The following is a 123,984-nucleotide window of genomic DNA, read 5'->3' as shown; positions in this document are numbered from 1 at the left end:
TGAAATTAAGCTGAAGTACCGCTCTTTATCGTTCTCAGAGGTCTTTAAAATGCCATTATTTTCAATTAATACCAAAGGACAACAAACAGTAATTGTCTAAAAGAGCAAGAAAAAGCTTTATAAGGAAATAACTGTGGAAGAAACTGCATAACGGGTCTGACAGAGAGGGAACGGTTCCAGGAGAGTCACACTTAGAATGGGCACAGACAGGGGGTTAATGGAGATTAAATGCTGCTTAAAACTTGGAATATATTAGCAGAAAAAAGTAGAACACCACAATGTGTTGATGTTTTGGGTGCATTAATATACCATTGCTATTTCTGCATACCACTGACAAACAAAAAATAAATGTGTATGTTGAGTTTCAGCTCATTCCTCAATCATTTTTACTGTTGTTTGGGATCAGTGGGACATGGTTTGAGTCATGACAAAGAGAGGTAGGAGTAGGAAGTTGTAGTGTTAATTTAGATATTTACTGCATTTAATTTGGGAGGTTTTATTCTGTATGTGTGTGGTGCTTTAGGGATTATGAGTGTTTATCTGGTTGAAATCTATGTCATAGAGCACGTATGTAATTATTAGGGATGGCACGATACCACTTTTTTATGTCCGATACCAATACCGATATTTTACATTTGGATATCGGCCGATACCGATATAAATCTCCAATCTCATTGTACATCCTGTATAATGACAATAAAGGCATTCTATTCTAAATCCGATATTTAAAATTGATCCAGGCATTTAAAAACATAAAAAAAAAGAAGTCAACAGTCTCTCACACAACAAAATCAAAGTCTTTTAGTTGTCCCACATACAAGACTAAGGACCAGGGCGGACAGAGCTTTTTAGGCAGTGGCACCAAAGCTCTGGAAATGTTTACCACTCCAGCTCCATTTAGCTGACTCTGTGTCATCATTTAAAAAATAGTTGAAAACTCTTCTGTTTAACCAGGCTTTCTGGTTTCTGACTTTATTTTTATTCTTTTTCTTTTAATATGGTAATGTTATGATGTTTTTAACATAGTGTTTTCTGGGGGTGGGGGGGTGATATTGTGTTTTAATTATTGTACAGCGCTTTTCTGTCTGTGAAAAACGCCATATAAATAAACTTTACTTACTTACAACAATAACTGTCACCTGAATCCTGTTGCTTCTGTGTGAGAAGGTGATGCTTTTGGCATGTTGCAAATTTCATTAGGGCTGCAACTATCGATTATTTTAGCAATAAAATAATATTGATTACCCAAGTAACTGGATAAGAAATACTTTTTTTCATATTAACAGTTCGTCTGCATATTTTAACTTCCGTACTGCAGTTTTTCCCTGTGTGAAACAAATAGTGTGGATGGAGCAGCTACAAAGTTCTCTTTTCTTCACTTACTGATCAGGTGGTTGATGAAGGATCTCCAACTGTTTCCCAGTAAAGGTTTAATGGAGGTTACAGGGACGAAAAGGCTTCTTTTGGACACTAGAAAAACATTTCCTTCTGCTCCATCTGAGCGCGCCGCCTCCGCCTCTTTGCTTGTGCAGACAGACTGCACGTAAATCAGCTGACTGCTGCTGTTGCGTCATCAGTGTTCACGTGAAAAACTAGGGGCTGCATGAGTGCAATCTTTGTAATGCTTTATATTCACAAGCATTCTCCTAAATAGGTTCTACTGCAGGTATATATTAGTCACAAATCAGGGATTAAAGCATCAAAAATAATTTTTGACGGGGGTCCGGTACCGGACGGTCACTAGTGCTAATCGCTAGCAGTATGTCCGGGAGCTGAAGTAGAGAAAAAAATAACAGCTGATTCTCAGCACAGCGAGCAAAACACACACAAGGCAGAGAGCGGTGAAGGTGGAAAAACATGTCAGCGATGATCGCTCAGTGTCAAAGGGAATCCATCGCAGCGACGGAGGATCTGAGGGGGTTGTTTTCTAACTCCTGATCCCCCACTCCATTCCAGTAGGTGGCGGGTAATGCAGCTCTAAGCTGGTTTGGTCAACCGCAAACCGACAAGAAGAAGAAGACGACTGAGCCCTGTAATGCAGCTAATGTGAGCGAAACGTTATTTAATGTATCGGATTACATTTTTTAAATTTCTTTCGATATCCGATCCAGTAATTTAGGCCAGTATCGGACCGATGCCGATACTGAATATCGGATCGGCGCATCCCTAGTAATTATAAGTGCAATTTCAGTATTTGCTACAAATTTCACTGGCAATAAAAGGTGTGACTGCGAAGGAATACCAATTCCAAGAAGTATTATCAACATTATCAGCCATATTTGTTGTTGTCTCCTCCTCAAGGACCAGTTACAGATAAAGCTCTGATGAGGAGCCTGCAACCAGGCTGTACAGGAAGGCTTAAAGGCTTAGCAGTTACAGGTCACACAGATATGTTCATTTCCTATGACATGAGTCACCAGAAGAGTAGTTTCAGATGATTTTCAAACTTTTGATGCCCTTATTCAACACTTTCTGCTTCATCTGCTTCTCAGAAACTTTATTAGATAATGAATTTATAAGATAGCATAAAGTATATTGGGACTCTTTGCTAGGATCTCACTGGAAGGACACATTTGTAGGAATGTCCATAAAGAAGCAAGCCTTGATTGGTTGTGATCCACAAAATCCAAATACTTACAGCTGAAATATGACTTATAGTCACTTAGAGAGGGTTGAAACAATTTGGGAATAACACAACTGCTGTATTCTCCTTTTAATGTTATTGTGGTAAATTTGTTAGTGAACTGCCTAACAACCAGACACTGATAATAGTGAATTTACAGAGTTGTTTCTGGTACTGAGTAAATGTAGTACAGTAGTTTCCAATTAGTTGCAAACATCTGTGTCCTGCAGCTGGAAATGAGGTTGATGAGAGCCCCGGGACAAAATCAAAACAGTCGGGATGTTGGCAGGAAACAAAAACAAAGAACTGATTAAAAAAAAAAAAAAAAAATAGTTGCAGAACTGAGAACACTCTTTCACATCACACATGATCTTTTTTCCCATTGATTATTAGGTGATATCGATTAGTGCAGCTTTAAATGTTTATTTCATTTGCCATGCATTATTAGGCTTTAAAATTGAGAGCATTAACTTTGGACAGGAAGGCACAAGTTGTCTCTGAATGACCAAACTACAGGCAAATCTTCCACTCCACACAGCCTCCTTTGGCAATGACTTAATTATAGCTACAGTGCCTTAGAATTCAGTCGCCTTCACCTGTCTCACAGAATGGAAAAAATACCTCGAGGCTCTAAAGAAGGGAGTGTTACTTCACCCTTCACTTCAATCAAGGCTTGCTCAGCCAACTTAGTGTGAGAAGAACTTTTGAAGTATTTTTTTGAGAGTGGAGCAGCTAAGAATTGACCACAGAACACCTGTCAGGGTAAATCATGAGGCATGTAGATCACATATTCTGGAGAGTGAAGTTTACCTTTCCCCAAGGACAGTACAGTCCTGTACTGTTAGTGTATCACAAGATGACATGCTGCAATCTATGAAATGTTGAGGGCTCTGAATATGAAAGCCCTCCCTAGTGTATAAAGTCAGAACAACAGTTATGATCTACTTTAAAAGCTGACTAAGTGCAATGACGGCAGTAACCATGGAAGGGGGGGGGTCTGAAACTTTCCCCACTCAATATTTTTATTTTCCATTGTACATATATCACGGCAAGTATATTGCAGCGCCTTCCTTACTGGTCTGCCTTAGTAGACTGGGATCCAGCAGCACAGACCATAAAGTGCTGAACACATCACTTAATGCTTTAGGCCTTCAGTACCAGCTTAATCGCCCTGAATTTACTTGAAGACTGAACTTCTGGCCCATAAAGAACAGAATGACTTGACTCCAAGATGCAGTTCTCACTGGCTTACAGTTTATCAGCGGCAGACTCCTCTGATCATCGAGCATGGGAATTTTTGTTGTTCCAAAAATGGAATGAAAATGTGGTGAAACTGCTTTTAGTCACTCTGCCCCGAAAATGTGGAACGGCATGCCAGATGACCTGTGCCCCTAATCTTATCTCTTTAAAGAGCAGGCTCAAAATGTTCCTCCTCTGCCAGATTTTTTTTATTATTATTTATTTATTTATATCCAAAGCCCTTGTGTAAGCGTGCGCTTGTCTGTGCACTCTGTTGTTGTTGGCTAGTTGTGTATGTGTGTCTGTTTTGGCAGCTGTTTGGAGTGTGCCTTAATCTTGTGTCACGCATTTTGAGTTCAGTATTTTTAATAGGCAGTGTTCTTTTTGTGTGCGTGTGTTTTTTGTATGAATCACACTGAATTATACCTCTGTGTGAATCCACAGGGGGTCGACTAAATAACAGAGACAGCTGACAAGTAGCCTTGAAATCAACACCGCATTTCAAGGGGTTGTAATCAATATTGTTAAATCAACAGTGGATGACATGAGCACTCGTATATGAAAGAGAATAATCAAGTAACTCCCCTCATCTCTACAAAGCTCTATAGTGTCTTTCATCATGTTGTTTTGATTTTCCAGCCTGCTTTGGGTTCAGTCTCCCTACTTTAATCAGAATAATTTTGAACCCAGCAGGCAGATGTTTTCATAAACCTTCTGCTGCTTCCTGTCCAGGATCCAATAGCTGACTGGCAACACTACCTAACAGAGTGAAGCCTATATCAATAAAACAGTTTATTACTTCTTCAGCGGTTTGTGGCGCTCTAAACAGAGGGTAAAAAGGAGTGAATACTGGCATTGCATTGGTCAGGTGGCTAGTTGGGATGAATGCTAATGTTGCTGTTTTTCTGCTGGATGTTTGTAATTTAAATAAATGTTTGCAACAAATTCATTTAATCCTTACATGCTATTCATATTTCATGTTTCATGTCTTCATTGTATAGTCCAAGTCAGTTCTGACCCAGGTCAAGAACTCCCTCATAATAAGTGTCCGTACCATTTTTTAAACTACAACCTATTAAAAAAAAAAATCTACTATCACTCAATATTATGACCTGGTTTTTTTAATACATCAAAGCATAACAGCTATAATGGTTTAAATATATTTTATTGAAAGTGAAAATACACATGTACAGGTCAACTTTTGACACAGAATAACCTCAGTGTACAAAAATTTGTAGCACCTGTTCAACGGTATAGCATTTTAAAATATTTTCAATCTACTGCTGTCAAACATCACAAAAGGGCCAAATTTGATCCAAACAGTATGTCAGAGTTAAATTGTTTCTGTTTAGATTCACATGGAAAAAGTGACAGTACCGTACAGCCTGCACTGGCCACAGCCTGCCCTCTTAGAGAATCAATGACTCACACAAGTGGCAAATTTTGGACAGTCTCTGGTCAAAGGCATTCACAATGTTGTACTTGATTGCACTTGATTGCCCTCACACACTCCATCCCCACTTGCAGCCCAAGCTTTATGACTATTATTTTTTGCTCTTGCTACTCTGGATTGCATTATTTGCTGAGCTGTTTTGTTATTTTGTCCTTGTAGAGAGAACCTTGCTGTCAGTTTCTAACAGAAGAGGAATTGTAAAGTTGTTGCATAAAGTTGGAAACATTGTCAGTTCTTTTTTCACAGATTCATATGCATGGGTGGCTGTACCACACACACACACACACACACACACACACACACACACACACACACACACACATACAGCCAAATGGCCACAACAGCGGAGCTTCTCATTGAGGAAATGTGTTACAGAAAAAAAACACATTTCAAATGTAGCTGAAAAACAAAGGAGCATGTTCACAGTGATTTTATCTCTGAGAAACGCTGATTACAGAGCCAGTAGAAAGGAACATGAAAAAGAAACAAGTTCTCTGTGCAACACTTATAAACAGTAATTCCTGATTATTCCTGTTTTTAGATGATGTCAGAAAGCTGATTGATAATAAGGATGACAGGGCCAAAAAAGAAGGGTTTTTTTCTTTCCAGAACATCTTCTGGGAGGTGACTGATTCCCAGGATCAGCACAATCATAATGAGATCCTTTCCGTCTTCTGTCTGACTGATTTAAACAACACTGTCAAATGCCTCCTTCCTGGCCCATACTAATTTAAAGCAGATGGCATCCCCCCTTTTTTTGGCAGGCACCTTGGAAAAAGCAGGGCAATTAAACAAGTGTATGGACGCATTATAAAGGTCTACAGGGATTGTTTTTGTCCTCACAAGGGCCTATTGATTATTTGTCTAGTGACAGCAAAGGTAGATGTCTAGAGGTTGTCTGAAGAGTGAGAGCAGAGCTCGCGTGAAACATGGTTCTTTATTTAAGTACAGTACAATGAAAAAAAGATCAATATACAATCAAGTTTCATACAGGTTTTCAGCCAAATCAAACCTAAAAGAATAACTGAGGCATCAGGACACATTTGAAAGCAATCATTTCTGTGCTGTAATTGTCACTAATTAAGTCACGAGGGGGAAAAAAATCACTTTGAACATTATCGCTTTTTTTAAACATTAAATTCTGTGCAAGCGCAAAGCCATTAGGAAATGCACAGATAAAGACACTTGAGCAGTCAGCAAGGCGCCTTACAGGGTCTGCTAGTATCTCCCTCTGGGTGCAAGATATCTTGTAGAGCTGCAACTAAAGCAATGTGATTGAGCAGAGCAGCTCAATGAATGCAGATATATTTACTCAGAGTGTTGCTTTGGGAAACATCAATCCAATAGATGTTGTTTCTCCAAACTTGGAGGATCATTGATCCACAGAAACGTGCTAAATGATTTAAAAGTAAGCATTTCTCCAGCAGCACTTGCATAAGAGGTAGAGGGCAAAGCTTGTAAAGGAGACCGAACAAGACAAAAAAGGAGTTTAAGTATATTTGCAGGGAAAAAGGAGGACACGCTCTGCCAGCTGCAGAGCAGAAGCTGAATGAAAATTTATTCTGTAGATCATCACAATTTATTTAAAGCTTCACGGCAAACTTATCCTGAAATAACCTGGCTGGAAGCATATGCAATTGTGTGGCTCATAAATTGTGTGCCAAGTTGTGTAACATTATGTAACTGTTTCAGATAATCTAGTGTGACCTCTGGTCAGTATTGTTAATATTAGCTCAGCATATAAATATATTCTTGTGAATCTCTGAAAGAGGCGCTGAAGAGGAAGCTTTGCACTAAACTACTGAATAATTAGTGGCTTTTGTCTATGATAACAAACAGGGGAGGGAAAGTCAATACAAAGTGCACACTGAAGGCTACACAGAGTTCTTAATTGTATTTTTTTTTTTTACTCTTTTGATGCCACTTACATGTATAAGTAAACACAGGATCACAGCTGCTATCCTGCTTTACATGCATGAATGACCAATATAGTGATTAGTCGTATTTTAATGTTAAAACACAAGTTACCTTTGCAGACTATTGTGCTTACTTATTTAAGCTTAGAATGGTGAAGAAGAAAACACTGGAAATTAAATGATTTCACGTGATAACTGATTCTTCTGCACCGCACTGTAAGTTGTTCTACTATAAGGAGTCTTACTATTCCTCACCACACTCTGAGATTAAAGGATTAAGGTGAAAATATTGGAAGCGCTTAGCAACAAAAGGGTTGACCAATCGAGAGATACGCATGTATAACAACTGGTGGTACTCAGTATTGAAGTGAAGGATATATTAGAGAGCAAGTGAGCAGTTGTGTCTTGAAACTGATGCACTGGAAGCAGGCAAAATGGATGAGTGTAACAACTTGAGAGATTTTGTAACAAATTTTAATAACTAAGTGACGGGGCCAGAGCAACTTTAAAACAGAAGGTCGTGTAGGGCGTTCCTGGAATGCAGAAGTTGGCACCTATCAAAATCATTCCACAAGACAACCAGTGATTCATCACTAGGATCACGGTCACCCAAGGTTAATTGTTGCATGTGGGGAGCTCTGGCCAGCTAGTGTCGTCCTATCCCATAGAAGAACTATTCTAACACAAATTATTAAAAACCTTCATATTGGTTATGATAGAAAGGTGTTGCAACACACAGTGTGTTACAGCTTGCTGCACATGAAACTAAAGATTGGTCAGAGTGACCATACTCACCAAAGTATGCCTGTCAATATTGTACAAGGGAAGTCTTCTGCTAGTCCCATAGGGCTAAGATAGCATCCTTCTCTCAAAATCTCCTGTCACTCAGCAAAATTGGGCCATCAGGTAAAATGGGTCATTTAAAGTTTGAGTGTCTTGCTTCTTTAAACAGCTAATGACTGCAAATAGTTTGGCCTGACACATTAAAACTTATTTGTCAATAATAAGCTTGATAAATCAATAAGAAACAAATGAACATCCAGAGGTAATTATTTAAAATCAATGCAATGATGGCCTCTGCTGTATAGCACTGTGCAAATGTTTTAACAAACTGTATGTGTTGCAGATGTTTAAAAACTATAATGAATGTTGTTTGTCTTGGTCAGTCATGGAAAGCACAGTAAACAGAAAACCTGTATCTGATTAGCTCTGTAACACCAAGTTACAGTACACACGCATTTCTGAGACCTCTATATCATCAGTTATTTTTAAGCCTAACTCCCTTATATGTTATTTGTTTCACGATAAACAAACTGTGTGCAGTAAAATGCACTAAAATGCCAGATGCAGCAAAAACTCATATATGCAAATTTATATTTCAATAAACACTCCTGTCTCAAAAAATGTGAATTTTCTGTTAATTATTTCATGGTTCAAGCTTCACGGGGTTAATATTTGATTTGAAGTATGACCACTCTTTGCCTTAAAAAAACAAAACAAAAACAAAAACAAAAAAAAACATCATCTATTCTCACTTGCACATATTGTTCAGGGAATATGAGATATTTGAAGCTTCTTGGAGAATTGGCCACAGTTCTTCTGTGGATTTAAGGGTGTCTCAGCTGCTCGTGTCTCTTCATGTAATCCCGGGCTGATTTGATGATGTTTAGATCAGCGCTCTGTAGGGGCCAATCTATTGAAGGACTTCTTGTTTTTCCCGTGGCTGCAGGTGTTTTTTTATGAGGCTGCTTGTGTATTTGGTGTCATTGTTGTGCTGCAGAATAAATCTGGGACCAATCAGATGTCTCCCTGATGGTATTCCTTGGTGGATCATAATCCAAACATCTAAAGTCTGAAAACCTTTGAACAGCACTGTATGTAGGATTTTGTATACAGTCAAATACATCAGATCAAAGAGAAGGCAGCATAGCTTTTGAGAACACTGTCACACATTCCCAATGCAGTTAAAGAGTGTAAACCCAGTTGTGATTACGCACATTTAGACAGAGGTTGCCTCTATATTTCATGAAATTTACCAACTTAACACATGACTTTTATTCAATGTGACATTGTAATAGCAGCTATATCCAAAGTTTTGTTTTCCTAGAATGTATTATAAAAGGATCAGTTTTGTTTTACAAAACAAAATAACAGTATGCATCAATGGAAACAGTGGGAGTGATATTTCCCTGTAATGGTTCATTACAAGGATTATAAAGTCTGCATGAAGCAGCACTTCCTCAGTTCTGACGTCCCCCGACTGCTTGTGAGAACAGGTAATCTGCTAAATCAGTTTACCCAATTAGGCCAGTAACCATCTGTAAACCATAAAAAAAAAATTTTATTTCATACATTTCAAATATTCCAATATCTTTAGACTATGGTATTCGTAGCAACATTCAATAATTTATGAATAACCTTAATGTGCGAGCTATAATCACCCCGAAAAGCCCTCATCTTTTAATGTGAACAAGACAAGATGTCTTCAAAACACTCTGTACTTCCCTTTCAGTTTCAGAGAGCCAATTTTTTTTCTCTCAGCTAAGTTGTTATGCAACTATTCAGCTCAGACACTTTCTCATTCACAATTCATGCTCATTGCTTGTACACCCTCATCCCAAAACCTCTTTTCTACGTCCCTTTTTCTTTTCTATTTTTTTTTTTTTTTTGGTTCCCCAAACTGTAATTTTGAGCCCCACAACAAAAAATTTGTCTTCATCATTCCATTTCACACTCTGCTAATGGTTTACGCCTCCTGGTATGTGTGAAGCTCTGTGTCACTTCCAGGGCAGGCTGTCATTTATTTAACAGGAGACATTTTGTATGCGACTTGCAACATTCTTCTTCATCTTGTTATCCTCTCCATGTATAGGGACAAGAAGAAGCAATGCCGTGCTTGATGCTTTAAATCACGTTAACATATTAAAAGTAGTAAATAGTAGCAAAACAAGCAAACAAACAAACATTAGCAATGCACAAGATGAAGTCCAGTTGCACATATAACGCACATATGATGTCAGTACTTCCCTAATCAGGCAACTGCTCTCTAGTCACTTTAATATTAAGTTTAAATTGCTTTAGTCTCCAGCAGTGTGTTGTGAAGAACACAGTATGTATAATTTGAATGTCATTATTTAGATGTGGGCACCCAGCGTAGCAGAAGTGATATTCTTAGTAATGTCCCTATCCGATGTCAGTATTTTAGTCATTGGCAGCCAACAAACTGTAAAGTGAAACAGAACCTCTGCACTGTGAGAAGCAAATTAAAACGCAGTGTGAGCGGTAGCCAGCCGTCCTAATTAGCCAATTTAGTCAAACATGCCTCAAAATGGTTCTTGCGTTTTCTTTTTGTTGTGTAAATGCAACATTTCAGAAGGGAAAAAAATTCCCAGAATAATTCAACACCTGGTAAGTCACACTGGGTCAAGCCTGTTGTTGCACGGGAGAGAAGTTTGTTGTCTCCCTGGAAACAGTAAAAAACAAGTAGAAAAGAAAGCTCAGAGACCAGTGGATGTACCTCAGGGAATTGGGGTAATCTTTTGATGTCAGTGTTAAAAAGTGCAGAGATAATAATCCACTTTGGGAGTTGGGAGCAGCTTAACATTTTCTCCATCATAATTACATTATTACAAGTGCCTTCAGATATGTTCCTCAGTTGTGCAGTATGTAGGAATGATAATAGTGATTTACAGGATTTCACCTTGAATGTGAAATCACTGGCACAAAAATGCATTTCTGACAAAGAAAGACCTGTAAAAAGTGGGCGCACTGAAAGATGACATCAGAGAGGGTCGCGGTAACTCACGAAGTCAGTCAGCTGAGAACGGAAAACAAAATTTCAGCAGAATTTTTGTCGAGCCATTTCTTCTAGTACTTCACATCTATGTTACTGTGATGACACGGTTTCCCATATGAGTTCTTAGTACCATCTGAAACATCGATCCTCAGTTAAAAGTGTAGAGACAAAAGCATGCTTCTCATCAATTTCGCTGGCATAAATGACACCTGTAAGAAATTTTTTTTTTATCACCTATATCTAGCTATCAATTATATAACGACAAGTAAGCTGAAAGCACTCTAGTCTACAGCTGACTGTTTTAAGAAAAGAATCGTGCAGGACAACCTGCCAGTTAGAGTGCATACCCCGTGGGTGCAGATGCGTCAGCAGTGAGCTGGTTTGATTTTTTTTTTTTTCTTAAGCATGTCAATCCCCTGTTTTGTTTCTCTGCTGTTTCTTTATATATTTTTTTTTTTGGGGGGGGGGGGGGGGGGTTGAGAAACAGGTGCAGCAATTTACTGAAACATGCAAATAGAAATAGAAATACAGTGTATAGACCCTTTTACGGCCTACGTCATGAAAAGTATGTGCGCCCACACTGGCAACAAAAGTGAACTCCATTCAATCCAATAAGGACAACGAGATTGCACAGCAGTTAAAAGTGATTTAAAAGCGATATCAGCATCAAAATGTCTGGCTGTTGCGTGTTTGGATGTTAGAATTGCTACTCTACCAAAAGCGAACTGAAGTTGTACCGAATTCCCACGGGATCACGGCCGTTTGAGAGAAACCAGAGGCATCTGTGGTTGCAAGCCATCAAATGTATTGATAAAAATTGGACTGAGGACACGATCAGAAATGCTCGTGTTTGTAGCGCCCATTTTATGTCAGGTAAAGTTATTTATCTACACTAGTTTTACTAGAATGTCAGGTTTAGATACAGTGGATCACAAAAGGGAGTACACCCGTCACATTTCTGCAGATATTTAAGTATATCTTTTCATGGGACAACACTGACAAAATGACAATTTGACGAAGTACTTACGCTGCCATGCAGGTACAATCCGCTGTGAGGCCGTAGTTCTCTGACTTGTGTACAATGACCCAAGCCTCACACACAGCGGTCCTGTTTCCTTCTGCCTTCAAGACACAAAACTCAGAGTCTGTGTCATGATATTTGACATTCGGTACATGGCCGCAGACAACATAATTGTAAGCATCCAGTGTATGCGCGTAACTTCTCTCTGGTGTATACACTGGGTTTCTCCACTAAATCTACATATATATATCTGGCCACTGGATATTGGGCCACTTGCTAACGTACCACAGGGATCGGGGAGTTGGTTGCCGGCGGTCAAAGCTAATTTTTGCAGGTAGTTTTCACAATCTTTAGTTGATAATCCCTTCTCGTAGATTGAAATGCTATTAAATTCCGCCATATTGCATGTTTCCAAAATGCGCGCGCATCGTTACCTACATCATCATTGTTTACAAACGGTAAAAGGGTCTATAAGGCAATTCCAGTTCCAACAAGCTTGAAAGTCAATATTTGGTATGAACACCTTTATCTTTCAACACAGCCTGAACTCTCTTAGGCAGCTTTCTTTAAGTAGTCTTCAGGAATAGTTCTCCAGGCTTCTTGAAGGACATTCTTTGGACGTTGGCTGCTTTTTTAGTGATTTTCTATCCAAGTATGCTTTTACTGCATTGGCAGTGTGTTTGGGATCATTGTCGTGCTGAAAAATGAAGCTGTTGCCAGCAGATGCTTTCCAGATGGTGGATCAAAATCTTTTGGCACTTTTTTGCATTCATAATTCCATCAATTTTGACAAGATTCCCGACACCACTGTCTGAAATGCAGCCCCAAACCATGAACTTCCACAGTGTTTTACAGATGACTGTACATGCTCACTGCTCACTGTACCGCTCTCCTGGTCGCCTCGACACATAATGATGATGGTTTGGACCATTTGGACTCATCACTCCATAATACCTGTTTTCACGTGTGTAATGTGGCATACCTCAGCCTTTTTTCTCTGTTTCCCTTAAGAATGGCTTCTTGACAGCCACCCTTCCACTCAGACATTTCTGATGAGGCTTCAGCAAACAGTAGATAAGCCAGATTCAAGTTTCCTCTAATTTTTTAAGGGCACACTGCACACCATGCCGAGATATAAGTTTTCAGCTAAAACTCTTTGGGAATCACTTTGGTGGTGCAAAAATACTACTTTATTCCTGTCAATCTGAGTCAGTTTTAGCTATTTTTTTTTTTTTTTAATATAGATTCAAATAAAAAAAAATGGAAAAGAAAATGTTTTTATGGCAGGTTGCTAGTAAACAAAGAGCCTAAAGATATAATTTAAAATTGGTTCTTTGCTATGTTGTCTGTTATGTGTAGACACAATTCTGGTTCATCCCTAGACTTAGGTGCCAGAGAAAAACTTTGAAAGACCTTCAGAAAGCCTGGAGAACTATTGCTCAATACCACTTTCCAAAAAATGGCAAGAAAGTTGAGCTTTCTCAAAGCAAAATATGAAGAAATAAGAAGTGGCTCAAAACCTTTGCAGTGTATTGTATAGATGAATAATGTACAAGACATTCTGAAGTTTTATGTTCCAAGAAGAATATTTGGCACCTTCTGGAGTTGATCATTCTTGTAAATCCAGGAAAAATGCAATTAGGCCATGGGAGATCAAGACAGATGCATTTGGAAAAATGTATTGTAGTCAATGATAAGTTTGACTAGGCTGTTAAAAGATATTTGAATATGAATCATCAGAATCTGTAGGCCAGGTAATCTAGTTTACCTTTTCAATATACATATATATATTTTTTAATTTACTTGTATTTGTAAACAACCAGTAGATGGAACAGGAAGTCAGGCAGTGGTAACCTCACTTTGGCACACACAAACATTGCAAACACTCAGTTGATTCCCACTCTTCTGCTCAATCCTCACATTTTCATTAAATTTGTCCAGAGGTGTCCCAAAGCAGCAATGACTCTACTGAATGATCCCCAAGCTGCGACCTTTAAGTCAGACCTGCCGCACTAATTAATCCTAGCAGAGCGATACATTCAGAGGCTGAAACAGCATGTAGCACAGGCAGCCGCCTGCTTAGAAGCCTAGCAGATGAATACATTTCACACCACGAGGAACCACTAAAACCCCGTGTACATATTCCAACAGCAAACGTATGAATACAATACTCCCAGAGCTAAGAGCTTTAAGGAGGGTTTGAACTGATAATAAAGATTTGAATAAATGTTGAGGAGAACCTATGTCCTATCTTGGGGATATAATATCTCTGGGAACAGTTGGCAGAGAAATTCATGAGACAAATATTTGCACCAAAAGATAAAAGTAAAGAGCCAGGGATTTGAGTCCCACACCTCACTGAGCACTGCTGGTTTGGTATTCATTTCCCAGCTGGATGAAAACAGAATTTAGTGGACACATAGATTATTCATCTGTGACTGCAGCACAACCACTTACAGCCCTATAGCTCAACAAGAGACCAGAATGTAAAGCTGACTAGAACTAGCACACGATTGATGATGAATGTGAGATATTTATAAGGGGAATGGACCGTCCTTAAATATGATGGTACATCTACGTCAGCTGAGAACATGCATTTTTCTTCAGACTGCCATTGATAAACACAGAATGGCTCACAAGACAAGCGGGACTGTCTCCCCTTTCAGACAAGAAAATGTCTGACACGTTAGAGGAATAAATAATTTTTGACAGTACAGCATGATCCCCCCCCCCCCCCCCCCTTTTTTTTTTATATTTATAGACGAGGATTGGCAGGAAAAATGGCATTCACCCGATTCCATTTTTGATGTGATCTGGGATTCTTAAGTTACTGTGAGTGATGGACTTAAAACATGGATGAATAACTGATGACTAGAAAACAGCTGAAAATAAAATGGAAAAAGCCTGGAGCTTGTCTTGCTCTCCCCCTCCTGCTTTCACTTGTTGTCCTCTCTGCTTCAAATGCAGCAAAGCATTTTCAGTGAGTTACCATAGAGATGATTATTGCAGTTGCTGTTGTGAAAAATTTGGCTCAAAACCTCAGGGACGGCAAGAACATGGCAGATATGCAGAGCAAAGGAAATAAAGATAAACAAACAGACATGCTTCAGAGAGGTTTTTTTTTTTTTTTTTAGGGTCAAGAACTTAAAGAGCAGGCGCCCTTTTCAAAAATGTAAAATTACATTAATTTTTTTTTTCAGTGTTTTGGGTAGAAAATTTTTATTTATGTATATTTATATGGAGCTATGTAAAATGAAAGCGTAAAAGCAAACAGGTAAGGGTCATGTCACGCCTTGAAGGGCTTGTCACTATTTTCATCCAAGTGTCCTTGAATAAGACGCCTAACTTAAGCTGCTCCAGTGGAGCTGCTCAGCGGTCAGTTGAAGACTGTCCAGAGTTGCTCCCAGGCGTGAATGTGTGCAACTGTAGCATGAATGTTAAGCAGGGAATAGCTGGGCAAGAGCAAGCATGTTTAGTTGATCTTCTCAGGACAGCTTTAAAAGAAAAGAAAAGAAAAAAAAGGGCCATTGGTGTTTTACAGTTATGTGATTTTCAGCACAGTGAGCTGTGAGTCAGCCCATATGGAGTAGTTAATGTTTACGTGTCATAAGTAAGTCTCATTAGACATATGTGTTATCTAACACGTTACTATGATATAAAGTGTCCCTTTTTGCATTTTTCTCATACAACCAGTGGGCCGGCACCTTCAGTTAATAAGCAATTAAATCTATTTTTGCAAAACATCTTGCAATAATTTTGATGTATAATATTGTGTTATTCAAAGGTTGCGTGAAAAGACTGTTCTAGATAGTTTGGTGTGGTTTAGTGCAGGGTACACTGGTTAGTTTGCAGTACTGTGGTGAAATTTAGGGCCTGTGTTGGACTGGTGCACAGCAGGCTGTGATCTTCATGGTCAATTTTAGGTTACATGAAGGGTGGCAAACAATTTATATTTAATATGTTGATGTTGATTAGGTTCACTCACCAAACTCTTCTTTTTATACTCCCTTTATAGTGTTGAGGGGATGTAAATCAGCAATATAGCTTGTGAAACATTTGCATACATCTTGTTGAATTCAGTTGGCTAAATCCACAAAGAGCACCCCTTACTGGCACAATACAATGCTTAAAATCGACAAGAAACCCATTAATTTCTCTGCATGGAACCAGGGAAGAATAACCAGCCTGGGGCATCTATTCAGTGGCAGCTCTCTCATGACCTTTGACCAAATTCAGCGCTTATACAACATACCTTACCACCATCACTACCGGTAGAGTATACAGTATATACAATTGAAAGAAACTTTAAGAGGAAAAATTGACATCTGTAATTTTCATAACACTCCACATCCTTTATTACAAAAATGATGCTCTCTTCAACCCCCAGAAATTCTCTCACAGATACACTGTTATCACATCAATAGAGTTTCTCCCAAATGAATGGACATCAGACCTGAATAATCAGCAATTAGACATCAGCTGGCAAACTATATACAATAATACTTTTTCTGTGTCCTGCAATACCAAAGCCCAGCTAATTCAGTTTAATATTTTGCACAGAATGCACATTACCACTTATAATATGCATATAATGGCTTTTAGTAACACCAATATGTGTTCACTCTATCAGGCTTGGTGCTCCAGTAGAACAACTCTGGTCAGGATTCGTGGGGGAGCTGTCCAGATTCCTCAGCATCCTTACAGTCTCCCTCCATTTTACTTCTCCTCATAGGCCATACCCAGACATACCAAACCCAAGCATCTCCATTTTTACACCCCCCACGCCCCCACACCCAAGTGTACAATTTCTAATTGTTTGTTCTTTTTTGACTGTTTAATTTTGAAAGAGAAGAGCAGCAGCATAGGTCAGCTGATCGCAGCCTGTACACAGAGATCTACTGGAGCTCTTTCATTTATTATGTGACTTATTTCTAAGTGATTTCTTTTCCCCATGTCACACTGCTATACTCTTTCTTAGGCTTCCCCCACCAGTCAAATCCCAGTTTAAGTCCTGCATATGACCCAGTTTGATTCATGCCTGATTCTAATAGTTATGCTCAATCGTATTTTGATTACACAAATCTTATGAAGTAATATTAAAAAGTAATGAATTACAAGCTATTTGTTACACTACGCTACATTATTTTTGAGCTATTCTGCAAAACGGCCTGAGATGCACTGTCACATAATTACCAGTTTAGAATATAAACCTCAGATTATGATCCCACGCACTGACACAAACCTCTATCCTAATGAGGACACACAAGAGTTTTCTTTCAGCGTTTAAGCACTAACACATAGCCAACTGAAAAGTTGAAACCACCCGAACAGCACTTCACAGTGATCTGTAGAAACAGTTAAGGGCATAAGTGGGCTACTGTGACTGCTCATCACTGCTTTTACACCTGCATAACACTATTATGCTAATTGTGTGGCACAAATGGAATAGCAAAGTTGCGTCGGTGCAGCTCTTTCACACACACAGTCGGTAAGGTCTTGTACGTTCTTGTAATCCTTTTTCAGCTTCCTTAATCTCTCTGTAAATTGCTTAGCTGTGGCTGTCCAAGGTAGCAGGTTGAGAGGAAATCAGAGTGGAAATTGTCCCTTTGAGTATCAGCATTGTGCTGTGCTTACACTATCACATGAAGTCCTGATCATGTCTGGTTTTCAGTGCCGGCACATTCCTCTGTGTTTTGGTTCATTTTTAGAGCTAACTGTTGCTGATGTCTTCAGGGTTTCTTTAAATATGCCAGGTGGCAGAGCTACATATGTTTATATCGAGCGCAATCACTCCTCACTTCCTCTTATGCTGTGAGTACTTACCAACAAGTAATAAGTACTTGTTGGCCCTGAACTGAAAAGGGGGGAGCTAGGTCCTAGCTCCTGGAGAACTTTTTCCAAGAGTTATTTGAAAAGGTTCTGAAAAACCCCAATTTCACTAATGCCTGCTTTAATTCCAGTGTCAGGGCTTGTATATTAGCCCTCTAAAATGAAAAAATAATTGTAAATGTAAATTCAAAGAGGTTTTAGTGCATGTTGTGAATTAATTTACTCATTTCAGACTTGGCTGCAACAAGTTGATAAAGACTATGAGAGTCACAAAAAACCCCACATCCTGCTCTAATTCTGATGCAGTCCATAAATGTAGAGCTTCATTCATTCAACCTTGTCTCCGAATGCAGTCCAGCCAGCAACAATGCTGCACGTAAACCTGACTGGGAAAAACTATTTTGTTGTGCAAAGACTTAAACTGTTCAGGACGGGAGAGCTGCACCTCTCTTTGTGTACAAATGTATCAAACAAACATTTTGATATCTTCCACATTACTGGTAGGCAGATTTTTTAGCTTTTTGGAGCGCGCTCCGTCGCTGTTTGCTCTTGGTGCCCTTCAGCTAATGGGTTTGAGGCAAACTGTCTGTTGCCCGCCTGCAATTTTATTGGCTATTTGTCAAGTGCTGTTCCCATGATTCGCTTGAAGTTGGTAGATGTTGCTTTAAGTAAAAAAGAGGCACAACTGCGGTCACAAAAAAAGTGGAGTATCCTCTATAGCACAAACATAAAAGTCTGCCTTTTGAAGGAAAAACTGGATGCCTTAGTACCCTCTTCTGCAGGATATTTTTATAAACTAACTATAACTAAGCTGATTTATTGTCAAGTAGTGCTCTACAGGGGGAAAAAAAATCTAGCTTCTATCATTTCAGACAAAGCATCTTTTACTTCTTCTGTGTAAAGGGATGGTACCTGGTCAAGGACAGGCTTTCAGGATTTCAAGCATCTATCTGATAGGATTACCAAACATGAAAGCAAGAGGAGTCATCTACAGTAAATGCACAGCAAATATAGCTACCCAAATTGAAGAGCATACACAGAACTAAGCAGTATACCAAGACCTTCAGAAAGTGCATAATATAACCCTGTAAAGTGTGTTTTATGAATCTGTAAACATTCCTTAAAATTATTATGTTAAAACAGATTGAAGAACAAGTGAAAATGCAGGATGCACTTTAAGAGGATCGTGATTGTGCTATAGCAGAAATTGATTCCCATACTCCCAAATTATATTACAGTTAATCAAATGACCACAAACCAATTTCCACACAGTGAATTTAAGGCTTTTTTTTGGGGGGGGGGGGGGGCACTTTGGAGCAGGTAATCTTTTTTTGGTTATAGCACAAATGGAGGAATGTTTCAGAGGGGTAACAGCTCTGCTTTATTTATTTATTTTTAATTTTGCAATAAAAAAGCACTATACTGTATATATTTGTTCCCCATTATCTGAAACAAACACACATACAAAATCAAACCTACAAAAAAAGACTAAAGTCCAGACTGCTGCATTTGCTCTAGTTATTCTTCAATAGCTGGGGTGGTATAGGACTCCCTATAGGCCAATGAACATGCTCCCATTTTCTTCCTTTTTCAGGCATCACACCTGTAACCTTTAAATCCCAGGAGATTCTCTCTCCACCTTTTCCAAAGTGTTGTTATACAGTAGCTGTTTCCTTTTGGACTTTTGTCTAGCTATCAACTTGCCCACAGAGACTCTCTGCACTGGCACTAAATTTAATAAAGGCACAACACAGAGAAAAGCTTAAACTGTGTTAAGTCTAACATTACTCGATCTGGTGTGTTCACTCGAGATATGATGGATAGGCAGCATGAGGAGGTACTCCTCAGCATTCTGCTATAAGGGACTGAATGAGCTGCCAGAGGAGATCGCTGCCTTTCTGATGAGACTCCAGGCTGTTAGGAAGCCATTATGCGGCAAAATGCTGCATTCTTCCATCTTCTCCTTATCAAAAGCGCAGGTAAACTTACCTCTGTGCTGTGAGGAACACAATGGCTGCGATCAATACATCAATCGGGAAACGATGCGGCTTGAGGCAGCTCTTAACAGTAATCTTCTGTTCAGTCATCCTTCTGGTGGAATAAAAGTTACCTTTAGCATCAGTGGGACTGTTTTTCTGAAGGCCCAGAGTGACTCTGGGGACGGCAGCAGGTGAATTCCCAAACTCAGCTATGAATAAAATGTGAATCAATAAAACTGTGAGTTTACTTACAGAATTTCAACACAAGCTTCTAGGATGTGTCTGAAGGTTGGGTTATTTCTGAGCTCAAAGATTATAAACTTTATAATGCACCTCAACCAGCACAGCATCTCACATCCTGAGGCATCACCCAGAGCTGCGAATCATGACTTATGAAGAGATCCCTCCATCCTGCAGCTGCAGACAAACAACGCAGCATGTAAACTGAGATCCAAATAAGCGTTTAACAATCAGAGGAACTTACATTAGGCATCCTTCTGTAAGTTCTCCTAACTGCACTTCAGTTTCTGTAGAATTTTCCTCCTGCTGAACAACATGACTCAGCCTTCTGAAATGCTAAAGCTTTTTTGGCCAATAGAAGGAGGAATGAAAAAGAAAATGTTGGCTTTAATAAAGATGATGAGATAGGGTTATGTTGGAGGCAAATTATTTCTAATGCACATGTGACGGGAAGTGTAATGATCCTGTCAGGATCTAGAAGTCATGCTTTTTAGAATTCATATGTGAGTCAGCCCTGTTCCCGCTGTTACAAACATCGTTTTAGGCAAACTAAAAGCCACCTGTGTTCATATCACAAAAATAAACCCCTGCACATCAAAACCAGCCCCTTCTCAGTATTCGCCCACATTGCTGTCATTCCCACTGGGAGGAATCCTGATGAGCCACAGCACTGACTGGTTGGACATGATATCCCAGCATGTAAGCTCACCATTATAGTCATTATATGTTCACCAGTGGACACGGTTGTGAATTAATTCTTTTTCCAAATCCTAATATTTTTTTCTCCTGTGAGGTTGAAACTGTGTGGCTTTTCAAAGAGGACTGTTTCTAAACACAAAGATTTAGAAATTGAGCCTAATGTCTGTAACTCCTTTAATAATGCCTTTAGATAGGTTATAAGCTGTTGGTGAGATATTAATACTGCTCTTTTTTTTGTTGTTGTCTAGAGCAGTAAACATGGCAATCTTTAGGGAAATAAGCAAAAATAGTATTTTATTTAGTGCTTATTCTTTCTCTCACTTCAGAAATTATCAACAGAAAACATATGTTACATTTTACAGTCAGCTATCTAATGAGTAGCTTAACAATATAACACTGACACAATGTAACAATATGATATAATTTTTTGGAAAAAAACGTTTCCTTTGAACGCACCGTAAACAGCACTCGGTGGCGTCCCACAATTTTATACCTTGAGCAACAAGGCTTAGTGGCGAAGCCGGCGACCACATGCATATACCGCGTTGCGGTGCGGGCGGCGCGGGTTCGAGTCCTGGCCCGTCGCCAGTTTGCCTACGTATCTTTCCCCCATTTCCTGTCTCTCTCCACTGCCCATGAAAGCCGCTGTGGCCAAAAATGCAAAAAAAAAAAAATGTTATTCCTTTAATGGCTTTTAACGGACCTATGAAACACCATTTGCTACTTTATTAAACAATAAATAAGCATTGATTACAGCTGAGAAACATCTTTTAAACCCTGCAACAGCGGTACCAAAGACACACGCAAACATACACAACTGAGCAAATTATTGTTTTTCTCTGGACACTGGCTGCTTTTTCACTCATTTTCAGCCTAGTCCTTGTACCTGACCATTATCAGAGGAATTGTTTTTGTTTGTTTTGTTAAGTCACTAAACACCGACCTATGAATTATTCAAACATAAAAAAAGACACCTAAAAATGCATCATTTGTTCCCGTTTCTCTAGTTGAATCCACAAAAAAAAAAAAAAAAAAAAAATGCCAAAGATAACAGTTTGGTAGACATAAAATAATATTTTTGCACCAACAACGTGATTCTTAAAGTGCATTTAGCCAAAAACTTTGCACATTTCAGTAGGGAAGAAAATGCTGAGGTATATTATACAGCTCTCATGGAGCGATGTATCTAAATTTGAAATTTTTGGTTCAAATTGCCTTTAATATGTGTGGAGGAGGTCAGGAGAGAGGTACAACAGTGAGCATGCATAGACATCTGAAAAAGAAGGTGGAGGTTTTGCCATGGTTTAGTGTTGGGGATCTTGTTAAAACTGATGGAATTATGAATGCAAAAAAGTACCATCAGATTTTGATCCACCCTGCAATACATTCTGGAACACATTGGATTGGCAAAAACTTTATTTTTCAGCATGTCAATGATCCCAAACACACAATATGGTGAATGCATACCTGCATAGAAAACCACACAAAGAAACACTATCAGTCATGGACTGGCCTCCCCCACAGCCTGGACCTCAACATTGTTGAAGCAGTGTGGGATCACCTTGACACAAAAAAATAAGAATAGCTAAGAATAACTTTAATTGATCCCAGAGGAAAATTCATAAAGAACAAAATGCAGCCAACATCCAAAGAAGAGCTTTGCATGTCCTTCAAGAAGCCTGGAGAACTATTCCTGAAGACTACTTAAAGAAATTAGAAAACTTGCAGAAGAGAGTTCAGGCTGTGTTGAAGAATAAAGGTGGCCATGCCAAATATTGATTTTATTAGAGGGACAGCTCAAGTTGAGCGTTCTGGAGACAAAGTTAGAGAGGCAAGACTGAGATAGTTTGGACATGTATAGAGGGGGGATAGGGATACTAGACAAAGGATGTTGAATATGGAGCTGCCAGACAGGAGGGAAAGAGGAAAGCCACAGAGAAGATTCGTGGATGCAGTCAAGGACATGCACAGGGTTGTTGTGAAAGAAGAGGACACTAAGTATCAGTGACGTGCGGTGAGGGTCGTGACTGGTGAGGCACTGACGTCATCACATCAGATTTACAAACATATAGCTTATTCACCATTTGATTGGCAACAGTTGTTTTGTTTAACATTAACATAGTCTGAAGCAAACCTTTTAGCTCCGGTGTTGGTCTTCCTTTAATTATTATCTTCTGCTTCGATTGAAAGTCCAGTTTAGAAAATTCTTTCAGTTGAGTTATGTAATCTTCCATGTTGAACATAAGGCCAAGCAACAGGAAAAACTAACTGGCCTTGCTAACTGTTTATGGTAGCTTGCCGCCGAGGAGTCGTAGAGTCCCTGGGATCACCAGCGCCCCCTACCATGAGGCACGAGAACTGCGTGCCTCACCTAGTGTCTCTTCGCAGCAGTTTCATGATCGCTCAACACAAGAATGCATTACACACATACAGTTGTTAATGAAAAAAACAACAACAAAAAAATGTGCATTATATACACCAGCTAAAATATAGAAATTTAGTTCATATAGTAAAAGAGTTAGAACATTTTAATAGCCACATGCAAAGGGAAAGTAATCCGGTCTCACTGCATAGCATGCCAGCACAGTTAGTAGTCATTGGCAATGACTATACTGAGCCGCACCACGGATTGCGCAATCCGTGGTGTGGCTCGCCGGGCTGGTGCCTCACCGTTCGTCTCTTAGTATTTGACCGGCAAATGCGAAAATTCAGCGATTTTGAAAAAACTAATCTAAAAATGGTGTAGTTAAATGGAAAAGAACTTTAAAATACAAATCACTGAATGAATATAACCATTTAATTTATTTTTTAATTTTATATTTCCACGATGACAGGTGAGGCCGTGCCTCACCTGCCTCCCCTGACTGCACGTCACTGCTAAGTATGTAGTGAGATGGAGGCCAGAAGAATTACATTATAACTGTACAGACTTTCTTTCTATATTCTGTTTTTCCATGTATGTTTGCCTGTGTCAATTTTCTGCACCTATTTCCCATTTTCCCAACAAAATATTTGAAAAATTAATGGCTGACTTTTGCATAGTAGCATATATTTGAAAACTAACTCCAAAAATGTGAATGAATGAAAGAGTTTATTGTGAAAACTTGGCAACTCACCCTCTCGGTGAAGCATTGTCTTTCTGTCCTTATATCCTCATAAGCTAGACAAATAAAGCCTTTCCTCTGTCAGAAGAAGAAACTAATCCACTGCTGACTTTGGGGAAGAAGAAAAAAAGAATGGGGCTCTGTTTCAAGATCCCTGTACATCCGCTCTTCTATCCTCATTCCTGCCCTCAACTCCCAAAGCAATCTCAAGTTAGTGGTTCTGTTAAAACAATACCGCCTCATGCAAATTGCTACTGCCAAGCCCCTTGATTTTGCTTCTCGTCCTTACTACTGCTGTCCAATACTTTAACGGAGACTGTTCCTACCTGCCATTGCAGCAAAGCGCTACAATGGTTTCAATAAAACTATCTGATAATGATCTCTGGTGCTTTCAGGCTAAAAAGAGCAATATGTGACACTATACCGATTAGCAGTTCACTCAAGACCGCTGCCAACAAACCAGGGTAATTACAAAACAGAACAACAAATCTAACCTGCACCTGTACAGCTTCCAGATTGCACAGCTTTTTGGTATTTAAGCACAGTTATCCTAATTGGCAGGTGGCAGCTCATACTACAGATACATTTCAATAGCAGTGTTAATGACCCACCATGCACAGCCGGTTAGCTTCTATTCATCCCTGAACACACTTTGAATTTAAAGGAAAAGCCTTTACCTCTCAACACAAGATTTACCTGGTCTGTGCCATTAGCAGCTGTTTAATTAAATAACTGATTTACATGCTGGGCACCTTGGTGTTGCTAACCTCTCCGCACATACATTAGTTATAAGGTGCTACAGCATGCGCAAGGGCACTTGCAGAGTACCCTGTTGAGTTCATTAGGGCTGCCGCCTGCTCCGAGGAATATTCTCGTTTCTTCAGCTCAGACGATTGACTCGGCTCAAGTCAGCTGAACTCTCTTGGTAATGAGGACTTTGCATGTCTTTTGCTGGATTTCACTCAGCCATTTACAGCTTTATGAATAAAGTTAACTCTCTGGTCTGAGGGAATAAATTGTCATCTCAGGCCCTCCAGCTACTCTGGCCAAAAGAATGACATCAAATGGACCTGTCATTAATACTGCTTTGTTAGTGAAGTCAAAGGTTGCACATTATGTTATGTCAATAACTCAAAAAAACAAACCATGATGTTTTCAAAATGAACCGACCCCAACGAACTCCAAACCAATTTAAGGATATACACTCAGAAGATATGCAGCCTGAAGCAACTGGGAATCTGACCACTGACCTTCCAATTAGTAGATGACCCACTCTACTTCCTCAGCCACAGCCAGCCCTGGTATGTAGTGATACTCAACTAGTGGTTCAATTAAACAATCCGAATATATTTGACATAGAGATATGTATCTTGGGCACCAGTTTAGATCAGTAACTGAGCTGGAGATCGCAGGATACCAGGCCAAATGCAGTACTCCAGGTTCAATACTGGCCTGAGGCCCTTTGCTGTGTGCCTTCCCTACCCCACTCCCACTGACTTAAAAAACAAACTAGTTATAGGTTATCCATCATTACTACTGATGTTATATTAATTGCAGCATGTGTCCAAATTTCAGAGTATGCATTGGAAATTAAACTTAAGGGCTGTGTGTGATGAGAAGATGAAAACAATGATTACTTCAGGAGCTGGCTTGGTGTAGCTTTGAACCTGCAATTACTTGTGATAAAGTTGGGTCCAAATCCAAAAGAGAGAGCAGTTAAATGGCACCAGAGGGTTAACTTTGGCGTGACTTACTTCTTGTATACAAGTCAAAAGCAAAGTACAGCACAGCTTGGAAGTACAAGAAGGAACTTCTGAGCCTCTAAACAAATAAGCTTTCTGTGCCACTGTCAGTCATTATGTTAATTCACTAATGCAGATTAAAAAGTAATTGTTAACAGTGTTTACACATAATAATCTGCCTTGGCTGACTGCTGTAGAGCAGATAAGAATAGGCTGCAAAGATGTCCAGTGTAGGGCTTTATATGCTTCATTACACACTTTTGTTCCTAGTGAGTTAATTTAAATAGATTCTGTGGGAGCAAAACCAACTGTAACCTTATCTCCCTCTTTCATTTTCTCCCTCCCCGTCCAGTTTCACCTTCTGTACAGTAATGAGATGTCAATTTAACCTACGACTTTTTGTGGAAGTTGAATTTGTGTTGATCAGAGACAAACCTGAAACTTTTCTTTGGATGCGCACAAAAAATTTATCTTGAACACATAAGATGCCAACAGTCATTCAGCTCAATTCTACTGAAGTGTCCACAGTCTTAGAATAGAGCAGCATTCAGAGCAAAGCTTGATAAACTTCACACACACAAAAATAAATAAAAGATTGTTGCGGAAAGCTTGCGGGGGGAAAACGGGAGCTCCAAGAATAATCCTGCACCGTAAAGGTAAGAAACCCCAAAATTTCCAAATGAAATTTGTTATGCTAATAACTAAAAAATCCAATCACTGAACAAAGTTACTCTCCAGAATAGTCATGCAGTGCACTTGGCTGAGTGTCTATTTTATTAAGTGTAGTGGAAGAACAAGCTTCATTTTTCACAATACCAATGAAGGAAATACTCCACTGGAGACTGCACTCAATTGCTGATGCTAGTGGAGCCGAGTGCTGGACAGACACGACGTGATCGCGTCCACTCTCCTCACAGCGTTTCGCTCAACAGTGACTTATTAAGGGTAAATGAAACTTCTCAAAACTTAAAAGGACACTATGCTCACAATTTATTCAAGACACATTTGCGGTATTGACACGCTCTACAAAAAGAGGTTGAATACAAATGACAAGCTGATACTAGTCGAACGCACAAATTTCCAGTGCTAGTGTTAGACTTTATAAAGACTGATCACTTAAATGTGACAAATTTGAGTGATAATCTTTGAAGGAAATAATCAACTGGCCTATTCATTGTTTTTGCTGAGGACTGAGCCAGTGATTTTTACAATGGCAGTCAGCTGAGGAGTTTTCAGAAGTGGGATTTATTAAGATTTAAGGTAAAAGAAGTGCCTTCGTCATAACTGCTCACCTGGTAGCTCTTCCTATAGACATACCGCATTGCCTGCTCGTTCTGCAGCCCCATTTAAGTGATGATTTGTGCTTCTCAAGTTACTTTAATTATGCTTAAAAGTCTGGAAACATAAAAGGCCGTTCTATAAGGAGACCACATCTGTTTCTAACATATGTCATGTGAAAGTACAGACAACACAGATGGAAAATGATATGAGAAATAGTTCTTATTCAGGCGGGCAGACAGTGAAATTAGTGATGAAAGCCATCATATAACATGATCAGAACAGAATGAAACAGATCCATCCTTAAACTAGACATTGTGTGGAGAAGGAAAACATCTATAAAGCTTTTACATTGTGTACAATGACTTCTTTAGGATACCAGTAAAACACTTTTATTCTTTCCATTATGTGCAAGGTATGAGTTCATGGCAGAAATTACAATATAAACTCTTTATGTGCGCATCGTAGTTGAAATAATCAGGGTTTACAGACACATATCCACCCCCAGATTCAGGCTGCTCATCTCAATTTCGAGGCAGGGGGTAAGAGGTCAGCTGCCTTCTTGCACAATTTACAACATCTTCCTCTTCTCAAACTCCTGCAGAGACGGACAACACAGAGGAAGAAGAAGAAGAAAAAAACAATGTGATATGAAGTGAGACAGACGTGAATGATTTATTCATGCAGAATTCACACAGCTCTGTTTTAATCCCATGTATCAGATCTGCTGTTGAAGGGGGAAACAGAGGCGGCTAGAGCTTTAGAGTGCCTGTTGTTTTTCCTGGAGAGTGCAAATCATGTAGCACGCACGTCTCACTAAGTTCCAGTTGCCAGCATTAAAACAGCTCACTTCCTCTGATTGATAGGGACTACGCATCTGCAAAAATCTGATTTATGTGAGGTTATAGTTGTTCTGTTTATCAGCACAGTCCAACCATGTGACTATAAATGAGAAAGCATTATGTTAGCCATTAAAAAGGATGTTGCTATTTACATATTCAATTTGGGAAATATCACACAAATCGTAGGATGATAGAATACGTCGTTCCCAGAGAATTTCCCATTCCACAGGAGGAAAGTAACTTAATGTCATTTATCAGGTCTACAGAACACACAAGTAGTCATGCACATGTTGGCCCATTGCTGTGCGGCGTTTGGATACCTGAAGGTCTACTGCCACCTTCAGGAGGGAAGAGGCTCATGTTTGGAAATTTTTAAATGCTTGGGAGACGACGTTACGGTCTATCTGACCAAGTCTTTTATTTATTTATTTTTGGAAAGACAGCATGAATGAATCAACAATTAGACAGGGTGGGGGAGTGAACTGGAGAGCCACGATCTTGTTCACTGTGTCTTGGCTTTACAGATGAGCTACAATTAAAAAGGGAAAAGAACAAGGTTAGGCTACTGCCACAAAAAAAAAAAAAAAAAAAAAAGCTCTAGAGGAAATTAGAGGACACAAAAAAGGGTAATGGGTTGGAAAGAGTGACAAGAAAAAAGGAGGGGTGTTTGTGACAAGCAGACAGATGCTTTGTTGGTCCATGTCAGCAGACACTAACTCAAGGGTACAAGACAGGAATCATAGCACCAAGGTAAGAGAGCGGAGCTGTCTGTGAGGGGAGGGGTAGGAAGAAAAAAAAAAAGTCAAGACAAGTCAACAGCAAGAGGGGGAGTAAAATGAGCAAAGCAGAGGTTGCCACTCAAAAGCAACAGGTGAGAGCACGCCTGGATTGAAACTGGGGAGAGCAGACGAACACGTAATGTGACAGAAGAGCAAAAACCTTTACAAGGCAGCAATGACAACTATGACATGCTTGGGCACAGATATATGAAGAAAGCAGGCATTGTAAATGTGATCGATATGCCTCCTTTAACTTTTGAATATATTACAAAAACAAAATCCGAAGATGAAATAATTCTGTTTGGCTGCATTACACCTTTGCTGCTTTACCAGCAGGGTAGGATAATACTGTCTGATTTTGTAAACAAGTAAAAGGTCATAATTATTCTTACTCTGCATATAAATTAAGTCTTTCTCAGATAAATATAGGTTTACTGATTTCTTGTCCTTGCACCAGTGGCACTGAAATTTCCTTTGTTTATCACTGCAAGTGCTGCTGATATGGAAACCTACAGGAGATTACTGCAGATCGAGCTGTTTTTTTTGCATTTCTTACTGGTTTGTGGTGGGAAGAGACTGTTTTGAAATGGATAACGTCACACACTTTCATCCAAGTTAAGCAACAAAGGAATATGATGACATCTGTAAGGTTGTTTGCTTATATAACAAATACTGCATGATAAAAAGTCAAACCCACGCAGTTCTGTTGAAGGTTTTGTTTTTATATTGGGATGCTCATAGAAGAAAAAAATGAAAACCTTTCTGCTTAATCACTCATGAATGTTTCATGTTATTTGGAGATTCAATAGAGCATATTTTTGGAAGTTTTAACTGGAGAAGAACCTGTAACAAATACAGTATATGTGCAAGACAAAGAAACTACTGATATTAGTTACCTAAAGAGAAAATAAAAAGGATGGAATAGTTCATTTAATTTTAGCACTTCTGAAATGTTTGCACTGAGCTTCACTGGAAATACCTCCATCAGGTATTTTGTCATGCATCACATTTGCAATATAAAAACAATAACAGTTTGATACCAAATCCACAGGCTGAAACAACAATAACGGGGCCAAAACACAAACACTAAAAGGATAATCACAATACTGAGACCTGAGGGAAAGAATAAGTGCAGTAAACAAATCAAAATTGTAAAAGATGAATAAAATATGTTAGAACAAAAAAAACAAAAACAAAAAACATCTCCAGACTTGAAATCTTTTTGAAATGTTTCCTAGTTAAGATACGAGTCATGAGCCGGTCATTGTCTGAACTTCATCCTCTCGCTCCCTGTCTGAGCTTTTCCCTTCATATAAAAAAACAAATAATGCAGCTCTGGTGGCAAAGCTCCATTTCTGATTCTGTGTATTTGTGATAAACGCAATGCTGAGTACTCATACTGTCTAGCGTGCATCAGACAAAGAAATAAAGCTACATTTGAGGAATGTTATAATATTCATAGACTATTATTCATGACTTAGGTATTATTCATATTTTATTTAAATCTTATTTGTCTGCCATGTTTTGTTTTGTTTTTTTCCCCCAAAATTTTCAAATGGCTACAAACAGAACATTACAAGGAGGCAACAATAGCATATTGTGTCCTACTTGCAGGTGAGCTTGCAGCCTGTACCTGTGATTATTTTTATGATGAACAAGGTGTGAGGATGGGAACAAAAAGCAGCCACATTCCATTAAGATGGAGGTTAAAGCATTATTAATGCCTGAAATTAGAAATTTTACTGAAAACTTGGCCATGACCAGGAAATCATAAACATAACTTGAGCTCATGAAATACTGCTATAATATCTATAGCTGATTAAATTTGATGACACATGCATCGAAGGCTGCAGTCTGTCTGGACTCCTGATGTCGAGGCTCACGCAGGTCAGAGCTGCGGTAATGCCCCCGGTTGCTGTCGTTACAGCCTGCACGGATAGCATCGTGTCTACTTGTTTCTCTTACATGTTATTACTCCGATTAAGGAGGTCAATGAGATTAACAGAGATGCATGAACACAATGTGCAGCAATATGAGCAACCACGCAGCACGTTTTTCATCATTACACACAATGATTATGAATTAAACTTTGGGAAAGAAAGTCATGTAAATCTATATCTGTGTGCAGTAGTGCCAGCAGTGGTAATGAAAGTATAAGATGATGAATGGGTGTAATACATGCTTTCAATTTTTATACATCTTGTTAACAGTTCTTCCCTGGAGATAAACTGAAATAAAGAGGCAATGCCACTAACTCTGCCACTGTAAACACACATTTATTAATTTCTGCCCTTCTCTTCTGCCTTTCTTTATGGCATATTAAAAGTTCAATCTCAACCTTGGTGCTCACAGACGAGATAAACTACTAAATGCATTCCAGCTCCCAGTAAACCTTCTCATACAGTTGTGTTCAAAATAATAGCAGTCCAACATGACTAACCAGATCAATCAATCTTTTTGGTACAAATCATATTACTACATGGCAAATAATTTACCAGTAGGTGTGATAGAGTCATAGAAAACCAACAGACCCAACATTCATGAGGTGCATGCTCCTGAGTCTGTGTAACTGAATAATTAATTGAAAGGGGCGTGTTAAAAAAAATAGCAGTATAGAGTCCAATCAGTGAGGTCATTCATTCTGTGAAAAAACAGGCATCAATCAGGTGGCCCTTATTTAAGGATGAAGCCAACACATGTTGTACATGCATTTCTCACTGAAAACCTGAGAAAAATGGGTCGTTCCAGCCATTGTTCAAAAGAACAGCGTTCTTTGATTAAACTGTTGATTGGAGAGGGGAAAACATATAAAGAAGTGCAGAAAACAATAGGCTGCTCAGCTAAAATGATCTCCAATGCTCTAAAATGGAAAGCAAAGCCAGAGAGACGTGGACGAAAATGGAAGACTACCATTCAAATGGATCGAAGAATAGCCAGGATGGGAAAGACTCAGCCAATGATCAGCTCCAGGGTGACCAGAGACAGTCTGATGTTACCTCTGAGTACTGTGACAATTAGAAGACGCCTGTGTGATGCTAATCTGCCAGCAAGAAGCCCCCATAAAGTCCCACTGTTAAAAAAAAGGCATGTGCTGAAGAGGTGGCAGTTTGCCAAAGAACACATCGACTGGCCTGTAGAGAAATGTAGAAACATTTTGTGGACTGATGAAAGTAAGATTGTTCTTTTTGGGTCCAAGGGCCCCAGACAGTTTGTCAGACAACCCTTAAACACTGAATTCAAGCCACAGTACACAGTGAAGCATGGTGGTGCAAGCATCATGATACTCGAATGTTTGTCTTACTATGCTGTCGGGCCTATTTATTGCATACCAGGGATCATGGATCAGTTTGCATATATCAAAATCCTTGAAGAGGTCATGTTGCCTTATGCAAGCATCTTGGTTCCAGACCAACAAAATTAAAGTTATGGAGGGTCAGCCCAATCCCCGGACCTTAATCCGATAAAAAACTTGTGGGGTGACATCAAAAATGCTGTTATTGTGGCAAAACCAAGAAATGCAGGGGAATTGTGTACTTCTAGCACCTGTTCACAGGTGCTAGAAGTTGGTTGCCTCCATGCAACACAGATGTGAAGGAGTTCTCAGAAACAGTGGTTATACAACTAAATATTAGTTTAGTGATTCACAGGAATGCTAATTACTAAATATTTTTCAGTTCATAAAGTGAATATTTGAGCTTATAAAATGCAGACACTTATATTTTTTTGAACAGCCCAACATTAATTTTTCTTAATTTCCTGTAAAGTAATTGGAAAATTTATACATTTTTTTTACATGTTTTGATTTAGAATATAATGTGCAGTGTCCCCAATGCCTGTAAATAAAAACTATTATAAGGATTCTGAGCTTTATTCATGTTTTTGAATGCACTGCTATTATTTTGAACACAACTGTATGTGTAACTTCTTTGTGATAAGCAACTGCAAGTGTCCAGCATCAAGAGTTTTATTACTATGTAATTATATCGGCTTATTCGGCTTGCATGCTTTTGTCATTCTAATTTCTAATTGCTCGTATGTAACGGTCTGAAAAACACAAATGTCACAAATAGTAGGGGGACTGTGGTTAGAATTAATAAGTCCTCTGCTTGCTAGTGTTAATTAAAGTGCAGCTTTTTTAACACTGTCCATGCCAGTGACAAAATATTGCTGCAGTAAGTGTTTTTAAATCATGTGATAGTGATAAAACTTTAACTTTCAGCTAGGTGGGTCCTCGACCAGAGGCCTGGGAGTTTGAGGTTTCTAGTAAACTAAGTGTTAGTTTAAAGGCCAAAATGTAAATGCATGTCTAACAGAGGGCTGCACAAGTACATCAAATTTTAATCTTGATCACGATTTTGGCTTCCCACAATTAAATGAATGTGATCCAGCAATACTGAAAAAATGCGCGCCACCAATTAAAACGCACAAACAAATCAGTGCCTGACTACATGCCTGCATGTGTCAGTCACAACTGTTCCCTGCACCACACAGCATGAAGTTTCCTGCAGCTAGTCTGAAAAAGTAACATTATGTTAAAATGACAGATATACAACAGATAAACCACCGGGACAAAAAACAAAAGTCTGGCAAAGCAGAAGATGACGAGCATATTAAACATCATTCTCTAGAGTTTTGTCTGCACCACAAAGTAACAACTAATTTATTCAACTGCCTGCAAACACACCACAAACTGCAGTATAATTAATGCACAAAGGCCAAAAAAATTAAAAATGCAGTGGTTACTAGCAGGAACTGTCCAATGTAGACTCAAAAAATACAAGTGAGCCTGTGCAGAGTGTCTGTGTATCAATCCAGCTAACAAAAGACGCACTGAAATCACCAGCTAACGTATATGCATTCTATTTGGCCACTAAACACAGTGAGTAACAAACAGCTGTTGAGTATTCTGCTACAAGTTTTATTCACACTCATCATGCAGGTAAAATGAAATGAAATGGAGTGAAAGACTTTATATTTTGCTTTTGGGAGATGTGCTTAGGTCAGGGGAATAAACACCTGAAAAGAAGGTTTAATTAACAGGAATGCAGAAAACTGTAAAAGTGAAAGCGCCGCCCTGCTGATTTAATTCAGTTAGGTTTTGGTACAACTGTTCAAATATAATTTTTTTTTTCCTTCTAAGAGATGCACTGAATTTAGGTGAATGAGGAGGACCAATTTTATATATGATTTGTACATTCGCAGGAATGTCACACAACATGAATGTTAAAGCAGTGTTATGGTAATGTGACAGCACAATAAAAATATTTGTCACTAAAAATCAGTGGACAATTGTGATGAATATTTAATACTGATCAAAAATAACACTGACAATCATTTTGGCAATAATCACGCAGCCCTAACGTCTTATTTTAAAGTATTACCACATCACAGAAATAAAATACAAGCCTCGTATTCAACGCCTTCAGCGCATTAGTATAATCAGCAAAATGCACTCATATCAAAAGTAAAAGTGCTTCTTACACAGAAAAAACATTTTGCAAGTGTTAATGTACCTCACTGAACTTACTGACTCATTAACAAATGAGCACCATTTAACTGCTGTAGGTGGTTGAGGCAGAACTTGTTCATCTACCGTTTAGCGGTTTAATCTATAGCACTGAATCATAATTTATACACTCATCACATATTTATGTAAAATTTTAATCTGAAAGGTAACCTGTAATAAAACCTGTCAGATAAATGCAGGGATTAAAGTGATACAGGAAAAAAAAAACACTGATTTTTCACCAAAAACAGACAATTTCCCCATCTACTATGCAAACTCCTCAGGGCTGAGAGGGCTGAGATGCAATTCCACCAGATCCCTCAGGAGGATCCAAGGGCACGGACCTCCAGAAGAAAAATGTTTTAAATACCAGCTTTAAAATGTGGATTCATGGTCAGTTTTAGCAGTAAAGAAACAGTTGAAATGTTTTTTTTTTAATTATCTTTACATTTAAGAATGAACAAACTGTCATTATGACAGATAATTTCTTCTGTACATGTGTGTCTGCATGTTTGGAAGGTATGTGTGATTATGGGTGTGTGTGCTAGAAAAAACATTTATGTGGTTTTCAACTTAGACACTGATAAACCAACTTCTTAACCTATTTCTTAAAGACTACAATGTAAATTCGTCATCTGTCACTTTCAGTCAGACTGGGATTTGTCCCCTTAAGCGACATAATTAGGCTACTGTAACAAATACATCATGAGTTGGAGAAAACAAATGCCAGCCCTGGATCAAGCTTCATGTTAATGGCGAGCTAGCACGGTTTTTATTTTCACCTATGCCATACCATGCAAATACACACACCTGGCCATTTGTTATTTTTGGCACTGCTAGCTAAAAGGTCCGCTGTTCTCCACCAATCTAAGACTGCCTGCAGTCATTTCTGACAGTTTTATCCATCACTGATACATTGGAGCCTTGCTACAGATCACTGTTCATGATTACTTATCTTTGAACCTTTGAATATTTACTAGGTACAAGGGACTCACCTTGAACATAGTGCTGCCCAACTGAGCAGGGGACATGCTAACTACAACTCCAGCTGACTGGAGGGCTGCAATCTTCTCTTTGGCTCCACCTTTTCCACCAGCAATGATGGCACCGGCATGACCCATCCTACGGCCAGGAGGAGCAGTTAGACCCGCGATGAAGGATACCACAGGCTTTGAATTATCACCCTGCACAATGGAAAGGGAGAGAAATGAAAAATGTGAGCATAAAATGAGGTGAAGATGCACAGAAAAGGAGAAAAGGCTCAAGGGAAATTGTGAGATGCAAATATGGTTAGCAAGCAGCAAAGAGGAAGAAGAGAATCCTCTTTCTGCACCTGCATTTTATTCATTCATTAGAAATTAAACACCCCGTGTCCTATTAGAGAGTCCCATGATAACAGGCTTGTCTAACCCGCCATCTCTGTCTCAGTCTGCAATATTAAAACAAAGGGTCAATCAAGCCATTTAATTGCATGGGTTGGTGTATGACCAGATAGAGGTTCAGGCTCCTGCCGTTTCATATCATCTCATTTCTGAAATGGTAATTAGTCATGTAGGCACTGATTAGCTCAGTACCCATCTATACTGCTTGCTCATTGATGGATGATACATTCAACAGTTAAGATCATTTCCAAGGTGAAGAGAGCTAATATTTCATCTTCCCCAATAACATAACCAGCAAGAGGGACAGAGTGTGCGTGTGTGTGTGTGTGTGTGTGTGTGCATGAACGGCAGCCAATATTTCATACTTAGGAATAACAACATAATTGCAGAGGACGGCTTTGTGCGTGTGCGCACACACAAACACACACTAGCACACAAATAAACACAAGCACACGCATACAGCATACAGTCCTGTGCTTTCAGCAGAGGCTGTGGCTCATCTGGCGAGCTGCTTTCAGAGAGTGAATGTGGCATACTTTACAGCCTAAGCAATACAGCAAAGTCCTTCAAAAGACACCCACTTCTACAACCATTTCAGCTCCGGATTCAAACCTGACACTGCCAGGAACAAAATGGCAGCTTCTAATATCCACCAGAGATGACTTTTAAAAAATTAAGACTCACAGGACACATACCAGCCAGGGAGATGCTGAGTACCTTGGCTCAAAATGCACCACTAATGAGGCATTAACACTTGAATAGTTAACAGGGAAATGACGAGAGCGAGGGAACATCATTTTAAAGTGCTCTAAATATGTTGGAAGCATCTGTTCTATGCGTTGAAAATGCATGCATAAAAAAAAACAAATTAGCACAAACAGACCACTCAGTATTCAGAAGTCAAATCACGTCCTAAATAAACAAACCGACCTCGCGTAGATCAAGTCTTAAATCTACCTCAAACGCAAGAGGTTTAATTACTCTATTAATCCCTGCCTCCCCGGGCTCCAAGTAACAACTCATACAGGGAAGGGTGTCATATTACAATATCCCTTTACCCGTCTTTTGTCTTCCACTGTTAGCTGTACAGATTTATTACCTTAATTATGAGACCAATAGCATAATGATGTTCTCTAACATCTCCTCTGTGCCAACATGACTGGGAAAGGCCTTTGTTCTATAAACACAAAATAACCTGCTCTAAATGGAGCAATTTTATTCATAAACTTAAAAGTAAAAGAGACATGCAGGTGTCCTTACAAACGTGCTTTCCTGAGTTCAGACTTCAATATTCCTAAATATGATGTGTTGTTTCCACCAAACAAGAGCTTAGTTAAGGTCAATGGGGACAGGCTGAGAAAAAAAATAAAATAAACATAAAAAGTACCACAGTGGTCAAGGTGCCAAATACTATGATCGGCTTGATATGCATGACCCAATTTTAATATGGTGTGGAAAGCCTTTTTCTGATAGAATTGTTGTATTGATACAGGTGGTGTTATAAAACCATTTTTTTCCTGGCAATAGAGAGCATCAACACCAATGAAGGCTTAACGCTGACATATGCCCTACATCATAAAATCTGACAGCAGAACCTAGCGGGAAGTATGAGTTTGTTTTCTTGAATTTTACTGAATTAAAGCATCGGCAGATGAACAGTGTGCAGTAACTCAGCTCTAACACTGATGGATACTGAAATCAATACTTTCTCACCTTTTGGTTTAATGCATCGTTCTCACGTCAGGAGATCAATTTATTAAATGTTGCATGACACAAATCAATCATGACACTCAACCTTTAATTTAAATGGGCACTGAATACACAACGTGTCCAATGTGGCAGAATTTGTCAAGTTAATGTGAAGTGGGGTATCCCCGGTCGTAAAATGAGTAATGTGGCCCTCTGTGAATACATAATTATCTACAACAGCTCAGCACAGAACAGTTTTGTTTATTTCACATGAGATATTTTAATCTTTCCTGTAGTGGCCGTGTTGTGCCGGATTCAGCTGGAAAAATAATTTGCTATAAATAAAGCCTATTATCATGGAGGTTACAATGTTTCATGGACACTGTTTTTGAAAGATGTTCAATAACCTGTGTGGTCATTTGGACGATCCCTTTGTGCTGCTGTTTGTGTTGATATAAATAGGGTGGATAACATAACTGGACTGAATGATACTAGAATTATGCGGGGGGGGGGGGGGGGGGGGGGGGGGGGCAGGTGGCAAATTGAATAAAAACAATTTGATAGATTTATACTCGGGGGGGGGGGGGGGGGGGGCAGGGGGGGACAACAAGGACCTTCATTATTTCTGAACTTTGCTTGACTCTCCTACATGTGCTGCACTACACACAATTTTTGAATTTTCAAACATTCATTGAATTATATAAAAATGTGATAGTTTATGATTATGTGTGATCTTAACACATCCCCTCCACCCTCACCATCTGGTAGTAAGTATATTTGCAACTACTGGTACTGTAGAAGGTTTTGGCAATGCACTTAACAGAGAAGGAGATAAAAGCTAAATCTACTGGAGGGGAAGGAATCATACCAAATACCAGCAAATCAAAGAATAACCATTCATTTAATTTTTGATAGCTGGAGATTTTTAAGCTTATACGGCTAATAAGCACAGCACCAGACCCGTCCAAATTGATGAACCAATTTGAAATGTGGGATTTAGTTTGGAACACGATAGAAGGTGGGCTGCTTGCTTATATCACTGCTGTCAGTCAAATCTAATCAAATCACACCTACACCACCCCGTTGACGCACACTGTTTTATAATGCAGTTAACGCTAAACAATAATATTTGATATGTTTGTTTTCCCTCCATTTACCTTTAACTTTATTACTTCCTTTTTAGATGGAACTGAGTTTAAGATCTGACTCAAAGTTTATTGGAGCTTTAAATACACAATGACATGAAATATGGCCAAGTTTTGGTGCCCCACACCCTCTTTAAAGCCAATGCAATGCAATACTGACAGAAAGAAAACATTGATTTGTATTAACATTTTCTTTATATAAAAAATAAATAAATAAATAAAAAAAAAAAAAAAAAGGTAACCTACTCATCATTCCAGACACTGCAATTTACATAAATACATTTTTCATTTATGGGAGCAGCCTGTTGGTGCATCAGTGACTTCAATTCAAATGTACTCAAATCTATAAAAGTTGAGTCCAAGTAGAAACAATGTCTTCAGATATCTCCGTATCCTTTTTTTGACTGTTACAATTAAGGTCTAAGAACATTATTTTATGTACGATGTTCTACACAATTGACTTTCAACAGGAGATCTGCAGCTTACTCCCACGCTCTGCTGGGCTTTTTCTTGCATGGGTTTCATTTGAACTGTCCCTTGCTGTCAACACGCTGGGTGATTGGGTGGCGGGTGTTTGTACTTTATTTGTTGAGTGTGAGAAGTTATTCTCCTGAGACGCCAGCAGGAGATTTGCATGCATTAGAGAAGCTGAGGGCAAATCAAATTCATTTCTCAGCTCGAGAGCACCATAAGCACGCACGCGGACACAGAAGCAAACACATGCACGCTGAAAAATTAACAGGCTAAAAGTAATCTGCAAGTAGCAAAACACCGACTTCAGTCCTCCTGAAGTTAAAAAAAAAAAAAAAAAAAAAAAAAAATTAAATGTCAGTGACATGTTCACAGCCACAAATCAATCATCACCCTGCTCTTTACACATGTGGGCCTCATCAGCACTGCTGATTTCCAGAACATGTCCTGTGAATCATACCTTCATCCCATCTGTCACATTATCTTGATCACACAAATCACATTGACACAGAGCAGTAAGAAAGTAAGCCCGAAGATACAATCAAAAAGAAACACGCTCATAGCTCGTGTTTCCAGTCTTCGCTTGAGCTGACATATTTTGAAAGGGCACAACTGAGAGCTAATTCAGAAAAGGATACATTTTTTATATTAACAGATATATCTGTTGAGGTGAAGCGCAGTGTGAGAGGATATTAGTCGGAGAGTAAAGTGAGATTATGGGTGTCCAGTGTATCATTTCCTTACAGAGTTATGCTGTTTCAGGTACTCTGCTGCATTCTCCTCTGCATTCCCTCCGATTTCTCCAATAAGGATAATGCCCTCTGTCTTGGGATCCTGCAGGAACACCTCCAGACAGTCTATGAAGTTTGTACCATTAAATGGATCCCCGCCAATACCTTGCAGGAGACAAAGCAAATACTTGATAATGATAATTCCTGTGAATGAGGATCACATGGCTGTTCAGACTTCATCAAATAAGAAGCCGGTGGAAGCCAGCTTCACGTCGACACAATCTGATAACCACCACCAAGATAATCTAGGGATGCCTTGCCTGAACTGTTTCACACCGTAGAAATTAATATTACTTGAGGGATTTAATTTCCCTTTGAATCTGGTCTCATTTTCACTGAACAGTGCCTTGATTAACAAATGATTTGCAGTGACTTTTTAGTTCTATTCTAACATTTTACTAACACAAAATTGACTACACACAAATATTGGACATGGCCATCTGTAAATGTCCTATTAATTGCAATATGCCAATATCAACAGGACCAATAATGGCCGTTACCAATATTCAGCCAATACATCAATACATTCATCCCTGACATTTACACAGAGGACAGGGAGAAGAATAATCTAGATACGTTGTAACATGTGCTGCATTTTACACTGTTTTTGGTCTTTAACAACTTCAACAGCTAGCTACCAAATTTGTAGGTCTGCATTTTGGCGCTGAGTTTATCCAGCTGCCTGCTCTCTGTGGGAACAACTATGAGACCAGCGACAGAGAACCAAAGCAATGAGCTGGAAATGCTTTAAAGCTTCATAAAACTAAAAATAACTGCAGAGTCATTTCTGAGACATTCTGTGAGGGAAAAAAAAACAAAAAAACATTAAACTGGACAGAGGAGTATATAAAAAAAAAAAAAAACACCATCCTCTATCATTTTTCAATTTTACTTCAATTGTGCCACATCATCTAAATCTCTGCATGGTACTTTAATAATGTCTTTCACTTCACATCCAGGGAACATGACTTACAAAGCTTTTGCAAGCCACAAGGGTGCAATAATCATTTTTAACAACACTTTCCATCAGGATCTACAAAAGCATGGGCAAACATCCACAAGACAAATCTTCACAGACAGAAATGTCTTCCTAATTTATATTCACACCATTAAAAAAAAAAAAAAAACCTGGCAACACCAAGAAAAAAAATTACATGAATACTAATCAAAGAGAACCACATTAACAGCAACAAAGATGACAGTGATATTAAATATTGCATTAACTGTAATTTGCTGTAGCCCCTAGGTCATATTCAAACTTCAGAAGTCATGAGCAGACCCACCAATAAACTCAGTTAATGAACTCTACAATATTTAATACTGTTGCGGCACTGGCTTTATGAAGTCTGGCTAGAGGATACTCTATAATTAAAACATCTAAATAATGATGAAGCCAAGTTGTTTTTCATTTAATCCAAGAGTCCAAGTAGTTCTTTGATACGGATTTTCTGGTGGCAGACAGGTTGGCCAAAAGAATTTGTTTTCGTAAAAAACAGTTAATCTTTTGATGTAATAAGATGTAACAGAGGTGGATACGATGGTGTCATTACCAAATGTCAAGATGTTCTGATAAAATTTAAACAGATATTCTGGGCTGCCTCCAAGAAAGCAAACATGCTGATAATCACACTGAGAATGACAATAGGCAGTGATACAAAATTGATGAATGAACGCACTGGGTTTTTAAACAGCAGGAAATATAGTTTGGTAAAATGTCACAGGTTGTGCTATTAAGCTGCATGTGTTGTTAATCCACAGCGTAAATCAATGAATTATTAAAACAAGGCTATGAGAAACTGCAGAGAAGTAAGGTAATAAACAGATGGGTGGGTAATGCAAAGTTTGTCATCTGTAAACATCTGGGATATGCTGAAAATGTGCATCTACCACATTTTGAAACATTTATAAATATACTTGCTATTATTTACAGAATGTGTAAATGCTATGGTCTAGCTTGCAGCACAGACAAGACACACTGGCTACACTAGAGGGGCCATGTGATTTAAAAAAACAAACAAAAAACATGAATGTCAAGAGAAAATGAAGGGCTTACTTCTTGAATTAATTATTTAAGATATATAATACATAATCATACAGTCTCCTTATCTGATTTGTGATTACAAAAAAAAAAAAATATGGACACAGATCTGAAATGAAAAACACTATCCTTAAGATCTTCAGGACAAAGACTTTTGAAAGTAGGCAGTGAAAGTTTCTATATCCATCTGAGCCACTCAATGGATCTGTCCAATCTCAATAGGGCTCTTCAAAGATAGTAGCACCTTTAATGCTCAGATCTGAGAGGAATATTCTGAGCACTGATCAGAAAAGTGCCTTTTTATTAGAAAATGTCTGTGCTATTTGCTGAAATGTATTAGCATCTGATGAGTTTTACAGCAAGGTGAACTTGGAAGATCACCTTCCTATTTCTACCAAGTCCCGTAAAATATTCTTTTTTTTAATCTCTAGAGTAATTATTAAAGATGAAAGTCTAATATCTTATCACGTCTAAGGTCCTGCCAGCATTCACAGTGAGGCTTAAATTAAATATAAGGATGTGATCTTGAGTGCTTGGTAATAAGTGACCAGGCTGTCTTCAAACCAAATGCAGCATATAGTAATATAAAATTCCCTCTGTTCATCCCTGCAAACTTTCTTTGGTATCCACTTCTATCAGTTAAAAAGCATGTTTTATGTTGCCTAGATATATAAATAAAGACAGCATTACTATGTGTTAAGTTCAAATGTAATATGCCAAAAGTCATTGGTAGCTTACCCACACAGAGTGACTGGCCCAGGCCTACTTGTGTAGTTTGGTGCACGGCTTCATATGTGAGGGTACCCGATCTAGAAACAATGCCTAAAAAGAAAAAGTTTAAAAACTTGTCAGGATTTTTTATTTTTTTTTAATACAGACATCACTAAATAAATATTGGTCAAGGGTGATCTAATAAAATAAAATGCAGCTGTCGTTTTTTGCCAGATTTTGACAGAATCTTTTCATTAAGGCAGAAAATACAAAACAGATCACCATCATAACAGCTGTTCGTCTATGCTATGGTAATAATAATAAACACCAGGCATATACTACAACATATAAAACAGACTTCCTGTAAAGGTTCACTAGCCAGCAGCACATGCAGCTCATCAAGCTGTCAAGAGCAGGAGATCAATGTAGGATCTAAGTGCTGTAAAAAAAAAAAAAAAAAAAGTTCAACCTGGAAAGAAAGGCAGAGTTTTCCTTTTTGTTCCATCAGACTTCAAACATTTCAAGATTGTTGTTGGAGAAGCCCGAGCTAGCAGGTGAATTTTGTTTATATACCGGCCATTTTATTAGGTTCACCTGTTCAACTACTAGATAGCACAAATATCTAGTCAGCCAATCACATGGCAGCAGCTCAGTGCATTCAGGCACGCAAACATGGTCAAAATGGCTCAAGTTCAAATAGAGCATCAGAATGGGGAAGAGCGTTGCCAGATGAGCTGGTCTGAGCATTTCAAAAACTGCTGATCTACTGGGACTCTCCTGCACAACCATCTCTAGGGTTTACAGAGAATGGCGTGAAAAAGAGAAAATATCCAGTGAGCAGCAATTCTCTGGGTGAAAATGCTTTGCTGATGCCAGAGGATAATGGCAGCACCTCAAATAGCCACTCGTTACAACCAAGGTATGCAGAAGAGCATCTCTGAATGCAAACCACTTCAAACCTTGAAGCAGATGGGCTACAGCAGCAGCAGACCAGGCTGGGTGCCACTCCTGTCAACCTAGAACAGGAAACTGAGGCTACAGTTCACACAGGCTCACCAAAACTGGACAAAAGAAGATTGGTAAAATGCTGCCTGCTCTGATGAGTCTTGATTTCTGCTGCGACAGCTGGATCGTAAGGCCAGAATTTCACATTAACATGAAAGTATGGATCCATCCTGTCTTGTACTAATGGTTCAGACTGATTGCGATGCTGTAATGGTGTGGGGGACATTTTATTGGCACACTTTGGGCCACTTAGTACCAGCTTTAGCATTGTTGCTGAACATGTCCATCCTTTTATCACAGTGTAACTCATCTTCTGATGCCTGCATCCAGCAGGATAACATGCCACGTCACAAAGCTCAAATAATTCAGATTAACTAAATTATGAACATCACACATTGTACTCAAATGGCCTCCAGAGAAACCAGACCTTAATCCAACAGAGCACCTCTGAGATGTGGTGGACCAAAATCTGAGGAATGTTTCCAGCACCTTGTTAAATCTGTGCCACGAAGAATTAAAGACAGTTCTGAAGGCAAAAGGGGGGCCAACCTGATACTAGCAAGCTGTACCTAATGAAGTGGCCAGAGAGTGTATTCAAAAGCATGCGAACTCTGTATATTAAACACATTCTTAAACAAAATTAGTTTTTAAAGTAACATTTGTTTAAGCTAAATGTTTAAAGCATCTGAGTGTGTGACCTTAGGCACATCATCACTCACCAATTCTTCCTTTCTTGTGAATGTGGCCCGGCATGATGCCAATCTTACATTCTCCAGGCTGAAAAATAAAACAAAGCAAAAAAAAAACAAACAAACAAACATAAAACTCACATATTTCAGTTTGTACCTAAAACAAAAATCATTTGATGACATAAAATTTTATTAATAGCTCACTATTACTTTATTTTAGAGTTATTACTGGAAATCTTTCAACTTGAAAACTAGTTGAATTTTTTCTTCTTATCTAATAAAAAAAAAGTCTCTTCATAAACACGCTCATTTGTCATTTTCTCCATTTCATCTACTGAACAAATTCCCCTGATAAGGAATCAGTTATTATTAATGCATTACAATCCCAGTCACGAGTGCTTCCATGAGAAGGAATTTGTGCTTTCAGCCCCTCATCCCAAGAAAAGAAAAAGAAATCCACTGTGTAGTTATGTATGCACTTACATTAATGACTCCTGGGCAGTTTGGGCCTATGAGGCGAGTAGCGCTCTGGCGCAGAAGCTTATGTTTGACTCTAACCATGTCCTGCTGGGGGATGCCCTCAGTGATGCACACCACCAGGGGCATCTCTGCGTCAATGGCCTCAATGATGGCTGCTGCCGCGAATGGAGGAGGCACATAAATCACAGTGGCGCCTGCCCCTGTGCCCTCCTTTGCCTGAGGCAAAGAATAAAAGCATTGGTGTTGCATTAAAAAAAATGGAAATTCTAAAGTTATGAAATAGTGCCACCTAATGTTTTGTTTAAAAAAAAAAAAAATCCATCTGTAAAGGTTCACAGTAGGAAGAATCCAAACTACATATTTTAGTTCTAGTTTTCAAACAGATTTACAAGATTACAGATTAACAAGCACAATTAGACAAGGAGTCACTCATACCTCCTTCACAGAGTTAAAAACTGGCAGGCCAAGGTGGGTCTTGCCACCCTTGCCAGGGGAGACACCTCCAACTAACTGGGAGCCATAGTCAAGAGCCTGCTGACTGTGAAACGTTCCCTACAAGTGAAGAGGAAGAGAGTAGTTAGTCTGTGTACATGTGTGTAATGAAATGGGTACAGCCAGTTCTACAGAGCCAACATTGAGATATCATTGCAGACAGAGTGGAAGGAGGAAATACGATGCCATCCAGGATTAATCACCTGTGCTGCTGCTGAGAAAAGGGATAAATACAGAAACTACGCTGGATTCTAGGGGGGGGGGTACGGGCAAATATATTCAATGAGAAGGAATCTAAATGATCTTGACAAATAAGTAATGATGTAAGCTAAGTTTAATCTCCTAGCAGAACATTTGAAAAACAAATCAAAAGCAGCTTTGGATAGTCCCCAGTGCTGAGTGTGAAATATCTCCCAAGAAAGTTGGTTTACAAAATATTTCACACACTGTCACTTTCATGTGGGCCATGGAGAACATGTCGTGCTGCACTGCCAAGGTTGGTGCATTTTATTCTTGACACGCAGGAAGCCAATTCAGCACTTGCTTCAACCCTGCCTATAGAAACACATAAAATATGATCCTCTTAGAAATTCGAGTTCAAATGCAGGGTTAAGCACAGCTAAACCTTACATATATACACAACATGTTGAAATAATGTTTTATCTGCAAACACAAACCTGCTGTTTCTAACAGACCTTTAGTCTGTGCATGCTGGAATTTTAGTAAGATGCTTCCAATTTTACCTCACACACCCACACAAAAATAAAATATTTATATTGCACTTTATCAAACTGCAGCTTCAATGAAGAGCTGTAAGAAACTAGAGCAGTACATGTGATGTACACATACAATAAGTGTGACGTATTTCAATGAGCAGGATAAGGCAGCAGTAACACTAAAGGGATTACAATGCAATCTGAGAGGTAAAACAATGTCAGTGAATCTCGGTCGTACCTTCTCAGAAAATGAGTTCATTAAGTCAGACTGAACTGATTTTCTGCTGAACAAATCCTATCTGTGTGTAGTCAGTTAATTATCACTTGAGAGGCTGAAACAATGTAGATAGAGCAGCACACGCCAGAACTACAGGCGCAAATAAATGACCTTAATGTAAAAATTATAACTAGCCTATTAAGAGGAATTAGAAGCTATGAATCAGCATTTTCCCGCCCATTTGTAATATAGTTCTTCATCCTGCTAACTTTGCTGTTTTTGCCAGTCATTATTATCGCAAATGTTGGGACAATAATTTTGAAAAATGGCTTGCTTATCAAGCCAGGAAGACACGGCAATGTGCACTCAATAGCGCTTGCTTCATTTCTCATCCTTTTCTAATTACCCAGAGTGTTCACTAGAACTATATTTAACAACCTTTTATTATGTTGAAGAGAAAATGGGAGATGAAAAATGAAATGTGTGTAAGGACGGGGGGAATATAAATCTGTAAAGTCCACATTTCTGGCTTGTTGAACACACTTGCCAAGAAGATTTTAATTCTCCTTCACTGCCACTTTTCAAAGCAAATCACACGAGCTTTTTCATGCAGAAAAAAAAGTAAATAAATCAAAGGATCAACAATCTGCCAAGCAGAGTTAAGCGTGGTTAAAACCATGACAAAGGGTAGTCGTGGGGAGAGAAAAAAAACAAGTCAAATTAAAAATGACAATTATTTACTACTCAAGAGTAAAATGAAAAAAATTAAAAAGGATCAAACTTGATTTATAAATCTGAAACAAATACACAAATTCCACAGCAAAATACATCACAGTGGCATCAAATGATCCAGCATTTACACAGATTTCACATCAGGGGAAAAAACAAAAACACGTTAGTCCAGAGTTTTCTCTAAACGCTTTGCCTTTAACTCTTTAAATTATACAGTACTGTGCAAAGTCTTGAGCCACCCCTCATTTCTTTATACTTTACTTCCAAGCAGCCACACGTTCTTGTACGTTTTATTAAGTCAGTCTTGAGCAACAGTTCTTCAGGATTTCAGAAGGTCTTTCTAAGTGTTTCTTTGGACATTGGCTGCTTTATTTTTCCCCACTCATTTTCAGTCCAGTCCTCGTAAATGACCATTTTCAATGTCATTTTTTCCCCCCTTCCTTTGTTGAACCACTTCACACTGACCTATGAATTATTCAAGCATAAAAAAAAGACACCTAACTCAAGGGATGAACCAGTGTTGTGTCTACACATAACTTTGGAAAGAATCCATTTTAAATTGTATCTTTAGGCACTTTGTTTCTAGCAGCCTGTTGCAAAAACACAGATAACACAGTCTGACAGGCATTAAATAGTATTTTTGAACCATCAAGGTGATTCCCAGAGAGCTCTTAGCTGAAAATCTGGCATATCTCAGCATGATGAGCAGTGTGCCCTCAAAAAATCTGAGAAAACAATTGAACAAAAAGAAGTGGTAGACCTTTAAAAAAAAATTTTTTTTAATTCACAGCAGAACAGTATCTGAAAATCACCTCCTTAAGAAATCAAAAGGAATCCAGCAGAGACCTGACAGATGAATCTGGCCCTTTGGTTGATACATCTACTGTTTGCTGAAGCCTCGTGAGAAATGGTCTCAATGGAAGCCATGTTCTAAAACATTTCCTACCAATCATGGAGAAAAGGCTGAGGTATGCCAAATTACACAAGAAATAAAATGGAAATCAGTGGCAACAGGTCTCATGGAGGGACGAACCTCAGTTTGAAATATTTGGTTCAAATTGTCATCAGTATGTACAGAGGAGGCTATGACATGGTTTGGGGCTACATTTCAGCCAGTGGTGTTGGAGATCTTGTCAAAATTGATGGAATTATGAATGCAGAGAAGTACCATCAGATTTTGATCTACCCTGCAATACCATTTAGAAAGCATATGGCATTCACTGCCAGTGCAGTGAAAGCATACCTGGATAGGAAAAAAAAAAAAAAACACACAAAAACACAAACACAAACACACACACACAGGAACACCATCAGTCATGGATTGGCCTCCCCAGAGGCCAGACTTTTACATTATTGAAGCAGTGTGGGATCATCTCGACAGATAACAGAACAAAATGCAGCCAACATCCAAAGAAGAGCTTTGAATGCGCTTCAAGAAGCCTGGAGAACTATTCCTGAACATTCCTTAAAGAAATTACAAGAAAGCTTGTCTGAGAGAGTTCAGGCTGTGTTGAAACATAAAAGGTGGCCATACCAAATATTGACTTTCAAGCTCATTACAGTTTCACAAACTCTGTTTTTGCCTTCTATACTGTATTTCCATGTATGTTTGCACACTTTTCAATGTGCACCTATTTCTCATTTTCCTAACAAAATACAGAGAAATGAGGAGTGGATCAAGACCTTTGCACAGTAATATACTTGATTTTATTTTTAAAACCTTTGAACAACTTTAACTTGTTCTCTAATTGTGTTTCTCTCTTTTGTAAATCTGTTTCTTTTGTCTCCTCCACTGCATGACTATCTGTCCCGAGAGAATAAAGTCAGGACTATGTTTCCGATGTTAAGGAGTCCTACAGGAATTCTGCTTTCCTTGAGGGAATGCAGGAGAGTTTTTTCCATCTTTGTTAGGCTGTAAGGCTCAAAGCTGTGAGATAAATCTAAGACACAGCAGACTTATTAGCTGTAAACACAAAATTAATTTGAACTGCATGACATAATTTGTGCAATTAAAACAGCTGTCTTTATGTGGAAACCATAAATTATGAGATTGTTACAGTTAATGGAAATAAACTTCTAAAATGTCTTTCTGGGAATCTTACTCATAAAGAAAACACACACACACACACACACACACACACACACACACACACACACACACACACACACACACACACACACACACACACACACACACACACACACACACACACACACAAAAAAAAGAGGAATTGTGTGTGCAGTAAGGAAAAACTAAGGTTTCACAACAAGATTGCAGTAGCCTAAACTGACGTAAAGCAAAAATAACGACAAGTTTTCGGTCCAAACCTGCTTCCCTGTGAAACCTTGGCAGATGACCTTCGTGTTCTTGTCAATGTACAGGTTCTTTCTTGTTGCCGTGTAGCAGTGCCTGACTCCACTTTGCTGCACTAATGCACGGGGAGAGAACAACAGAAATATTATTTTTTTTAATTTGTGAGAGAACAACATACAAGGCAAGATAAAACATCAGAACCTGTTACAGTCAAAGGAGACGTGTTCCACATCAAGTAATCTGTGTAAACACCTAAAGGTGAACGGCGTTTGGGTTAATCAAAGTGTAACAAAATGCAGTTTCGCTCAGTTGGACAAAAATCCTAAACCTCTCTTCTCGGTGGACAGCAAAGACAGCAAAGCCCCTTCTGCACTGTCTTTTACTCTTCAACCATCTTTTAATGTTCCTGAGCAACATTAAAAACTTTCCTTTAAGAGCTACATTAAATGTTACTACAAACACTCAGGTTCTAAGATTAATGTTTAATTTGATTACGTTGTTTTTACTATTGAGCCTTTACAAGTTAGTTAGCTTATAGTGTAACAGCTCCAGTTTGTTTTCAGCAGCTGCAGGTCAGCTGAAGAGCCTCCATCAAGTTTTATGCATGAAGCGAGACATCTGATAAGACAAAGGCTGTAGGTATTGCATAACCTCATCCAACAGGTAAAATAAGCAACATGCTGCACCACTCACACCATGACTATGAGACACTACAGACAGAACAGTGGGGATCTGATTTGCAAGCAGGTTGCAAGCGGTCCAATCCATCAAAATTGTAGGTCTTGAAACTTTCCCCTTTTTTTTTCCAATGTTGGCACATTTTTTTTGCGATAGCTGCATAACTCATGGCATGAGTTTTTCCATACCTGAGTTACATGAAAGCCTTTTAATCCTTTTCTACTGCATTAACGTTATAAGACCGTGTAGGCCAACTTCTTTCCACGCAAAAAAAAATAAGCAGGAAAATTATTAAAGAAACAAACATAAGCCGAATTAGTATAGATTAAATCTCATCCAGTCCATAAGTTGTAAATGACTAGCTAGGTTTCAGATTTTACCATTTACAGCCAAGAAGAAAAAGACCAATGTAGTTTCTTACCCGAGCTTACACACAGCTCAAAGTACATTTACTATAAATTATTCGTTACATTAAATTACATTTTCACTTCTTTCAATTCTTTTAATGTCATCTGGGATTCTCCAATCTTGTCTTGTGGTGAACTTTTCTTTCCTCTTACTCACACTTCCTCCCACAGTCCAAAGACTTGCAGTAAGTGGAGTTAGGCTAAGTGGTGATTTTAAATTGCCCATAGGTGTGAATGTTGTCTGTCTCTCCGTGTTAGCCCTGCGACAGACTGGAGACCTGCCCAGGGTGTACCCTGCCTCTCGCCATATGGCGGCTGGGATAGACTCTGGCCCCCGGAATGGAAGAAAATGGCAGGAAAGAGAATTAAACTTGCAGGAATATTTACTGCAGTGTAAGCGTTTAATAAGACGACATTACCAAAACACATAACGTGACGCTGATCTCTACAGACTAAAACCAAATAAACTCACAGGGTGCCTTTGTTGAATACACTACTCTGAAGCCCAAATATACTAAAATCATTACCGTTTTCCTTATATTAGCTCAGTAATAGCAGATGTGTCTGACTGGGATAATATTAACTAGCAGTCTGAATAACTGAACTTTGGCCCGCTTTCAAAACTTCCGCACACACAATACACACAACTTATCGATGTGATAACCAAAGTTCAGTTCATCTTAGCTATAGAGTCAAAGGCTTTCTAAATTAAAGTTATGTCGCCTTCTAAATCAGCTACAAACTTGTTATAATTTAATACGTGAACTATAAGCGTGTAACATACAAACAAACTGCTTTAAAAAAATCCATTAGCTGTTTCCAGTCACTGCTCGACAAAAACAATTAGATATGATCTTATAAGCCTGCTGTCACACACTAAATGGGCGCGTAACGCTGCATTTAAGAAGACACACACAAGGTCGAAGATCAACAATAAACACTTGCTCTGCTGGTAGGTGTTCAAAATCAGATTTCACTCAGCGTAAAGCTAGGTCCCGCTAACTGTCAAAGAAATTCCCTGCACACCTCTACAGCTGCTAACGTGGCTAACTACTGTGTAAGCTCCCTGACAGTGACAGCCAAGCTAGAGGAGCTTCGCTAGCAGTCGGTGCAAAACTATATGAAGCTGCAAAGCTAATGCTGAACACAGAGCCAGTGAATATAGGTGTGTTACCGAAAGTAAACTTTCTGTCCAACAGTTCTCATGGGCAAAACTATAGTTTGCTAAAAAAAAATACTTACAAAGCAGCTTGGCAAACAACCTGCTGTGGTACATCTTCGGTCACTCACCAATGACACCGGAGACTGAGGACCGCTCACACGGATTTTAGGTGACCATAAATATTCCGATAGAATCTAGACTTTTAAAGAAAAGCACTATAACAAGTCGTTTTGTATTGGATTCATTATTTTCAGTAATAACGCACAAAATGCACTATCATGTATTTTTAGTGAGCTGTGAGCTTGACAGATACTAGACAAACACCAGCGTTAAAAAACAAACAAACAAAAAAAATCAGGCGAAGCAGTCGGATACTTGAACCGACAATGAACTATGGGTAATGAAGTTCTGACAATGTACTTGAAGGCAGCATTAGTGTAGTGTCAACACTAGAGGGCGTTTAAGTTACATGTATGTGGATAATTCCGCTAAAAGTCACCCTAAAACAGAAATAAAGATTTATTTATTTTATTTATTTATTTATTTTTAAACAAAGGGTTTTTGACCTTCTAAGCAATAACAATAAATTGCAAACAAATCTTGACACATGGTAACTTTGTATAAGACAACATCTGGCAGGTTTAAAAAAGAATCCTATTTGCTATAAAAATAAACACAAATATGTCATCTTGGTACTTTGGAACAGTTTATGCTGGTGATCTCAGTCTTCATGTTACCTGATCTTGTAAACAAGGTGCATGCAGTGATTCTGAGCTTTACCTAAATTCTCTGCAGTCCAGCATAGATTTGTTTGCTGTAGCATACCAGGGTGTCCATCTTTAAGATTAGGCTTAAAACTCTCCGTTTTTGTTTTTTTTTTTTTGTTTGTTTGTTTGTTTGTTTGTTTGGCTCTCTTTGGAAATCCAGTTTTATTTAAAGCAAAAATGAAAGTGTATTGTTGCAGACTTACCTAACAACAAAAAGCTTATCCTACATGAGTTTACTGTGATTTATATGTTTCTGAAAATGAAGCAGAGTAGAAAGTAACTGGGGGAATGTTCAGTAGCTGTAATTATAGAAAGGTGCACCTTTTTTCAACAGTTTGAGGGGAATTTGTAGTCAATCATTTTCAGAGGTGTCACGTTATGCTGAGCAAAACAAGTCATATTATACACTGTTCAGACACATTTGATCACCTTTCTAAGTTTACCTTGTCTTTATGCAACTGCTTCTCAGTCCTATCTGGCTTTAATCCCAGTGAGTCATATAGCATTTTCCATCTTTTTCCACTTATCCAATTCAGGGTTGCAGGGGCGCTGGAGCCTATCCCAGCTGTCATGAGGCAAGGGGCACGGTACACTGTGGACAGGTTGCCAAACTGCTGCAACCAACACACGAAGACAGGCAAACATTCACACTCATTTAGAATCACCAGGATAACCTAACCTCATGCATGTTTGAACTGTGGGAGGAAGCTGGAGTACCTGGAGCAACCCACACATACAGTGAGGGCATGCACTCCACACAAAAAGGCCCCAGGCTGGATTTGAAGACTAGGACCTTCTTGCTGTGAGGCAACAGTGTTTTTATTATTGCGGCAAATTTACAGTTACATATGTGTAAAATGTGCAAGAAAAAAAAAGTGTGTGTGTGTTGGGGCGGTGGGTAAACTAGTAAGGGGGAAAATGCAAGCTAATCATTATTCATGAGGAGCATGTACTCTGCGTGTGCGCGTGCACGAACGAACACACACACACACACACACACACACACACACACACACACACACACACACACACACACACACACAGAATATGAACCGGTTTATAGTCTGAGCACACACCCCATTTCAGAAAGGGCACATAAAATAACAGAAGCAGGCTTCTTCACGCCAAATTCAAGTTGTCCAATCATAGACCACCAACTCCTCCGACGCTGATTGGTCTGACGCCACCGTCACATGTCATCGTTACGTATATTCACAGAGATGTTTACGCTGATCTTCAGTTGTTTTTTTCTTTTCTCCGGACGGGGCTTACGTACCGGCAAGAAGCTGCGCTTAGTAATGAACGCCGTGACATAAACGAACCTCAGGAACTATCCAAGTCAAACACAAAAGCGTCTCAACTGAGTGTTTCAAGATGGTTTTAGAAACGATTGCAAAGATAATAAAAGTTCAGCTTCCAGCCTACCTCAAGAGGCTACCGCTACCGGAGACCATCGGCGGATTTGCGAGGTTAACAGGTAATTAGCATCTGCTGTGCTGCAGTTCGGACAGTCCAGGGGAGATGATTAGTAAACTCATCGTGGACAGTTTTTTTTTTCTTCTTTTTTTTTAACCTTAGCTAGCTGCATGTGCAAACGTTGCTTTAGTTGTGTCGTGAAGAGCTGTATCCTACAGAACACGGGTTATGTCGTAGAGTGCTTCTTTACGCCATTAAACTGGTTAGCGTACTTTTTTGCGCTTGTGTGTAGCAAAGACAAAGTAGTGACCTTAAGGTCGTTCTTGTTGAAAAGCGTTCCTCTCGCTTTAGTTTGCTTGTCTCTTTGAATGTTTAGTCACTCATGAGATTAACCATGAATGCTCTACATGTTATAAATTGCAAAATGTCTTTTTGTAAGTGAAGTCCTGTTAATTCCAACAAGTAGTGTTATGCTAATTATTTGCGTATAAAATCGATTTTTCTTAATCATCATACTCATTAGGGCACTGGCCAAACTGTTTTTTGTTTTTTTTTTTGGATAAACAAGCTTTTAACACATTGTTTTGCACGGGCTGGTCATCTGGTGGAGCTCCTGCAGAAGTATTTTGAATTACTTTGACTATATCATACAAATGCATCTGTATTAAGACTGCCCCCAGGGCCCTGTTTGCATACTGACAAGCCCTGCCTGTGGTCCCAGCGCCACTGACTAATTTAGATGAACCTTTTACCACTGTTAACATCACACGTAGTATCTGCTGAACCAGTGTGAGAAAGTAAATGCTGATTTAAAAAACTTATTTGCAACTTCTGCACAATTTAAATTAAGGAAAAGAAGAAGTGAAGCAGCACTTTAAGAAGCCAAGTGAAAAATGTGATCTCTTCAGCCAGCACAGATCTTTGGAAAGTTTTGGATTTTATTACCTTGTGGCTGCTGTGCACATGGAAAGCAAGGCATATGTGGTTATAATAGCTTCTAGTGTGTCTGAAGGAAGCATGCAGTTTATACCTTATAGTGGCATGACCATGACCAGGGCACACTGAATATCACATGTACCCTCTGATAATGTCATTTACATCACTTACTGACCCCAGGTGACCTTTGTGGAGAAAGTACAACACTGGTATAATGCCCAACTGCGTTGTTAATACTCACCCACTAGTAAAAGCCCATATATGAAGGTCCTGTTTCTTCATAAGCAGTGCAGTCAGTCAGTTCAGATTAGGCGACGATACATTTCCATTTATCCACGTGCAACCACATCCCTTTTGAACTGAGCGCAATTTGTTAATAGGATTAAGGATTAGAAATGTCCCATTAGGCATCAGAATCCTTTTAACTCGCATGAGGGTATTATCAAAAGTTCCCAGAGCTGGGGTCTAACTGGACGCTAATTGTGAAATTACACAGCTGTGTTTAATCCTCACTGTGCCTTCACAACATATGGTGGACTGTAAGACAGGTTTTCCCCAGAGCATTCTTTGGGTCTCAGTGTGGCATTTCCCCTGGTAGCTGTTGGTGCGACATGATACTCTCATTGGATCGAGTGTAATAATACATTAGAAATGCTGATCAGATGGGATTTTGTCCTCAGTGGACTGGAAGAAAAATGGAAACGAGAGTTTGCCTATTCCCCAAATTCAGGTGATTCACATTTAACATAAATCCCTCATTTTGCAAAATAAAATACATCAGCATGAGGAAAGGTTTATGTATAGGCACACAGCACTGTTGCAGACATTTTCTGTCACGCCTGGCAAATGGTACCTCAATAGTCACATGACCCCACCCCACCCCAATGAGCAAGCACTTGGTGACAATGGGAAGCAAAAAACTCCCTTTTAACAGGAAGAAACCTCCAGCAGAACCTGAAACAAACATGAAATGGTGCTTATAGTGGAAATATTGTTTCTCATGTATATACTCTGTATTTGAGTAGTTCACCCCAAGTAAATTTTGATAATCTCAGTATTTCATCAATTTCTAATCTGAAGTGTCAGATTGTGGTGCCTCTAACATCTCCTCTGCCCAGCCAGTAGTTGATACTGGTTTTAGGCACTTAAATGTCAGTTGCACATTGTATGCCTGTGTTTTTGTACTTTTGCTAATGTGTGTGTATATTATGTATGCAAAACATCCTTAGTGTCCGAGTGGCTCCGGTTGCTTCCTCTCTTGGGGATCCTGGCTTTGCTCGGCTATCTCACCATTCGCCCTTTTCTGCCTAAGAAGAAGAAGCAAAGAGACAGCCTGATCAATCTGAAGATCCAGAAGGAGAACCCAAAAGTGGTCAATGAGATAGACATTGAGGACCTGAACAGCGCAAATGTGTGTTACTGTCGCTGCTGGCGCTCCAAAACTGTAAGTTGATTCTTATTTTCTGGCCTTCAGTGTGTGAACTGCACCGGGACTAACCTGGGGGCACAGTTAGCCTTATTTTTCACCAACTACATTTTTAAAAAACATCGTAATTAAAACTTATGATTTATTGATAAAAACTTCTAGATAAGCTGGGACATGTGTTTGGGCATTCTGTCTGATCAGTTAATATTGTTTCCTGTTTTAGTTTCCTGTATGTGACAAGTCACACTTAAAGCACAACGAGCTGACTGGAGACAACGTGGGACCACTCATACTCAAAAAGAAGATACTATAATTGACCGCAGATCGATTATTTTTACCCTTAACATTTTGTAGATTGTTTTCTTTGTCTTGGTGTCGTATTTAGTTAAAAATACAGTTCAGTCTGAAACCTGTGTGTTGGTTGGTTAGCTCAGTGACAGTTTCCAATGTGGGAAGTTTCACTTTTTGTTTTGTTTTTGTGTGGGCCTTTTTGTTCATCATTCACCTTTTGCTGTTTAACAGAACAGCAGTTTCATTTGGGACCACTTTGAGGGGGAAACTTGAAACATAACTAAGTGACTTTGTGATGAATTTATATAATGTGAAGCCATCAGGGGAGAGGTTTTGAAGATAAATGACTGTTTAAATGGAGTCCTCAAAACTAGTCTGACCTTTCTTCATTTTGGATGATTTTGGACAGCTTGCCTTTTTTTTTTTTTTTTTTTCTTTTTCCCCGACTTTCATTTGCTTCAGATATGTGTGCCAAATACTAACATACATTTCCACACTTAATGGATGTGACATATTCTAAGTTATTGTGTGTATGGGAGGCTGTTTATTCTTTAAATCTGTTTTGCTCATTTTACATTTTGTATTCAATTCTGCTGTCAGACATTTCAAACGTATCAAAGTAATTTCAAGATAAATGCAGTTTCACTAAACCTTTGATGTTTGAAAACCTCTTCTTAGAATTCTGTACTGTCATATCTGTATGAAGCTGATTTCTTGGAAAATTTAATTAATGGCTATTAATCTGAATTTTTTTTTTTTTTTTTTTTTTTTTTTTTACAAAATCTGAATAACTATTCACAAATTTTGCAAGACCACAGTGTGAATTTATTCATATTAGATGTAGAAATAAAGAGAACTTTGGCATCTTTCACAGTTACACTTGTGAAACATTTCATGTTGTCTTTAGTTGGTTAAATGTTAAATGAATGAGCTGCATCGTGTTGTCTGCTTCTTAATTTTGGAGTTAAAAGGGGCTCTGCAAGACTGCTGCTAATTTTTAGCAGGTAAACTAGCTAACTGTCTCCTAGGAAAAGGTGGAAATGGAAAGCGTTATGAAGTGGACATGATTTTTTTTTTCTTTTTAGCCAGATTTCATGACAAGTGTTGAGACATGTTAGTCTTCAGAACAAATGAGGTCTTTTTATTAGGGTTACAAGGAAAGCCACCAGAGTTTTAATAAGTTGTCTGTGGAACATGAACATCTCTACAAAACTACGTGACAAACCATCTGATTCACTGGTTAACTGAAATCTCAGGCCCGTTGGAAGCATGAAAGTTAGTAGACCGCCATTCATCTTCTGATACCATAAATATCTAATTTCACAGCAATGTATCCAATAGAGTGATTTCTGCCAGGACCACACTGATAGCTTTGCTCACTCACCCTCCCTAGAACCACACTGCTAGTGTGACCAGAAAGAAAGCAGTAAACACAATTGAATAATTTAAGCTTTAACTGCACCCGTACTAAAGATCGATGATTATTCTTGGTGTGTTTTCTCATTTATTGTTTAAAGAATATTTGGATAAAAAAAAAAAAATGTGGAAAAAAATCCATAAAAAGCTTCTAATACAAAACCTTTTCAGTTAGGTCATATAAATTAAAATCAAATACATCTTAAGTAACACTACATACAGTCTGTAATAAAAAACTATATAACAGTAGTGAAAATTCTACTTTTGTCCTTAAATTATAAAATGTTGGATTTATACAGTTTTTGCAAATACGGACATGATCGACATCAACAGTGGACATTTAGCAGCGTTATGCTTAAAGTATTGTGGATTACACAGATCTGAGTCTTTGTAAACTACACTACTCACTGACAGATGGCTAAAACGCATACAAATAAAACAAAGTACGCAAACACAGCATTAAGATGTAGGGTGCCTAAAACTTAAATGTGCCTCTTCATCGTAGTATAACCCCCCCCCAACCACCAGGAAAGAAGACCCTTAGAATAAAACACAGGATTACCTTTCGAGTCAAAGTGCAGTAAATAGTTAACAGCAATCTAATCATAAAAAATTGAAATATTCTGGATTTAGTGCTCTTAAACCCCAACCCTTTATAAAAGTATGACCTATTTGTATTCCTCACAACGACGGTGGGACGGTGGTTCATTTGTTTGGAGTGTTAGGCCTGGAAATCACCAGAGGCTATAAATACAAAATGATTCATGAGAGCTGAACAACCAGAGACGAGAGCCACTCAGTGGCCAGAGAAAAGTTCAAATATCTGAGGTGTGAGGAGTCTCTTAAAATGTCCTCTCTCACTTGACATCAGAGTGTACTTTCATAGGTGACGGGAGCTTCACTGTCATCTTCACCTCCTGCTGCAGTGCCTAAGAGAGGAAGAGGAGACAGGTAGAAAAAAAGAATAAAATTCAGGCAAAAAAAAATAAATAAATGCTGCAAAAATAAAATGAGTTGCACTTTTGCACTGTGAATAACTGAATGTCCTTTCAGTGATGGCAACAATACAGCTGTTGTGTGCATGTAAAAATCATGAAGCTGCTGAATGACACGGTAAACAGAAGTGACCTAAAGCTATGCAAATCTTTCTGTCACAAGGGTGAAGCTGGAAAACTGTCTACAAGGGAAAGATGCTCACCACTCAAACTACGAAGCAAGGTCAGAAAGGGTTGCTGAGTTGAATTTTCAAAAGAATGACTTTACATACCCAAGAAAAAAGCTGATAAATTGGGTTTGACTCGCTCACCACTGACTGGGTTCTTTGGTTTCTGGAGCAGGCATGGCCCACAGAGCCCTATGATTAGCGCCCCTACAGGGGCTGTGAGAAGGATGCTGAGCACAGCCACAGTCAGCACGTCCATGCCGTACTTCTGCAGCTGCTTGTCATCCTTTATCCTCGCCATGTCCAAAGCTGTGGAGCCTATAGCTGCCTGATAAAGACAAACTGTAATGTGTCAGCTGTAATCAGTGGCACGACATTTATTACCACAAAGGAAGACTTCAATTTGCAGAGGAACAATGGCTTTCTGGTAAAGAAACAGAAGTAATACTAGCTCAGACATACTTGCACTGTTGCTTTAGGCATCCACGCTAGGGCTATGAACACTTTTTCCCTCATGTTGAAGCCCGCAAACAACACACAGACGAAGGTTAACGATACTCTAACGAGCAGAGCAATCAGTAGACAGGCTACACCCAGACCTAGAAAGACAAAAGTCATATGGGGACAACAGCATATAAATCCCATAAAAATAAGTCCAAGAAAATGATGTGTAATGTTGTTTCAGTTGCACTGATTTGTGTAAGACTAACATTTCATATTAAGTTAGTCTTGTACTGCTGTAATGCGCTAACACAGGCAGGAGTATTATTTACAGGACAGGAAGAAGAAACAACTCTCACGTTGCCTCTTTTTTTGGCTATGCAAATATATTTTCATACATACAGTAATATTTGAATTTCTCACAGTGATAACGGCTATCTCACTGTGTGTTATTTCAGAGGCTGTGTGGTCTCACCAACTGAGTGTCTCTCCAACTCAGAGACTCGAATCTCGGCTCCAATCAGTCCAAAGAGAAGAGGCTGAAACACATTCCACGCCCACACTAACACTTCCTCCACACGTGCCTCGAGACAAAGAGAATGAGGAGCATGCTTAATAAGGCTTCACTGCAGACATTTAATTACTAATATACTGATGAGATACATACTGCACAAGCAGGTAGATTAAGAGAAATTAAAGATAAGTTTCTGATGAGTTAACCATGTCAAAATTCACCTCTAAAGCTGGAAAACTGCAAACAGACCTCAAAAACGTAGAGTACAGACTGTAGATATGAGAGGCGTCTGTTGTTACCTTTTCTGTCCCCCAGCCGAGGCCAGCCAGGAATGCCAGCACCAAGGTGCAGAGGGCTCCAGAGCCAGGAAAGCCTGCCACACCGCTGCCAAACACGGCAAAGATGGACAGACCCAGCACCAAGAAGGAACGCTTCATCACCAAGTGTTTCTAGAAGAAATGGTGAACAGTTACAGTAGATTTTTATAGAAGTAAATAGAAATACAATATGCATTATTTAATAAATAATAAAGCGGTGAGTCATCTCAGATCAGTTTTGTTGCATACTTTTTTGTGTTTTTTGCAACTCATAATTTTTTTCTTCCTCTGCAGTGTTGTATTGTATTGTGTATTGTGTTACAGCCCTGTTTCTAGAAGGTTTTGATGCTCTGACAAAAAATGATTAGAAATGGTTTCCAAATTATTTAAACCACATGTTTAAGGTGCAAAAGCCTTACTGGGCAGTCTGGAAGACTTAATACGCAAATGGCTTTAAATTTTCTTAATTTAAATGAACGGTAAATGGAAGTCATATTGTTTGGAACCCCTGACCTCCACAGTCTCAGCCTTTTAATGATCTAGAAGAAATCATTTGCAAAAAAATTTAGGAGTGATGGTTGACAGCACTTTCACTCTTGATGAACAAATAAACACTTGTGTTAAAGCTAGCTTTTTCAACTTTGTGTTGCTTGCAAAGGTGAAGCTTTGTCTCTACCTCAGAGACTGAAGAGGATCCTCACGCCTCATTTAGTCTGTGCTCGACTATTGTAAAAGTCCTTATTCGGGTGTCAGTCTGTTCCTGCCTGGCTGATTGCAGCTGGTCCAAAACTGTATGCGGCTCTAAACTGGCTCATGCAAGCGAGACCACATAATCACCCATACTGGCTTCCTTACATTGGCTGTCAGTCAGTTTTAGAATTTATTTTAAGATTTTATTGCTTGTTTCCAAGTCATTGCTTGGATTGGGGCCCCCTTACTTCTCTGATCTATTAACTTTACCCACTCCAAGTGGATCACAGAGGTCTGCTGAACAGATGCTCCTAGCTGTCCTGAGATTGACATTAAAACAGGAGACTGGACCTTTACAGCAGTTTCTCCTACATGGTGGAACAAGCTGGCCTTCCACATCAGGGCCTCTCCAACATTACACATTTTTCAAACCAATTTAAAAATTCATTTTAAACCAGAAAGAGTTTTGATTACTTTTTACCTTTGTCGTTTTCCACGTCTTTCCATTCTGTTTTTTATTTTAGCTGTTTTTTTTTTTTGTTCTATTATTTTATTTCTTTTGGTGGTACAGCACTTTGGTCAACCAACTGTTGTCCTTATAAATATAAATTTGACTATATTTAAATGAAAATAGTACAACGACAGGCAGTCAGCCTTTTTTATAGACTGTATGAACAAATAAGCTCAACAATATAAGACGAACAGTTTCAAAGTATAATTGCAGAGAATTTGGAGACGTCATTATTTGTGGTAAGAAAAAAAAAAAGCTAAACTGACAATAAACTGAGCTGCTGTGATCATCATGACTCAGCAATTTATTATAAACAGTTACAATTCACAATTATGTAGCGTTCTCAGGAACTCAACTGAAAAATCAGATAACAATTTGTTGCTGCATCAGGAAATACAGCTTAAAACTACGCTACACTATGATAAAGGTATTAAAGCAATATCTATTAGTGGCATCCTTTTCTCTGGGAAGAAGCTCATTTAAAATAAAAACAAAAGCCAAAAATGGTGTGATAAAACCAAAATCAGTTTTTTTTGTTTTTTTTTGGGGGGGGGGGTCAAGGATGCCACATCTTCAGTTAAATACAGGGATACAATCTGCAGTTTTATTGGAAACAAGGTTATACTTCAATAATAAAAATAAACACTACACTGTTTTTTCCATACAAGCACTGGTGGCTGTTGCCTTACTGTTTCACACCAAGGCTGTGGTGTCAACTAGTGTAAGGACAACAGTAAAAGAGGCTCATGTCATCTTGGCACTGATAACTTGACTACCTGGTCGACACTAGGGAAGTACTGGATGAGAAAGCCCAAAAGAATCCCAGCAACCATCCCTCCTGCCACCTCCAGCACCCCTCTGAGGAGGTTGTACCAAGTTGGACCTAGAAGGATCAGCAGAAATAAAAATACAAGTGAAATAGTGAATTTCCTAAAGATTCTCATTTGCCAGTTCAGACACAAGTCTCCAAAAATAATGCAGTCCAATACAGAAGCCAGCAAAAACTCCACATTCATATTATTTAGCTAGTTTTAGAAAAGGCTTAATATGTTGGACATTTTGGCATCTACAGCATGAGTGCTGTTAAATTACACTACAATATAATAAGTGTTTCTAAAACTTTCCCCTCCCTATTTGTGTCAGTGAAGGTAGACTAAATATTGCAACTTAAACTCAGCATAATGTCATATATTCAACAGCAGTAGGCCAGCAAAGCTGCACTGACAAACTGCACAAAAAGTGAGCATTACTGCCTGCATAAGAATAAGACTCACACTGAATACTCACGGCATTAAAACTACTGAAAGGGGAAGTGAATAACATTGATCATCCCCATAGAAAACATCTTCCACTATCTTTGCTGTTGCTGAGTTTCCCCATTGATTTCAGTTCAGCATTCTCTGAGCACCACATCTCTCTCTTATAATGTCTCAGGTTTTCTGGCAGAATTATTTTCCAGGTACCTTTTTTTTTATAGCAATACAGAGATGTAAAAAAAAATTTTTTTAATTTAAAATTCAGGTTATGACATTCAAAATGCACTGGTGCCAAAAACTCTGTGTTAACAGTAATCAGCACACTCACACCCTCTGCTGAGATCTTTACAAAGTACAGCCAAAAGTTATTCTTTCTGAGATTCTGCCCTGGAGATAAGGTGGTGGTGAAACCGGCGACCACATACACACGCCGCGTTGCGGTGCGGGCGGTGCGGTGCGGGCGGTGCGGGCGGTGCGGGCAGTGCGGGCGGCGCGGGCTCACGTCCCGGCCCGCATCCCGGCCCGTCGCCAATTTGCCCGCGTGTCGTGCCCCGTATCTTTCCCCCATTTCCTGTCACTCTCCACTGTAGACAAAAGCCGCTATGGCCAAAAATGCCAAAAAGATCTGCAGATTACCTGTGGCGAAGGCTATGCCCAAGCATGCGGTGAACCCTGTGATGGCAAGAATGTCATCACAGCTGCCTGCAGCCATCAGCAGGGTGGGGATGCCCTTCTCTACGCCATAACCATCCTTCTGCAGCAGCAGCATGGAGGGAATCACCACAGCTGGAGACACAGCTCCCAGCACAAAGCTACAATTTGGAGAAGACGGGCGATTCATTCATTCAACGACTCCGTCAAAGATGTAGCAACTTAAAAACTGTGGTTAGTGGTTAAACACATCTGATTTGTTGTTTTACTGTTTAAAAAGTGACATTTTAATAGAAAGTATTTGCTAATCATTAATAATGTAATTTGTCTGTATGTATGTCATTAGTTTGAGTAATAAAAATTATTGTTTTATAAAACATATTGCATTATTGAGTCAATGCTCATAAAAGCAATAGAGCTGAACTCAAAGCAGCTTCAATGAAGAATCTTTAATAAAGTCTAAAATACGGAATCCCAATTTTCCAAGGCAGGAATAAAGCCCAAAACACAAAACCTTGGATCTCAAAAGGGAAACTAAACAAAGATGACGACGTGCTAAAGGACAGAGGAAAACGCAGAGGATGCATGCAGTAAGGAGACAAGAGGAAACAGCTGGAAAGGACAGGTGGACTGAATAACACTAACAAGACAGGGGAAGCAAAACTGAACACGGTGAACAGGAGACTGTCAAAATAAAACAGGAAAAGCCCACGATACAAACGCAGACCTGACACAACACACAACACAACTAAATATAGAACAAGGGCCAATGACACAGACACAGGAACACAGACACACAAGGAAGACGAGAAGAATAATGAGAAACAGGAAACTATAATTAAGAGAAAGACTTTGTAAACTAAAATGACCAATAATTCTAAACTGTAAAAAAAACACAGCTGAAATACAACAAAACAGAACGTCAAGGAAAAAATACCAAACACTGGGCAAACGGCTCAGGACAGAAACATACAAACATAACATTGAATTAGCTTTCAAATTACTGCTTAATGATGTTTATTATGAAGTGTTACCATCTGGCTACATGCATAAGGAAAGGTTTGAGCAGACTAATGCACACTTAACACTGTAGCTGCCATGAGAGTCTGTATTCAAATTACATGACTGAAGACTGAATTTGTTTTTAATCCAGAATTAATAGAAAAGAAAAATGTGCTGTTTGGTTTTGACAGCAAACAGGACATTCTTGCTGCTACGCTACACAGTAACCACAACATGCAACACATTCACGAGAAGAACAAACTATTTACACATGAACCCCAAGCTTCTTGGTTTTTTGGGGTTTTTTTTACAACTACTGATCGCTCACACCTGCTTTTAGAGATCTATTTCATGCCCTCAATACTGAGAAAGCAGGTATTTATTTAAAGTTTAAGGAACTGTAACAGGATTTCCTAACTCCCTGACAGAACTTTGTGTTTTTTCTCTCCTTCGTGGGAACATGTTCCTTACAGCTACGGTGTTTTGTACAGTGTTAGTCTAACTTATCAAATTGCAGCCTGCAGTGTTTTAAGTGTAACACTTGACACCCACTCAGCTCTCTACTATCTCGTGGAGCTAGAGAGCTGAGTGGTCAGCTAATCCAAATCCAAACATACCAACCCAACATGAAGTTCAGATGGAAATCTAGAGACCAATCGGGGATCCTCCTGGCAGTGACCAGGCCCGAGGGTTAAAATACGTTTGCCTTGACCAAAGAATTTTAAAAGTTGTGTCTTTTGAAATGTGTTGATCGCAGCAGTAAGTCACAACTTTTACTTTAAAGGCGTTCATTCTGCATTTCCAGTTTGTGTCACACTTTTTACCACTGAGCAAGTGTGTGTGTGTGTGTTTTTTCTGTGTTTATTTTTTTTTTCATAAGAACACTTACACTTGTTGTCTGTATTTCCCTTGCAAGGTATATCATTTGATGCATCATTAAGGCTCATTCAGTCCCCAGTTTGGCTGCAGCTGGGGACCTTCATATATCTCTATTGAACCAGTTATTTCAAAATATGAGTGAGAGTAGTGTTGTATTTACCCAAGGATGAAGCTCCATACCCAGGGCAAGCCCATGAGGAAGTGAGAGATCAGAGCTGCAGTGCAAGCCTCTATCAAGCATGGCCCAGCAGCCACACGTATACACACAGCTTTCAGTTTCCTTAAAGCCTGAAAACAGACATTAACATCATGCAAAAGATAACAGGTTTTGCACAGAGCTACAGGAAGCTTTAACAAGCATATTTAATGGTACTGAATGATGAGGTAAGTAACTGTAAGAAATATTTACAAAGGCTTAAGCAGATAACGTGTTGCTAAAGGCAATATGCCAAAAATAATGGCATAACTATCTATGAGAATACTTTCTGCCCTGGTATAAGAATAACATATGAACAGAGATGAGATTAAGATATAATTACTGTACTTCTACCTCTGCGTGCAGATATTAAGCATGAACAGTATGCTGCCTACCATGGGATCCAACCCCAAACCAGCTCTCGCCAGGATGACAGCCAGAGCAATGTTCCTCAGGGATGCAGACCACCTGAAGTCAATGTACACCCCGTCTGTAACAACTGGGATGTTCCTCAGCAGGAAGCCCATCAGCAGCATACCTGAAGCAAAGCACAACAGAGGGCGAGAAGGAAGAAAGGTGAAGCTTATTCCCATGAAGTACCGTTTATTCTTTGGGGCTCTCTCTCATGCTGCTACAGAGGAAGACTAAAGCTCACAGGCTGCTTTTTGAACACAGTGCTCAAACAGAATACTCTGCAAACTGTGAAACCCTAACAATACAAGTTTCAACAATGCATATTTCTTCTGAAACGCTGTGACGCAGACAGATGTTCAGGTCAAATACTTCAACATTGCTACAAAATTCATTAATTATGACTTTTTTTTTATTTTTATGAAGCAACACATCATAGATAACAATGAAACTATGAAAAAATGTATAAAAGCATGACTTTGGATCTATGGAGAAAGATGTGTACTGTATGAGAAAAAACATACAGGGCACATATTTCGACGGGTTGGCAAAAATAACTTTTAGTCTGCAGAATGACTACCTTACTTTTTTTTTTTTTTTTTTACACAACACAGCATTCTGGTTAGTGGTTGACTTAAAACTGCAGAAATGAACACTGAACTGTTAACCGAGGTTCCTCTTTTGAAGACTTACTTAAAATTAAAAAGGACACAAAAAAAAAATGTTTAGAGAGTTATAAACTTCAAATCTTTCTTACAATGTTATAAACTAACAAGGAGTGGCTAGAATTCTTCCCTGATAATTATCAAGGAAATTGATCAAATTAGCGGTACAGTCACATGATATTATGCCAATGCACGGTGCAAATAACAACTTTTGATGACTAACACCTTTTCACCTTCTGATAAACAGCAGCATAACTGACGAGCAGCCAGATAGGCCACAATCATCTAGACCAGCCGCGCCTCCAAGTCATATGTAAAGAGTTAAGGCCAATGTGTGATGCACCTGCCACGGGGACACAAACTTCAATATAAGAGCAGTAAATTTAGCTCAGAATAATGAGTATTATCACCAACTAACCACTTCCTATTACCAGTTTTAATTCACTTTCATAAAGTTAAAATAAATAAATGCATATAAATATGTAACTGCACATACTCGTGAGTAATTTCAAACTGAATTTCTGTTATTACTGTGACACACCTGTAGTACCTTTGCAGACCACCAGGAGGCACCTGACCACACTTTTGGAATCACTGATCAAAGTTAAAACTATCAGAATCAGAATCAGAATTCTTTATTGATCCCAGAGGGAAATTTTTGTTGTTACAACAGCATCTGTTTATAGAAAGAATAAAACACTATTAATTTAAATAAATTAAAACTAAAACACAGAAAATCTAAAACCAAAGAGATCAATTTGAAATATATACACCTACTGTACAACAATGAAGGCAGTGGCTGATAATGATATAAAACTGGAACATACTGTCTATGTACACATAATAAATTACACTGGTGAATCGTAGTGTCACCTATTTAGGGAGGAGTTATAGAGTCTGATGGCCACAGGTAGGAATGACCTCCTGTGGTGCTTTGTGGTGCATTTTGGTGTAATGAGTCTTGCACTGAATGCGCTCCTGTGCCTCATCACTATGTTGTAGAGTGGGTGGGAGTCATTGTCCATAATGGCCTGCAGCTTAGGCAGCCTCCTCCTCTCCGACACTGCCATCAGCGAGTCAAGCTCCTCACCCACCACATCACTGGCTTTGTGCATCAGTTTATTGAGTCTGTTAAAACTACAAGAAAAAGATGCAAAACACAAAACTCCAGAGCACCAGCATTTAATACATACTGATGAAGAAAGTTATTAACATTATTTTCACCTTATGTTTACACAAGGATAAGCTTTAATAGTAACTTGATTAGCTCATGTAAATAAAAGGTTTCTTAAAGAAATTCAAGCTTAGTTTTAGCTGATTTGTAGTGCTCCACCCAAACATTCAGCTTCTTGGATATGTAAGTACTCAGTTTTCAATTTCAGGATTCAGCTACTCTTTTTTTTCAATGTGGAAATGTAGACCATCACACCTGACATCCCTCTCACTCACAGCAGGGATCATCAAACTTCCATCAACCTCAACTTTGCAGCTGGCTATAATACTTTGCAACATTTTTTTTAAAGCTTCTAAATAAAAACATACACTGCAAATATTAGACCTTGCTCTCCAGCAAGAGCTCAGTTCAGAGAATGAAGCAAACCTCTCTCTGTATAGTTCAGTAAGCTGCAGGACGCAGATCACCATGCATGAGTGTCCTCAGAAAAGCAGTTATTAGAAACTTTACTCTCATGCTGACATAAATATGTGCACTATGACAAATATTGAAATACTGAAATAAATACACTGAAAATGCAGAACAGGGTTATTACCAATTTGTAGGTATCGAGTCAGTTAAAGCAGGACTTTAGCTAATGATAACTTCATGGCATGCATAGTTTTCTATGTCTAGTAATAACACATTGCTCCCAACATTACCATGACTGAACCCAAATATTACAACTGCATGTGCTTTGCAAATATGCAAGCTTAACACTGACAAGCCAGGTATGGACAGGTGCTTAATATAACAATATTTTTGCGCTCTTTTTCTTTTGTCTTACTAAAGAAATCTCATTTATTAAAACATAACATTTTTTAAAGCTTTTCCCTCTTTATCAAACTTTTATGACATGTGTTTGGCCAGCCCCAAACTGATGTAACAGATGTCAGTAAATGCCATCTATTTTGCCAGTATGCCGATGTCAGTCACCTTCAAGCGGTGCTGTGTGTTTCATTCGGATGCGCTTTGTGATGCAACCCAGAAGGGATTTGTGTCTTCTCCCAAGATCAAACTGGTGATCTTTCACTTGTTGGGAGAGTGTGTAAAATACTGCACTATGGCACAATGCTGATGTCAGTCAACAAGGCTCTTATGGATACATTTGTGCTGATACATATGGAATAAATACTTAGATTAATAGACCAGTGCCTGCATGTAAAGTTAAAAAACACATTATCTACTTTACCAAGGAGTGGTGGGAGGCGTGGAAGTTTGGGCAGATGAATGAGAGCCACCAGTTTGCCACCAATGACTGCAGAGATGAAGAGTATTGTGATGCCAAACAGGTTTCCTCCAGGGAGACATTCATCCTCCGTGACTGACCAAACCACTCCAAAGAGCACAGCTGCCAAAAGAACTGGAGAGGACAGAGGATTTCTCAGCTAGTTCAAGAGCTACTGCAACCTGGTATCACGGTAAAGCCTGTAACAGAGCCGCCTATCCACCATGTCCAGTTCATGCTTTGCCTCTTGGTGAAATATGCTGTATTTGCAGGAAGTTGTGGTAACTTGTAATACCAGCAGGGTGGAATATTTCATTTTCAGCCAGCATGTTTCTACCACATTTCTGATGATTATCAGCCATTTAAATGATACTACATTATGAATATTGGTTAACAAAAATGACACAATAGGTGTATGGAGGCCATATTTACATGCATATCAGCCATCCAGCTTGTTGGCTTTAAATAAAATATCACACCTTGGTGGTACTGAAAGTTACTGCAATCAACCTGCATTTCCTTTTTCACGCCTAGGACAGGCAAAGCATGACATCCACATGATTTCCTGGAGTGGACAGATGCATTGTCATGATACTGGGTTGGCTATTATGTACTCATCAACTGCAGTTTTTCACATTCTTGGATGGAAAAACAAAGTTTCATACAACAAATGTGCTTGGGAGGAAATCGATGACTCAACAAGTCAACACCCTTGTTTACCTTTGGTGATGAACGAGGCGAGAAGGCCTCTTGGTGGACAGGGGCAAAACCTGCGCAGCAAAGGACAACAAACCACTGGTGGATCTGTGTTGGTACCGGCATCCACTACAGGGTTACGAGGAATAAAATAGGTTGTCTCCTCTGTTACATTCGGACTTGAGCAGCGGCGTACCACCACCTGGATCTGGTTCACATTTAGATGCTTTAAAGGAAGGATCAGAACATGGAGAAGAGTGGGTCAGTGATCACATTGCAAGGTAGATAAAAAGTTTTGCTAGATATCCTAGCATATTTTTAAAGGCAGCACATGATAGATCATAGAGAAATATGAAATATGCAGATTAGTGTGGAAATTGTAACTCTATTTAATGGCATTAAAAAAAAGCCAATATACACGACTACTCAACTCCACAGCTCGTCATAACATATAATACTGCCATTAGCATGAATGCATTACTTATTTAACTAATTGAAAAGTGGTGGGTGTTCCTGGCTTTTTTTTTTTTTTTTTTTGCCTATTTCCTAATATGTCCTATTTACTTGGGTAGAAAGCTATCAGCAGATTTACATAGACACACCACATTCTAACTTTACAGGCTATCGTACTCCTGTGACATAAAAGAGTATAAAAGAGTTAAGATATATGCTAAGATATGCTCTAGAAGCTGAAAACTGTTTTGCAGAGTTGCCCAGGTGGGTATGTTGGTTCAAAGGTCCTCAAACTGCTTTACAGTATAGATGAGAATTACAACAAACAATAACCAGAGCAATTACAATTGGGCCTTCGCACATTTTGTGGAACAAGGCAATACACTCATTTCATCTGGGTTAAAGGACAGTTTATAAAACACAGAAGCATTAATCAGAGCAAACAGTGTAAGAAATTATTAGCAGTAAAATACTAAACCTCCACATGGTTTGGTGCAGGCAACGGAATTCTGTCCAGTAGTGGGCTTGGTGCTGGACTGGGTGCTGGACTGGGTGCAGGGCTAGGCTCTGGGTTTGCAGGTTTCTGCTGGGTGTCCTCCATGGCTGTTAGCTACAGTCTTTCTGGTCCTCTCCCTTTTCTATCACAGCGGCTCAAGCTGAGGGGTGGAGTTAGCCATCGGTGGGCTGCTCCCTTACTTCTGTTTTAGTATGTCCACCTCTATCCAACGGCTCCTATTCATACATGAGGTTTTTATCAGTAAGAAAAAAGAACTCATTATCAGTGGTGCTGGTGCGAACACTTGACATAATGTGAAATACACTATACTGCCAAAAGTATTCACTCACCCATACAAATAATTAAATTCAGGTGTTCCAATCAGGTGTATAAAATCAAGCACCTAGGTATGCAGACTGCTTCTACTAACATTTGTGAAAGAATGGGTCGCTCTCAGGAGCTCAGTGAATTCCAGCGTGGTACCGTGACAGGATGCCATCTGTGCAACAAATCTAGTTGTGAAATTCCCTCGCTGCTAAATATTCCACAATCAACTGCAGAGTCAGTCACTACAGACCTCCAAACTTCATGTTACCTTAAGATTAGCTCAAGAACAATGTGCAGAGAGCTTCATGGAATGGGTCTGCATGGCCGAGCAGCTGCATTCAAGCCTTAGATCACCAAGCGTAACACAAAGTATCGGATGCAGTGGTGTAAAACACGCTGCCACTGGACTCTAGAGCAGTGGAGACGTGTTCTCTGGAGTGATGAATCACGCTTCTCCGTCTGCTAGTCTGATGGAGTCTGGGTTTGGTGGTTGCCAGGAGAACTGTATTGTGCCAAGTGTAAAGTTTGGTGGAGGGGAATTGTGGTGTGGGGTTGTTTTTCAGGAGTTGGGCTCAGCCCCTTAGTTCCAGTGAAAGGAACTCTTAATGCTTCAGCATACCAAGATATTTTGGACAATTTCATACTCCAAACTTTGTGGGAACAGTTTGGGGACTTTTTTTTTTTTTGTCATTTTGAATTGTTTTTCTTTATGGCTTGATGTTCATAAATTAATACAAGACACCTCTTCTATTCAGGGTCAAATTGCCCAGGTGACTTAAAATCAAGACAAATGAGTCATAAGGACAAGTATTAAAAATACATTTTATTTGAGCACTGTTTTTGAACAAAATAACAAACACAACCTTCACACCTTGATTCCTCTCTAGGCCTTCCCCAACCGGCTTTCCAATGTAAACCTGCATGTTCGGTGCAATAGCTGGCGTTTGCATCACATGCTGCCCAGATTTTTATACCAGCATATATTGCCTAAATGGGCAGCAACCTCTGAATGCCACTAGCCTTTCAGCCTCTGTGACATTAGAACCTGGGTTATAGAATAGTGAACACTGTCCTAATAGCTGCCAGCTTGTCTCTCCATCTGACAGCCCTTGTCTCTTGCTTATCAAAATTGGACTGGAGAAAATATGAATAGTCTCCCCAGACATTTTGGCACTAAATATAGCCCTGCTGGTCTCTGTATCCCACAGACTGGCTGTTGATTCATCCTTTGACTTATAAGCCCCAGGATGAGGACCCCCAAATATGCATGTAAATGCATTTTATCCATCTAATACACATCTCCTCCAAAACACACTTTTTCCTGTATTGAGTTGGGCATGACCAGCTCAAATTCTGTCACGAGTCTCTGCCATCTTAGTGGGCCCTGGCTCTGTCTTTAATATATTTTCTGCACAGTTTTGCCTGACGTACACAATATTGTATTCACTCACCGATTCAAATAATTTAATTCAGGTGTTTCAATCAGTTCCACGGCCACAGGTGTACAAAACCAAGCACCTAGGCATGCAGACTGCTTCTACAAACATTTGTTGAAGAATGGGTTGCTCTCAGGAGCTCAGCCACTTCCAGTGTGGTACCGGGATAAACTGCCACCTGTGCAGCAAATCCAGTTGTGAAATTCTCTCGCTACTAAATATTCCACAGTCAACTGTTAGTGGTATTATAACAAAGTGGAAGTGATTAGGAACAACAGCAACTCAGCCATTAACTGGTAGCCCACGTAAAACCACAGAGCGGTGTCAGCGGATGATGCGGCGCATTGTAAACAGAGGTCACCAACTATCTGCAGAGTCAATCTCTACAGACCTCCAAACTTAATGTGGCCTTCAGATTAGCCCGAGAACAGTGTGTGGAGCTTCATGGAATGGGTTTCCAGTACTGAGCACCTGCATCCAAGCCTTACATCACCAAGTGCAATGCACAGCATCGGGTGCAGTAGTGCAACGCATGGGAACCGGAAAGGTTCCCATTAAAAGTTATAACACCTGCATTCTTGCACTTTACAGATGAGGTCAATATAATAGGGAGTTTCATGATGATTACACTTATTAAGCCAAGCAGAAGTTTCATACTGAGAAAAATAATAAAAAATACTTTTTTTTTTTTTTGATGTTTTAACTTTAAAATGAGTCAATTTGACTCGTAACAGGAGGGTTAATCTCCCCAATTTGGCCATACTGTTAATCCAAACACAGGAGTATTACAGTCAAGATGCCCATGTTTAAATAATAATGCGAGATGGGGAAACATTAAATACATGATTCATGTGCAACTCAGGCTCTATCACGCTAACACTGAGCAGGGGTTCTCCACGACAGTTTCTCAGGTGGAAAATTAATTTGCCACATTGGCTTCTTTGTGCTGTGTTGTGTATTCACGTTAACGACAGTTTCTCTATTAACTGAGCCCTAACAACCCACAAACATTATATTAATATTACACACTGTGTACACAAACGCTGACAAGTACCTGATACACCGGCAGGTTAAACAGACGTTACTACAATGTTTTGAAACTTCCTTTTAGCGACAGACGTCCCGTTAATCCAATTCTGAACAGCCTACGCTAATTAATGCTTACAGCTGCACCATATGGCATATGTAGCTAGCGTTAGCTCAAGTAGGTTACAGAGCGCGGGTGGTAAAGCGAGTAGGTTAACCTCGAGCAGTTAACAGCAACCCACTGACCCTAAATCTAGTTAGCAACTACATAATCCAAGTCTTAAGACATATGGGTGTCATAGTGTTTCGCTCACTCTGCACAGGTGTATGGCCAAAGGACAAGTGAAATCTTAGCTGGTCAAGAGCTTTCAACCCCGTGAATCCATTATCGGACAGGGACGCATGGTTCCTTGTACAGTAGCGCCAGCTAACAGCGCTAGCCCTTTACTCGTCTGTCGTTTAATAAGGGACCGTTTTACAACAACTGAATTAAATCGTGTAAATCACGTCGCGATAGGGTTTACTGTCCTATTGTCACAGTCACTAACGTTAAGCAACCACCCTAATTTATGTAAACTTTATACTGACGCTGGGACCGGCGGACGTTGTCTGATGTCGTTTTATACAAGGAAGTTGAATTTGACTTTCCAGTCTACTGGATCAGCAAGTACGGGTGCTAGTTTAATCTCCAGGAAAAAGACGGGTGATTCTTGCTCGATACTGGATGCCTGTTCAGTAGCTGGCTGTGACCGTGTGCTGCCGGTGAACACTGCTCTGCAGCAACTAGCAAGCGAGCCATTCTGACGGAACTTCTCAGATATTATAGGGAAAAAAAAAGGCAAGCAACGAGAAAAAAAAAAAAAAGCGCTCACCTCATATCCTAAACATTGCCGGGGTGTGTTGGCTGTTAGCGGCAGCGTTTCTCTTGTCCTGTAGCAGATACACCAGCTGGTACATTGGAATGAGGAGGATTAGTGATGGTTAGGCCAGTATGTAGTTAGATTACATGGAACAGTGGATTGCTCCAGACATTTTACATAGCTTGTTTCACCATTATGTACAGAGGAATGACCACAGATGGCTTTAGTAATGAAATAAAGAAAAAAGTTTAAAATTGATTACACAATAGTCTGCGCTTTTATTTATTGTTAATCAATTGCAAGATTTGCCAGTACTTCTCATTAATATAGCGGTTTTAGTTTGACAAATATAATTGTAGCATAGGTTTAATTTGGAAACTAGGACATTTCTCCCATACAACTTGCAAAAATTAAAATGTAAAAACTATCCATCTGTGAAAACTTGATTTGAATCCAGGGTTTGGCCTCCATTACTGTAGTGATGCGCTTGCCACTGTTTCTTCACAGGCTCCATCCTCCATCGATGATGTGCTCTGTCCCGGTCACGTAGGCTGACTGTGGAGGGGCGAGACACTTTCAAACCACTGATAAATGTATTTTACTGACAAAACATCTGAAGCATTCTCTACACTTGTGATTTTGGAATTTTTAATTGCCATTAGGGATGTGGACACCCACTGTACATGCACACTATGCATGTATCAGTATGCCTCATAAATTACATTTGTGCAAACACTCACCTCATCTGAGGCCAGGTATACACACAGGTACGCAATCTCTTCAGCAGTGCAAATTCTGCCAGTTTTCTGTCTTGCCATAAAGTCCCTGTAAGCCTGTAAAGGAGTTACAGTTGTATCATTCATTACCTTCAATTCCCAGTCATCGGGATTTAATCTTGCAGAAACCAGGATAATATTTAACACGTGTTAAACGAATAATTCAGGCATTACTGTCAGATCAGCATGGTGAAACTGTACATCAAAGCTTACAGTACCTGTTCTGGGTCAGGCTGAGCCTGGATCCTATCCCTCAGTGATGGAGTGTCAACAGTCCCTATAGAAATATAAAGCAAGCCTAATGAAATGGTTGTTAAAAGAGTGACTCAGGAAATTACGGCCTTTGGTTACATGAACAGTTTATGTCCTCTTAGTTATTAAGTAATATGATTGTGTTAGGGCTAGGTCTGCTCGATATAAATACTCAAAATACATTTGAGTATATATGGCATTTATTTAAACTGGGGCTGAAGCCAGTGTGCCCTAACATGAAACAACCTCCAGCTATCAAAAAAAAAAAAAAAACAAACCCCATCAGTTTCATTTCAACAATGTTTACAGAATACTGAAATGCTACTGGCCTCAAGTACTATTGAGGAAGGCTTAAAAGACAGAGCATGGTGATATGTTGCACTGTGATCTAACCTTACCGGGACAAACACAGTTACAGCGAATGCCTTGCGCAACAAAATCCACTGCTATGGATTTGGTGAGCCCAATCACTGCAGCCTTCGAGGTACTATAGACACACCGGTTAACAACACCTGTGTTGAGGAAACACATCTGTCACACACACACAGCCGCACGCAAAGCAATTATCTGAGATAAGAGGATTGCAAAGACTGGCCATACTTCAAAGACGTACTGACCCTTTAATTGAGAATAGTTCTACAAGCATCTGCAATAAAAAAGATCTGAGGAATATCATTTACCTTTTATGCTTGATGCGACAGATGCCATGTTAATAATGTTTCCCGACTTCTTTGCCAACATCTAGAATAACAAATGGCATATTAACAGAATGCTTTTGGCTGAATGCAGATTTAAACCTAAACCTAAAACAAAGTCACAAAAAGTGCCAAGATCTGTGCTAAAGGTCCCCTTTGAGGCAGTGTGGTTAGTTTGCAGCTAAAGCTGGATTAGGCAGTCTCCACCCATCATGTCACGGGCTCACGGTAGAACAGCTAATGCAGCTAATCCAACAACAGATGAGAACAAAATTAAAGCATATGTCACACAGCTATCAGCAGCACCTATTAAATGGAATGTTAAGCATTTGGTGAAGTGGCCAAAAGTCACCTTAGGCAAGAACGCCTTGCACATCAGGTACATGCTCCGCACATTCACGTTCATCGTGAAGTCCCAATCATCCTCCTCACAGTCCAAGATGGTGCCGTGATGCACAAACCTGTATACAACCACAGACATTTAAACCCAAAGCAGTTGATATCAGAGCAGTCAATGGACAATATGAATGACAATTTGGACAAATGGTGATACAATCAACAACAGAAAGGTAAATTACTGCTGTTCCAAAATAAAAACCTCAATGGTGATAAAGTATAAGAGCCCTGTTAAGAAGATTGAGAAAAGGCCAAGAGGAGGTTAAACTGTATTTTATTGGGATTTTGGAAATGTAGTGAAGCAGGAGATAGATAAGTGTGATAGAACTGAAAACATATTTCATTTCATTTATTTGTGTCTTTATTTGGTTCATTTACATAACAAACCTAAGCGGTCAACGTGTCCTCCAATCCGAACGACAATATCAGTCGTTTGTTGCAAAACAACAAATACGAGCGTTTCTAAAGTGAGCACTCCTTCGTGTGACTGTGTGTGTGTGTATCATGTCGGTCATATCAGTGTGTAATGTGGCTGTAGGTCAGGAGGTAGAGCAGGTCACGTACTCATTGGAAGGTTGGTCATTCAATCCCTGACTGCTCCAGTCTGCAAGTATGCTTGGGTAAAATGCTGAAGTGCTTGTGTGAATGAAGCATGTTGTATGAAGTGCTTTGAGTGCTAAAGTGTAGTAGAAAAGCATCATAAGAACCAGTCTATTTATTTCATTTTTAAGCTTTTCTGTGGCATCTAATGCCATTTAGTTCCCACAGACATTTCAGAAATCTGAGAAAATCCATATTTATCTGTTTCTTCTGAATCTCCTGGAGGAAACCGAACACGTTATTCACACACCCTTTCACGTACAACCGCTTTAGGTTGCTTACTTTTATTTTTAAACACAAGTATTGGTCATAAAACGTGCCTGCAAAAAAGTTCAAAGAGGTCATTTTTTAGAGGACAGGCTTGAAAGTGTAGGCTGAAGCCAAAGCTTATGTAACACCTGACCCTGACACAATAAACAACACTTTAGGAAAATGAAATCAACCAACTCTTAATTTAAATACAAAATCATGACAAAAGACAAAAAAGAAATAAATAATAGCAACAATAAACCATTCATGTTGAATCCAGCTACAGGCAAACCTTTTTTTTTTTTTTCTGTAAAAAGACTGAGTTAAATTTTGTCTCACCTCTACACAGCAAGTCATATATGAAAGTATTAGTAAAATGCAGAGTGATTTTTGGTAGGATTTTTTCCTTCTTTGATAATAAAACAACAATAAAAGTACCCAGCAACGTTGAACAGGACATCGACATGCTCATGTTCTTTGGCAAGGGCTTCTACTTGGTCCTTCTTAGTCACATCCACCACTTTTGTCCTGATCCCTGGTGATGAAAAGGAAAAACAAGGTCAATTTGACTACACTACACTGCTTTCATGGTGCTGCAGCAGTAACCTTTGTGTTAAAATGTGATGAGCTGGAAGTGAGGATGTGTTGTACAAACTATGGAGCTTCCGGTATTTTTAATATTTGATCACCTGGACCTGAAAATGAACTCCGTTAGCTCTGCACTACAGCAGGCGAGGCAGGTGATCCACCCTCCGTCTTAACTGAAAAATGGCCTTTCTTGCAGAGGAGTAACAAACTGACCTCTCGCTCTGAGTGGTTGAAACAGGCTTACAGGATTTGATGAACCTATATCACAGAGTCTCCCTGATCACAGCTGATTTACAGTCCAAAGCTAAAGGTCAGAGATCAAACTGCTCATCAGACTGTGCAGAGGAAAACTTCTCAATATGTCCAGAGCCTGGAGGAAACTGGAGGAAATGACCTTTGTCCTAAGGAGATGAAGCACAGAGCTGCCTCTTGGTTTGTCTGTATTAATGAACAAACTTATACAACAGGCAGTTTCATTCATCCAACAGTTTGACAACAGAGAAACAAGGATGGGAGAGATTGTTAGAGAAATTAGGAGGATTTCTGAATAAGAAATGCATCAGGAATTACAGTGGGCATTCCCCATGTCTGCTCTTTTTAATGGAAGTGGAGCTGCTGCTTATGGTGGCAATGCAAAGAATAAGTCACTGTGTGAGAGTGTATCACTTTTTATTGGCATCTTCACATCTGATAAGGATAAAAAGTTCAACCAGTTCATCAACCAGTCAGCTGAACAGAGTGAGAGGGTGACTCATGAGCTGGATAAAATGAGAGACTTCAGCCCCACACCCATCCTCCTAACTTGTAAACCAGTAATGATCAGACTGACCTAAGAATAAAGTTTTTATGAATAAAGAAAAAAAAAAGTTTTACAAAATATGAAACAAAATCACAGAAATCTGCTACACAACTGCCACCTTCTTCAACACAGCATGGCTGGTTAGCTCAGCTGGTTAGAGCGTGGAATAAATACTAGAATAAATACTAAATATAGTGCTCTTCTCAGTCATGAATAAAAGACAAATGTTTGTTTTGTTTTTTCTTGTGGAAAAAGCGATCTCACTGGGGAAAGCATAGGTGTTATACAGTAGCTTAATTCTAATTAATTAAGCTACTAGTGTGTGAGATCATTTTTGGCCAGAATGAGAGGACTTAGTAGAAATCAACATGCACTGTTTGATTACTGTAAGCAACATATTTTAGTTCTTTCCTTCTATGTAACAGGCTGCATAAATGTTGTCAGTTAAACTAATCAAAGTTTTAAAAGTTATATATAACTGATTAGTGAAAGAACTTCAGCGAAAGGATTAAAATCCACTGGCATCCCTTTTGCATCACCTCAAATAGCCAGCAGATGGCGGCTACAGACCAACACAGATGAAACTTGCCTTGAACGCCGTCCAGCTCCTTCAGCTTCGCTCCATTTATGTCCGTTGCTGTGACCTGAGCTCCCGCTTTAGCAAATGCCTACAGTTAAAAAAAAAACAAAATACCCAAGATCAGTTCCAAGCGCTTCCCCTGTGCTCTGAATGCTATGCTATACAGTTTAAGGAAAAAAATATTTTTGCCATTATGTGATTGTGATATGATTATGGCATAAAAACTGAAAAGATCAGGACATTGAGAAGCAGGCACAACTGAGAAAAATCTAAACTGCCGTATGAATGAACAGAGTCACTCAGACTTCAGAGAATAATTCAGATCATCAATAACAGTCAATATCTCATTATCAAGCATCTGAACACAGACTGCCAATATCCATCCACAGCTCCACAACGCTCCTTAAATCCATTTTACTTCCCATCAATAGGCAGCTTTTTAAAGTGCAAATGGATTTGCTTAAAAGACCCCTTATACTGTTTGCATCTTTTAATACTCTTTAAGGTTGAATTCCTCCGATAAAAACCCAATTCCCTGTAATACAAGGCACCTTTGCACACTTGGATGGAACAAATGTAGACATGAGATTTTCAAGTGTGCCGTTGTCTCTTTGGCAAGAATATCCCTAGAGGACTGTTCTGAACCTGCGTTTCCATTACCCCAACAATCGCTATTACAGCACAGTCTTTTACAGCTCATGGACATTAGGTGACACAGGCTATGTTTCTGTGCTTAAGAAAGTTGGAAGAAAAATGTTACACTACAGTAAAAGAAACCTTTGAGTGTAACCTTAAAATCTGTGCAGTAGATTCTATATTAGTTATTTAATATTTAATGCTTATCGAAATATAAAGAGCTTTGAGTAAGTGCAACATCAGCTAGTAAATAAACCATTTTCTCCTGTGATTTAGAAGCCAATATATCAGTGAAAATTTAAGAAGAAAGTTATTAAATCTCATTACTATTGCTGCAGCACGTCCAATCCCCTGAGCAGCGGCGGACAACACGATCACTTTCCCATCCAGGCGACCCATAGTTTACCTTTCACTGCTGCTGTGAACAAGAAAGATTATTTTAATTCTCAGTTTTCAGCAGTCAGCTTGATGCAATTTTTCCTTTGGTTATATAACTGAGTAATCATTGACAGGCTTTCTTGGCAAAATGGTCTTTCAGTAAACTTCAGCATTTGATGCCCTACAGCTAAGAGAGAAATCTTCAGTGACCTCACAAAACCACTTATGAAGATGACTTGAATTCATTAGAAGCTTCCCATAGTGTTAGGTGATAGCGGTCTGTCACTAATAGTCACAGAGTCAGGCTTTATAAATATTAATGTAAATTTTATTGCTTTGCTCAAAGTGATTGTGGCCTGTGGTCAAAAGCCCACTTAGCAAACATGTTTTATCTGTCTTTTATCTTCATGTAACAGCTTAATAATGTCAGCCAACAAAATTAACAAATTCACTACTGATGTATCGGACAAATTTGATATGACCTACAGCACCAGTTGGGCACAGAAGTGATGTAATATGGCAACTTTCCAGTCAAGGCCTTAAAGATATACAATAACATGTGGTAATCACATCTGTCACATATTTCTTTACAAAGAAACAAGTTTCTGTTACCATTTCAACAATATTGCCAATATAAAGTTTTTTTTATTTACAAAGGCTAAACTATTTATATTTTGTAACTCCCTCATTATTGGATACTAGTACTTCCATTGGTGTTTATATTTTAGGCCACAGAATCTCAAAAAGAGAGCAGAGCACACTTTACTGAGTGAACAGAAAGACCCGTGACTGTGTACGTCCATCTATCCACAATCTGAAAAGGCTGATACCAACTGAGAACTGATTCACCATGAAACAAGGCACTGCTCGCTCAAGCATTCTCTGCAGCCAACTATAGAGGATGCTACATTAAATAGTAAAATAGTAATAACATCATGAGAATATCTGAGAAGGGGGTGCCTTTGGGTGCAAGAACATGTTCTCCAAGGGAGCAACCTTGCCTGAGGTAGAAATCCCTTTAGTGGAGCGGGCCACCACGTGCCTCGGGGAAGGTACTCCAGTGTTGGTATAAGCAAAGTGAAATGGCCTGGATCAACCTTAAGGCCAACAGTTGCTTAGACAAAGCTTGGCCCTTTATAGAAATCTCATAGCAGGCAAAGAATTGCTTCTTCCCTCTAACTGTTGTCTGTGCAGTGCAACTCCTAAGAAAATGGACTTGGGAACCCCTGACCTGAGGGATACAGTACTAAGAGGTCCTCTGACCCTAACTCAACCTTGAAGACATTGGCTGACACATCCCTCATTGAGTATATCCGCTCCCTTGTTCTGTGACAGTATTCTGACACCAGAGAAGAGTGCACTGAATCCGGTAATGGGGCTGTGGTGATCTTACAGTTGGTGCACAACACAACACGCTGATCAAAAACAATGCTTAAGGGACTACAGAAGCTGTCAGAACAGCTTTGCAGTCCTGGTCTGACAAACTAGACTTGACAGCCAAACCTGGTTGTGTGCCTGAACCATGGAGGCCACTGACTATCGTGGAGCCTAGGCATGTACACTTTCCCCAAGGTTTATAATTCAGGCCTGCAGAAGCCAAATTCTGCAGCAGGCCCTGAAAATGAGCCAACAAGAGGGAATTGATGCATACCAATCTTGAGGCCAAGGCCTACACAGTGTAGGCCCTGCAGAGCTAATTATCAGTTCCTTCAGTGCCTGTAAGGGTGGATCCCATCCTCGTTGGCACTTGTCACAGCATTCTTTATTCATATTTAAGTCATATTTTAGCCTCTCTTGTGAGTGGTAATGGTCCTACGTCAAATATTGATACAACTTATGTTGGATCTAACAGTCCCTCAGATTTGATCCATTTTTACACGGGAAGTTTAACCTTCTAACTTTTCTCTGATTTACCTTCCATCAGCAGAAATTACTCAGAGTATTACTGCGGTATTACCATTGCCAGAGGCAAGCTAGATGTGAACCCTTTCAAATGTCTCTGGCCTTGATGAAGCTACAAAACAAAAACACTGGAGACTACTTCTGTATTTCCAGAAAAAAAATGTTGAAGGTTGCTTTTGTTTTGTTTTTCTCCTTTTAACTAAGCACAAAATGGCACACCAAACCATGTGGACTGCTGGGTGTTGGTGGACTATCTAGTCCACATTTTATCACATGGTCAATATAGCACTTGAATTGAGATTTCAACAATTCAGTGCAGCTTTTCCCATATTTTTCACCTCATGAAATAAGCAACCAACTTTGCCCTTTAACTGACATACAAGTCTGCTGATGCTCATTAAGATCGGTAATAAATCCTCGCATGGTAGTATTAATACGCAATGTGATTCAAAAGAGAAAAGAAATGACACTTGTGTCTGCTCTAACTTTATTAAGGCCTTAGAAACAGTGCAGATTTGCAGTTACTGTGGCCATCTCAGACAAAGAAAAAAAGTGGCACCAGTAAAATTATGCTAAATTAACTATTAACCAGTCATAACACTATATCTCAACATGCCAGTTTAAAGTAGCATTGGGCTGTCTTGACTGAACTTGCATTAAACCGCATACATGTTAACTTGTAATGCAGAAATGTAATCAGTTCCTATTGTTGCAGCAGCTTTCCTCACTCAGCGTGCCTCATTACCGCAAATTTCATCTGCTACAGCTGAATGTGCGCAGTTAAACATACCGTAACGAGCTGTACTGATGAAATTGTGCAGATACTATTAACAGGTACCAGCTACTACTGTTAGTAGGTACGCAGTATAGTACACTAGGAGTAGCTGGTACAAGCTACTACTGTACTGTTACAGATACTACCGTTACAGGACCAGCTTACATAAAGTCATGTTAGAAACTCACCCCTTTGTTGAGGTCCGAGGCTGACACAAGACGATCAACGTCAAAGTTCAGCGAAGGTAGACACGTGACGCGCTGCTTGGACTCCTGTTGGTTCGAGACCAGGAAGTCCGCATGACGGCACAGGTTGCAATTTGAGAAGCTGGAACAGAGAGGGAGAGAGTACATCGACGAGGTTTTCTACTTTCAGAGTTTTTTTTGTGTGTTTTTTTTTACTTTCTCTGCAAGAAATTAAACTCATTAAGCTCTGTCTCAGTTTTATAGACAGTTAAAATCAGCGGGGTTTGAAGTCTCTCTCTGCCTGCGTACTATTTTTTATAACCTACCCTGGTCAGACTGTAGGAGGAGTCTGTGAGACGTGCATTGTCTCAGATATTTTGTCTCTTTCAAAAAGAATCACCGATAATTTTTACTATTCGGGCCACATTAAGGAAAAAAGTTAGATTATTGAAAAAAAAAAAACAAATAAACAAATTTAAAAAATTGTTCATTTTGAAAATGAAGTTGAAATTTTGTTGAAAGTAGTCAAAATAGTATTTCGATTTTTATCTCAGATCTTTCAACTTCAATATAGGATTTCTTTTATTGTTAATTTTGAGAATAAAGTCAAAATTTCAAAATACATTTTCAAGATTTAAGTCAAAAATAGTATTTTGAGAAAAAAGGCGAAATAATATTTTGAGTTAAATCTTGAAATAGTTATGCTCAAAATTTATGCTCAAAATAGAATTTTGTCATTTTTCTCTAAAAATTAACATTCCCAGTTACCTCTAATATTTGTTTTTCTTAATGTGGCTTTAATACTGGCTCCAATAAGGAGTTGGACCATCTTTCTTCTTTGTTAATCATTCTGAATTTTGGACAGATGTGGAGAGTGACCTTTGCCTTCTGTACCAGGTCTTTTTAGTATCTATTATCACTGAGGGTTAATGGTTAAAGAGCTTAAGTAGACTCACAGTCTAAACTTTGAACCTGTTTGTATTTTAAAAATGTCAGGATCTTAATTCAAATGAGCCATTTGGGAAAAAAAAATCTTATAAAGGAAGCATAAAAAAATAAATCTCCTATTCACCTGGAAAAGACATTCATTTTTCACTTTACAACAGGCTTCTGGGGACATTTTCATACATTAGAAACCAAATAGCCTCACAGATAAGTATTTCCATTATTTGTTGCAGGGCATGGCTTTCATACATATCAAACAGCAGGAATTTTCATGTCAGTTTGTTCCAGTTATTAAGGCATCAGAAGTGTGGAGAGTCCATCTGCTGATAAAGACCGTGTATAACTGAAAGCTCTAAGAGCATCAAAGTAGCCTTCAAGATGAGTCTGATTTGTAGACTGCTGTTTCCAGAGTCACAAATAAATTGTAGCTTTTATTTTATGCTCAAGTGAAGCATATTATTCATTAAATTTAATGTCATTTACATTTTTATTAATTCATTCTTGCTCTTTGAAGATACCAAACTGTCGCACTGATTGCATTTTCAGTTCTACGATGTCTCAGCCATCTTAGTTTTTTAATGGGATTCAAAAAACTTGTAATATGGGTTTTCCTGGATAAAATGTATTATGTTTTAGTTGCTTTGGGATTGAATGTTTAATATTAAACTAAAGTATTGCATCCTGAACAGAAAGAGCGAGATATGCTTGTTGAATCCAATCATACTTTAAATAAAATATTGAAAACTCAGAGTGGAACAAAACCTCAGGTAATTTAACTCTAACATGTTACATATGCAAGTCAGAATGTGGCCACTTTGCAATACACTAAAAGCTGTTTGTAGCATTTTCTTTTTTCATCTGATCTTCATTTAAGTCACAATTAGACAACAATTTTGACCAAACTAACATCACATGATGCAACAGATCCACAGCACACAAGCAATTCAAGAACAGAATATTTAAAAAGAAGAAGAAGAAACTTGAAGCTTTGGGATGTTCAAATCAGACTTCTGGCCCTGACCCAACGGAGGCGCTTTGGTATGACATGAAGCTGAAGCCATTTTGTAGGAAGAATGGTCCCAAAGCACCCACCAGAGGGCTATTACTCCTGGAGGACTGTGGCTAGTTTTATGACTTACTCTATTTAAACTCTATCTTTCACTTTTTATTTTGACTTTTTTTCAAAATGGTACCTCTGTGGTGTGGTGGCTTACACATTTGCCTTAAGTGTGAAAGAGCCCAAGTTTGAGACCAGGAGGAGACACAAACCCTGCCTCAGAGGGGTCACACTCCTAGTGCTGGTGTAGAATCTCTATCAAATCAACAAATGTTATACAATATCATTATTATTTTTTTAATCAATTTCAGTTATATTATTTATTAGGTATTTGTGGTCTTTCTTGGTCCACTTGATGTTGAGCCTCAAAGCGTAGCAGTCTACAATAGCCACCATTCAAAGCACGTTCAAGATCCTTCTCAGTGACATTTAGAGTTCAGAAACTAGCTCGCTCTGTGTGTCAGAGGACACAGCGTCTCCAGGATATGACAATCTCACACCTCTTTTCAGAACCAGTGACCTTGGCAGGCCTTAAACGACCAGTGGTAGTTAGGTGAGAGTGGAGTTGCTGTCTGACTGTGACGGTTTGAAAATGTAGTGCAGGCTTCTTCTTGGTTACTGAGTAACATTAATCCTGGTTTCTCGTCCTGTTGATTTAAGATCGATCACTTTTATGGGCCAGTGTGCACCAGTTTGCAAACTTAGTTCCAAAGACAAGAATTTGAGCTAACGGTGCTTTTCTACATTACTGCTTAGCTTTGGAAAGACCTTCTTCAAAAAAAACCCCAGACTTGCTTCTATTTAATCTATTATCTTTTTGTTGATATTTTATTATCACTTTTATTGCTTAAATGATATTATTTATATTAATATTTTGCATTGTATGAGTATTAGAAACTAAATAATCTGAAGCTAAAGAATAATTCTCGCTCTTATTATTGCTGTTAGTCTTGCATGGACTTTTTCTTTTGTTTCTCAGTTAAAGGTTGGTTTAGAAGTCATGGAAATGTTTTATCTGCTTTGAAAACAGGTGTAATCTGTCTTCTCTGGAGGATTTCTGTGAGATGAATGATAACCCAGCATGTGAGATCAGATGCACCTTCTCGGTTGTGCACACTAATGATACGTGTGGGGCACTTTTCCCAGATTGTTGGTTTCAGAAAGTTAAGAAAAAAAAATGTTTGAGAGGTTTGATGAGTGATGATTTCAGATGCTCTTTGAAAGTTCTGCAAGCACTTTGAGGGAGGAATACTGATTTAGTACGTTTTTGAAAATGGAGGCTTTTACTATTGACAGATACTTTGTAAACTGGAAAATGTAGCATCTATGATTCCTGAAGCTTGAACCACAGGGACTAGATAAATCCCTGATATCTGAGCCTTTGTAGAGCTGATTCAGATCAATTTTTGTGACTCTTATGTAAAGAAGGACTAAATTGCTGGGTTATTCCTTTAAGAATCAATGCAAGTGCACAAAATCTAAATTAAAAGTGACTTGTTGCAAACCTTTAATTACTTATTGATTCAAATAAGTAACTAATAGCGCTTTCCCCCGTAAGGCTAATATCCATTTAATCCAAGCCAACCTATCAAAACCTTTTATAAGATTTACATTAGTAGTTTAAACTAAATAACCCAGTACCCATTGAGCCTTATACTCAACATCAACAGTGATAAACAGTCTCTATCTCAAGAGACATCATCAGTTTAAGCTGCCAAACAACAAAGTGAAGGTAATCCAAGCATTTTGCTGAGACTGCAGCATGGGAAAATAAAATAGATGGTATTTGAATGATTATTATGTATAACATAACTGATATCCTAAATGTATGAGTTAAAACAATATCTGTATGAATACCAGTAGATTAAAAAACTGCACATGAAAGCAGCCATAAAAATAGCAGCTGTCATTATATTTGTTCGGTATTTCATGGAAAGAAATTCCAGCAACCAGCCTGGATTAATTTGGATGGGAAATCTGACATCTGATCTGATGTCTTCTATTTTTTACCTTTATTATCAGTTGTGCAAGCTGACCTGTGCAGAAATAGTTTGCCATACCAGTTACCACTTCTGATACACCTATACAATTCAGTGTCATCCACTGCAACTGTTTTGATGACTACTCTGCTGTCATTGTGTGATGTTAATTGTAAGTTATTACCGCAGTAAAAGTAATTAATGGTAACGGTATAATAGTCTAGTGTTGTCAGTATAATATAGTCCAGTGCAATACCGCCATAAACTATGATTTATGACAACAGACAGATATGGGTGTAGGGATATATTGCAACTCAGCTCGCTGGAGTCTGGAGGCTGATAAGCTATAAAATGGACCAGAACCCAAGTAATGATAGGTAAATGACCTAAATCTGTCTTGACTGAAGCACTGGACTGCAAATGTTAAATCATAAACATTTCCACCCTTATTGCAATATGCTAAAAAGAGGGTTGTCTGCAAACAAAGCAGTTGCACTATGCAGGAGGAAATGAGTTTGGTTTTAGAAGGGTACAGACGCACTGCGGGTTGTAATAATCAAACCATTCAAAAAGCAAATTTCTTCCATGGCATGGTAATAATTTGGAGTGTGGAAAAGACTCAAAACAATCATAAAAATTCAAAATGCAAAGGCTGATGAGAAAGCATCCCACCTGGGCATGAATCCCACTTGATTCTTGACTGGCCAGCCCCTTAATGAATGTCACTGCTCTCACTTCCATATTTCCTGTCTACTTTTGTTGCAAGCATGTAGAGGCAACACAAAGGCAATCATGATGTCAGAAAGGAAATTAATAAAAAGTACAGAAACACAGGGGTGCCCGGACAACTCATTAGATACTCAGGGACAGTTTTCAGTTAATTTCATGCTTCCTTCTGCTTCATGTTTACTCTTGCTGATGTAATACGATGTTGAAAGACTGCATATAAAAATAACCTTGCATGCAGAATTATCAGTAAACTTGTAGATTTCCATCCTTATTATCTGAAAATCACAGAGAGCATTCTTTGAGCAGCACAGAGGGGAACTCAATATTTAAATCAGGGCTGAGTGCAAAGCCTTCAGAATGTCAATCAGTATTCTAAACATATTGTCGAGAAACAAAGTAAGTCCAAATACACAAACACAGAGAAACAGAGCAAACCTCTAACAAATTCATTAATAATTAGCTTAATGATGGTGCAGTGACAATTATGAATGCATAAGTGCACAACCTTATTGTTATTTTGGAGCTTTATTTTTGTTTGTTTCACCTTTAAAAGCATGATTTTTTTTTTTTTTAATTTGAGATGACCTCAACTTTTAAAAGGTTTTACAGGAAAAAAACAGGTCACATAAAGAGGCAATGCATAATATAACAGCTCAGTGTCTTATCTGGAAACGTAGTAACAACCTTGGTCCAAGTGCAGAAACTGTTTGCCACAGATTCACTGGAGAATCCCACAAAAATTTCCACTCTACCAGAGTTGGATTCTGTCAGTGCTACAAAATGAAACCACTGTGTGAAGATTGCTTGTATTTCTTCTCTGACAGCCACACTGCCAAACAAATGGTACGTAGCTATCGTTTCCACTGTAGGTATAACTGAAGAGGTGTGTGGAGAAAGTGGAGTGTGAGAAATTTTGGTTCTGATTCTATTTTTTTTTTTTTTATGTCACTTGGTCAGAATCTAAGTATAAATGATCCCATCTGTTTGTAGGCTTCAATTTCTTATGCTATTGTATTTCCATCCCACTGCCATCTGACCACCTGCCTTCAAGGAGCCTATGCCTAAAAATGGTGCAGGGGAGGGGTACACCCTGGACAGACTGCAATTTTTTCACAGGGCTAACACACAGAGACAAATAACCATTCATCTTCATATCCACAGCCACAGCTGACATGCATCTCTAACATGCACACAGAAAACATGCAAAAATGCAATTTAGTCAAAACAAGCAGCACTTTCTTGAATACAGTCAAGCCGCACTTTCCTTCTCATACTTTCCTAAGAGGAACTGGTCTTTAAGAGTATGCCTCCAGTTATGGGTTTCCACTCCCTTGTTAGTTTTGCATAAATGACTGCTTGCTTTCACCGAGTGCATTAGGTTTATTTCAGTTTGTAGAATGGTATTAAAGCCTGCTACCCACAGCAGCATCTGCAGCATATTCAGTCATGGCCATGCCTTTTCCTTTTTGCATGTTTTTAAGCACAAGTAAATGATCTTCTTATGTAGCTCTCAGCATGTGAGCAAAGAGAGTGGTATTTCCTAAATCCTCTAATCTTGTTGCGATAAAACGATATGGCCACTCACAGATAAAGTAAATGTTTTGATTAACGTGTTGCCTTCCAAAACCTTAGAGACTTTGATGTGGGCCATGATCACACATTGTGAGACTCTCCCAGTCAGCGAGCACTAAAGTGCTTCATGGAGGAACAAACCCTGAACTAGTGACAAAGTGTTGGGGAACAGCAAATCTGATCCAGGGCTTCTCCAGCTCATAATTAACAAAGTGCTTGTGAAATCCATGCCTTGTTTGGTTGGAGCTGCTTTGGCAGATCTAGATCTGTCATAAAGAACAACAATTTGCATTTGTTAAGCACCTTACAACAAACAGGGTATTTTTTCATCTGTTTCCCACGAGAGCCATCTGACTATGTGGTCTTGATCTCAGTCCACAACATTTGGTGCAGGACTTTGAGGAAGAGGTCAACCGCAGAGGCTACTCCATATGGCCATGGCAAGGCAGAGGGTTTGCGGCATTGTGTTGTGTTTAATAGCAACATTTGCATTTGAATGATTTGAGCTTGAAAAAAAATTATATTTGAGCTGGAATCGAAAAATAGCTTTTCCTTTTTGTTGAGGGATGTGTTTATTCTCACAAAAATACAACAAATGGAAAACTTCCATAGCAGCATGGGTGAATTTTTTTTTGTTTTTCTCAGAACATTTTCCACACAGAGCTGGCAAACAATCCCCTTTCCGTTGTCTCCAAGGAGCCCTTCTGAAATAATCAAAGTGCTTTACTCTGTGTATTTCTTATACCTTCTCATACTTGTTTTATCAGTGGAAGACATCATAAGAGACAAGAAAAAAGAAAATGAACTATAATTATATTTTATTAACAGTATAGTTTCACTTTGAAATGGCCTTTAAGCTCTAAGAACTGCTTTATAAGCTACACTGTTGCAATGATTAACTGCCAAGCTTTTAAATAGATTGCTGTTAGTAGTCCCAAACGTGCGTCATAAGTTTGTGGCACACAGATCCATGGCACTACAGCAAAAAATTATTATCTGACAGAGAAATGAAAGCACAAGACAAATTGAAAATACCCCCATTAAATTGATTTCCCAAAAGGAGAGAAAGATATAAAGATGTATTACTAAAATCAAATGTGCAGGTCCAAATGTGCAGGTCCTATGAGACTATTGCAGACTCTTTAACATGGAAGCTGAAGGAATAAGTGACCAACAGGAAATTTATATTTTACAGACAAGAGTTGACAATTGCATTTTATATTTATGGAGTGAGCAGTTGGGTGAAGATAATGCAGTAAAGCAGCCGTGACCTTGAAGATAGAGACAGAAGTTCAAGCTTTACTTTTATTTCTAATCACATACAAAATGAGGGTCTAATAGGATTTTGGATATACAGCCCTGGTAAAGGTCAGATTATCCTAGTGTATCTTCTATTTTCTGAGACCACTGAATACAACATCACTTTTATTTCTTTCGAATTACTCTTACTTTTTACTATATTGTATTTATGACCCAGATACCCCCCACGCAAGCTGTGGAGGAGGCCTGAGATCAAATTGATACAGCATCTGTACAAGGATGGATTTGACAGTCAAGAGGGTTCTTCCCATGATGTCTTGCCAATGAGAATAAAGCTTGAGGCACTGACAGTGTCCTTTTGCCATATCCAGCTAAGAGATGATATACAGATTTTAAAAAAGAAGTAATTATAGTGTTCTCCCCGTGTCTGTGTGGGTTTTCTCCAGGTATTCCAGGTTCCTCCCACAGTCCAAAGACATAGAGTTAGTGGGGTTAGGTTAATTACTGATTCAAAATTGCCCATAGGTGTGAGTGTGAGTGGGAATTGTCCATCTCTCTGTGTGAGCCCTGCAACAGGCTAACAACCTGTACAGGGTGTACCCTGCCTCTTGCCCTGTGGCAGCTGGGATAGGCTCCAATTATCCTGGAATAGCATTTACAGCAATATGAGTCCAGGCAACACAAATGCTACACATTTCACATAATAGCCGATGTACCAAAACTCAGTAATTTCACCTACATTATACAAGTACTGAAAGAAAGACTAAAAACTAATGAGTGCATAGATGCAAAAAGGAAACTAAATAAATAAATAATGTTTCTATACAAAGTTTGTTGAGCTGAGCTGACAAAAAAATTGCAAATTGCCTTCTGCTGCCTCCTGGCCCCTTCTAAAGCCTTGATTTTACTTTTGGTGTCTGCCAGGGTCCACTTGGGTCTGAGTGATAAATTTTGTCATCAGATCGTGATCACAAGGGTCTGTGCTGATGTCCACATGCCAGCATGTTTTTTTTGTGTCTGTGTGGATTTGACTGCAGAGAAATGACATTACAATGCACCACTATGCATATGCCCCAGAATTCAAAGAAGCATAAAGTCTACTAGATTATACTCCTCTGCAGACACAGACGCAGACGACTGAGTAATCATTCCAGTTATACTTATTTCAAGTCTGCTGCCTGGGGCACAAGCGTAGTTGGTGCATGTAATGTAAATTGTATACAGGTATGTACATGGAGATCCTCGCACTCACAGTCTGATGATGAAATTTATGTCACACGGACCTGAGTGGATAATAGCAGACTCATGGATGCAGGCTTAAAGCAGATGTAGACTTTGATGTTAAATCCTTGCAGAGCCTACAACATAACCTACGTAAGTTATAGCCCGGTAAAGTCAGAGAATGTGCATTCAGCAGCCACTTTATTAGGTGCACGTGTTCAACTGCTCATTATAGTTTTTCTCAGTCGCTTTGGTGCCCCACCCACCTTAGCCTTTTCTCATTTTTTTTTTATGTACGCTGCCATTGTTTCTCTACATATTTTATTGCTAAAGATACATGTATTAATTATAGTGTTGATGCTCAGAAGAGGTTTAGTTGAAACAAACAGAAACACATATGCTCAGCCTTGTGTGGCAGGTGCATGTCATGGCACTGCTAATTACACACAAGCACATACTGTACTACACATATGTACTCACTGACCACTTTATTAGGTACACCTTGCTAGTTCGAGGTTATTTTGCCTTCAGAGCTGCCTTAATTCTTTGTGGCACAAATTCAACCAGGTGCTGGAACATGTGTTTATATTTGCTTTCAGTTGAAAGTCAGTTTTACTGCTACCACTGACAGTGTGTTACTGGCCTTGCTTTGTCATACTTACATTAAAAAAAAAAAAAAAAAGGTTAATAGGTATGAAAATGGGTTATGTGCTTGGTCAAACAATGCTGTATTGTTTTGAGCACAGATAAATGTTTTGCCAGGAAAGTCAGAGGTTTTGTGAATGTAGTAATAAAATTGGGTTTTGTGTTTAGAGTTCTGAGAAATGGGTGGAAAGTTTAAAGAAAGGTGTTCTAGCAACTGTGAAAAACTGTGAGAAATTTAGTTTTCCAGTGGAAAACTTGGAGATTAAAATGCAGCCTGGCTACCTTGAAAATTCACAGGAAAGTATTTATGCTGCATTTTAAAAGCAACACAGCAGGTGCAGGTAATCCCGAGGCAGCAAAACAGAATAAAAGGAACAGAAGCTTAATGGACTATCCCTCCAAAGAACCATAAATCATCTTGTATCAGGGATACAACAACACATTTTAGAATAAGTAATGTCCAATGAAGAATGTACTATAATTGTTTTTTTGCAAATGGACCTTCAGTGATCAGTGATATTTTTGTTACTATTTTGCAGTGATTAAAACATTCATTTGGCATAATATTCATGCTCTGGTGTTTTACTCATTTGGCTGCCTCATTGGCTCAATTCCTGGCTACTACTGTGTAAAGAAGATGCTTGTGAATGTTTTGGATTTTCAGATTCCCTTGATAATAAAAGACCTTTCACCATCTGTTTTTACTGTCTCTTTAACTGTTTTCAACGTACCTATGGCAAACATGTTCAATAACCCATAAAGATCATTGAATTCATTTGTTCCAACCACGTCCATGTCCACAGGTGTATGGGAAAGGGGAAGTGCACTTGGATATTGCACTGTAATGAATGTCACAGTACTTTCAGCGTGGCATACCGTTTGCCAAATGTTGTACAGCATGGAACAGTGAATGTCCTGATGATGCTGCCACAGAGAATCTGCTCAGATTGGGTTTTACCCTTTGTCCTGCTTCTGTCATTGTCACCCCGTGGACGAGGACATGGTTTGTTTTCCTCAGTGGTCATCATCCTCTTCCTCATCGTCTGCCACCTCTCACACCCGCTCTTCCTCCTCTGCCTCTCTGTATGTGTCTGTGCATTGTAGATGCACATGTGCCACCTGCACACTAAATTGACTTTTATCCTGCCCAGTTGGTCTGCTCACATCATTTGACAAATGTGTGTTCAGTTGTGAGTTGCTGTGTGTAACAGCTGACGGCGGTGTTGGAGTTGTGTTCGCATTCTGCTGCCGGTGTTTAGAGTTTTGCAACACTGTGTTCAGTGACCGTGTTTGAGGTTTGGCAACATACATGTGAAGTGTGTTTAGTGACTGAGAATGTGTTTGCATGTTACAGAAAAAAGAGCGACTGAGTTGCACCGGATGTAGCTAAGTGAAAGAACCGTGTTCACGTTTTGGCCAGAAGAGTGCGTGATTTCAGTTCATTTAGGCTACTGTGGATTTGATTTAGGGAATGGGTTTTAGTGTTTTAGCGAATGTGAAATACTGTAAAGTAGATTTTCTGTAAGTCTCATTACTCATTTTTTATCCAGTAATGGCAGAAATAATGAAATTCTCAATTAAAAAAACGAATACCGTGAGGTTGCCATTCCATCAATAGATTCTATTTTTACTCTATAATTATTTAAACAATTAAATGGTCATAAACTGAATTGTCATAAACTGCAGCAAAAATGGTTTTTATTAAGTAAAAAAGTGACCTGAGAGCAACTCCGCCCCGTTGTATTGTAAGTATGTTCCTTGACCCATCGGATTAAAATGGAGGCTCTGCTCTTTATTTACCCGTTGCCATGGTGAATCCTGGTGTAGGTGCTCCATTGATGATGGCTTTCTTTCCTTACTCACGCATGAGCTAACTCAGGGTGAGTATACTCAGAGCTGATTGAACTAACTCTGATCAGCTGTTCTGGAACGAGAAGCTCAGAGTTGCTGATCTCAGAGTTGGGGGACACCAAGGCGCTCCTGTTGCCTGCTGACACATCAACTGACAGTAGACACATTGGCACACTCAAAATCTCTTCAGAAGTTTTCCAGTTTTATCCATCCATCCATTTTCTTCTGCTTATCCAAGCCCGGGTCATGGGACAGCAGCCTAAGCATAGAAGCTCTCCCTCCCCAGCCACCTCAGCTCATCTGGTGGACACCAAGGCGTTCCCTGGCCAGCTGGGATATAATCTCTCTAGCATTATATACTGTAGACACAGCTCCCATCTGTCTACCACTTCTGTCTTCTATCACTCGTGAACAAGACCCCGAGGTACTTAAACTCGTCCACTTGAAGCAGCAACTAATTCTTGAGTGGGCACTCCACCCTTTTCCAGCTGAGGACCATGGCCTCAGACTTATAGGTGCAAATTTCCATACCAGCTGCTTCACAGTTGGCTGTGAACTGTTCAAGTTCACAATGGATGAAGTCAACAGGACCCCATCATCTGCAAAAAGCAGAGATGAGATTCTGAGGCCACCAAGGCGGAGGCCTTCCGCCCCTTGGCTATGCCTACACATTCTGTCAATGAAAATTGTGAACAGAAATGAGTAAAAAGGGGAGTTTTAATGTATTATTTTATTTTCAGAAATGTATTTTTGTAGTTTCACGGTGACAGACACCATGCATGTGGCTCAAATATATAAATATTTTACAACAAAGTTCACATGTTTTAATATTCAAACCATCAAGTGTTTTTCAACATGAAGCCGTTTCATGACACCTTGAGGAATAACAAAACAAAAATGTTTTTATTTTCACTGAACAGACTCTTCTTGTCATTCTCTGTACAGCCAGAGGACAAATAGCTGACAAGATGAAAACCCGAGGAGACCTTTGGTCCTCTCAGAGACAAAGCAGAGTGTGATGGAGGAAGGCAGGCTGTCTTGTTTCCTGAACATTTCCTGTAAGGAAATGAACTTATTAAACCTGATAGGCGGGTATCTCTAGAGGTAGAGGAAAGTTATTTAGATATGTCAAAATTAGACTGATATTAGTTCACATTTTTTCTGTGAAGAAAACATGTCATAAAACATGAAGCACTCACTCTCTCAGCAGTATTTACTTTTAAAAGGACTAGTATATCATTTTGTATATATTCATTTTGTTTTCTTTGTTTTTTTTTAAAAGGTACTTTAAGAAGTTTGTAGTACAGAGAAGAGTAGCATGATTACACATTATGAAGGAGTAGGTAATGGATAATCGGCACTGATTTGTAAATAACTGGACATGAATATCTTGAGCCTATTATATAATATTATACTACAGTATATCAATAAATTTCTAACTACCTAGGCAGCTCATTCTGTTTCTCTCTCAATGCTTTCTTTAAAAATATGGCACATTTGGGGTCAACCTGAAAGAAAGGCAGATATGAAATGTAAAAGTGAGCTCAGAGGATGGATGCAAACTATAATCATATATCATTCCATATATACCTATATGTTGTCAATACAGACAGTGGCAGTAAGAAACATAGTTTTAAATAGCTCAATATAACATTATTATCACTTTGACCTTAAGATCAATCAATTGACCTTGAAGGAAAAGTTAGAGGTCAAATTTGACACATTTTAAATTATATGTTAAAAACACACACCACACTTGTAAGCATCATAGTTTCCAAATTATAAGACTCTTTGTCAATTTTGGACCAATAAATCATTAAGCTGACCTTGAAGACCTTGAAGGATGAAAGGCAAATTGTAGTGGATTGTTAACATGACTCCACTCAACACCCCTAGAAAGTTTGATCAAAATTCATTCAAAACTTTTCGAGCTATCGACAGAATGACACACGCATGCACCCACGAATGCACGCAACTCCTTGGTGAAGGCAATAAAATATCTCATACCATTCAGCGCTGTGGTGCTGGCAGCACAAAATCAAAACTTTATAGCATGGGTTCAAGTCAAAGAAGGTTTGCATTTCAACACTGTGAGGAGTCATGTACAGCAGGGGTCCACAGCATATCCTGAAATGTATCTTAGTTGTGGTGCTAACTCTAAGCCCAAATCATGAGTTTTTAATCTTGCAAAGTTCACTTTAGTGTGTGCTTCTGAAAATGCTTGCACACCTGCTGTCAAGCCAAATCCTATAAATATGTAATGGTCACTTAAACTAAGGGACCACACAGTAGACAATATTTCATGGCATAAGAGCAGTAAAATTGTTCTGTCTGGTTCTTTTTGATGTTGCATGGTTCAAGTTAAATTAAATAAACCGACTGTGTATAACTAAATGTTGTTATTTTGTTGAAATATAGTGGGACTCATACATTTTGTAAAGCAGTCTGTGTTCATGTGTATGTTGGATCCCAAGGAAGTAAAAGTAACAGTGATAATTGTGGTAACCACCAACAATTATGGCAATAAACCTAAAGCAGTTTTTGCTATAGAATAGTTTTCATTTTTGTGACACCCATCTCACCCACAACACCTTAATCTTTTTTTTTTTAGGTCCATAAATGAGGGTTGTAAAACTACATCCTGCAATAAATCCCATTTAGTAATGAAGCTTTGTGTTTAGTTCTTTTTGTGAGATGTGCACAGCTTCATGGAATTATGAATACAGGAAAGTACCATCAGAATTTGAACCACCTGGAAAGTGGAAAATAACGCTATGGCCAATCAGACAATGCTACAGGCAAAACATTTTCTGTAAGAAGGTAGCCTGTAACACTAGAACATTATTTTGTGACAAAGGTCCAATGTTGTGGGGAAGTGAGGGACGGTCCCCTCTGGTCTGTGTAAGGGTTCGAGCGAGTGAGAGTTTTGTTGGCATTATGAAGTTTCATCCATTCAATCAGAGTATTTCGCTTCCTGGGAACTACCATCACCCAGGACCTCAAGTGGGAGCCCACCATCACCTCTGTCGTCAAAAAGGCCCAGCAGAGGATGTACTTCCTGTGGCAGTTGAAGAAATTCAACTTGCCAGTAAGGACCATGGTGCAGTTCTATACTGCCATCATCGAGTCCATCCTTACCTCCTCCATCACTGTGTGGTACGCTGGAGCCACCACTAGGGACAAACAGAGACTACAGCGCGTTGTGCACTCTGCTGAGCAGATGATTGGCTGTAACCTCCCATTTCTTCAGGACCTGTACACCTCCAGGACACTGGGGCGTGCAGGTCGGATCACAGCCGACCACTCTCACCCTGGGCACAGACTTTTTGACCCTCTCCCCTCAGGCAGGAGGCTACGGTCCATTCGGACCAGAACCTCCCGCCATAAGAACAGTTTCTTCCCCTCTGCTGTTGGACTCATGAACAATAACCCTAAGACTGTTACCACCACAGTAACGCTGATGACCCTATGTCTATGCACCTGTCTGTTTGCACTGATGTACATATTACTGGACTATAGTTTACATTCTTTTATCTTTTAATTATTCTCTGCGCTGTATATTTTGTAATATTGTGTTATAGTTATAGTTCTAATATCTCTGTATATTTGTAATTTGTATATTTGTAACATTGTCTTATAGTTTTTATACTTATTTGTTTTTTATGTAAGCACGAAGTACCGCAGCAATTTCCTAATGCTGTGAACCTGTTCACCCATATGGCAATAAAACCTGGTGGAGGTAACACCAGCATGACAATGATCTCAAACACACCGCCAATGCAGTCAAAGCACGCCTGGATAGAAAAACACACAGTGGCGCTCAATCAGTCTTGAACTGACCACCCCAGATCCCAGACCTCAACATTACTGAAGCAGTGTGTGGGATCATTTTGACAGATAACACACCAAAAGGCAACCAACAGCCAAAGAAGAGCTTTGAATGGACAACTATTCCTGAAGACTACTTAAAAGAAATGACAAGAATGCTGCCTAAGTGAGTACAGGCTGTGTTGAAGAATAAAGGTGGTCATGGCAAATTTTGACTTTCAAGCTCATTAGAATTGTTCAAAATCTGTTTTGCCTCATAGGCTCTATTTCCATGTATGTTCATAGATGTTCCAATAAATCACAACACCCTTTTTCCCATTCTCCTAACAAAATATCAGAATTGAGGAGTGGCTCAAGAATTTTGGAATTTTTCTTTTTTAAATTTGGAATACTCAGATAATTTGAGTATAACTGAGTATTTGAGTATTCCAAATTAAAAAAAACAAAAAAACAAAAAAAAACAAAAACAAATTGGACTCCTGTCTATATTCGGTCTAACTTTTCACTCAGAAACTCGTCTACTCTGTCTGTGTGTAAATGTAAATGTAATACTGTAAATGTAATCACGAGTATCACTTGGATGAACTTAAAAGAGAAAAAACGAATGGCACAATATAGACAGGGTGTATCCCACATACTAATCCATGCAGTAATACACCATTCAAGCTCTCAGTGCTTAGATGCACAATGAAATTTCAGTTATAGATGTGGTATTTCTTCTGTAACTGCAATTACAGTTACAAACTTTATCAACTTCTGAATTATTTCAAACATTTCACTTATCATACCAAAGCATGTCTTTTTTTGGTTTTGTTCTTGAGTACTAGAATGGAAATTGCAGTCAATAGCACATGCCATCTGTTTGCACAGGCTACATTCTTCAGTATTCTGGACTCTGGCCACATCATTTACAGTCAAGTCATCAACATTCCATGACTTGACTGCGTATTATACTAGATTTTCTTTTCTTTTCTAGAAGATCAGTAAGAAATTATTACACTGAGTGTATTGCAGGGAAAGGCAATGACTACTACATCTATAAAAGCAGAGTGATTACTAAGAAGCTATATTGCTCCAAATTGTGGTAGCACCCTAGTTATTTTCTTTTCTGTGCAGCTGACCACACCACTGACAGTCGCAGTTCTCTTCAAAAGAAAGAAAAAAGAGAGAGAAATGAAAAAATGTGTTTGTGCAGGAGACTGGGAACATCACGTATTCCTCTACAGAATAATGTAGACGGATGATGGCATGGTTGAATACTGATATGAGAAGATCTGCACTGGCTGCTCAGTGCCATTTAAAAAAAAAAAAATTGTGTCTGTGTTATTAACAACAAAGCAAGTCACTTGAATTAAAAAAAAAAATCTTCAGGTATTTCCAAACAGAATAACCATTGAGGTACAAATTTTGCATAATGATACCCATTTCAAACCAAAATTTTCTTAGTAGCAAAGCCTGAGAACAGGATGCCTTTTTCAAAGACGATAATGGAAAGGACGATGAAGCAATGACCCAAGAACACACAATAGTATCTTTTACAGAGTACAGCTCATCCCAGAAGAGCCTGTGATCTCTACACTGTATGAAAAACAGTGATAGTCATAATCATAGAACCCACTCTTCTGACTATGGAGGGCTTTGAGGAGAGTAAAAATACTAAAAAACGGGACCTCAGGAATCTCGAGTTGTTTATAATCTTTAACAATATAAGTCATCTACATTCTGACAAACTACACTCATATGGCTGCTCATAACCTTTTCAGAATCAACACAAGTGCAATTTTAGGACTTGTGCATGGCAGCTTTACAAGTCTGGAAGATAAGTGCATTTGAATGGACAGTGCTGCAGTTATGACTGGTTTCCTTATGAAACAAATTGTAATCTCTGGTGCTAAAAACCCAAACTGACCATTTTTCATACATATTCTTCTGCTGCTTGATGACCTTTTGCCACTTGACTGTAAACAGGTTTACAGGTTTTGAGACATTTTTATGAAATTATATTTTTCTTCTTATGTTTTTATCTGCTGAGTTGACGTGGTGAGTGAAGGCTTCTACTTCACTAGTGGTTAGGTGCTATCCCTTTGAAGGAGCCAAGAGCTTTACTTTAGACTTCCTCCATGTAAAGGTTGGGTGACACTGGGGAGCCCATGGCACATCCATGCTTTTGTGTGTAGAAACCCTCGTTGTATTTTAATTATATTGTGGTAAGTCAGAGCTCTAACATTATGCAAATCTGTTCTGGGGTAAAGCTGGTTCTGTTCTGACAGTGACACTGATCACAATGACCCACACCTTTTTTCAGACCTTGGCTCACATAATTATTCACATGATCAATAATGGGTCAATGACCCACCAATGATGCACCAGGGCAACTCGGAGTTCAGTATCTTCCCCAAAGATTCTTTGACATGCAGACTTGAGGAGCCTGGAAGTGAACTACCAACCTTCCGATTCTACCTCCTTAGCCACAGCCACCCCATAATTGGTTGATTTAGCCACTGGGAGTGAGATACTTCTGTATTTTGTTTCCTTAAAATTCTGTTGTTTTATACAAAACTCATCTTCCATATTTCTTTTTGCACAGTTGCTCCTGCTAAAGAGGAAATAAAGTCATTTACAGCTTTCTGGTTTTGATTGTATTACAGCTCTAGGACCTACGCTCTTCAGAAGTATCCTTTGAGATGACTGTTGTGATTTGGCACTATATAAATAAAATTGAGTTGAATTGGATTTGCACTGGTCATTGTAGTCTTGAAATGAACTTAAATATGATTCAGTAAGACAAAAACAGCTGGGCCTCATTTATTTCTATACCCCAGTCACAACCCTGTTTCCTGTGAGCTTTCTGGCTTCATTTGAAAAGCAATAAGATTAATGAATTACTTTCTATTACAAGCTTTTGTGAACCCACCCCAGATAAGTCTTGAAAACTAACTTTAAAAAAACTGAGGTTGGAGTTAGTATGTATTGAATGAACCGAGTGCTTTAAGGGTGCTTATGTGCTACACATGCTTTTACTATGGATTCCCAGCCTTATCTCTGATTTCGTACACTGCTCTCTTTCCTTTACAACTTTTTAGATTAAAAAAGTTTAAAATTAACCACCAGCCTAATTTGTTAGACAGTTCATTTTAAAGACCAAATTCAACCAATCACCAGCTCTCTTTTTCCTCCTCGTTTTGCTAGAGCATCCCCTGGGCTGATCAACATTAGTCGCAGCCTGCCTGACCTTCATCAGCTATGCAAAGCACAGTTTATCCCATGGGCCCTGCTAATAATGAAGATGATAGAAGGAGAGAATAACCGTCTTTTGCCTGGGCAGACAAGACTCCTTAGGTCAACAAGGTCATTTGTCTGTGCCTGGCAAGAATGTAGACCTAAGTGCAGATGAAGATTTTATCAGAGCAAAAAAGAAGCAACTGAAACATGGCCCATCTGAATTTCATACTCTTGTTTATAAAATTATTAAATAAGAAAATGAAATAAGAAGAGAAGAAGCAGCTCTTAATGTTTTATTAAAATCCCACTCATCTAGCTACAGACCATGAAAATATTGTGCTGGCTCTTTTGATGACTGTGCAGAAATTCTCGTACAATTTAAATACAAAACACTTGGGACACAAATCAATATTTGCAGCAGTTCCATCAGGGCAACCAAGGCAAGCAGTGGTTGTCTAGTGGAACCTAAAAGTAAACATCAGTTAGGACGTACCTGAATGCATTAAGTTTAATCAAGTGTTTTGCTAATACACCATCTTCATTAACCATGTCACACACTGCTCAAGCCTTTTAATTCAGCTGATTTTATTTTATTTTTTTATTTTATAAATAAATTTAATATACTTTTTCTTTTCTTTTGTTTTTGTTCCTGTGCCCATTAATGGCTGTTTATTTGGGACATGCACGGTCCTCAGAGAATAGCTATTACAAACATTATTTTATATAATATGTTGTATTACTGTTGATTAAACAGAATACAAAATACTTAAAAACCTTGAACATCTGCAGCAGTAATACTGATCCATATACACTGATGGCGGCGGCCTTAGTCCTGGAAATTACTTAAATTTCCTTACAGGATACATCCTCCTTAGTCGCAGGCCATATTATGAAGTGTTACCAACATTTTTATACATAGTCCTCCATTTTCAGTGGTTCAAAAGTAATTGGACAATTGACTAACAAGCAGTTCATGGCCAGGTGGCTTGTTCCCTTGTAAATCCATGACAAGACAAGAGATACTGCATTGAGTCCAAATTTTGAACTTTGGTAGCATTTCACCAGAATTCTCAATATTGGCTGCAAAGAGTTGTCAATGCAAGTGAAGGAGGCCATCATTAGGCTTCAAAACAAAAATAAACCTATCAGAGAGATAAAAAAAAAAACAAAAAAAAAACTTCAGGTGTGACCAACTCAAATAGATCACTTAAATAGATCAGTTTAAAAAAAACTCATAGAAGTTTAAATGAAATTGGCTGTAAGGGGAAGATCAGCTTTCAACCATGAGCTGCAGCTTTTTTTGGCACTTCTGAGTTTGCATCATTTTTCAACCCTAGAGTTGGTTTCTAAATGGTTGGTAATGAACAATTAAAGCCCCATATGAAACCTGACAATTTCTGGTAAAAGGACTTGAAAGCACTCAACCACTTTTCATAAATTTGATGACTGTCCTTTCTGTGTTTTCACTTAAAGACAGTTAATCACTGGCTGCTCATAACTTTCTGTGCCAAACTTTTCTCTTGATAGCCAAAGATTAAATTAAGCAAATTAAAAGAATAAAAAAACATTAAAACATAATTAAATGCATTAGAAAGAAGCTTTGAAATTAAATCAAACAAACTCACTCCACTCCTTTTGTGTGTACCACACAGCTGTATTGCAGTTCTGCCAATTGCCAGGAGTCATTATTCTCCTTATTTACTATCACTACATATATATATATTTTTAAATAAGACTAAGAATGTCCCTAGAGGAGATGTTCTTTGGTTACATTTTCCGCACAATTATCACAATGTGTTAGATAAACAATTTCCACCAGGGTTTCAGTGGAATTTACATAGTTGGCCCTCCTTCACAGAACCCTTAAAATTGGCAGCCCTGTGGCTCAAGGTAATGATATTGAAAATGTTTTTTAAAAAAATACAAAAGCATTGCGCCTGCTTCTATGGGCAACAGTCACACCTGGCTGAATTAAACATTTCACATCTTGAATCATCAAAACAACTCTGACCCATCACAGCATAGATTGGACCTCTGGGAGTGTTAAGCACTGGGATGTCAGCAGAAGATCCTTCAGGACTTGATGATTTTCAAGTCGGGCTTCTGTGGGCTGGGCTTGTTCAGGTGCAGTATTGCTGGCGTTGTTCCTGAGTGTTTCCTGACTGGATGGGCAAATTGTTTATTCAGATTCATCTGTTTTTGATTTGTTTGGTCATTAGAATTTAGCTTGTGGCGCTCACAGCATTGATTCTTTTCATGCTGTAATGTTTGAATGAGTAGACCCTTCAAGAGTATTGCACCTACTCAGTGTTGACCTTGTACCAATCGACTGTTGCAAATTACCTCAGTGGCCACATTGCTCATTGAGAAGGTTTCCATTGTGGACAAGGTAGCTGCATCTAATTGTGAAAATGCAGTGGGAGGGAAAGTATTGGTCACAAATTGAATCAGTAACATAAACCTTTTTCAAATGTGGGCATTTAAAACATGTTTCAACTACAAGTTCTAAATGGACAAGAAATATACAGATTTAAACAAAAAGTTGATTACTTTGACACTTACTCTGCCTACTAATCTATCTGCAACATGCAATACTGTATGCTAATTTAGTTGTTAAGTACTGCTATAGTCACATGAAAATAAGCATAATTCCTACATTCAGTTTTTTTCTGTGTATTAATTTTATCTTTCAAAACAATGCCAGACTAAAAATTTACATTACAATGCCGATCAGAGTGAAATGCAAGTTAAATCTTAAAAATGATTTCTGAAGAGGTGAAGGGTTAAGTGTAAAAAAAATATTTGGAATCATTCTATGTGGGGTTGCCATGTCCATCATATGGTTGCATTGTGCTTCTTTCATACAGTACACTGTCTTTGTGCAACTCATACACACACATATGAGATTGCCTGCGGACTTAGGACAAGTGCCAATATGAGCTTGTAGATCTCCCACAATGGACCTGTCAAACCAGCAGGGCCATCTCATCCAGACAGTTGCTTTTTAGACTGGTGACAGCTCCACAGTTTGACAGCTGTATTTACTTTTAACAAATCTAGTTTAAACAGAGATGCAGACACAAAGAATCACACAGGAACTGAGGTAGAACTAAGAAAGGCAAAGTCTTTATCGGAGCTCCAGGGGTTGTTTTGCACCATCATTTTTTAAAAATTATGAGCTATTTTAACTGCTAAACGGTCATGTGAATGCACGTGTGACTGTTGAAAAGCAGCATATGCTTTCCTGCTAATTTGTCATTTCTGATTTGAGGCAGCTATGGAGGATTCAAGGAAAAGAAAATGCAGTTTCACCAACACTGAAAAAGAAAATGAGATTAATAGAGCTGTACAGTCAGCACAACAACAAACTGTCAAGCAGTTGAAATTAAAAAATCCATCAAACTGACTGGGTCCTCCCCTGAAAATGGTATTATACATTGATGTAATTATGGATGTTCTTGGAGAGGATTCACCTACAACTGGCTGGCAGTGCTGACCAATTGGGAATCTTTGGTTGATGATGTACCAAAAAAGTAATTCCTCAAAAAACAGCTTGAGGCTGGTTCCAAAAGTAAGCCAATCCCCAGAGACTCCCATGTTAAAATGCAAAAATGTACCTTCATAATAAAGCAATCTGGTACAAAAAGCCTCCCTTCTCAATCCTCCCACGACCCATGCCCTCATTAGGGGAAATTACATTTTGGTTTTTCTGCACCTTACACACTGCATTCTGCTCAGTTGTGTATTTTATACTTTGTAGAACAATGGTGACTTTATTGTGTTATGCTGTAAATTAAACCCACTGTAAGACTTGCTCAAATGTGATGCTTCAGTTTTATACTTATCAGGTCCACTATGTCCTGAATAGCTAGGAGGAACTAAAAATGCATTCCAAACAAGAGCTTTGGTCTCAGGAGGTTAAAGCTGACGTACACCTTCATAAAAACTTTGGGAAGTCTTTTTTTCATAACTCCAGGAAAAGTTTCTAAAGGCTTAAAGTTGTTCAGCTCTCACTGTGGTGGATGCAGTGTCACAAATTGAACCAAAGTAAGCAACAAAGAGGGAGCCCACACAACAGGTTTACTTAAATACAAATAATTTATTAAACACGAGCTGAACACAACAACACAGCAACATAAATGAGGGTTGATGACAGTTGGAACAGAAGAGAGTGATTGAGCACTTCAGCTGGGTCAGCTTTCATAGCCTGAAAGGCCCAGATGAGCTGCATTAGCTGATGATCCTCACATGTCATCCAGTTATCAGTAAATGTAACACAGTGTTTGTCTTTGGCAAGCAAGTCTTATTTGTAAAACAATAGAAAATGTCCTCTATTACTGTCAAACTTTGCTTTTGTGGACTTTAGAATCATTTTTTTGCCCCAAAATATCAAAATTTCACAGTTTTTTTTTTTGTTTTTTTTTACTATTTTTGGACAGAAAACAGCAAACATAATTTTGAAAGACACAACGATTTATTTTTGAAACTTCTGAAACAAATTTTTAAATGAAAGAATTGGTTGTCGTGCAGGGTTAGGGTTTATTGTTATTTTTTTCTATTAATTGAACATTTTTACCATTGTATATTAAATTTTTGAAGAGGAAACAGTTAATGCAGTCAAACCCAAATGAAAACCACTAGTGACTGTCAGTATATGGGAAAATCACAAATGTGTGAAATCATTGTCTGAAGCACAAAAGCAAAGTTTGGGAAGAAAAATATATACATTTAGTTTGTTTACATGTACAGAACTAGAAAAACATCATTCAAAAAGTGGAAAGACAAAAGTGGAAATTTCTTACCTAGTGTTATACTCCCTTCTGAACATGGACAGCAGGAGACGCGACAGCCAAGTAGCCATTCGTCTCATACTTCTTTGAAGACTGTCTGAAGCCTGGGTCACACGTAGTTGGTGTCATATACAGATTTATGAGAATGTGTACTATAAGCTACTGTGAACGGCAGCTTTACTTTACTGTGACACATTTTACGGAAGCAGGCCATATAGTGAAGAGGGTCAGAAACCCACACTTCTCTGTTGTCACTGCTGGTTAATGATGGGAGTTCATACAATAAAGCTGCATTATAAAACTAATCACTACACAATCTGGGAGCCCGTGCAGACAGAAAATGAGGGGGTAATTTCAGATCAGCACAGGACCTGATGTTAATGTTATAAACAAAGACATATTCCACACACTCACCCCTGGAAGAAAATCAGAACCATCCGACCTCCCTCTAGACAGCCCTGGAGACGAGCTGTTGTGTCTCGGCTCATTAAATGCCGCAGTAAACTACAAAGGCAAAGACTATCCATCTAAAATCTATGTAGTCAGCGGATATACAGAGTCAACAACCTACTCAGCTGTTCCCTGTTGTATGGATGAACCTGGTGAGGCAAGTAGCAATGCACAACAGCAGTGAATATCAGCAACCTCACGGTGAGCATGGCATTCTGATGAAGCCAAAATCCTGTTAAGAGATGATGCATGGGAAAGAGCACACAGCATGCCTTTTCCCATGCTGCAGATAATAACAGAAGATGAAGGAAGATGTTATGCCCCAGCCTAGGGGAAACCAGAGTGCAACACAAACATGACTTCCTTGCTCTCATCCCCAAACTGTTTCCACAAAGTTGGGAGCATGGGATTGTCCAGCAGCCCGACTCCTGAAAAATAACCCCACAATATAATCCCCCCTCCACCATACTTTACAATTGGCACAATGCAGTTAGACAAATACTGCTCTCATGGCAGCTGCCAAACTCAGACTCATCCATCGGTTTGCCAGATGGAGAAGCGTGATTTTAAGGAGTGGAGATATGGACATTATTTTTATTTTTATTGAGCAAAAACATCTGCACAGACAGCATGCTAACACAAAGAACCCAGAGTGATGTTATAACTGAGTGTATGCCGACCCCAGCCCAGCTGCCAGACCCTGATGTTCAACAGGTAACAAAGGCAGTGATGAGCAGTCAGGCTTGCAACACTGTAGCCTCCATTTCTACCTTGAATAGCATGTTTCTACAGTAGAATGATGGTAGTGATTGCTTTTAAGTCTCTTTGGGTTGATTTTCAACTGCTTTGTATTGTCGGCTTTGTGTTCACATGTAATTGAAAAGGAAAGATCCTATGTGTCTTCATTAGGATAGGTATTTGTGTTGGTGTGTTGAACTGTAGCCTAAGGTTTATAATGCAGCGCAAAAGTAATATAACAAGTAGTTACTTCCTTAATAAATAAGTAACGTACTACATTACTTTTAGAAAATGTAACAAGTAACGTGTAATACATTACTGTTCTTGAGTAACAACCCCAATACTGCTAGTAGTTGGTGCACTGCAATGTAAATTGTCGCACGGACCCTCATGCTCAGTGTCTGATGATGAATTTTATATCACTCTGACCTGAGCAGACCCCGGATGTGGAAAGTACAATCTCAGTGTTTTCAGTTGTGGACTTGTGTTATTTAATGTCTTAGTTTGATGTGATTTGTGCAGTTTTTAGTTTTTTTTCCTTCTTTTAGAAATTCCTGTTTGGTTTATTTATTTGATCCTCAGACATTTTTTTTTGTTTTGTTATCTGAGTTCTGTTCTGGGTTATAGTTGATTTGTATTTAACTCTTTGTTTCTCAGTGTTCTCTGCATCAATTCTGCGTTTCTGTCATGTTTAGTAATTTCCTGTTTTATATTTCTAGTGTCTTGTGTCGTGTGCATTGCCTTATTGTTGGGTCTCCTAGTCTCTTTGGCTTAATTCTGTTCACCTGTGTTCCCCAGCTGTGTCCTGTTCCCCTAATTGCCTCATGTGTATTTAAGGCCTCAGTTTGCATTTGGCCTTTGTCATGTTCTTGCTCGTCTTTGTGCGTGCGTGCGTGCCCGCCCGCCCGCCCACCCGTCCCAGTTCTGTTGTTTCCAGGCCAGCCATATTCAGTATATGTTTTGGTTTGGTCAACAACAATAAAACTGAGTTCTGAATTTGCATTTGGGTGACACGCTCTGCCTGCCACACAGCCAAATGCCTGTGCATTTTTTTTTCTGTAGCACTAATAATTATTTATTGTTTTATCTATTTTTTATGAATGAAGCAGGTCAGAGGCCTGGAGTTGCTTCCAATGTAGCACTACATTGTATAGTGTATGTAGGGAAACCACAACATGCAGTCAAAACAGCCCTTCATGCAAACAGGCCATCATTAGACTGCCAAAAGAAAACAAATCCAGAGAGAGAGAGCGGGAACATTACAAGTGGCCAAATCAACAGTTTGGTACATTCTGAAAACCACACATATCCACATGCACATATAGGTATGCGTACACATGTAAACACACACACATTATACACACTAAACTTTGGAGCAGAAAATCTCTGCATGTCAATAACGTGAAGACAAAATTGGTGGATGATTGCAGAATCCTTATGGCAAAGAAAACACTCTTCAAACCTTCCAGTAAAATTCAGAACACTTTCCAGGAAGTAAGCATATCATTATCCTGCCATAAAGAAAAGAGTTCACAAGAGTAAACACAGAGGGCCCACCACAAATCACTGTGCAAATCATTAATCTGCCTCAAGAACACGAAGGCCTAATATTAGGCTTTGTCTAAAAACTAACCTGTAACAGCATGGCAGGAATAAAAAAATATGAAAGTTTATGACTCCTCATGATACAAAGTTTCCAAAAACCCTTTAAAAAACAAACAACAACAAAAACAATGTGGAGGCAGAGTGATGCGTGCTCATGTATGGCACAGGTTCATTAGTGTTTTAATGGTGATTAGACAGATTTTGACAAACAGAAATTATGAAGTGTACAGAACTATATTTCTACTCAGATTTGGCGAAATGCAGGAAAGCTGACTGGACAGCCCTTCAAAGTACATTTGAACAGTGACCTATAACATACTAAAAAGCAAGCGATTCATTTTTGAAAGTCAAACAAGTGATGCTGAAGAAGCATCATGATCCCAGGGCCCTATTTGAGGAAGCAGGTTTAGCTAACAACTCTGAGTTAACTTCAACTCTGAGTCAGTTAGCCCGGTAACAGACTCTGTGAACTAACCTGCTCGCTGGCAGGTTTTCTTCAACAAACTGTGAGTGTCTCTCTGACTCCTCCCCTCCTGCTGCACCCGAACCACCTGTTTGGCACTCTGGTTCATCTCCTCATTCATAAAGTCACTGTCAAAATGATTAGAGGAACAAATTAATTTGCAGATGTTTACATTTTTACAGGCACTGAAATCCCAGTTAGACATTAGGTCATTATTTATTTGTATTTAATGTATTTAATGGCGTTCATAGTCATTCACTCGTCAATAGGCTATAAGCAGCTCAGAATAAAATCCATGATCTCCATCTTTCTAACTGTGCGACTCTGTGCACAGTAATGCTGCTGTCAGACTGTCAGTCAGTTCCTCTGAAACATTTACTGTACATTACTGTACAGTAGTATCACTGATTGAATCAAACTTATCTTTATAAAGCTTTAGACACATAACACATTGATCAGTTGCTGTCTGGGTAACTAATCTCACAGATCCATCAGTAAACAGTGTCGGATCTGTTTCTCCCGAGTTTCATCTTCAGTTTCTGTCACCTGCCTTTGATTTTAAAAATCAAATGGAAAAATTAGGACTTCATTCAGCTTCATATCAGTTCAAATTGGGTAAATGATGACAGCAGATGTTATAAAAGAAATTATATATTGTCTATGATCATTACAGAGTGGACCAAGCTGAGTAAAATGACTCTTTACCTCCCTTATGTTTTTAAGATAAATATCAGTCAGCACTGACACATGTTCACGGTCCTCAGCCTTCTGGATTCAAATGGAGGCTCTGCTCTTTATTTACTTATCATGGTTAATCCTGGTATCAGAACTCCATTAATAATGTCTCTCTCTACTCAAGTTCTTTACTCACGCTTGTGCTTAACTCAGGGTGAACATACTCAGAGCTGATTGAACTAACTCTGATCAGATGTTCTGGAACGGAAACTCAAAGTTGCCGATTTCAGAGTTGATCAACTCAGTTTGTTGAACATGCCTCCTGGAACAGGACGCAGGCCTTTGTGTTTTTTGGGGGGGTTTTGTTGGGTTGAATTCTTTTTTGTTTTTTAGGTGTTCTTAGTTTTATAATTGCTTAGGTTTTGATCTGTATTTATTCTTGAGTATTTTTTCTAAGCATTTAGTTCTTTTTATAATTTAGTCCTAGTTACAGGAGTTTAATTCCCTCAGTGTTTGCTGTCTCTTCCTTCTACGCTAATTGCCCTATGGTTAGTTTATTTATTTGTCTGCATTTCCTATGTTTGTTTACAGTTCTTGCTTCCTGGTTTATCTCAGTAGTCATTTGTCTCCTGTGCTTTGCATTTAGTTTTACTTCCCCTCCTCTTGTCTCATTGTCTCGATTGTCTTGAGCTGTTGCTCTTTACCCTCTACTTTCCTTGTCTACTTTCCTTGTCTACTTTCCTTGATTACCCTTTGTCTATAAATAGTGCTGTCTTCCCCAGTGCCTGTAAACCTGCCTCATGTATTTGTTTGTTTTTACCTCCCCATGCCCCCCATGTGGATTTAGGCCCCGTTTACATGAAGCCGTTTTCACTGGAAACGGTGTCATTTTGATGCGTTTCAGACTTTCGTATACACGATAGCATTTCAGAAATGATCCACGTTTACATGATGACATGTGAAACAATGAAAACGATGTAGTTCCCATGCCAGGTCACAAGTTGGCGTTGGTTTGTTTACGCAAGACGCGCATGCGTGGAGTGACACAGTAGGTAGTGCGGCAAATTGTTCTTTACTTACAAAACGGCCAATGTGAGAGGTTTTGTGTGGACTGGCGATGAGGTTGGATCGCTGGTGCACACAATGCTGAATTACAAAACGGTAACAACACAAGAAAAGCATAAGAAGCACTCGTGAATCCGTGAGTAGTTTATCAATTTGCGCGTGCGCGAAACACTGTGGCCGTCGCAACCATAGTGTTCTACACTCTGTTGTCGTGTAAACAGAAGGCCGAAACGCATCAAAACGACGCCGTTTCAAAATGAAAACGGTCTCGTGTAAACGGCACCTTAGTTTTCACCTTGTGGACTTCATGTTTTGCTTTGTGGACTTTTTCAACAACCAAATTAAATGGCTTGCTTTTTTTTTTTTTTTTTTTAAATTAAATCCTGCTGTTCTCCTGTGTCTGCATTTTCAATCCTTGACCTTTACATTCCATACAGTTTGCATACTCTGCAGATTGTAGCAAGTGTTCTGCAACAGTATCTGGATCAGAGTATGTTCACCCCAAGGAAGCACGCACGTGAAGCCTATAAAAAGCCATCATCAATAGAGTGGTGAGTCTATGATTCACCATGGCAACCGGATCGGAAAAAAACGCTTGACTTACTTCACCCCTCTGCTGTGTGCATATAGGGAGTGTATGAATATGTTTAAAAAAAAAAAAGTAATACAGCTGCAGCAGCAAAAGAGAGAGAATTGCAGCGCATGCATGTGGAATTGTAAATTAATTTGAATACTGAACAAAATTTACAGACAAATTTTGATTTATAATTTTTCTGTAGGTGCAACGCCACGTGCACAGAGATCTGACAGCAGCTTAAAATGAAATCTAAAAACTTAGTCCAAACAGGTAATGTCCACTTTTGTGCCTCTTTTTGGTTTTCTTTGTGTTGATATATATAAGAAAACATATGAATAAATAAAGTGAGGTTTAAAAAAATCCACAGGCCAAATATTCTGCTAAGAAGATTATCATTTTAATTCTCTGTAGCTTACAGAATGAAGGCAGAGGGTCACAAAACAAGCGGAGGGCACCACTTCTGACTGAGGCAGAAGAGCTTGCCCTAAGTCAGAACATTGCACACCCAGTGACTGCAGGCATTCTTAGAGGAACTCCTCTGAGCTAGTCACCCCCCCCCCCCCCCCCCCCCCCCCCCCCAAGGGCACAAGTGGCTACATAAAATGTACAAAAACAATTAAATGAATGTATTATATCTATCTGCTTAGAGTGCTCTAAATAGGCCTACTGAGGTTCTTGTGTGTTCTTGTAGTTGAAATGTGCAGTGAAGTGATGAGAATGATGGAAAACACTCTTCATATTCTAATTTTTTTTCTAGAAAACAGAGCATGCTGAATTTAATGTTATGAAGAAGAAGAAGAAGAAGAAGAAACAGCCTTTATTGTCCCACAGAGGGGAAATTTGGGTGTAACAGCAGCCGCAGTTATTATAAATATAAATAAAAATATAATAATTCACACTATTAAGAAAAGAATATATATATATATAAAATCAACAAACAAAATTAACCTTAATACTACTAATAATAACACTATATACAATGTACATGATGTGCCTGTTATGTTTATGTTTTCTAGTTAGCAGTCAAAGAAATTGACAACATGCACCTCATCCAAAAAATAATGAAAACTGATCAAGAAATTACATACTTGGAGCATCAGATTAGAAAGACATTTTGAAATTGAATTACTGGAATACCAGTTCAAGATGGATAACTTCTCTCGGATGAATCCACAAATAATTGCTGCTTTTGTATTTGTAGCAAATAAAGAAGAACAAATAAAATGTGATTAAGAAGTCTTTAATTATCCTTTGGGGTAGGCAACCTAATCTGAAAAGTAATTATAGCAAATGTTATCTCTGACAGTTCTTCCATTGTGAATATATCCAGAGTGAAAAGGATTATCTTCATGAGCCTCATTCACTTGTATGGCAGGGTCCTATAATAGCGGCAATATTATGGAGAACAGCACATGCCACAGTGATGCCGCATGCCCTCTCTGCTGTTACCCTAAGTCTACTCGAGCACCAGAACTGGTATTTGAGTATGCCCACTGTCATCTTCACCCAGGCACAAGTCCTGCACTGGGCCACATTGAAATGCTGCTGGAGGCCTGGCTCACAGTCACGGTATGGGATCAACAGAAAAAGCTGGCATGGGTATCCCCTATCACCCAGCAAGTACCCATCAGACTCTGTAACAATAGAGTAGATACATTTTAAGATGGTTTCAAGAATGTAAAAAATAAATAAATAAATAAAAAACAAAAATACAGTTGGCAGTATCTATTTACCATTTCTAAATCTGTTGCTCAGGGTAGACTCATGATCCATACGAGCATTATACACTGAGCCAAGCCATTTGGCTTCAGTGTTTGTGATTAAATTTGCTGCATCACAAATGATCTTGGCAGTACACACAATGAGAGAAATTAGTTACAGTATATTTTAAAGTATTGGAAGTCAGCACCTACCTGCACATTAATGCTGTGATAAAGCTTCCTATTCACATAGTCAATAGGGATGTGAGTGCGATCAGCGCAGCCCATCACATTGGGGAAACCCTGCAAGACTAAGCTTAATTACTGATCCCAGTCTGAGGCTGCAGTAGGAAGAACAAATGATAATTTCAAATATAATCATGAAGTACAACAGAATAACTTGTACATCAATCACCTGCTATGCTGTAGAATTCCTCTTTAATAGTCCTTATTGGCTTATGGCCAGGGAAAATTACAAAACTTTGTAGCACATGTTTTAGAGCAAGGCAAATCTTCCAATTGCTCCACAGTCACTTTCCCCATGTTCTGCATTGCCTACTTCATACAGGAAACTCTCATTGGCAAAAAAGCAAAGCAACATACAAAGAATTTGCTCTTATATGAGAGTGCAACCACACTGTGTTATATTTGAAATGTCTGACTGGAGAATGCTGTTCCGATACATTAAGATTGTGAGGGGAAACGCTCAATAAGGTACTCATCTGGGAACGCAAAAACATCTAGTCAGGGTGTGAAAATCCTCTCATGACATAATGCATTGCAAATTAGTTGTGTTTCCACATCGACTGGATTAAAAAGCAATGGGCACATCGGCCCAGTTTCCCGTACAGGGATTATGTCTAATCCTGGACCAAATATTTTTTCCTATTGTGGTCTTCGTTGACTTTTTCCTTTTAGTCTAGGACCATGCTTAATCCATGACTGGGAAACCGGCTGATCATGTCCAACTTTGCTCCAGGCTCAGCAGTAGAAGGACGGAGACAGTGAGATACTCGGTTTGTTGAATGGAGCCCTGGGCTGAGTTTCCAATTCCAGAACAGCTGATCAAAGTGAGTTCAATCAACTCTGTGTATGTTCACCTTGAGCTAGCGCGTGCATGAGTAAGGAAAGAAAGCCATCAATGGAGCTCCGATACCTGAATTCACCATGGCAACAGGTAAATAAAGAGCAGACCCTCTATTTTAATCCAGTGGACCGACCAAGATATTTAACATAAAAAACAGGAGGGAAGAAAAAAAGTTATTTTAATAAGCTTGGCCCACTCTGTCATCATTACAGACGGAATAAAAGTTTGTTAGAAAATATATAATTTCTTTTATAATGTCTGCTGTCATCATTTAACCATTTGAATTTTCATTAGATGAAGCTGAATCCTAATTTAACATTTGAATTTTTTTTTCAAGTCTAATTATTCAGCTGTAACTTGACAGGGACAAAATGCAGGAGACAGAAAATGAAAAATGTGGAGAAAAAGATCAGACATGGTTTGTGATATTAGTTACCCAGACAGCAATAGGATCTGCCCTCAAGTAAGTTTTTTTTTTTTTAATCAAACTGTTTTTGCTACAGTTTCTGAACATTTCATTGCTTGAATAATTATTCAGTAAAATTTAATCTATTGATGGAATGCAGCAACCCTAATTTTTTTATATAGAGAATTTCATTATTTCTGCTGTTACTGGATAAAAATACTTGAGATTTACAGAAAAACTCTGCTTTATTTTCCCAGTTCAAGCATTTATAATCTGATTTAATCACAGCTTCACTGATAGATGACGGCTCTCTGACAGCCACCGCAGAGATATTTTACTGACTTACTGTTAAAGGTCAGAGTTCAGTATTGGTGTCACATTTAACTGAAAAAAATGCAGGGCAGCTTTCCAAGTCTTTAATGAATGTAATGTTTTTATCAGTAAAGGTAAACTTGTTATAAGCAATGTCTCAGCTTTGGGAGGATGAGCTATTTTAAAAAAAGAACGCAAATCATTTCAGGAAAAAATAAGCCATTATGAACGGATCCAGATGGGATGAGCTGGGAAATGACCGGAGCCTGAACTGGATCTAGGCCTAATTTGGATCCCTCCTGCTGTTCAAGTGGACTCGGACACAGTGTGCTGCTCCATTCGCAGATCCGGATCACGGTCAGCCAACTGAGACTGATTTCCATGACGGCATTTAAGTCACATTTAAGTCACATTAAATATATTTGGTTCAGTTTTCAAGTCTTAAAATCATTTCAGTCTCATCTTCACTCAAATATTCACGTCATCTCCAGGATCCAGACTTTTTTCCATCAGTGTGACCTTTTACAACAAATAATTGATCATTGATCAGTGTGTTATGTATCTAAAACTTTATACAGATGTCTTTTTTGTTATTGCACAATACAATGAAATTTTGTTGAGCCATTCTCCAGGTGCCAGAATAATAAATAATACAAGATCCTTATTTATAAATAAAATAAATAAGGATCTGGTATTTACAGTGAGCAAAGGCAGTATAAATGGCAATAAACAGTTTATTTACAACTGAATGCAATGCGCTAAAGTGACACAGTGGATGTGCAAGGAGACTGTCTGTTGGGTTTGATATGGTCAGTGTTCAGTAGTGTGACAGCTCTGTGGTAAAAGCTGTTTTTCAGTCTTGAGGTCCGTGTGAACAGTGTCCTGTAAAGCCTCCCAGAAGGCAGGGGAGTGAAGAGGCTGTGTTCGGGATGTGTGCACCAGGACCCACCTGGTTCAGTGGGTCCTGTATATGTCCTCCAGCCTGGGGATCTGGGTGCTGGTGATCCTCTCAGCAGTCTTGATGATGCACTGGAGAGCTTTCCTGTTGTCTGCAGCGCAGCCAGAGTACCATAATTAGATACAGTATGTGAGGATGGCCTCGACTGCTGACCTGTAGAAACTCACCAGCAGCTGTTGTAGGAGTCATGCTCTCTTCAAGCACCTCAGGAAGTGAAGCCTCTGGAGACCTTTCTTGACCACTGCTGTGGTGTTGACAGTCCAGGTCATGTTGTGGCTGATGTTAACCTCAAGGTACTTGATGCTCTGCATGACCTCCACTCTTTTGCCACTTGCCAAACTTTATGATGGTGTTGGTCTCGTGGGTGGGTTTGCAGTCTTGTGGGGGGGGGGCTCAACACATAGCCCTGTGGTGCGCCGGTGTTCAAGGTGATGCTGGAGGAGACCCGCTCCCCTATGCGCACAGTCTGTGGTCTGCTGGTGGCACGTGTGGACAGAGGCCTGCTCCAGGAAGATGTTAAACAGGTCTGTAAGCACTACTGCCAGCTTGAAGTGCTCATTGATGTGCTTCTTATAGCAGTGTATTGCTTCCCTGATGCCTTTTTGGACCTAGCTGTTCTGTAGGCCTCTCCATCACCTTAGCAGAAAGCAGCATCTCGGGCCCTCAGTAGACTGATAACAGCACCATTCAGCCATGTCTTATGATTGGGGAGTGTCCATACTGTCCTCTGTGTGGTCACTCTGTCCATGCAGAAGGTGATGTAATTCAGTATGTATAAGTTTGATTTAAGCACAGTAACGTACAGTAAATGTTTCAGAGGAACTGACTGACACTCTGACAGCTGCATCACTGTGCACAGAGTCACAGAGTTATAAATATGGAGACTATGGATTTTATTCTGAGCTGTTTATAAATCTGTGACATAATCACTGTCTCCATCCTTAAATAGCTTATTGACAAGTGAACCACTGTAAAAGCGTTCATATGGTGTAATAATCAAAACAAAAAAAACAACTAACGTCTAACTTGGATTTGAGTGCTTCTAAAATGTAAACATCAGCAAATTAATTAGCTCTAATCTCGTTATTAGCGAATTTATGAATGAGGAAATAATTAGTAATTAGAGTGTCAGACAACAGGGTCAGGTGCAGCAGGAAGGGAGGAGCCAGAGAGCTAAACCTGCTTCCTGGAATAGGGCCCTGGATACAAAACTAAGGCAACAAACAGTAAGTAAAGATAGCTGCAGATAGATCTGCACAGTTGTGGCCAAAATCATAATCATAATTATTTTGTTCAATATTGCTACCATGATTATTCATTTATTTTAGTGGCAAATGTTTTTATTACACTGTTAACTGTAATGCTTTTGCATCTTCAGTACTTTGCTTCAAAATAAAATTGGTCCTCTTATTATAATCTCATAGAAGAGAAAGTAGAACAAAAATATATATAAATATTTATATATAATTAATTATAACTGCAGTTTGTGATGTCCATCTAGGTGGCTGAATAAGTAATTTGTATTGCTTTGCAGTGCAGACACAACTCTGCAACACTCTATGATTTGTTATTGGTTAACGTCATTTGCATTAAATCCAAAGTATTTCCAAACAATGATTGAGCCACTTCTAGGAAGATGCTCTTCACTTTCTGCTGTGCCAGACATTTGATTTTTTTCTTGTGTATCTATTGTTTAACCTAGTCTCACTCATCCAGACTAGTCTAGATGAGTGAGATTAAAATTAAATTGTGCAGCCCTAGTTCCAGACATCAGATGTTGCCTAAAGGATTTTCAGCATTTCAACAATTTATTTATGATTATTTTAATTTGTCCAATTAAATTTGAGATCTCCAAAAGAGGACTTTGTAAAAAGATGGCTGTGATCCCTTAACAGTTTATGGTTTTTTTTGTTTTGTTTTATTTTTGGTAACCCCCTGAATCAATGCTGAGATTCTGTACTTCAACTGCATGAAAAAATTATGAAAATTGTGGCACTGTCCAAACATATCCAGTCCTCATTGTATCTCATACAAAATTGACAGCTCCTCATCACTGTATATTTTTACATCACTGTCAGAAACACACATTTGGAATGATGATTGTACAGTTCCATTAAGTGACCTGAAAAAGCCATTACACTGAAACCTTATATTAATGTATCTACTTTTCAAAATACAATGGTCAACAATCAATAGTTAACACTGGTTGATGAATAACAAATGTGTCCTGCATGGTGATTTTCCTGCATATTAAAACTCTTTATATAATTGTATTTCTTAACATGTACTCAGTCCAGTAGTGACTGCATTAGTGATTGAACTCCATTACACTGAGGTTCCTTATCCCATGCAATACTTAACTCACAAAGAAGTCTTTGCTACACTCTAATCAAGTGTTTAAGGGGCTTCTCAAGAGAATGCAACTGAACAGATCCAAGCAATTTCTTCCAATGGTTTACAGAGAGACATGAATTTTTGACTGCTTGCCTTTTCGTCACACATGTATGTATATAAATGAAATTAAAATGACCTATTATCAGTCCTTAATAACAGTGGTGAAAGCTGTGGTCATCATCAGAAGCGTTACATGGTTATTTCCCTGGACCTGGAATACTGAAATGGAATGAAGCCATTATTTAGCCTATTAGTTACAGCTTTGTTTGACAACTCAAAAAGTACTCCTTGCACTGCCTTATCCACACAATTTGATTTTACATGGAAAAATCTGATATTGCAAACATCTCAGAACAAACCACAGGAGAGCACACACAGATTTATCATGGTAACCTTTTCACTGGCCAGAGTTCCAGACAGAAAATGCTAGGCTTCCAGGCTCATAACATGCCACATAAATCCTAACTCAAGCCTGGCAAGTTCACAACCTGGTGCCTATCTCATGACTTACACACCTCCGTGTTGTCTGACATCTCTCTGGTGCAGCTTGGTAGGCTTTTCTGGATTAGCCTAGAGTATATAGCTTTGAGTATATATATATATATATATATACTGTATATATATATATATATATATATATATACAGTATATATATATATATTTTTTTTTTTTTTTTTATTTAACCTATATTTATACAGGTAGTGTGGGGATATTTTTTACTATTTTCATTTATCATCTATGCTTCTCTTACTGTTATCAGAGGCCCATTCAATATTTTGTACTGTATGCTAGGTGGGTCTTCCCCACTGGTAGCAGTCTTAGACACTGCGTCATATGCAGGACGGGACTTTCCCCGCCCATAGCAGGGGGCATCTATCATTCCATACCATGTACTGTGAGGGCCACTCTTCCATTGCTGGGGGACTCATTTATTATCTCAATATTTTACTCTACTTTCCCCATGGCTAATTACTGGCCCTGTTCCTAGGGGCCTCTGATGAGTCAGTGTAACTTCATTTATCACCACATGTATGGGAATATATCTGCTCTTATTGTTCACCTATGTTATTTGTACTGTCACTATTTTTACTTTTATTACTTATGCTGAGACTATTTTATATTCTGTATGGCCTTCATACTGGTGCATGGAGTCATTATTCTCATGTTTTAGATACCATGCGTCACTTTTATGGCTTGTGCAAAGTAAGAGAAAGCACCACACACATACCAATGTATAGAGTGCTTTATGTTCTCGGGGGCACTGGGGTGAGGGTGAGACCTGTTAGATCTTGGGTAGGCGTTTGAGGCTCTTGGAGAGTTGCCAGAGCGAGCGCTGCTCCTCATGACAACTCTAACACTATGTTATACTTCAGCAGTGTTTTATGACAGGTACATTCCTAAAATGGAGTTCTGTGGGCCCCCACCCTCTTGCTCTTCTGGCTAGGAGGGGGTAGAGATAAGACTTGGCTAAGTGGAGTGGTACTAAAGATGTTATCCTAGCAGATGTTTGAGTAGAAATGTTCATCATTTGTAATACCTGTCTGCACTGTCATGAACCAAAAGGAACATGGAGACCCTAAGAAAATGTCACTGACAGTAGTCCCATTGAGACTTGTTTCAAGAAACATAATATATTTTCAACAATATTAAAACAAGAGCAAGTTCCCAGTGATGATTTCACAAAACTGTTTATACATCTTTTAAAGTCAATGAGCGAAATCATTTGGGAGAGCTGCAAATCCTTCTGTGGTGTATTCCATGAAGACGGGGCAGAAAAGGAAAATGTCTTTCTTCCGAGCTCTGTATGAACTGATGGAACAACAAAAGTAATAAAATCCAGATTATGACTTATCTGTTTACATAATATGTAGTCTGATAAATAAGAAGGGAGTAAACCAGAAACAGATTTACAGATAAAATGAAACCAATCAACCGTCCTGCGTGAGGTCAGTGAGGACCAGTTGACCAGCAAATATAAGATACAGTTGTGTTAGGGGTTTACAGCCAGTGTTAAATCTTAATAGCACCATGATAACAGATGGAGAGAATGTAAATTATGACACCACAGTTCAGGTGGGGGGTAAAAAAGTGGCAGTCTTTTCCTTGCTGTAAAAGAGAAACATCATCTGTTTCTGAAAAAGAGCCCTAGTTTCAGCCTCAGATTGTGGTGGTCAACATGTGATTTAAAAGAAAGACTGTCATCAGTCATAATGTCTAAGTATTTATATGAGGCCACGGTTTCAAGAATAGTATCTTGAAATGTTACAAGAGAGGGAAGTACTGCTGGCACCCTCTTTCTATTTGAAAACAACCTGAGCTCAAACAGCTGTGACTGAATACTGTCGAAAACTAAAGCTAAGTTTCGAAAACCATGTCGATGGTACGAGCACAGCAATAAATAATCGTGTCATCTGCATGAAAATGTTCAGATGCATTAGATTTTGCCCAACACGATTGACATAAATAGTAAATAATGTAGGTCCCAAAACAGAAACCCTGCATAACTCCATTAAATAACTGGAAGAGGAACCATTAAACTGCACACACTGCTTACGGTCAGAAGGGTAATTAGAAAACTAGCCAATTGCCTGGTCCGAAAGGCCCATTTCCAATAACCTCTGATATAAAATGCTATTGTCAATGGTGTCAAAGGCTTTTGATAGGTCAATGAAAAGAGCAGCACAGTATAAGACCTACATTCACTGACCACTTCATTACTTACACATGTTCATCTGCTTATTAATTAAAATAGTTAATTCACACTGGTAGCATCTCAATGCATTTAGGCATGTAGACGTGGTCAAGATGACCTGCTGAAGTTCAAACCTTGAAACAGGTGAGCTACAGGAGCAGAAGATTACACCAGGTGCTACTGCTGTCAACTAGGCTACAATTTGCATGGCGTCACCAAAATTGAATGATAGAAGACAGAAAAACTGGTCTGATGCATCTTGATTTCTGCTATGACATTTGATGTTAGGGTCAGATTTGAAGTAAAACAAAATGAAAGCTTGGATTCATCCCTCCGAGTATCAACGGTTCAGGTTTGTGTTGGTTGTGTAATGGTGTGGGGGATAATTTATTGGCACACTTCGGGCCCCTTAGTATCAACTAAGCATCACTTAAACACCACAGCCTACCTGAGTATTGTTGCTGACCACGTCTGTCCCTGTATGACCACAGTGTACCTATCTTCTGATGGCTGCTTCCAGCAGGACAATGTACCACATCACAAAGCTCAGATCAACTCAAACTGGTTTCTGTCATTGTCATGGGTCTTTTACCCAGTCTTTTTCGTGTTTTCATCTTTCAAATTCTGTTTATTGTTAAATATCTTCAGTTTGTTTCTTATTTTGCGTATGGTTTAGATCTTTACCTTAGAGTTCTCTTAGTGTTTCAGTTTTGAGCACTTACTGTGCTTATTATGTTCCCTCTGCGCAGATCCAACCTGATACTATCAAGGTACAACTAATGAAAAAAAAAAAAAAAAAAGATCACTTTTTGTTTTGATGACTTTATTGCTCTTTAAAATTGGAACTTTTATTTCTTTGCATCGAATGTTGTTGTGGTGTGTGTGTGTTAAGGCACCAGTGCTAAAGCGTACCACTGGACAGAATAACAGTATCTGAAGCCCTGGGATGACATAATTTTTCATAACCGCAAACTGTAAAGTATTTGACACATTTGTAAAACAGAACAATAACCATAATTTATATGTACCAAATACCATCTGTGATTATTTACAACACAAATAGGATGGAAAACATTACAGGGTGCAGAAAAGGTACAGCTTATATGCTCACATTGCCAGAAGCCCACACACAGAGACCTATGTGTAAATAATTTATTACTCACCATTAATAAATATAATGCAGTCCTAGCTAATTTCATAACTTCAGCTTCATAAGATCTACAGTACATAAGCATCACAGCAGTACAGTAACTTCAACTTTTCATGCCTAAAAAAAAAAAAAAAACAAGTCACAATGTCACAGTTTAAAGTTTAGATTATTTTTCTAAGTGACTATCCTCAGGTTGAGTTGTGAGCTTCACTGTAGTTGTGGGGACATTATGTAAAAGCTTGATGTGTCTATGTTTTGTCCATTTTGTTTTATCTATATTTGTATTACACGCAGTCTGTGTTTTAAGGTTATTTAAAATTAATCAAAATGACTCCAAATTACTATTTTTCTAAAAACCATCTGCTACTTGGATATCTATTAATCCAGCTGTGGGATGAAAGAGTCCATTAAAGTAAATTTAAATTAAATGCCACATAGCCGTTAAAGTGTAAGTGAAACAGAAATACCAAGAAGCTGAAGTAGGTAGATGACTGCAGAGTTTAAACATCACATTGTTTATGCCTCGGTTCGCCTACTGTGAAGTGTCAAATTGTGACAAAAGGCTAATACAGTAATCTTCAGGCAGACCGAAATCTGTCACCCCTGGCTGTTTCTTCATCAGGCTAATTAAGAAAGCACATTTATCAAACAAAGGAAATGGCTGTGGTATTAAAAGGAAATTGAGAGGCATTAATTTTGGTCAGCATATGGAAGCAAAACATGAAAATACGCAATTCTTTAAAAATCTAATGTGGTTTAGTACATTTAGCTTCTGATTTAGAGGCTTGAACAGACCCCATAGTACAGGTCAATTTTTTCCAGATTGGGAGTATAAGTAAAACATTTTGAACTGCTCAACAGATATGTATGTGCAAATGTTGTAAATGGATGAAAAAAAAAATGTCTTTCATCTTGACAAACAGTGGATTCCTTGTGAGCAGAAAGATATTCAGATTGGTAGGCACAACAGTGAGAAGAAACAGGAATTTTGTCTGCAGATCTAACACATCAGTTGTTAGTGGGCCTGCTCCAGGAAGGTGGGACTATTCGCTGCTGCCATTACAGCAGCATTAATTACAGTCACTGAAATAGAACCAGTCAATGTTTTGGCAACATTAAAAGCAGTGTCCAGAACAATTAAAACATATTTTCTTCTAAGACAGGCAGAGACAAATAAGTTAGCATGCATAAAGTGTGTACTTTGGTAGCAAGCTTTATACCACTGTGGTGGGTAAGAGGCCACACTTTTAAAAAAAAGAAAACAAATGACCTGCCAAAATGGTCTGATGCAGACCAGCACTCCTAAACTGAATGCATTAGACACGGACTAGTGTGGAGCAGTTTCCTTATTTAGTGGTGCAGATCCATCCTCGTGTGAAAAAATAGTGAAAAAACACTTCTTATTGAGAGTTATGGCTCTTGTGTCATGGGTAAAATTTTCAGATCAACATGATTCAGATTGTATTCTGGGGACAAAGGGAACAGTCACTTGTAGAGGGGGAACGACATGAAGAATTTACAGATGGATTCAAGACTGTTTTGGACTACAAAGAATGACTAACAAAAGTTAGTGTTTTGTAGTATTTAATATTTCAGCTGTGTTCTGAAACTCACTGTAAGTTTAAAGTTTTAAAGTGCTATCGTCAACGGTGTCAAAGGCTCTAAAAATCATTCCTTGTTCCTTACACTTAAATATTATGGGGTGCATTTTTAAGGAGCATAGGTTTAACTACTGATTAGCAGTGACACTGTCTCCCTGCTGGTCTTAATTATCATGCTACCCTCCAAAAAGGACAAACTACACCCGCAGATATTTACATGTTGTACTACTATCAGTCATTGATGTCTTGTTGTAGCCACTTTCTCTCACTGTCTTTGTAATTTGCTTCAGCTTCAAATCACAGTTTATTGCACTGCCAGCCTACGGTATAAAAAAAAAAAAGCCTCCCTTTTAA

At 38.8% G+C, this 123,984-nt stretch overlaps 4 protein-coding genes across 8 annotated transcripts; 1 reads left to right on the top strand and 3 right to left on the bottom strand.

Moving 5' to 3' along the window:
- Positions 1-27,123: 27,123 nt before the first annotated feature.
- On the bottom strand, positions 27,124-51,397 carry suclg1 (succinate-CoA ligase GDP/ADP-forming subunit alph). Its single transcript, XM_030739339.1, has 9 exons — positions 51,246-51,397; positions 48,933-49,033; positions 44,883-44,999; positions 44,451-44,663; positions 43,998-44,055; positions 42,301-42,384; positions 39,478-39,629; positions 35,042-35,230; positions 27,124-27,517 (listed from the first exon to the last, which is right to left on the bottom strand). The coding sequence occupies exons 1-9, from the start codon at positions 51,277-51,279 to the stop codon at positions 27,491-27,493; spliced, it is 975 nt and encodes a 324-aa protein (XP_030595199.1). The 5' UTR covers positions 51,280-51,397; the 3' UTR covers positions 27,124-27,490.
- A 1,798-nt stretch (positions 51,398-53,195) lies between these two features.
- cisd2 (CDGSH iron sulfur domain 2) lies at positions 53,196-56,743 on the top strand. Its single transcript, XM_030756888.1, has 3 exons — positions 53,196-53,409; positions 55,514-55,728; positions 55,934-56,743. The coding sequence occupies exons 1-3, from the start codon at positions 53,307-53,309 to the stop codon at positions 56,021-56,023; spliced, it is 408 nt and encodes a 135-aa protein (XP_030612748.1). The 5' UTR covers positions 53,196-53,306; the 3' UTR covers positions 56,024-56,743.
- A 163-nt stretch (positions 56,744-56,906) lies between these two features.
- On the bottom strand, positions 56,907-70,340 carry LOC115799258 (sodium/hydrogen exchanger 9B2). Of its 2 annotated transcripts, none has more exons than XM_030756359.1 (12): positions 70,181-70,340; positions 69,274-69,475; positions 68,518-68,688; positions 65,432-65,574; positions 65,001-65,128; positions 62,945-63,120; positions 61,829-61,935; positions 59,834-59,983; positions 59,496-59,604; positions 59,042-59,178; positions 58,685-58,907; positions 56,907-58,346 (listed from the first exon to the last, which is right to left on the bottom strand). In XM_030756359.1, exons 1-12 carry the CDS (start codon positions 70,301-70,303, stop codon positions 58,285-58,287), a joined length of 1,731 nt encoding a protein of 576 aa, XP_030612219.1. In that variant the 5' UTR covers positions 70,304-70,340; the 3' UTR covers positions 56,907-58,284. The 2 variants fall into 2 exon arrangements, with proteins under 2 accessions (XP_030612219.1, XP_030612301.1); XM_030756441.1 differs by having other exon boundaries at positions 58,724-58,907.
- A 3,919-nt stretch (positions 70,341-74,259) lies between these two features.
- Positions 74,260-82,820, bottom strand: bdh2 (3-hydroxybutyrate dehydrogenase, type 2). Of its 4 annotated transcripts, none has more exons than XM_030756557.1 (10): positions 82,662-82,820; positions 79,746-79,836; positions 78,792-78,870; positions 77,254-77,350; positions 75,923-76,031; positions 75,556-75,616; positions 75,274-75,387; positions 74,842-74,900; positions 74,588-74,680; positions 74,260-74,402 (listed from the first exon to the last, which is right to left on the bottom strand). In XM_030756557.1, exons 2-10 carry the CDS (start codon positions 79,815-79,817, stop codon positions 74,349-74,351), a joined length of 738 nt encoding a protein of 245 aa, XP_030612417.1. In that variant the 5' UTR covers positions 79,818-79,836; positions 82,662-82,820; the 3' UTR covers positions 74,260-74,348. The 4 variants fall into 4 exon arrangements, with proteins under 4 accessions (XP_030612417.1, XP_030612495.1, XP_030612564.1 ...); XM_030756635.1 differs by having other exon boundaries at positions 79,746-79,833; XM_030756704.1 differs by lacking the exon at positions 82,662-82,820 and adding an exon at positions 82,489-82,646.
- Between the last annotated feature and the right edge of the window lie 41,164 nt (positions 82,821-123,984).

This window comes from Archocentrus centrarchus, chromosome 1 (genome assembly GCF_007364275.1).
Source record: "Archocentrus centrarchus isolate MPI-CPG fArcCen1 chromosome 1, fArcCen1, whole genome shotgun sequence".
Classification (NCBI taxonomy): Eukaryota; Metazoa; Chordata; class Actinopteri; order Cichliformes; family Cichlidae; genus Archocentrus; species Archocentrus centrarchus.
This window is presented reverse-complemented; position numbering and strand designations above follow the sequence as displayed.

What these genes read in the sequence shown, in the direction of transcription:
- LOC115799258 (XM_030756359.1), bottom strand. Translation starts at nt 70,303, where the DNA reads ATGGAGGACACCCAGCAGAAACCTGCAAACCCAGAGCCTAGCCCTGCA. An exon ending in CGCCTCGTTCATCACCAAAG is followed by an intron (nt 68,689 to 69,273) that starts GTAAACAAGGGT and finishes TGTCCTCTCCAG; the next exon opens with TTCTTTTGGCAGCTGTGCTC. An exon ending in TGCCTAAAGCAACAGTGCAA is followed by an intron (nt 58,908 to 59,041) that starts GTATGTCTGAGC and finishes TGTCTTTATCAG; the next exon opens with GCAGCTATAGGCTCCACAGC.
- cisd2 (XM_030756888.1), top strand. Translation starts at nt 53,307, where the DNA reads ATGGTTTTAGAAACGATTGCAAAGATAATAAAAGTTCAGCTTCCAGCC. An exon ending in CGGATTTGCGAGGTTAACAG is followed by an intron (nt 53,410 to 55,513) that starts GTAATTAGCATC and finishes AAACATCCTTAG; the next exon opens with TGTCCGAGTGGCTCCGGTTG. An exon ending in GCTGCTGGCGCTCCAAAACT is followed by an intron (nt 55,729 to 55,933) that starts GTAAGTTGATTC and finishes TTCCTGTTTTAG; the next exon opens with TTTCCTGTATGTGACAAGTC.
- suclg1 (XM_030739339.1), bottom strand. Translation starts at nt 51,279, where the DNA reads ATGTACCACAGCAGGTTGTTTGCCAAGCTGCTTT. An exon ending in TTTTTAACTCTGTGAAGGAG is followed by an intron (nt 44,664 to 44,882) that starts GTATGAGTGACT and finishes TCTTTGCCTCAG; the next exon opens with GCAAAGGAGGGCACAGGGGC. An exon ending in ACCTGAAACAGCATAACTCT is followed by an intron (nt 35,231 to 39,477) that starts GTAAGGAAATGA and finishes TCCATTGTGCAG; the next exon opens with GGTGATAATTCAAAGCCTGT.
- bdh2 (XM_030756557.1), bottom strand. Translation starts at nt 79,817, where the DNA reads ATGGGTCGCCTGGATGGGAAAGTGATCGTGTTGTCCGCCGCTGCTCAG. An exon ending in GTCCTGTTCAACGTTGCTGG is followed by an intron (nt 76,032 to 77,253) that starts GTACTTTTATTG and finishes GGTTGTATACAG; the next exon opens with GTTTGTGCATCACGGCACCA. An exon ending in GCAAGGCGTTCTTGCCTAAG is followed by an intron (nt 75,617 to 75,922) that starts GTGACTTTTGGC and finishes TTGTTATTCTAG; the next exon opens with ATGTTGGCAAAGAAGTCGGG.